Source organism: Phocoena sinus, chromosome 9 (assembly GCF_008692025.1).
Source record: "Phocoena sinus isolate mPhoSin1 chromosome 9, mPhoSin1.pri, whole genome shotgun sequence".
Taxonomy (NCBI): domain Eukaryota; kingdom Metazoa; phylum Chordata; class Mammalia; order Artiodactyla; family Phocoenidae; genus Phocoena; species Phocoena sinus.
In genome coordinates, this window is record NC_045771.1 from 27,335,069 (window position 1) to 27,466,540 (window position 131,472).

Sequence of the window (131,472 nt, forward strand, 5' to 3'; positions counted from 1 at the left end):
TAGAGACAAATGACAATGAAAACACGACCATCCAAAACCTATGGGATGCAGCAAAAGCAGTTCTAAGAGGGAAGTTTATAGCTATACAAGCCTACCTCAAGAAACAAGAAAAATCTCAAATGAACAATCTAACCTTACACCTAAAGGAACTAGAGAAAGAAGAACAAACAAAACCCAAAGTTAGCAGAAGGAAAGAAATCATAAAGATCAGAGCAGAAATAAATGAAATAGAAACAAAGAAAAGGATAGCAAAGATCAATAAAACTAAAAGCTGGTTCTTTGAGAAGACAAACAAAATTGATAACATTAGCCAGACTCATCAAGAAAAAGAGGGAGAGGACTCAAATCAATAAAATTAGAAATAAAAAGGAGAAGTTACAATAGACATGGCAGAAATACAAAGCATCCTAAGAGACTACTACAAGCAACTCTATGCCAATAAAATGGACAACCTGGAAGAAATGGACAAATTCTTAGAAAGGTATAACCTTCCAAGACTGAACCAGGAAGAAATAGAAAATATGAACAGACCAATCACAAGAAATGAAATTGAAACTGTGATTAAAAATCTTCCAACAAACAAAAGTCCAAGACCAGATGGCTTCACAGGTGAATTCTATCAAACATTTAGAGAAGAGCTAACACCCATCCTTCTCAAACTCTTCCAAAAAATTGCAGAGGAAGGAACACTCCCAAACTCATTCTATGAGGCCTCCATCACCCTGATACCAAAACCAGACAAAGACACTACAAAAATAGAAAATTACAGACCAATATCACTGATGAATATAGTTGTAAAAATCCTCAACAAAATACTAGCAAACAGAATCCAACAACACATTAAAAGGATCATACACCATGATCAAGTGGGATTTATCCCAGGGATGCAAGGATTCTTCAATATATGCAAATCAATCAATGTGATTAACATCAATAACCATATTAACAAATTGAAGAATAAAAACCATATGATCATCTCAATAGATGCAGAAAAAGCTTTTGAAAAAATTCAACACCCATTTATGATAAAAACTCTCCAGAAAGTGGGCCTAGAGGGAACCTACCTCAACATAATAAAGGCCATATATGACAAACCCACAGCAAACATCATTCTCAATGGTGAAAAACTGAAAGCATTTCCTCTAAGATCAGGAACAAGACAAGGATGTCCACTCTCACCACTATTATTCAACATGGTTTTGGAAGTCCTAGCCATGGCAATCAGAGAAGAAAAAGAAATAAAAGGAATACAAATTGGAAAAGAAAAGTAAAACTGTCACTGTTTGCAGATGACACGATACTATACATAGAGAATCCTACAAATGCCACCAGAAAACTACTAGAGCTAATCAATGAATCTGGCAAAGTTGAAGGATACAAAATTAATGCACAGAAATCTTTGCATTCCTATACACTAATGATGAAAAATCTGAAAGAGAAATTAAGGAAACACTCCCACTTACCACTGCAACAAAAAGAATAAAATACCTAGGAATAAAACTACCTAGGGAGATAAAAGACCTGTATGCAGAAAACTATAAGACACTGATGAAGGAAATTAAAGATGATACCAACAGATGGAGACATATACCATGTTCTTGGATTGGAAGAATCAATATGGTGAAAATGACTATACTACCCAAAGCAATCTACAGATTCAATGCAATCCCTATCAAATTACCAATGGCATTTTTTACAGAACTAGAACAAAAAATCTTAAAATTTGTATCGAGACACAAAAGACCCCGAATAGCCAAAGCAGTCTTGAAGGAAAAAAACAGAGCTGGAGGAATCAGACTCCCTGACTTCAGACTATACTACAAAGCTATAGTAATCAAGACAATATGGTACTGGCACAAAAACAGAAACATAGATCAATGGAACAAGATAGAAAGCCCAGAGATAAACCCACCCACCTATGGTCAACTAATCTATGACAAAGGAGGCAAGGATATACAACGGAGAAAAGATAGTCTCTTTAATAAGTGGTGCTGGGAAAACTGGACAGCTACATGTAAAAGAATGAAATTAGAACATTCCCTAACACCATACACAAAAATAAACTCAAAATGGATTAGAGACCTAAATGTAAGACCAGACACTATAAAACTCTTAGAGGAAAACATAGGAAGAACACTCTTTAACATAAATCACAGCAAGATCTTTTTTGATCCACCTCCTAGGGTAATGGAAATAAAAACAAAAATAAACAAATGGGAACTAATGAAACTTAAAAGCTTTTGCACAGCAAAGGAAACCATAAACAAGACAAAAAGACAACCCTCAGAATGGGAGAAAATATTTGCAAATGAATCAATGGACAAAGGATTAATTTCCAAAATATATAAACAGCTCATGCAGCTCAATTTTTTTTTTTTTTGTGGTACGCGGGCCTCTCACTGCTGTGGCTTCTCCTGTTGCGGAGCACAGGCTCCGGACGCGCAGGCTCAGCGGCCATGGCTCACAGGACCAGCCACTCCGCGGCATGTGGGATCTTCCCAGACCGGGGCACGAACCCATGTTCCCTGCATCAGCAGGCGGACTCTCAACCACTGCGCCACCAGGGAAGCCCATGCTGCTCAAAATTAAAGAAACAAACAACCCAATCCAAAAATGGGCAGAAGACCTAAATAGACATTTCTCCGAAGAAGACATACAGATGGCTAAGAAGCACATGAAAAGCTGCTCAACATCACTAATTATTAGAGAAATGCAAATCAGAACTACAATGAGGTATTACCTCACACTGGTTAGAATGGGCATCATCAGAATATCTACAAACAACAAATGCTGGAGAGGGTGTGGAGAAAAGGGAACCCTCTTGCACTGTTGGTGGGAATGTAAATTGATACAGCCACTATGGAGAACAGTATGGAGGTTCCTTAAAAAAGTAAAAATAGAATTACCATATGATCCAGCAATCCCACTACTGGGCATATACCCAGAGAAAACCATAATTCAAAAAGACACATGCACCCCAATGTTCATAGCAGCACTATTTACAATAGCCAGGTCATGGAAGCAACCTAAATGCCCATCGACAGATGAATGGATAAAGAAGAGGTGGTACATATATTGAATGGAATATTACTCAGCCATAAAAAGGAACGAAATTGGGTCATTTGTTGAGACATGGATGGATCTAGAGACTGTCATACAGAATGAAGTAAGTCAGAAAGAGAAAAGCAAACATCGTATATTAACACATGTATGTGGAACCTAGAAAAATGGTACAGATGAACGAGTTTGCAGGGCAGAAGTTGTGACACAGATGTAGAGAACAAACGTATGGACACCAAGGGGGGAAAGCAGTTGCGGGGTGGGATGGTGGTGTTATGAATTGGGCGATTGGGAATGACATGTATACACTGATGTTTATAAAATGGATGACTAATAAGAATCTTCTGTATTAAAAAATAAAATTCAAAAATTAAAGAAAACATAGGAGACAATTTTTGAGATCTTAGGTTAGGCAAAGATTTTATAGAGCATATATAAAAAGCAGAACCCCTAAAAACTGGGTAGTTGAATTTAACTCCCTGCTCTTTTATTTTATTTTTTTTTATTTTTATTTATTTTTTTATTTTTTTATGCTGTACGCGGGCCTCTCACCGCTGCGGCCCCTCCCGCTGCGGAGCACAGGCTCCGGACGCGCAGGCTCAGCGGCCATGGCTCACGGGCCCAGCCGCTCCGCGGCACGTGGGATCCTCCCGGACCGGGGCACGAACCCGCGTCCCCTGCATCGGCAGGCGGACTCCCAACCACTGCGCCACCAGGGAAGCCCTAACTCCCTGCTCTTTGAAAGACACTGAAAAGAAAATTAAAAGACAAACCACAGACCAGAAAGAAAATGTTTGTAAACACATATCTGATGGGAGACTGTATCAATAATACATAAAGAACTTAAACATACTCATTAAAATATTTGAACAGATGCATTACCAAAAAGAAATGATTTGGAGAGCAAACACATAGAAAGGCACTTTCTTTCCATCAGTATTCATCAGAAAAACTCACATTAAAATCGCCATGAGATACTAATACACAGCTACTAGGAGAGCTAAAATTAAGCAACAACAAGAAAAATTGGCAACATTAAATGCTTGAGTGTGCAGAGCTGGATCCCTTCTACATTGTTGATGGGTTGCAATGGTGCAGTCTCTTTGAATAGTCTTAGATATTTACCCAACAGAAATGTAAAAAATATCCACACAGAGATTTGAACATGAATGTTTATAACAGCTTCATTCATTATAGCCACATACTGGAAACAACCCAACTATCCATCAATTTATAAAGAGATATATAAATTGGGATATATTGATCTAAAGAAATAAGGGCTGAGCAATAAAAAGGAGTGAACTACTGATGAACAACAGGATTAATTTCAGAAGTGTTTTGGTATGTGAAAAAAGCCAGGTCATTTATAAAACATTCTAAAAAGGCAAAACTGTAAATACAGAGATCAGTAGCTGCCAGAGCCTGGGGGTGAGGGATTGACTCTAAAGGAGCAGGAGTTAATTGTTTTTTTAAATCAATCCCTATTGGAGTGTAGTTGATTTATAATGTTGTGTTAGTTTCTGCTGTACAGCAAAGTGAATCAGTTATCCATATACATATATCCACTCTTTTTTTGGAGTTAATTTTTGAAGTTATAGCAAGGTTTTCTATCTCAGTTGGGGTGATGATTATCCTTTATATTTGTCACAGCTCACCAAGCTTCACACTAAAGGTGGGTGAATTGTGCTGCTTGTGAATCGAATTTCATTAAAAGTGACTTAAAATTTCATTATAGCAAAATGTATAACCATACTTTTAGAGACATTCAGGAAATTATCAAATGCATTTTCTTGAGCTAGGAAAAGTGTTTCAAATTGTTTCACTAATTTTCTTCTCTTTATTCTTTGAAATTTTCCATTTCCATTATCCTCTCCTTTTATATAACTTAGGTTTGGGTCATTTCATTGACCAGAAAAGAAAAATAATCTGCTCCGTGTTAGGCTTCTGTGGGTCTCCATACCTGCAAGAACTCAGCCAGCGCCTCCAATCTTCTCACCACTGGAGGCCACGTTTGATGCCTCTTTCCCACCTCAGCGGGTGTGAGCCGAGGGTCCACGGTGGAGGGCTGCCAAGTCCTAACAGCGACTTTCCACAAAGGTAGCCTTTGAGGTCTGTGGTTGCCATGGCTACTGGCACGACCAAATTTGAGTACACCACTGCTTTAAAACAGTCAAAGAATTTTAAAATAGGGTTGATCTATTAGACTGAGACATGGATTATAAGCCATCTTGACATAAGAGAAGGTGACATTTTCTCTGTGATACAGATTTTAGAGATAGAATAAATAAGTTTAAACATACTACAGTTTTCTTTTTTTTTTAATAGTCTATCATTTACTTGAGGAGAAAATGAGGAAACCTGGACCAGTAATAAAACATTGACATTGATTGGCTCATAGAAACCCAAAGGGTCAAAATGGTCACCCCATTAAAGTGGGGTCTAAAGGGGTCAGGGGCGTCTGGACTCAAATGTGGCTCACAGTGATCATGTCTCCAGTACCCACATGTATATTTGGGGCTGATATATTTAGCAGTTGCAATAACCTCATTTTGGTTTCCAGTCCTGTGGGTAAGACCCATCAGTGTAAGGAAGCCCTGAAATTGCACCCAAGTCAAGGTAGTAAATGAAAACCAATTATTACATCCTAAGTGAGAGAGTGGAAATTAGTGTCACCGTTAAAATTGTGGGATGCAGAGGTGGTGGTCATGATCACATCTCTGTTTAATTCACCTGTCTGATCTCTGCAAAAACCAGAGGAAGCCCAGAGAATGACTATAGAAGGCTGTACCTTCCAGAAGTCACCAGCCTCACTGAATGTTGGAATGGACTATTAAAGGCAAACTTACATGGCCAGGCAATACTCTGAATAGATGTGGTTCTGTACTTCAGGGTGCCATATTTGTAATATGTCAAAGGTTTCGCTATGGTGATTTTTGCTCAATAAAAAAAACATGGGTTTGGGAAAAAAATGACCAACAAAAATGTTAACAAAAGAATTCATAATTGCTTTTCAAAGTAGTCTATGTTTAAAAAGATCTAGAAAAATTAGTCTGCTGATAAAAGAGTAAGAATTGAAAATATTAGTTAAAAAGTAGCTATGAAAGTAAGTGATTTTTTTTCTTCGGTACTGCCTTTTAACAAGAAAATTACAGGAAATGTACGATTAAGAAATAACAACTTTACATAAGGCCATGAGGGGAAGAGAAGAGAATACATTGAATGTGACTCAGTCAGAGGGAAGTGGCATCACTGTGACAATACAAAAGGAGTTTGTAATGAGCCTACTGATGTGTTTAGAGTTAACTGATAAAGTGGTTGCCTCCCCTGAATGATTGTAATAGCCTCTTACAAGTCTCCCAACTTACACTCCTGTGTCCTCCAGTCTAGTTGCAACATGGCAACCACAGTGTCCTCTTAAAACCTTAAGTCAGATCATACCCCTCCTGTGCTCAAAGCTCTTCAATGATGCCCCATGTGCCTCAGAGTAAAACTTAAGGTTTTACATGATCCTGGAAGGCCCTGCATGATTGGGACACAGTTACCTACCTCTCTGACTTCCTCTCCTGACTCTCCCCTGGATCACTCTCTAGTCACACAGGCACCCTTGGAGTTCCTACAACAGACCAGTCGTGTGCCTCCCTAAGAGACTTTGCTCCAGCTCAGTAGTTCTCAAAGGATGCCCCAGGGATCCCTGTAAGTCCCCAGGACCCTTTCATGGGATCTAAAATGTCAACTATAAAACAAAAGCTCAACAAATTTGAAGAGTGTAAAAGAGACCTGAGACCATAACACTGAGAATCATTGCCCTAGCTAATCCACTGCAGCTTGGAGGGCTCTTCCCTCACATATCTGCTTGGCTCAGTTCCACACCTTCCTCAAGACTTTGCTTGTGCTTCACTCTCCCAGTGACCCTACCCTGACCACCTCCTCTAAATCTCAGACTTCTCAGTCTCACTCACATTTTCTCTTTCCCACGACATTTATTATCTTACAACACATTATATAATTTACTTAAATATTATACTTATTGTCTATCTCTACAACTCTACAACACAAGCTTTGAAAGGGTGAACGTCGTGGTCTGTTTTGTACACTGATCTATCCCAAGAGCATAGAAGAGGGCCTGATACTTAGTGGATGTTTGTTGAATGAATAAATGAATGATGAACAGCTGATGAAAATAGATTTCCAAGACACGTTGAAGTAATAGCTTTACAAAACAAAGCAAATGTTACATACATTCATCAAAATTTAATAAATGGGGAAAATGTTTAAGTGTCTATAAGCATCTAAAGAACAAATAATAATAAAAAGCAACATAAAGACTACTACTTTCTCTGGTGAACCTGTTGGCACAAGGAAAGAAATCTTTGAAAGACCTTGTATCAGTAATTACGTGCTCCAGTCTGTGAATGAAACACACCACTTCCATCACAACTAATTACTCATTAGCTAGAACTAGCCACGTGGCCCCTCCCAACCAAAAAAGGGACCAGAAAGTACACTCCCACCATCTACCTGAAGGCAAGAACCTGGAAATATTTGATGACTAGCACTACCACATGGTGAATTATGTTTCAAATTTGGTAGAACAATTTAAAAACCAAGATTAATAAAATTTCCTGGGCTTCCCTGGTGGCCGAGCTTCCCTGGTGGCACAGTGGTTGAGAGTCCTCCTGCCAATGCAGGGGACACGGGTTCGGCCCCAGTCTGGGAAGATCCCACATGCTGCGGAGTGGCTGGGCCCGTGAGCCATGGCCGCTGAACCTGTGCGTCCAGAGCCTGTGCTCCGCAACGGGAGAGGCCACAACAGTGACAGGCCCGCGTACCGCAAAAAATATAAAAAATAAAAAAAATAAAAAATAAAAAAATAAATAAAATTTCCTGTGACATTAGTTCAGAGTATGCAATGATTGTAAAAAACAAATAATGCTAATTTTATTATAAATAATAAATGGTTTATTAAGACTTATATAGCAGAAAATAGGTTAGGATATGTTACAGTCATTATAATGAATTTTATTAATGATTTGGACTTGGGAGTCTTCATTTGTTACCCACATCTTTCCTTCCTTCCTTCCTTCTTCCCTCTCTTCCTTTTTTCCTTCCCTCTTCCTCCCTTCAGCAAATAAGTATTGAACTCCTCTATGTACAGCTAAGGGTACTGGATGATGAAGATACAACAGTGAATAGACAAGATTCCTGTCCCCACAGAGCTCATAATCTATTGGCGACAAACAGGTAAGCAGATTTTGCAAATGAAAAAGTTATAGATTGTGATAAATGTTATAATGGAGATAAACATTTGATAAAGAATGAACAGGAGAGTCAGGAAAGTCTGAAGTGATACCAGAGATGAGAGCTGTGAGCTGTGAAGGAGCTAGTCCTGCAAAGACCCCGAGGAAGAGAATTCCAGACACAAAGAACATGAGTGAACAATTTCAGAGTCCTGCGTGGTCTGAGCTGTGGGAGGAAGGGGGAGAGTGGTGAGGGAGAAAGAGAAGCAGGCAGAGAGTGACCACGCAGGGCTTAGCTGATGAAGGTGACGAGGTTCGATTTTATTCCAAGAGCAATGGAAAGTCATCAAAGGCTTTGTAAGCAAGGGATTGACCAGATTCCTCTTATGTCTCTAAAAGATTACATTCGCTTCTGGGAGAGATACAGAATGGATGGGGGACTATTAGGAAGTTAAATGCAGAAATCCAGTTGGTTTTGATTAAGTTTAGATAATGAACATGGGGAGAAAGGAAGACTCAACACATATTTAAGAAAGCCAACAAGATTTCATGCTGGTACATATGGAATCTAAAAGAGAAAAAAAGTGGTTCTGATGAACCTAGGGGCAGGAAAGGAATAAAGAATGGACTTGAGGACACAGGGAGGGGGAAGGGAAGGCTGGGACAAAGTGAGAGAGTGGCATTGACATATATACACTAGCAAATGTAAAATAAATAGCTAGTGGAAAGTAGCTGCATCACACAAGGAGATCAACTCTGGCGGTTTGCGACCACCTAGAGGGGTGGGAAAGAGAGGGTGGGAGGGAGACACAAGAGGGAGGGGATATGGGGATATATATATACATATAGCTGATTCACTTTGTTATACATCAGAAACTAACACAACATTGTAAAGCAATTATACTCCAATAAAGATGTTTAAAAATAAACAAATCAATCAATTAATTAATTAAAAAAAGCAAAGACCAAGTACTGACATTAAAAAGAAAAAAAGATATGCTGGATTAGATGTGGAGATGAAAGAAAAGGGAAAACTCAAAGACTGAGGAAATTGGCTGGATGGTGAGGCCATTTACTGAAATGGAAAAGGCAGAGAAGAAATAAATCGGAATTGTGGGCAGTCAAGAATTCTTTATTTAACATACTAAATTTTATGTGCTTCTTAAATATCCAAGAAGAGATTCCACGCATTCTGGAAATTTTAACATTAATTTAACATTTATTAAGCACTTATTATGAGCACTGTATTCAGAATTTAATATATATAGCAGGGTCAGAATTTTACGTCATACTATGTAATGTATACATTTTACATATACATATATATGTTTATTTATGAATGTACTTCTTATCGTAAATAAATTACATAAAATGTAATTGCTTTATTTTGTCTACAACTACTTTGGTTTTCAACTTGAATTCCCTACATTTGAATAGGAAAAAAATTAACTGTCCAATTCCATTTAAATTTAATCCAATCCAACATCTTTAAAAGTATAATGTTTCTGGGCTTCCCTGATGGCGCAGTGGTTGAGAATCTGCCTGCTAATGCAGGGGACATGGGTTCGAGCCCTGGTCTAGGAAGATCCCACATGCCGCGGAGCAACTAGGCCCGTGAGCCACAACTACTGAGCCTGCGCGTCTGGAGCCTGTGCTCCGCAACAAGAGAGGCCACGACAGTGAGAGGCCCGCGCACTGCGATGAAGAGGAGCCCCCGCTTGCCACAACTAGAGAAAGCCCTCGCACAGAAACGAAGACCCAACACAGCCAAAAATTAATTAATTAATTAATTAAAAGAAGGCTCAACGTCAAAAAAAAAAATATTATGTTTCTTTCTATAGATTAAAAGTCTCATAGGGTCTTCTCCATTCTTCTGCCTCTCTCCCTAAGGATGGTGCCCTCTCATGCAGGGGTACAACTTATACAACTGCGTGGCAACAGGGAAGTGTCAGGGGCCTTGAATGTAATATCCTTTGCCTCTTCTGGTTTCTAGTGCAATATTTTTTATCCACCAGGATGTTGCTGAAAGCTCTCCAGCCCGATGCTCAATCTCTTGGGGTCAGTCTACCGCACGCAGGATCAAAGGCAACGCAGGAAGCCTAAATCCCCAGGCCTTCCTCCACGTGAACATAGTTCATTCTTATGTGCCTGTGCTGCAACTTGGGACATGGCAGCCCGCATGTTTGCTTCCTCCCAGAATCTCAAATGGTGAGTAGAAGGGTGAAAGAGTACCTCTCCATTCTCTGTGTTCCTTGTAATTAAAGAATGCCCAGGTCTAGGCCAGAGCCAAAACCCAGAGAAGGAAAAATGCAGAGACATCCACTCTCTTCATTCTCCTACAGTCCTCTTCTTCCCATAATTACCCTTAGTTTGAAAGGAGTGTGTTTTACCCCAGAGAGGGCCTGGCTGGCCGCCATAGGTAGAAGGGGAAACATCTCTCCATCACTGGTTAACTGCTAAGCTGAGTCCTCTAAGCTTATAAGGCTGAAGTCTTACTGCATAATCCAAACGTATACGTCAGAAGAAGAATTTTAATTTATTCTATTTGCATTCATCATATAAACAAATTTTAGATTCATCCTGCACAGATGGAAGCTTTCTTAACACCAAGGTAAAAGTCATGAGTTCAGAAAAGCAAAAAAGAAAATTATATTATTTATGTTAAAAATTACCAATCCTCACATCAAACTTCTAAGATTGGTACACTTATTAATTCTATTTTAGAAAAGAAATAATCGATGCTCATAAAGGTTATGTAACACAAATTATAAGATGACATTATTGGGATTTCAAACAATTCTATCTACCAAGCTTCTGCTAAAATGTCTTTTCTTGACATTTTTGTGGTTAATCCTTGCAAAGAGGAGAAAATGAAAGTAGAGGATTCCAACACAATATGTAATACAGATGACTATAGACTGACTTAAAGTCTACACCCTAACAAGGGCCCCAAAAGTAAATAATCTGAAACAGAATCAAGTCATGTATTGGTTAGGAATGACATAAGAGAGCAGAACATCCTTGCACAAAGAAAGCTGGCATTATTCTGGGCATGTGCTCAAGAGTTACGATCAACTCCAAAATCTGAGTAGCTTAACACATAAGTTTATATTTTTGTCCACATTACACCTCTCATATGAGTTGGCAGACTTTCTGCTCCACACGGTCATTCAGAGACCCAGGCCAGTGGAGCTGCTGCCATGTTGTAGATGCACCAGCCTGAGCACGCAGCTTCCTCTGGTGTTCTGTCAGGGAAAGAGGGAAACGAGGCACTTGCAAAGGCGTTTCAAATAATACACTTACATCCACTAGTATTTCACTAGTCAGAACTAGTCCTTTGAACCCATCTAATTGCAAGGTGACCAGGAAATGGCAGGAGAGCAAATGGGTTTGATCTGCCCCTGCCACGGCCCCATGAACATAATTCATATATCCAGCCACCTGCCTCCACCTTACTTAAGTTCTTTCATTTCCAAGGTTGCCTTTAAATTCAGGATAAATATTATTATCCTTGTTTTCAGGATAAATATTATTATCCTTGTTTTAGAGACTGCTTTACATATTGTGATCAAGGAAAAGTATTGCAAGATCTTTACAAAGCTTTATTAAATGCTAAATTACAGTTCTAAGATCACTGTAGGTAATATTTTGTGTGTGTGTTTTTTAATGAAGCAGTGTTTATGGCACGAGAACTCATCTAGTCTTATACCTTTTAGGAATAAGGCACCACACAAGTAGAAGGGTGGAGTCTGCTGAATGCATGGTTTCTATCACCACAGCTTGCCCATAACCTTGGCCTTACTTCTGGTTTAAATACACAAGAGTGACTTCAACGTTAAACATCTGATTGTGTTGCAACTGGCTTTTCAATTACAACTGACTGGTTTCCATTTACAAAATTCCTTACATTATGAGTCTCGAACAACAGAAGTTTGTGAGTCAGTATTAACACAGGGAACTTGAACCTACTATAAAGAGTTACTTCAGAAGTTGAGGTCTTTAGGAAATGTAAGGAAGTAGCACCACCTGGTGGGTAAGAGTGACAGGAGAAATTGGAGATTTGCTTATTAAGAAATGAGTAGTTATGGGCGCTTTTAAAAATTATTACAATTGCTGTAGATATAATCAGTTTTCCAAACAAAAGCCTTTTGAGAGCTTTGGAATTGATACCTGAGGAATGAAATTCTCTCCTTAGAAAACAGGGACAAATAGAGGGTGTATGACTTTTCACCTTATCATTTCTGATTGATGGCTGTTCACCGGGATCTGGGGAAACCCAGGTCAGTGAAAATGGCCTGTGGTAGTGATGAGAGGGTGGTTTACAACCAACCCAAGACTATGATCATCAAAGAGCCGAGAGTCTTGGTAATTTTAGAAAGTTTACACGTGCTAGGCCAAGGCACTAGCATAGGCCTCCAACTCACTTAGTACTTATTAGTAAAGTGTGAGCAGGGGCCCTTCCTCATATCTGTTTATTGGTCAGTATCAGAATTTAATGGTGAGATTCTTTTTGAAAAAGGCATGAACAACAAAAGTTTTCAGCTTTCAAGTATCTGTGCCCCATTTATTTAGCTGACATTTTCGCACAGCTTGAAGATTGCTTTGTTAACCTGAAACAAATATTTCTGCCATAGTTCTCCAGCCAAGATAGGTTTGTTTGGGATCAGTAAAGAACTGCAGTTCAGGGTCTGCAACCATGTCAAGGCATGTGCAAGTCCCTGCATGGCAAGGGAAGGAGCAAGCTTTTATACAGGGGAAAAGGAAGTTAGGAGGACTCTAGTAAACAGAGTCCATGGCTTTTCATTGCCTGAGTCCTTGCCAGGAAAGAAGAGGGGTCTTTTTCTGTCCAATGGGCTCTGTCAGTTCTACAGGGTATGAGAGCTCCTCTTTCTGGTCTCCCAACTCTATTTAACTGAGGCTTCTGTTTATTAATTTTTCATAGCTTCCTTGAGAAATTAAATTTGGGGTTCTATTTAGCCATTTTTGAAAGCTGAACTTAAACAGAGCAACAATGTAATGAACCTGTTCTGGAATACCCCACTGTGACACTTTAATCCCAGCTTTTTCTGATATGTTCAGCAGCAACAGGACAATGGTAGACCTGATCTACAGTAAGGGAAGGTACAAGAATAGTCAGCGAACAGATGTTGAAACCTCAACATGTTACCCATCAGTTTATCATTGAAACTCATTAAGCCAGGCTCCCTGAAGGGACTGTTTTCACCTGACTTTTCCCCCGTGTGCATATCAAAGCCAAATGTATTTTATAGTCTTCAAGTATATAGAGCAAGAAGTTGTAGTCAGCAGGCTTCGGGGGTCAAGAAAGTTGCCTTAGTCCAGGAGCTGAAAGTCCAGATTTTGAACCAGATTTTTTTTTTTTTTTTTTTTTTTTTTTTTATGCGTTACGCGGGCCTTTCACTGTTGTGGCCTCTCCCGTTGCGGAGGACAGGCTCCGGACGCGCAGGCTCAGCGGCCATGGCTCACGGGCCCAGCCGCTCCGCGGCATGTGGGATCCTCCCAGACCGGGGCACGAACCCGTGTCCCCTGCATCGGCAGGCGGACTCTCAACCACTGCGCCACCAGGGAAGCCCCCTGAACCAGATTTTTTTCTCTTTTGAGATCTTGTTACCCATTAGCTTTACCCTCCCCTCCCCACCCCCATTTCCCATCCCTCTCACCCTAAGCAACCACTAATCTACTTTCTTTCTACAGATTTGCCTATTTTGGACCTTTCCTGTGAATGGAATTGGCTTCTTCGTTATTGGCTTCTTTCACTTGGCATAATGTTTTCAAGCTTCCTCCATGTTGTAGTATATATGAGCACTTCATTCCTTTTTGTAGCTGAATAATATTCCGTTGTATGTCTGTACCACATTTTGTTTATTCATTCGTCCTCCAAATGGCATTTGGATTTTTCCACCTTTTGGCTATCATGATTAATACTGCTTTGAACGTTAGTGTACACATTTTTATGTGAACATATGCTTTAATTTCTCTTGGAATGAAATGACTAGATCCTAGAAATGGAATTGTTAGGTTATATGATAACCATGTTTAATAAAGTACCTGATTGTTAACCCTGGCTCTGGTGTTTCTAGCTCTGTGTTTTTAGGAAAGTTATTCCTCAGTTACTTTATCTATAAAATGGAGCCAACAGTACTTCATATGCTTGTTTTAAAGATAAGGGAAGTTACTATATAAAAGGCTCATAGGGACTTCCCTGGTGGTCCAGTGGCTGAGACTCCGCTCTCCCAATGCAGGGGGTCCAGGTTCGATCCCTGGTCAGGGAATTAGATCTCACACGCCACAACTAAAATTAAAAAAAAAGATCCCCACATGCCACAACAAAGATCCCACATGCTGCAACTAAGACCCAGTGCAGCCAAAATAAATAAATAAATGTGGTATTTTTTAAGGCTCATAATATATCTATAAACATCACATAAGTGGTTTTTTTGTTTTTGTTTTTGTTTTTTTTTATCAATTTCCATATCCTCTTCCCTGCCCCTTTCATGACAAAAGGAATAGTTTCAGGTTTGGTCAGATCTGGACAATTCTTCCTGTATTGTCCCAACTCTACTAACCATTTTCTGTTTTCCCAGAATGTCTAACCCCACATTGTTCTGTGTTTAAATTGTGGCTTCTTTTCTTTAGTGCCTTATAAGGGTTAATAAATAGTGCTTATTCTTTACATTGGCAAAATATCAAAGTTCACTTAAATATAGGCTTTATAGAGGCTTCGTTTCCCTGCAATATAGCTTGCAAACAGTTGCCTTCCTGCTTTTACTTGTAAGCTGTGGGGAAGATATTTAATTATTTGCTTGGCCCAATACTCTTAACGCTAGTGTCTTACCCTATATGTCTCTGTCCCACAGGACTCAAGGGGCCAGTTTTATTCTGCTCCATTTTGGGTAAGAATTCCTTGTTTGTTGGGGTCCAAGGTGAAATGGCTCCCACCATGGTGCAGTACCATGACTCTCCCCGGTAACTATTATACATTCCACTAATCATATTTCTGATTAAGCCAGTCATGCTTACAACCATGGAGACTACGTTGATAGGAAGTTCTCAAGTCCTGAGATGCTCTATTTAACAATATGACTCAAAGGACATTGGGTCTCAGATTTTATCACTGTAAAAACAGTCCACTTGGCATAAAGATAAAATATGCTTAAAGTCAACTATCTAGCAAATACATCAAACTGTTCTTAAGCAAAGAAGACAGAAGGGGACTTTTATTTACTGAGAGCTTACTATGTGGCAGATGCTAGCTGCTTTAAGTAATATTTTGGACCCGTTCAAGGCTGAAGCATGAAGTCCTCTATTTGTGCCTAATAGCACAACTTCTTGTTACAAAATGTCCCAGGGGCTTTGTGACCATCACAGAATGCTCCTAAGGACTAACACAGATGCCCAGACACACATCTTATCTTGCATGGGCCCAGGATATCTGTAGGTGAGAACTTAAACCTGGTCCACATATTGTGTTCAGACATCCACAAACCAGTCTAGGGGACTGGGATTCCTTGAAAGAGGCTGGCCTGGAGAAAGGGACCTTAGAAACTATGAGAAGATATGGAAGAGCAGGTCTAAGTTGGTAGCTTGCCTGAATGTCAAAGGGAGCCATGGATGTGGCAGCAGGAGGCTACACATGACCTTCCCTGACATTGTTCCTCACCAAGCGTGAGTGTGCTATGGCTGGGACCTACCTGCAGATCTGGTTCTAGGGGCCTAACTTGAAATATCTCTGATCATGAGACTTGAAACGAGTTTTTCTACTGTCCAGAGATGGAGAGAGGCATGAGGGCAGCAGCCTGGGGCCAAGAGCAGAGGATGTGAGAACAAAGTGAATGCAGGCAAACCTCACCCACAGGGCCTCCCAGACAAAATTAAATGAATGGGAAGGGCTGCCACCAAAAAACTGATTTTTCTACTAGTTGAGCAGCTGTGGACTCAAAGCCTTGAGATTCGGGATATTATTATAAATGTGAAATACTTATATGTCCTGTCAGGTGAAGCCTAAGGGCTATATGGGTTATGTGCATTTAACCTACACAATTGATTTTACAGAAGAAAAACTGAGGCTGGGTGAGGTAATAAGTCACCTAAGTGCAGAGAGATAATAAGCAGTAGAGCCAAGAATCAACACCTGAGCTGTGTGACTCCAAAAGCCAGGATCTTTCCCCTATACAATTTGCTTCTGGAGATACAGAAGATTCAATGGAGCATAAACAGCATGCACTTATAGTCTTCCAAATAACAGTGGTAAAAAGCAACACATGTTGAACAACTATTCTATGCTAAGTGATTTGCCTATGCATCAGTGTGATTTTCTGAGAAATTAATTAATATTTTGATTCTTTTTCTATTGTCTTTACACCAAAGAATAATGCTAGTGCCCTATGCCTTTGAAATCTAGATTCCCTTTATCCTCAGAGTGAGAGTAATAGGACTCATTTCAAAGCCCTCAGCCAATATAGGGATTAAATTGAACTATCCCAAAGGGGATGAAAATGGAGGCTTCAGGAAACTGGTCCAACCCTGGAGGTTGTTCCCCGATTGAATCATGGGGAGCACTGTAATTTCTTCAAGTGCCTGGACTCAGCACTCTGGAGATAACAAGTCCTTGTATGAAAATGGATGCTTGAATGCCTGTGAGAATTGGCCCTAAGTGCTGCAGCTTGAGCACCTCGAGTGAGTCGTTTGTGGCTAAGGAGTCAGCAGAGAGGAACATCTCAAGTATATATTGGTCAGCCCACCCAAGGAGGCCATCTCCAGTATATGGCATAGAAGTAGTGCCCAACTATTGTTGAGCATTTAGAAGACTGAGCTACCATCTGTGTCTGTGAAAGTTGTGTCCCAATATATAGCAACTAGATGGAGCCACAGGGAAAAAGAGCCATCCCTATTGACCAAGAGCCAGGCCCTTCCCCATGTTCCTAGGAATATGTAAGCCCCAAGAATTTTGTAAGCTCCAATGAGGATAACCTCAGTTAATCACTTATATTGGACTTCGTAAGCTGACCTTGATAAGTTGTTGATTTGGAGATGGCTTTATTTAGAAAATAAAGAACCATGACATCTCTTGTACCTTGAGTGTTATGGAGATATTCATACTTATTATACACTTTCTATTCACATAAAACATTCTTGAGGTTCTAGTATCATCTTCTATTTTACAGATAAAGAAATTAGACCTTTGAGAAGTTGAGCAACTTGCCCATGTTCACACAACTCATAAGCATTTCTTAATACAGAGAATTTAGGCCTTTCACACTTGCCAGCCATATAAAAGGCACGGAAACACAGCATCATCCACATGCCTTGAAAACTAATTCAAGGAGTCTGTCACCAGAAGCTATATAAACAAATTGTTACCTAGTGTAAATAGGATTTGTAGCAGAATTCACTCTTATAAAACACTTATTGATATTCAATTATATATAGGACATAGCGGGGTTTTCTATAATAAGCCACGTCTTAGAATTTAGTTGGCAAGTAGAACGTATATCAGTAAAGGTACATTTAACTGTTTTTAACATTTAACTGTTACAGATAATCAATGCTATAGGAATCTGTACTGGATCACTAGTAGATGGTGCAATGGAAAGACCATTAGATAACGCGTCAGAAGACATCAGTTCCAATTCTGACACCAACTGTGCCACTTCTAGCTCCTTAACCTTCAAGATTCTGAATTTCTCTCTGCCTCAGATTTGTCATTTAGAAACTGTTGCTAGCAATATGCTCCCTTCTTTCCTCACAGGGTTTTTAACATTTGCAAAAATGTTTACAAAACTATGATGAACTACACAAACAGAGATACTGTTTCCCTCTTTTCATTAGCACCATGTTTTCATGATTCGTGGTAACTATGATTATTATTTTCATGTGTCAACTTGACTAGGCTATAGAGTACCCAGGTGTTTCATAAAATATCAGCCTAGATGTTGCTGTGAAAATATTTTTTACATTGTCATTTAAATCAGTAGACTTTGAGTAAAGCAGATTACCCTTCATAATGTGGATAGGCTTCATCCAATACGTTGAAGACCTTAAGAGAAAAAACTAAAGTTCTCTGAAAAAAAAGGAATTCTGCCTCCAGGCTGACTTCAGACTCAAGGCTACAACACCAACTCCTGCCAAAAATATCCAGCCTACCGGCCAGCCGTGCAAATATCAGACTTGCCAGCCCTACACACGTATGAGCCAATTCTTGAAAATAAATCTCTCTCCCCAACCAATATGAAAGGTATATGTATATATATATGTGTGTGTGTGTGTGTGTGTGTATACATACATAAACAGTCATGCCTTGGTATCTATGGAGGATTGGTTCCACGACCCCCCATGGACACCAAAATCCATGGATACTCAAGTCACGTATATAAAATGATGTAGTACAATGAATGGAGTTGACCCTCCTTATCTGCAGATATGGAGAGCTGACTGTATGTGTATATACACATATATGTATATGTACACATGCACATTCATACACACACACACCCACACACACGCACACATCCTATTGGTCCTGCTTCTCTGGAGAACACTAATACAATAGCTGCTCTGAATAAAGAACTTACTTTGACAAGAAAAATGTGAAAAGCAGTCAAAGAAAACTCTGAAAGTACTATTTTATTCTTAACATATTTTCTGTTGGTCCAGTTTTGAATATATATGAAATAGTAAATATATAGGATGTTACATGATAATATTTCATTATTCCAAAGAAATACATATACTTAATATACCCAAGTAGGAAATATGATTAAAAAAGAATGTTTGCTTTTCTTTGGGGGAGCTGATCTGCATGTTGTGGCATGAGTGTGTCTTTGCTCAAGGCACTCCTTGCATTTGGAATCCTTTCCCTCCTAGTCATCCTTTGTCCAAATGGTATGTAGCCCATTTTCTAAGGCACAGTTCAATGACGCTTCTAAGGGGAAAGGCCCAATTCCTCTAACTGAAAGTTGTCACTACCTCTTTTGAACTCTGTTCCTCTTTACAGTATTCATCACTTTATGTCCTGAATTACAGTTATTTGTGTGTTTGTGTTGTTCCCACCTCTGGAAATAGCAATATTCTTGAGGACAGTAGTTACTGATAAATCATAGTTTTCATCAGAGCCTCCTATAGCTCCTTGTCTAAGGTATCTTGATAAATACGTACTGAATAAATAAACCTTCGTGGGTCATTTTGGCCTCTCGAGTTTAAGCTGTTTTCTCTAATTTGTGCTATAACAAATCCTATAAGCAGTTTCTATCAGAGTGACTGTAATCATTCATATGTGGTAGTGGTCTGGTGGTGAACATTTATTAGGTAGTGAAGGAATGAAAAGCAGCAGCATGGGGCTTTAGCTGTGAGGTTGAAAGTTGGCTTAAAATGACATTTTAAATGAGGGAATTTTATGAACAGCGGTAGTGAAATCACACAGGCTTTGAAGTGTACTCTGGTGACTGCATAGTAACCAAGGTACTTCCTTGTTCTCCCATGAAATGTTCTTGATATTTATCAGTGATATAAACCCGCTGCTAAATATGTAACAAAAGCAAAGTACAAGCATCTGTGTACACAGCAAATATTTCACTTTCAAAGATATTGCTCTGCCCTCAATGAACAGTGTGTACTTTCCATCTACATTTGGAACACTTCACTAACTTCACATTATGTGAATAGACACAGTGTCACAAAGAGTTAAAACGACTTCTCAGGGGTAAAAAGCAGAGCTGAAATCTATTTTAGATCCCAGAATTTTAAAATTCCAATTTACACGTTTGGCAACCAATATTCCTTACATCTCTAAACGAAAATTCATTGAAATGTGTGGTTGGAGAGCAGGGATTTTTTTTGAGTTCTATTCAACTAGTTTTACACTTTAATGCACCTAAAAGTTCTAAAACCGGCATTACTCTAAAAGATGAGAATAATAATCTATAATACACTCAATTCATTGACCCAGTATTTATTGATTGATAACATATAATAAGCACTATAATCACGTAAGCGCTATATTGAGTGCTGAGGATCCATCCATGAGGAAAACATAGCTTCCACCCGCAAGAAGACCACTGACTGTTGGGAGGGGGTGGACATACACACCAGACCAACTGGTCAATCTTGATTGTTGTTTAATGTTAGTTTTAGTTTTCCCTGCAGTCAATTCACTGTGGTAAAATAAATTATCTCCTCTTCTACCTTGCACCTGAAAAGGTGAGATCTCTTCTCCCGTTATATTGCAATTGCCCCATCCCCACTCAGTAAACACAAACGGAACTCTTCAGAAAGAAAGTTAAACTGTTCTGGATTCAGGCCTACTCAGCAAGATTATACTGGATTATCACAGAAGGGGAGTGGATAGAGGTTATTATCTGGAATTGAAGAAGGGGTGTGACTGAGACCTGGAGGTGATTTCCTGAGGTGGGTAGGGACTTGGATCTTATTCCCACTCAGAATTTCATTAGGTGGAAGGACCCCTGATAGGGAATGTATGTAGGAAGCTGGTGGCTCAGTCTCTATTGCTGTGGTCTTTTGAGCCTTGGAGAAGGCTTCTGGGGTTGAGACGACAATGGAGGAAGGGTACTACACAAGCAAGAGAGTAGCCTACCTTAAAATAGGTCACGTGGGCTTGAGCAACGGGCATGACAACTAAAGCAACTAGAATGAACTCAAGTCAAGATTTCTTTCCTGGGGACTTCCCTGGTGGTCCAGTGGCTAAGACTCCATGCTCCCAATGCAGGAGGCCTGGGTTCGATCCCTGGTCAGGGAACTAGATTCATGCCGCAACTAAGAGTTTGCATGCCGCAACAAAGATCCTGCATGCTGCAACGAAGATCCCTCGTGCCGCAACTAACACTCAGTGCATCGAAATAAATAAATAAATATTAAAAAAAAACAGAATCCTTTCCTCCAAGATGACATAGGATAAACTATATAATGTCCCCTGGGAATCATGAACAACCTCAAGGAGGAGCTCTCTAGTAATTGGTATTAAACATGTTGACAAGAGAGTTCAGAGCAAGACTTATTTTGATTTTTCAAAATAAGTTAATATGATTTTTGTTTCACCCAAATCTCATGGGGAAATTCATATTCCTTACAGTCAGATACATGGATATAGAAGTACTAAAACACAGAATGTACTGTGCTAGAAATGCTCCTAGAAGAAAGGAACTACCCCACTTGCCAGATTTTAAAACTTGCTTGATCACTTTAGTGTTTCTCTATTGGAACATGTCTTAAACCTGATACATATCTTTAACGTTCTATTTGTTTTGCTTCGATTTTCATATACGCTGCTATTTTAGAAACAAGAAGATATTATCAGTATAATTCCCTGTAGGAAACTAAGGGGACAGGAAGGTATCATAGAGCAATTGATTTTTTTTAATGGACTCAAAAGATGAGTAGTGAACAAAGTAGAGTAAATACAAAATATTTGTAGATGGAAATATATGGAAAAAGCACCGTGAATGCAAGAAAATCTAAACATCATTGGCAGGCAAAAGGCCTGGCACCTCTTTTAACCAATATACAAAAACTACTTGTTGAAGATTTACTTAGGGAGTGTGGAAAATTATATCAACAAAAAATTCTTCATAGAAACAAATTCCTTTACTGATTGATGTCTACTGGTCAAAGCATAGTCAATGTTCTGAAAAAAAATGTGACCACTTAGTGGGATGCTTATCCATAGATTAAAACTCTAAATAAAAAGATCAATCATGTCCCCATTAAGCAGCATTGTGACCCGTATCCTGGACCTTGGCATCTTGACTGTTACTGCTAGTTTGCGAGAAAACTCAGTATAGCTAGCTAATTCTAGCAAGAAGAGTTTTGTTTTGTATTTTTATTTCTGCTCAAGGGCTTGCCTCTTTTGGCAGAAGTGGGACCAAAATTTGCATTTTGCCAAGGATGGCAGGTCGAAGCCTGCATTATCTGGCAACATATTTTCAATGTAATTCAGGGCTGTGCAGCACTTTTATAAGTTGGCACCTGGCTGGGGCTGTCCATGTGGCCCATGCCTTAATCTACCTCTGAGTTCAAGGAACTTTAAGAAGCAAAAATGTGTTTATGGCAGGGATGGCAAATGAGGCAGTATAGTAAATTACTGTTTTAATGATATACTTTGGCAACACACCATCTCTCTTGATCCCTACATCATTCTGCTATAGGTATCATCACTTCCGTTTTAAAGATGATGAAACTGAAACTGAGGAAATTAACCTACCTTAGGATGAGACTAATCAAACAATAAATAAGTAGAAAATGGAGTGTAGGTCCTCGGAATCTCAATTCATGCACTGCCCACTAGCCCCCTTAACAGGCACTGTGATTCTCTAATCCAAGTGAGAGATTCCTTTGTTTGTTCAAAGAAATCAGTATACTTAATTTTTCAATAATTGTTTATGCCACAAGTATTAAAGCAAATGAGAGAATGAAAGTAAATCATCCAACTGGTTTAGATTAGAAAAACACCACATCTCCCTTTTTGACACTCAATGTAAAGGGGTCCCTACACAATTATCAGGCTCCCAGTTGCTAATGGTGGACGCTACAGCTCATTATCTGCCTTCTTCTAAAATGTGAACCATAACAAAAGGGACAACCACATAATTGGACCCTGTGACTGCCAGGGCCCCTCCCACATCCTGGAAGGTTCCTGGTTTTCAGTGGAGTCGGGAGCTGTTGTGAAAACTGGCAAATTCAAATCCAAGCAGTTGTGGTTTGTAAAGCTCTTTATAGAGTTACGGTAAGCAAATTTATTTGTAGCAAAATATACGCAATGAAAGTCCTTTGGAATAAACATTCCTAAATAAGTTGCTGAAATATTGTGGATTTTTAACCACAAAGTAATCCCCTAGTAATCAGTTTTGAATGTTTACAGGCTTGTTTTCTTCCTCGTTTCTTATTTCTGAACCTTTTAATTCCTTTCCTTAGCAACAGTGAGAATATTCCAACGTAATTCTTTCCAAGGACTCTCTGTCAGCAGCTGTGAAACCTCTACACTTCTGTTTTTATTTGGCTAGTCATTAAGTGAGGTCAGTGTGGAGCTTATGTCACACTTTCTAGTGGAATTAAGCGGAATTAAGCAGCTTCTCAACTGGTGAAAAATGAAGATTCTTGATTACAAACATCCCAATAGTTTCTAAAACCTACCATGATATTGCTGTTATGGAGTATACGAAAAGTCTGTGCTAAATTTCCAACATGTTGAACTCATTCATCTGACAACTTATTTTTTTATTGTGTAAATACACAATATGTTTAGTTTTTCCTTGCCGTCTTATTTTAGTAAATAGACTGAAATGAAAGAATTTGAAAAAAAAATCAAAACTAGAGATACTTTAATATACCAGGATAATATTATTAGACAGATGGGAAACTAAAGGAAATCACATTCAAACCACAGAATTAAGCCCCCTTTTACAAGTATACTCTGCAGCAGCAGCAGCCAGGTACCTTCTGCAGGAAGTTCTTGCTCAAATAATAAGATTAGCTTATGAGCACAGTTTATGACTATTATTTGATTGAAAGGGAGTGACTAAATGCTATTATGCACGATGGTGATTCAGCATATTGTATTGTCTTGGTAGAGTTTTAACACGCCTACGGAAGTTCCTCTTCAGGATCTTAAAGAGTTGTCTGAATACAGATGTGTACTCATCCAGGTCATAAAGTCATAGTAGTGAGAAGCATAGGTACGTCTCAAGATTTCTTCAAGATCCTTAAATGGTATTTAAAGAACCTTTATATTTGGTTCACAATTATCTTGCCAAATTTACATTTGTCCCCTGTCACACCTAACCTACCCACAGCAGCATGAAACAAACTTTTCTGGCATTGCTTCTTTGTACAAACAATTGTCTTTGCCTGGAAATACTGCTACTCCTTCTGTGTCTGTGAGCACTTTAACGTTCTCTACTCACATAGCACCTCCTCAGTGAAGTACTTTTCAATGACCTTGGTGGGGTGGTGTTGAGCAGTTACCCTCTCTGTGTTTTACTAACACTTTGTTTATACCTGTGTTACAGTACTTGACAGGATAATGTGTGCTCTACCACTAAACTCCACTAACATTTACAGAATTTTGTAAATGTGACAAGAACTAGAAATACAATTAGAAAAAACAACCAATCAACCAAAACTTGGGGAAAAGTCCCTGATAGAGGAGGCAAATCAATCCATATAATTATGTGCAACTTGAGGCTAATGATCATGCCTGATTCATCTTTGAATTATCAGTACTAGGCCAGGACTTGACGTATAAAAGGCATAAAGTGAAAATTTATTGAATTGAATCAGAATTTCAGAGCTGAAACTCAGATTTCCTGATCATGAATAAAAGAGGAACATTTCCTTAAACAGGTATCTGTTCATGTCATTGCTACACTCTAGAAAAAGGCAGAGGTATATTATATATTTTATAGAGGTATAAAGGTACAAATATTTTATATTTATTTTCATAATGATAAAAAATAATTGCAACTATTAGTTAAAAATCTGGCCTTGAAAAATTCTAAGTATGGTTAAACCAGTTTTAAGTGTGTTCTGTGGGATGTTAATATGTATTACAGGAAAAAAGGAATTCCACAATTAAGTAAATTTAGGAAACATTGAGTTAAATGAAGTTAAACAAGTTTCTTTATTGTATAACTTCTCAAATGCTGGTATGTGTTGTAAACTTCTAAGAGAAGGATGGAGTGTGATTCATTTCCTAAACTTATCTGACGAAGGAATCTTTTCATCAATGAGGATTTCAAACTGAGCAACTGCTCTTGAATGCAAGAGAGAGCTGTTAATAATTATGTCAGGACAGTAGGTGTAAACTGGGATTATGCCTGGCAAACCAGGATGTATGGTCATCCTAATTCTACAGGATTAGTTTTCTTTTGGAATGCACTTTGAAATAAAATAAACTAACAGGTCAAAGTTCAAAACTATTTGTATGTTAATACATATCCAATATTAGTATTTGAGTTGAAAACAGCAACAGGAAGATCACAAAACTATTAAACACAATGATATATTTTTATTTTTCCAGCACAAGAATCCTCACCATTTTTACCACTTTTCCTTTGAAACTGTATAATTTGAATGATGGAAGTGATGACAGAGTTATGCTGTTGGGGAAGAATAATACACAGTGGAATTCCTCACTTAGCAGCTGGGAAGATGATTGAAAAATATTGGCTTCTGCCCGTGAGGTCATCCCCATGCCACTCAAAATACTAGGATTGCAGAGACTAATGCTTTCTCCTTTCTTTTACATTATGAGCATTGACCATATTGTAAATGATTTCAACTACAGAAAGGTAGCAGTATTTCACACTTTGGTGCAAGGGTTAAAAAAAGCTCCATAAGCAAGTCAGCATTTGTGAAGTAACCCAAATTCTAGACTAGCACCGTCCATACAAACACAATGAGAGCCACTATGTAATTTTAAATGCTCCAATAGTCACCTTACAGAATGTTTTAAAATAACAGGTGGGACCTAGAGTCTGTCATACAGAGTGAAGTAAGTCAGAAAGAGAAAAACAAATACCGTATGCTAACACATATATATGGAATCTAAAAAAAAATGTTCTGAAGAACCTAGGGGCAGGACAGGAATAAAGATGCAGATGTAGAGAATGGACTTGAGGACACGGGGAGGGGGAAGGGTAAGCTGGGACGAAGTGAGAGAGTGGCACGGACATATATACACTACCAAATATAAAATAGATAGCTAGTGGGAAGCAGCCACATAGCACAGGGAGATCAGCTTTGTGACCACCTAGAGGGGTGGGATGGGGAGGGTGGGAGGGACACACAAGAGGGAGGGGATATGGGGATATATGTATACATATAGCTGATTCACTTTGTTATACAGCAGAAACTAACACACCATTGTAAAGCAATTATACTCCAATTAAGATGTTAAAAAAAATAATAAAATAAAATAAAATAACAGCTGGAATTCACTTCAATAATATTTTTAACTCAACATAGCCATAGTAATATTATTTTAATATATAATCAATGTATTATTGAGATATTTTCTTTTTCATACTAAATCTTTGAAGTCTGGTGTGTATTTTACACTTACAGCCCAACTCAATTCTGACCAGCCACATTTCAAGGGCTCAGTAGCCACATGTGGCTAGTGGTTACCAAACTGGAGAGCGACTTCTACTATCCAGATGATTTCTGGGTAAAAATAAAAATATATCATTGTTTTTTTGGCATTTCTTATTTTCCTACATGCTAGCCACTTGTGTCAAGTGTTTTACATACATTGTCTGATGTAATCCCTGTGCCTGTGAGGTAGCTACTATTTGTATCCCTATTTTATGAAAGAGAAAACTAAGGCTGAGAGAGAAGAAATAATTTGTCCAAGGCAGTTAGGTGATAAATAGGGCAATGTAGTGCAGTGGATAAAGCAAGGATTCTGATCCAGCTGATCCAGTGCCCCAGCTTCGAATTTCTGCTCAATCCCTTATCAAATGTGATCATTTGGCAGGTCATTTCCTAAGCAGAGTAACTTCTGGTTCTGTGGTAAGGATTCAGTGAATGCACTAATGTAAAGACTTAGCACAGGGTTTCCCTGGTGGCACAGTCGTTGAGAATCTGCCTGCCAATGCAGGGGACACGGGTTTGAGCCCTGGTCTGGGAAAATTCCACAGGCCGCGGAGCAACTAAGCCCGTGCACCACAGCTACTGAGCCTGTGCGTCTGGAGCCTGTGCTCCGCAATAAGAGAGGCCGCGACAGTGAGAGCCCCGTGCACCGCAACTAGAGAAAGCCCTCGCACAGAAACGAAGATCCAACACAGCCAAAAATAAATAAATAAAATTATTTAAAAAAAAAAAGATTTAGCACAAAACCTATCACATATTAAGCTCAATTAATGTTGGCCTTGTTAGTACGTTATTTCTGTTATTGTTATTATAAATATTATGAAGTAGCAGAGCCAGGAATCAAACTCAGGTCTTTCTGATTTTATGGTAATATATAGTTCACGACAGCTAATTCCAAAAATACAATAATATTACTTGTCATTTTATGAGTTTTTGATGTGTACTCAATGTACTTGTTTTTGTTTTGCAAACTTCCCTAAGATGTTCAAAAGGTCAAAGAAATATATGAGTATTCATGTTGTAAAGACCAGTCAAGGTCAATCAGTTTGAACTTTTTAGAAGAAAGATATTTACATAAATCCAAGAAAGTATAATTAACATGTTTTAAATTATTATGACATTTCAGGCAATCAAGCTTGATTCTCTCCTAAGTCCATAACATTAAAAAGTTTATCTAGAGATGAAACATTTAAAATAAATTTGAAAATCTTCAAACATACTCAAAATAGAATTTTATAATGAACCCATATGTACCAACCATGCAGCTTCAACAGTTAAAGCACAATCTCATTTCATCTATACCCCTACCACCACCACACCACCATTTTTGCCATTGTATTATTTTAAAGCAAATGTCAGACATCACATTATTCCACCTCTCATTACATACTTTTTTTTAACATCTTTATTGGAGTATAATTGCTTTACAATGGTGTGTTAGTTTCTGCTTTATAACAAAGTGAATCAGCTATACTTCTAAAAGATAAGACTTTTCTGTGGAGAATCTCAGGCTTATACTGAAGATACTACTGTCCAAAAGATAGACTTCATTTGAGAACCTCAGTTACAATTTCCCCTCATTGTCACTTTCCTAAGAAATTTCCAGATTATAGCAGTGATGTCAGCATTTCACTTGGTTCTGGACAATAGTTCTCAAACTTTTTGTTCTCAAGTTCCCTTTACACCCTCAAACTTATTGAGGATCTCAGAGAGCTTTGGTTTTTGTGAGTTCTTCCTATTGATGCTTACTATATTAGAAATTGTTGCTGAGAAATTTCTTAAAAATTCATTCATTTAAAAATAACAGTGAAGTTTAGTTGAAATGTGGAATCATAAACCTGATAATACATTAATATGAGTAGCATATTTTTATGGAAATAGCTTTATTTCCCAAAACAAAAATAAACTAGTAGAAGAGTGGCATTGTTGCACATTTTTGCAAATCTCTTATTGTCTGCTGGATAGAATTCATCTGGATTCTCATATCTATTTCTGTTATTTAATCTGTTGCAATATATTGCTAGTTGAAGAATATAAAGTATAGTTAATTCAGGTAAGAATCATCAATATAGGATAAAAATAAGGGTGAAAGTTTGAAGAGGAATAGGACATTTAGATAGTTAAAGTATCTCCCTCCTAATTATTTATGAAGTACAAATTCATAAAAATTAAAATTTGGGAACTGCAATTGTAACTTAACAGTGGAGAAACCTAGTGGACACCACCTTTATGGAGCTGACATCATCAAAATGGGAAACCGACATCATGTTCTCCTGATGTGGTTCCTGAGAAGATCACAGCATCACCTTTGTTATACTTGTGTCAAAAGATTCAAAATCTGCCTTCTAATCGCTAGGAAACTCCTATCAAAGAACACCATACAAAACAACTGTCCCAGACTCTTAAAAATATCACTGTCATGAAAGACCATACCAGAACAAACAAACAAAAGGCTGGGGAACTTGCTCTAGATTAAAAGCAACTGAAAAAGACATGGCAATTAAATGCAGTGCATGCTCTTGAATTGGACCCTGGATTGGCAGGGGTCGGGGGGTGGGGAAGTAGGGGGTGGGGATGGAGGTATAACACAAAGACAATTGCCAAAATTTAAATATGTATCGATTAATAGATAATTGCATTAAATTAGTGTTAAATTTCATAAGTTTGATCATTGTACTATGATCTTATAAGAGTATCCTTGTTCTCAGTAAATACTAACTTAAGTATTTTGGGGTAAAATAGTACGTCTATGTCTCTCTCTCAAATGGTTCATGAAAAAATTAATAATATGGATAGACAGATAAAGGATAAAATACAGAGTAATAAAGCAAATGTGGCAAAATGTAAATAATTGATGAATCTGATTGAAGGGTACACAGGAGTTTCTTGTGCTCTTCTTATGTCTTCTGTGGGAAAATTATTTCAAAATAAGTAGTTAAAAATACTAATTTGGAATTTTAGAAATTCAGCTAAAATTTCTCCCAATTAGACTAAGTTATCAAAAGGCTTATAGAAATAAACACATTAATGAAGAAAATAGCCCTAATGCCTTTCTTAACTTTCATTTTAAAAAATATAAAGCAAGAAAATGGATAAATGAGCTCATGATGGAATTAAAGTAATTGTTATTTATTAGCACATTTTCTGAATTGAATACTTTTGATAACAATACCAAGTTCTGTTTATAACCAAAATACACTTATCTAGGACACAATCTAAAAGTATGTCACAGTTTTATAGAAATAAACAAATAGTCTTTTAAATCAATTTAAATGAACATGCATGTAGTAAAACCTATCACATACTATCAGTGATACAAGTACCTGGAAAAAATGAAAAATAGAAACAGAGAACTTATCCTTAAGGAGTTTATAATTTTAGCAACCTAAAAATTTTTGTATGCATAACTTAAAAAGTAAAATAAATGGCATATGATTGATTGGCTAAATGTTAATTATCGGTTAGCCTTGTCCAATGGAAATACAATGTAAGCCACTTATGTAGTTTTTAATTTTCTAGAGCCACATTTAAAAAAGTAAAAAGAAACAGATGAAGTTAATTTTGGTAATCTGTTTTATTTAACCCACTATAACCAAAATATTACTTCCACATACAATCAATATAAAAATTATTGAGATATTTTACATTCTTTTTTTAATACTAAGTCTCAGAAATCATTATTTTATATTTACAGCACATTTCAATTCAGATCAGCCACAATTCAAGTACTCAACAGACCAGTATGGCCAGTGGCTACAATTTTGCACAGAGCAAGTACAGATCATGATGGGAGAATTTCTTCCATAAAAAAAAAAAAAAGCAAAAAACAAACAAGCAAAAAAAGTAGACACATATGGAACAGGATATGTGGAACAGATCAATGGAACAGGATAGAGAGCCCAGAAATAAACCCATGCACTTAAGGTCAATTAATCTATGACAAAGGAGCAAGAATATACAATGGAGAAAAGACAGTCTCTTCAGTAAGTGGTGCTGGGAAAACTGGACAGCTACATGTAATAGAATGAAATTAGAACACTCCCTAACACCATATCCAAAAATAAACTCAAAATGGATTAAAGACCTAGATGTAAGACCAGATACTATAAAACTCCTAGAGGAAAACATAGGCAGAACACTGACATAAATTGAAGCAATATTTTTTGGGATCCCTCTCCTAAAGTAAAGAAAATAAAAGCAAAAATAAACAAATGAGACCTAATTAAACTTAAAAGCTTTTGAACAGCAAAGGAAACCATGGACTAAACAAAAAGACAACCTACTAAATGGGAGAAAATATTTGCAAATGATATGACCAATAAGGGATTAACATCCAACATATACAAACAGCTCATACATCTCAACATGAAAATAAACAGCCCAATTAAAAATGGGTAGAAGAACTGAATAGACATTTTTCCAAAGAGGAAATGCAGATGGCCAACATTTACATGAAAAGATGCTCAACATCGCTAATCAACAAGAAATGCAAAACAAAACCACAATGAGATATCACCTCACACCTGGCAGAAGGACTGTCATCAAAAAGAACACAAATAACAAATGTTGGTGAGAATATGGAGAAAAGGGAACCCTCTTACACAGTTGATGGGAATGTCAATTGGTATAGCCACTGTGGAAAACAGTTCAGAGGTTTCTCAAAAAGTAAAAATAGAACTACCATATGAGCCAGCAATTTCATTCCCGGTTATATATCTAAAAAAAAGCAAACACACTAATTCAAAAAGATTCATGTACCCCAATGTTCATAGCAGCCAAGATATGGAAGCAACCTAAATGTTTATTAACAGATGAATGGATAAAGAAACTGTGCTGTGTATATATGTATACACACACACACACACACACACACACACACATATATGTATATATATACACACAGCCATAAAAAAGAATGAAATTTTGCCATTTGGAGCAACAAGGTTGGACTTGAAGGACATTACGCTAAATGAAATAAGTCAGAGAAAGACAAATACTGTGTGATATCATTTATATGTGGAATCTAAGAAATACAACAAACTAGTGAATGTAACAAAAAGAATCAGACTCACAGATATAGAGAAAAGCTAGTGGTTACCAGCTGGGAGAGGGAAAAGGAGAGGGACAATATAGGGGTAGGCGAGTAAGAGGTACAAACTATTATGTATAAAATAAGTTACAAGGATATATTGTACAACACAGGCAGTTAGCCAATATTGTATAATATCTATAAATGGAGTATAACTTTTAAAACCTGTGAATCACTATAGTGTACATCCATAACATATAATATTGCACAGCAACTATACTTCAGTAAAAAATAAAACAACAAAATTAAAAAATAGCACAGGGCTTCCCTGGTGGCGCAGTGGTTGAGAGTCCGCCTGCCGATGCAGGGGACACGGGTTCGTGCCCCGGTCCGGGAAGATCCCACATGCCGCGGAGCGGCTGGGCCCGTGAGTCATGGCTGCTGAGCCTGCGCGTCCGGAGCCTGTGCTCCGCAACGGGAGAGGCCACAACAGTGAGAGGCCCGCGTACCACAAAAAAAAAAAAAAAAAAAAATAGCACAATGGTAGTTATGGCTTAGACTGTACCTATATGACCCTTTGGTAAATTTAATCCAAGTTTTCCCTGGTGTCATCATCCTAGGGATACGAAAGAGTTGTTTTTATTGATAGCAATTACTCAGATTTGGTGAGCTTGTTGTTCTTTACACTTCACAGGACAATAGTCTGTTGCAATATTCCCCTTCACCAGCATATTTTTTCAGTGTCCAGGGATGTCTTGCCTGTGTTCACAGCCAACCCCCATACCTACTTCAGTTAAGAAGCCACTTGAAGGCATGCATCATCATTGTCAAAAGCTGTGTCTCCCAGTGCATCCCAAATCTGCAGTTGAAGGATCAGAAGTGGCACCACATTCCAGTCACAGTTTATGGTGCCAGTGCAGCAATGTCTTGCTCCAAAATGTAGAAAATGTCCCTCTCCCAAATCTCATCTTCGGTCATAAAAACAGCTCCTTCAGCTTCCACCCAAATCACTTCTTCCCCAAAGACTCTCATTTAATAGGAGATCGGGAAAGAGACATGGTGCCCTCCATAGCATTTGTTTCTAGAGCCCAGGCTCCCATGCACTAAACTTCCTCAGACTTCCCATAACTCCAAACCAAAGTCCTCCTGACAAGCAACCCATGAAAAGCAGGCTCTTCTGAGGCTTGTGCAAGCAGTTTTCAAGAGATGCTTAGTCAAGACTAAATCCTGGCGGTGGACCCAGTCCACTTTGAAGTTGAGATCCCTGTCACATAAGGATTTACATGCAAGTTAAGGTAATTCAAATGCAGAGACCTATAGAAATATACCTTACTTTATGTAGTATTTTCCTGAAACTTTTATATAAATTGAAAATTTGTAAATTAATTCCTATTTAAAATGGAATGTAGAATGGTAAGTATTTGATGTTCTCTGGGAATAGCCTCTTCTGATCCAATTCCTCTAATTTCCCAGATGAATAAAGTGGCCCAACCAGTTTAAGCCTGCCCTTGAGATAAATGTAGTCTCCCCTATTTTTCCAAATTGCTGCAGGTCTTCCACTTCTGGTTCAGTGGGCTTTCCATTACACCAGTTGTCTAGGAATGTTTGCTACTTTAAGGATTCATACGGAGAATGATGACAAAAAGGTGTGTGTGTTTGGGGGGGCAGTCTTTTTGTGTGTCATTTAATGGGGGAAAAAAAGAAAAGGGAATCCAGAGATTGAAATTAAGAAACCTAAATCTAAGTCCCTGTCGAAAATGGGCTGCACTCAGCATTTTATACATGACACAAAGTAAAGTGACTCTATTCCTGCATGTATTTTTTTTTTGTCTTATTCCAGACATGGTTGAGAACTAACAACAAAGTCATTAGTTATTTTCTATTTATAATCCTAGTATGGAGTATAGAACATAGACTCTAATGGCATTTTTTAAGATTTAGAAGGTTTTTTTTAATATTTGAGATACTTGATGAGTTGTTCACGTGTTCAATCATTCATTCATTCAACAAGTACTTATTTAACACTTATAATGTAACAAGTACTAAGCCAGTTTCCAGGTATAAAGAGTGGAAAAGACAATTCCCTTGCCTCATAAAGACAAGAAGAGACATAAAAACAAGAAGACAAGGATATAAAGGATAGAAGGACAAGAAGAGTTTCAGGGAGGAAGTATCAAGAGATGAGGCAGGTGAGATATACTTGAGTCAGATCAGGAAAAGGCTTGAAGAATGTTAATGATATTGACTTCACTGTAGGAGAATGGAAGGTTTCCAAGGGGTTATGAGTAGCTGGTTTGTATTTCAGAAAGATCCTATGACTGCAGAGCTGAATAAGAATCAGAGGAAGAGAGATTCATCAGTCGTAGGTATCCCAATGACAAAAGATAGACACTTGATCTAGGAATGTGGTAACAGAGACAGGCAGGAGCAGCAAAGGACAGATTTAGCAGTTGAAAAAGAGGAGGACTTGACAGGATTTGCTCACTAACTGAAGGGCAGGGTAGGGGAGCATACCTCACTGGTGAGCAAAGCATAGAGGCAAGAATCTGGCTTGTGAGGTAATGTCCATTCACTGCCTAGCCAACTGCCATGCAGGACATAGTGTGAAGCAAATATTTTATGAACGGATGGGTGAATATGGATTCACTGATTGACTGACTACTTAAATTTATTCATTAAAAAAGCACAGAACCTGAGGGGAGAGATTTAAACAAAGAATGAACATTGCTAAAGAAGAAGAAAGCTTAATTTGAACAACTCGAAATTCCCATCTAGGTTGAGATTTCTGTGGTATCTTGTGAGATCTGAATCATAAGCTTAAGGGATTTAAGTAAAGCAAATAGTAAAGATTTGACTCAAACAATGCATTGGTTGATGTAAAGAGAACACACACACACACATACATACACTAATGTAAAACTGAGAAAGCTAATACCATGTGAGAAATGCATGCTAAGTAAAAACATTTTATGTGATGAGCATATAAATACACTGTAGTTATCCTTTTCCAAACTAGTATAAAATTGAGCTAGTACAATTTAATATAAAATTTAAAAACTAATAATGTAATCTCAGGTAGTGATACTTTATACTTATCTTATTTTCCATAGAAAAGAGGGAAAGAAATTAAAAAGAATAACAGAGCAAACTTTACATTATTCCTTCATATATTATTCATAATTATAATTATTAAATAACTGAAACAGTAAATGTCTAATTTTTTTAAAGTGTAAAACTAGGGACTTCCCTGGTGGTGCAGTGGTTAAGAATCTGCCTGCCAATGCAGGGAACACGGGTTCGATCCCTGGTCTGGGAAGATGCCACATGCCGCGGAGCAACTAAGCCTGTGCACCACAACTACTGAGCCTGTGCTCTAGAGCCCGTGAGCCACAACTACTGAGCCCACGTGCCACAACTACTGAAGCCTGCGCACCTAGAGCCCGTGCTCTGCAACAAGAGAAGCCACTGCAACGAGAAGCCCACACACTACAATGAAGAGTAGTCCCTGCTCGCCGCAACTAGAGAAAGCCCACACATAACAACGAAGACCCGATGCAGCCAAAAATAAACAAATAATAAATTAAATAAATTTGTTTAAAAAAATGTAAAACTAAGGCTCAAGCCTGATAAACTACAGCTTGTGCAATTCTTTCCCATACAAGTGCACAAACAGGAACTCATACAAGAAGAACATGGACCATTGTATTAACAGCAAAAACTTCTGAATTGACTGCCAAATCTAAAGAAGCAAGTAATAAGACTGAGCGAGAACCAGGAAAAAGGTTAAAGGCTGCCAGTAGCTTCCACAGACAAGAATAGACTTCAACCATTGTAAAAATATTCTACTGAGGCAATACAGGTTCCAGTGACATAGAAAAAAGAAAATCAAATCAAGACAACCAATGAATCTTAGGAGACATCATGTTGTGTCATCAATAGTTGGTACTATGAATCTTCTTTCAGAGGTGTTGTATAGCCTGCCATCAAATCCAGTTTTTTAACTGGAACATCGGCTATCAGCTTCCATTGCTCATCAGTTGGCAGATAGCCCTCTGGGTTCTTTGATCTGCTCACCCCATGGCACTTCCACTTTGACTTGAGGCAGAAAGTGCCCAAGAAGCTTTCATCAGGCAAGGTTTAGTTTTAAGCCAGTTTTCTATAATTCTGTTCCAGAGATACCTAACTTACCATTGGTTTCCCTTACTATTCCATAAGTCACAATTTCTATACCACATAGTTCAACTAATGGGACCTCTGTGCTGTCCAGAATTCTCAGTTTCAATTCCAGTTTTTTGCCTAGTTGCTGATTCCCACCACTTAGATTAGGGGCCATTTATTTTTTTAAACTTCAGTCTTTGGGTTTGAAATTTTGTTCTAGGAACATCATTTTAATGGTTGGAAATGCTATTATTTGTGCACCACCCTCACAGATGACAATTACATCTAGACGTCAGAGTATCACATGTCTGATGATGCTTTTTCCACCCACTGTAAATTTTGGTGCCCACCTTACTTGAATTGTGACCAGATATTGCAGTTATCCATGGATTCTATCCACTAACCACTCAGCTTCCAGTCTTAGTGACCTCTCTCCAAATCCAAGTAATTAGAATCATGTACAAACTACCCATAACAAAAATGTCAAAATATTATAACAACCAAAATGTTCTAAACTGCAACCAATATACTAGCAGGAAGGTGAAATGCTATAGCATAGCTCAACTATAAGAATATATATGGAGGAAAATTATAGAATTACAAACATATGCAAATGATGAGCTGAAGAGAAGAACAACAATTGATATGGATTGAAATCAAATACAATTTCAAACATAAATAATGGCTGTAGAATTATGTGTGAGAGCAGCAACTGACAGATTCCCCTGATGTACAGTAAAGTTGTTTTCTCTCCTTTGTCATGCAAAATAATTATGAACCCATGAGGTAGAGATACAGAAGCACAAGCAATAAATTCAATAAATCTCAGCAGTGACCATACAACTAAGGATAGTCTTTATGTAGATGTAATAAGGAAGGAAATGTTGGTCATGGAGTAGTTATAATACCATCAATAGCATTTTACCATTAATCACAAACCTGGATCAGCAATGAGGCTCATTTCTAACTGTAAATGTCATTACATCTGTACATCTATATCTACATATATTGCAGTGGTTCTCAGCTGGGGAAACTTTTCCTCCCAGGGGGATTTGGCAATGTCTGGGAACATTTTTGGCTGTTACAATGGAGGATGCTACTGGCATCTAGTGGATAGAGGCCAGAGATGTTGTTAAACATCTTAATGCTGCACAGATGCTGCATTAAGCAGCATTTATTATATAAACATGGCTGCACTTATTTAAACAGTTGTCCTTGGGGGAGGGGGAGGGAAGACTGGGAGGTTGGGATTGGCATATACACACGACTATATATAAAATAGATCAGGGGTCCCCAAGCCCTGGTCCGCGGCCTGTTAGGAACTGGGCCACAGCAGAAGGTGAGCAGCGGGTGAGGGAGCGAAGCTTCACGTGCAGCCCCCCCATCGCTCGCATTACCACCTGAACCCCCCACCGCTTCCGTGAAAAAACTGTCTTCCATGAAAGTGATCCCTGGTGCCAGAAACGTTGGGGACCACTAAAATACATAACAATAAGGACCTACTGTATAGCACAGGGAACTCTACTCAATACTCTGTAATGACCTATATGGGAAAAGAATCTAAAAACGAGTGGATACATGTATATGTATAACTGACTCACTTTGCTGTGCAGCAGAAGCTAAACAACATTGTAAATCAACTATACTCCAATAAAAATTTTTAAAAATAAAAAAACACAACAAAAACAACAAAAAAGTAAACAGTTATCCTTGATTCTGATATTTCAACCAAACTTTTAGTTTAAAAACCCTCCAAAGCGAAGAATTAGCCAGTCCAAAATATCAATAGTGCCGAGGCCCAGCAACCCTAATATATAGTTGCTGAAATCCCACTCTTGAAGGTTTCAGCCTCATGACCAAATTACCTCCCCAAAGCACCACCTCCTGATACCATCATGTTGGGGGGATTAGGATTTCAACATATGAATTTGGGGGAGAGGAGACATAAACATTAAGTCTATTACAGCTGGTAACCATACCCTTTTTTACTTTAGAAACTATCTACCCTAGTACTCTTATATCTGCTGTGGGTGGAACTGACCCATCTTCCCCAGGGGCATGATGCAAATTTATTAGTCAGACACTGCAAAACTCCGTGCTACAATGATTAGTTAAGTAACACGATGCTTGTCAGAGTAATGAGAATCAGACCTAAGACTTTTGCTCTAGTTGTGCGAAAAGAGGAATTTGCTTGTGTGTTTTCCCCGGAAGTATTGCTAAACTGGTAGGTGATAAGTCCTGGAGCTGCAGGGAGCCAGTACACTGAGAGTCTGACCAAGAATCATGGCCACATAGAACAAAGCTGAAAGGTAGAGAATGAAGGGCTGAGACCTACTGACATCAATGAATGACAGATCCAGCTAAGCCTTAAGAGGTCTATCTTGAACTTGTCAGTTACAGACCCAGTTCTCTCTCTCCCTCTCCTTTCTCCTTCTTCTTCTTCTTTTCTTTACATATGCTAGTTGCACTTAGATTCTGACACCTGCAGTCAAGAGTCCCTTTTATCAAAGATATTTTGAGGCAACAAAAAGCATACACAATAAAATTATTTAAAAGAAAATCAGAACCAGGTATAGGAGAGCAAAATAAACTAATCCTAAGCTAACACAGTTCAATGTTTTCTAGTGCATGATATGTGTACTACTGATAGTATGTGAGATGATTTTAAGCATTATACAAATCATTTATTTTGACAGTTTAATAATATTTTGATGTGGATTAAAAATATAGCTAGGGGCTTCCCTGGTGGCGCAGTGGTTGACAGTCTGCCTGCCAATGCAGGGGACGGGGGTTCGTGCCCCGGTCTGGGAGGATCCCACGTGCTGCGGAGCGGCTGGGCCCGTGAGCCATGGCCGCTGGGCCTGCGTGTCCGGAGCCTGTGCTCCGCAACGGGAGAGGCCGCAGCAGTGAGAGGCCCGCGTACCGCAAAAAAAAAAAAAAAATATATATATATATATATAGCTAGCATATCAAACCCAAGTTTTCTTTTAAAATACATTTGTTAAAGTAAAAAACTGCTTTGATTAAAATTAGAATATAAATTCTTCTGGAGGTAATGAGGATATAGCAAACGTCATGAAGGTATCATGCAAATGTCTGAAATTTTGAAAGCATTGACATAGTTGATATGATAGCAGCAAATTTTGCTCTGAGTATTTGAGCAGCCTGAGGTGGGGCAGGTGGGGTTGGGAGGGGGTGTGTGGAAAGAAATACATTATTTTACAACTATCATCAGAAAAGAGAAATTGTACCAATGCTTCTGGACAGCTTATTCTCTGTAACTAAATTCTGAAAGAAACTTCTCACTTAGCACTCTTATAGAGAGACTATTAACTTATATTGCTTAAGGAAAATATCCTGAACAATAGTTTTATCATCAATATAAAAGAGAATGCATAATACTTTTTCTTACAATAATCTTCTATTAAAACCAAGAGTTTTTACACTATAACTTAGTGCACTTGATTCTATAAGAGGCTTAAGTTAATGCAGTACAACCATGCGGCCTCCCAGGGATTGAATTTAATGCAAAAATAAAAGTTAAGTTACCTAGGGGTTTCGATGGAGAGCATTTCCACTGTAAACTTTTCAAAATCCCACATTTCTCACTGGGTTTTGAGAGTAGCTGAATAGCAAAAAATTATGGTTTATGCTGTCTGAGGTGGTTTTGAAGGACTGGTGTTCTACATTTCTACTTGAGGACAGACTCTGACGTTTTCAAAATCAAGAAAACAAAGGCAACTATTATTGATGACCAAAAGAAAAGGCTTTTTGTAATTCAAAGAGTTCTGTAGCAACTACAATTAGGAACCTTGTCATAATAGGTAAGATATCAACATAATGTCCCTCAAAAGAGAAAATAAGCTATTAGAAATCCAAATTTAGTAGGCCTCTTCAGTTAGGAAATATAGGAATAGAAGTTGGAGAGTGGGAAACCTAACAATCTATTTGTTGGAGAAAGAATAAGTATTATAATGGAACAACAGCAACAGGCAAATGAGAGAAACATCAGGACTTGGTCTTGGAAAGCTTATCTTCAGAAGGAAATTAAAATAGCTTTAGGAAGAGTAAAGCAATAAAAAATGAAACCTGACCTAACAGAATAGAGTGATAGAACATATCGATAGACTAAAGCTCCTTGGGACGATGTTTTGCTATACTAAGGAAGCAAGAAGAGTATATTGCTTTCTATGTTTAGGTATGAAAATAGTTTTAATCATAGCCTTAGTTTAAATAAATATGAAGACTAGGATAAAGACCTGAACTGTTTTTGTAGTGAATTAGTTGAAGAAATGATGACTCTAGAAAGATGGACTACAAAAGCAGTTATTCCTTTAAGTCTTTATTTCTGGTAATTTAAACATGTAAGTTATTTTTTCTTTTACTTGCATAAATATTTGCAGGAAAAACTACTTCATTAGCATATACTACTTCTCAGAAATTTATGGAAACTAAGAAGGGAATTAAAGGCAAAATATTAGAGTAAGAGACCATAAGTCCCTTTCTTATCATATTTCCCATAGAATTAACAGATACTCAATAGTGTCTTTTTTTTTTTTTTTTTGGCGGTACGTGGGCCTCTCACTGTTGTGGCCTCTCCCGTTGCGGAGCACAGGCTCCGGACGCGCAGGCTCAGCGGCCATGGCTCACGGGCCCAGCTGCTGTGCGGCATGTGGGATCTTCCCGGACCAGGGCACGAACCTGTGTCCCCTGCATCGGCAGGCGGACTCTCAACCACTGCACCACCAGGGAAGCCCCAATAGTGTCTTAAGAGCAGTGATTTCTCCACCCAATGATTACATTTTAAACCCTTGACTTGCAAAAACCCCTAACATACTGTATCCCCAACAACTATATACTGTCAATTTCTCTATTTACTTATACTGACATGGTCCCTCTTTCCTACTCCTGCCCAACTTGCTTAGAAAACAAGAAGATTGTTCTATACAGGCAATATCAGTGTGACAATTCATTTTCTTTATTTATCACTTGTAGCTTTGTTAATTCAAAAGAAATACAAGGCAAGAACTTCCAGAAAAATGTATGTTCAGTTTTCCATGAGAAACTGACAAGTTTTTTGACTAACATATACTTTGAATGGTGAATAAAATGTCCACAGTGATTAGCTTCTATGTCTTTAATGTTGCATTTTTGCAGTAGAAATATATTTAGACAGATTATTTAAATATAATATGTAATTCCTGGGCAATCCAGTACTACTATTGAATGTATTTCTATTATTCAGAGTCATTGTCACCTTCAAAATAAATTTTTGTTTTCTTTGCTTATGAGAGTGTTATGTATCAAGAGTGTCAAAGAAAAGCAAGTAAGATTAGAGAGGAAGCTGGTACCTGGCAAAAGATCTCCCAATGAAAATCGGAGAATTTTGAAGTCTTACCTGGCTGCAGAGGGTAGCTTCAGCATTTATATCCTGATGGGTGAGAACAGAAGTCTCGGCCGTGATTCAAAAATTTTGCATTGGGAGAGCCAGGATTATTTAGAAGAAAAGGATATTGAGAACTACAAGGATATGAAGCAGTTTCTTAGAACTCTGAACAGTCCTCCTTTAGTTTTTCCCTCCCTTCCTTTCTTTCCTCCCTTCCCTTTCATGTTTCTCTAATTCTTAGTCAACAACTATTTATTGAGAATCTGTGCTAGGCAGTGGGGGATCATGTAACTGAAAAATACACATATATGGGGTCGTATGCACATAAAAATACAGGATCCATCACCTTAGAGTCAAATGAGGAAACAAATAAATACACATCAGTTTAATTCATTTTAAGCTGTAGTGGAATTGTGTAGTGGAAGTTTCGATGTGGGAACCAAGGAGAAAAGGGCACCTTACCTGGGAAATTCAGAAAAGCCTTCACAAAAGTGGTAAATACTTGACCTGGTTGTTGAAGGAGGGCTTGCCACACAGACAACCTCAGGGAAACAGGAGAGAGGACACTCCAAGCAGAGGGAATAAGGTGTGAGAAATGTGGCCTGTTGAAGCAACTCTAAGCACTGACAGAGTGTGAAGTGTAAGGGTTTGGGTGCAGGGGGAAGAGTTACCAGAGCATGAGGCTGAATAAGTTGGGAGGGATAGATATTGAAGGGCCTTATATAGCTGAGTGAGGAGCTTAAATCTTACCCTGTTAAGTAATGAGGAATCTCTGAAGAAATTTTTAGGGAGGCTAACATGATCGGCTTCTCACTTGCTTGCTGGCAAAAATGTACAGGATGAACTGGGGGCACAGCAGTGAGACTTAAAACAGGGAGACCAAGAAGGCAGTCAAATATGGTCTGATTTGCGGCATAGGCAGAAGAGACGAAAAAGGGGTGATGATAGAGAGTGAAAAGGAGGTAAAATTGACAGGCTATAGCGAATGGAGAGAGGACGGGGACAGTGTGAGGGATGGGACAGGACGGTTTTGAGGTTTCTGACTGGAAAAGAGTACACAGCTGTGTTACTCACTAAGACAAGAAAACACCTTAAGAAGAAAGATTTGCAGCAAAGATCAATGAGTTCGAATTTGTGCACCATGCTTTTAAGGAGCTTATCAGTTGGAGCTACAGATCTAGATTAAATCCAATGGTGCTTGGAGAGCCTGAGGAAGATAAGATTGGGATATGTATGAACCTGCATGAAAACAGCAAATTGTGAAAGAATGACACATTCTCCTTATGTGTGTCAGAACACTATAGTACACATAGACACCATCATTACGTAGGAGCTGAGTCATCATACCAAGTCAGTTTGCATGCTTATTAGAACTTCCCTCTTTCATCAATTCAGAGTCCTAGTCTAATTGGATATAACGTAAACATACAAGAATTTCAGTATGAAGAATCTCAGTATGAAGAGTATCCAGGTAGAAAAGAAGTGCCAGTATTCCACTGTCTTTATCTTCCTACAAATCTTAAAGGAGGAAAATGGAAATGTGAGAAAGAAAATATGAAACTTAATTTTTAAACAATTTGTTCAAATTAGTTTAAAATGTTATCTTGGTCAAGGATCTTTTAGGTGCAGGTAATAGAAATGAGACAGGAGAGAAGGGGGCAGGGCACAACCATTAAAAGAATGACATAGCCATTGAGGATAAGACATAAACTGGTTGGAAACAACTAAGCCCAAGACAGTGGAAGATTAGACTTTCAGTAGACCTTGAGCCTCATTATACACTCATTATAATACACTAGCATGCTAAATGACACACCCACAGGTGTTATGACAGTTCTGAGGCCAACCATCAAAGGCCAAAACATAGCCCAGTTCCTGGAAATCCCCACCCACACCCCCAAAAGAGTTGGAATTATCTTCCTACTCCTTAGCCTATGAAATTACCCAGCCCATAAAAACTAACCACTCCTGCAGCCTGGGGGCTCTCTCACCTCTGGGATGGTCCACACTCTTATCTATGGAGTGTGTATCTCCCAGGGCTGTCTCACTTTCTGAGATGGACCCCATTCTGCCTATGGAATGAGTATCTAAGTAAACCTGCTTTCACTTTATTCTGGCTTGTTCTTGAATTCTTTCCTGTACGAAGCCAAGGACCCTCATTTGGCGGCCTGTCCCAGGGACTCAGCTGAGACCCGGGATATGACCATCTTCTCGTGCCCCATTTTCTTGCAACATCTTTTGAGGAAGGTGGTCTTCTACCCTTCCCCACTTTTCCTTTGATTATAAAAATGTAGCCCACTTAGTTCTTGGGGCAGAGCCCTCTTGCCTGCCCGCTTGAATCCTTCACAAGTGTCCTATTTTAATAAATCTACTTCTTACCTATCACTTTGCCTCTTACTGAATTCCTTCTGTGCTGAGACATAAAGAACCTGAGCTTCATTAAGCCCTGAGATGAGTTGTGGTTTTCAATTGGAAGACTGTGGGTTCAAGTTCCAGCTGAGGTGCAACTGGGTTCCAGTACCACCTGAGGTGCACTTTCAGAGAGCTCTGGAATAAACCAAAAAAGAGGAACTTACATAGGACGATGGAGAATCCAGGAACGAGAACTGATACTGGGCCTCAACTAGGAAATGGAAAGCTAGCAGGGATGGAGACTTCTCTTCCTTTTATCTCCCTCTCTAGAGATCACATGATCTCACATCTTTGCTTCTTTCTTTAAGTCCGCTTCATTCCAATTTCTCTCTGTAAATTGCTTTGTTCTTCTTTCATGAACACAGCAGAAAATGGCCACCCCACATTCCTTGAATTTATATGTCCTTAGTTTATGCAATTAGCATATACTAACATCTAGAATACATGATCCCCAGATCTCAGGAAACAAATTTGTTGGCCCAGAGATTATTTAGCCCTGGTCCAATCTTCTATGGCCAGAAGGGCCTTAAACCTTAGATGTGACCTTCTAAGGGCAAGGTCACAAAATATAAATGTGGCTACCACTACTCAGGATCATGAACATCAGCTTTTGAAAAAGAATAGGTATCTATTACAGGAAAATATAGAAGAGTAAAGATGACATATGGATTCCAGTGATCAGTAAGTGATCTGAAAGCTAGCAATGAGCAGAAACTGAATGGGAAAAGCACAGCCAAAAGGAAATGATTTGAAAACATATATATATATATGCTGCTATGCCCAAAGGAGATACAGGGACTGGGAACTTAGACGGCCAAATACAAACTTCTAAGGTTATTTTAGCAAATAACTGTACTTGTCATTGAGAAATTGCTATCGAACCAATTTCTCACCCTGTCTCTGCTCGGTTCTGTATTGTAGGGGGGGTCACCCTTACAAGATACAATTCCCAGCTTCCAAATCAGCTGATTTCCAGCTGGGTTCACTCAGTGAGAGTGCTGACCAAGCAGAGAAAAACAATTATTGGACTTTGATGAAAAGATAACTCATATCCAAGTACTATTTCACTTTAAACATTTGTCAGTATTGCTTTCCTTGCCCTGCTCAGGACTAGTTATTGAGGCCCTTCACTTGCAGCTTATGCTTTAGAGCTGTCACCAGTTTATTCAATGCTTTTGTAGGAATTAGCAAAAGATGTCTCCTCTGGGTGCCAGGGCACACGACTTGTCTAACAGAGTGTGAGCCAGATATCAGCTCATACAGATATAGAAATTATCATTTGGCATCCTGTGAGTGCAATGGAAAATCATGGATTTAGAAACCTTCCACTTAAAGGAACTACACTGTTGACAGTTTCCCTTGACCAGTTCATGCACCCAGCTCCCAGCTGCTGGGAGTGTTGCCTGCTAACAGCTCACAGTTGCTCCCTTCTCCAGAGATTTGGCATTGCTTTTGGCTAAAGGGAGTCAGCACCCAAATCCCAAAGCTCCCTCTTCCCAAAGCCAGTGGCTGAGTGTGTAATAAGTGACACACAAAAGGCTGATCCTCTTGCCTCAAGGTGACATTTCTGTGAAGTGAAATTTCATTTATGACCCAGTGTTTCATTGTCTTGGATCAGGCTAAGGCTAGACTTCATCTGACATGTCAACTGTGCAGTGATTTCCCCTTTCCTATGCAGCTTCCTTCATTCCCTTGTGTTTCCTGAAGAACGTTCTTTCAATAAAGCATGTGTGCCTGAACCCCTGTCTCAGGCTTTGTTTCTAGGGAATCTTCTCTAATACAAGCACTAATCATGATTTTTTTAAAAAAAATCTCTAGAGGACAAATAGATTCTGGAGAAACACAGGAATAATTTAAGCAATAAGATAAAATGGGTACTCTAATACTAAGATTTAGGGATTCGATCCTTAAATAATATGCAAAGTTGTAATTATTGATGAGATGACAAAATATTTTGTTTGGTATTGGAAACATAAGAACTGAGAAAACAGAAGGGAAATAAGTTTTAAAACTTGTTCTACACTCTATAGGGTGTTCAGGTTACAAGTTTATGGCTGAGTAAAAAAAAGGATTCTTGAAAATCTTTTTTTTTGGTGGGAGATCCATTAACTTCAGTTCTATTTAGTAGCAAGAGCTACCATTCAGTGAGCAACCATTAAGTGCCAGGTTTTGTAGCAGGTGCTGTTATATACGTTATTTCAATTTTATTCCCTACAACCATGAGATAGGTATTATCTCTATTTTACAGATGAGAAAACTGAGCTACAGTGAAGTAATCTGACCACTGTAGAGCTGGTCTTCACCCTAGGTCTGTCTGACTATAAGGACTGCATTATTTTCATTATATTATGCTGCCTCTCAGTGAAATTTTTAGACACATTTAATCGACAGCTGTTGCTAAATAACAAACCATATACATCCACATATTCTCTTATACTTTCCTGCCTTTTCCATTTTTAGACATGGGTGAACGAGGAGTTTGAACAAATAATTGCTAAGGCCCCTTGATTCCCAAACAAGGAATAAGGAACTTATTCTAACATGACCACTGACTTTGGCTAAATTTTTTGAGTGTTCAATGTTTTTCCTCAACTACTTAAAAAAAAAAAACCCAAAAATATTAACTTCCAGCTGTGGGGAATTGAGAGGCATGACTGATTTAACAATGATCAAGTATTATGCAATCTAGTTTTGAATATAAATGATACATATTAGAGCGATAATTCCATGAAACCACAGTCACAAATCACCCATTCCTTTCTACTGAGGTAATTAAAAGTAGGATGTTTATGCTCAAGGGATTGTAATTCTTATCACCCCCTCTTAGAGGTAGGCTTATAATAAGGTTTACATATTCATTTCTATACCACCAAAAGGTTGTTTGTAATAATAAAAAAATAGTTTATATTCTCTTTTGCACTGCCTTTTTACCCATTACTTTTTAAAAAGCTGGATGTCTTTTCCCATGGGATTGATTATATAATTTTAAGCTGAAAAGGACCTTAGCAATCAGTAATTCATTCCTTTCATTTCACAAAGCAGTAAATGGAAGCATACAGAAGCTGAGTCACTTTACTAAGATTACATGGCTAGTTAATATCAGAACTCAGATTAGAACAGCTAATCCGTTTGCCCTAGCAGCTGTTTTGCCAGATGTGAACAATGAAGACATTGTCCCTACGGAGCCTACACTATCTAGGCCTCAAACTGACAAGAATATATCCCAGGGGGTTTTATAGTTCCCTCCCAAAAAAGCAATGGGATTCAGATACAGCCTGACATACACTACTGAGTGTCATATGTTGGGGGAGGAGAGGGAAGGTGCTTGTTGGTGGAGGTAACTTGAATCTTGAATCCCCTGGACGCCCTCATGGAGGCCCAGCCATCGTAATCACCCAGAAGGTTCTTTTAAACATGAACTGATGAGGCCTACCTCCAACATTCCTAATTCAGTTTCTGATTCAACGTGGTACCTGAGATTCTGCATTGCTGACGAGTTCCCAAGTGATGCTACTGGTCGGGGGAACCACATTTTCAGAACTACTGGTCTATCCCCCCAAGATCCTAGGGATGGCCAGTCTACTATATCTTGTTCTGGTTCTTGTTCTTACTCCAGTATTTGCTTCCAGAGTTGCTTTCCCAAACCAAGTCAACGTTGATTTACTGTTCTGTCAATTGCACCAAGCTAAAAACTATTACTCCCAGAAACCCATAAAACATACCCTGTATTTCTCCTCTCAGACTGGGACACTGGATATCTACGCCTGCTTAGGAAAAAGAAAAAAAAAAAAAATCACTTCATGCTCTGGATTTGCATTAGTTTGCTGGTCATCCAAGGTGGAGGCCATTCCTGTCTACTGCTGTTAGCCACGACCCCTCTCCCTGCTCCCCTTAGGTTGTGTGCTGATTTCTGCAGATTGCATTTTTTCTCCCAGGGCTCGCAGAATATCACATGCTTAATACTCTGTGGCAGAGTTTGGACAAGACTCTAAGTTTCTTGACCTGATTTCAGACCATGTATAGCTATCTTTATACCTCATGAAAAATATTCATATATTGTGCCTTGGATCAGATGTGATCACTTGATTTATAAGTATACATTTAATATTGTATAGGCTCAACATTAAGAAGATATCAAGATGAATAAGACATGCTCCCAGCTCTCAGACAGCCTTAAGACTAACAATGGAGACAGACATTTAAAAAGTAATGATAATTTCCAAATGGAAAATCTGTATATCACTGGCTCTGACAATATATTAAAATGATATACTATGATTTTCTTTAATGGATTAGCTAGGTAGCTATTCATAGATAAATGACATCAAAATGTATTATCTTATAGTACCAATGCATTCAATCATTACTAGTTTTCCAAGGGCAAATAACCTAATTAATGTGGAGGGGAAAAAAATTGCTAGTTCATATTAAAGACAAAAAATGGAATAAAAAGGACTGCTTACTTCGAAGAGACAAAGTTTTATAATTCTTTCAGGTATGTATGTTATATGCATGTAATGCAGTACACAAAATGCTATCGTTATCACTTTCATAAAATTGGAAAGCAAGTACTATTTATGTTTAATATTTTATATTTTTGCTTTGTCTAAAAAGACCTCCTCTCCAGTCATCCAGTGTCCTAAAGTTCCTACTGTCTCTTGCTAACTTCTCCCCAACTAAATTAACTAGTTGCTGAGTACCTATAAATACTCCTCCTATGTTCAGGGAGTTTCTGACCTTATGAATCTGCAGATCCCTAAAGATGAACCTGAAATCTCAGGCTCTCTTCCAGCTAGGGCACAGCTTTGTGACTTTTCTCTAAATAGACAACTCATGGGCAACTGTGACTTCAAAGCACATAAAGAAGCAGGTGGCACAAGGAATCCATTCTGGCAAAGGTGGCAGCAGAAATATACAGCTTTTAGAAACCCAGAAGAGTTCTAGTTTCTAGTTCTCAACTTTAGCATTGGATTTACAGTGTCTCTCCAGAGATGATAACAGATCACTGTTCACTGCAGCAGTTCCAGAGTGAAACCTGGGTGTAGTTCCTAGTTGCATAGAGAATGAATCAGGAGGCCTAACATATGACCAACAGGTATTTCAGAAAGAGAAGAAAAAAACTTCAAAAAAAGAAGAAAAAGAGTGGAGAAAATGATGAGAAAGTGACACAAGAAAACTTTCCAGTACTAAAGGACATGAGTTTTTAGATAGAAAGGGCATTTGAAATACCCATTTAATATAATAAATGTTAAAAGATCCCACTGTTGGTATATCATCAAATTTCAGAATTCCATGAGGAAACAGAAGATCCTAAAAACTTCTAGAGACAATAGCCACACACAAAGGACCAGCATCAGAATAACATCATATTTGAACAGCAATGTTAAAATTAGAAATCAATGGAATAACACATCCAAATTCTGAAGGATAGTGACTTTCAATTTGAAATTCTAGACCCTGTTAAACTATCAGCCACTTGTGAGATTAGAATAAGACATCTGATGTGCAAGGTCTCAAAAATTTTACTTTTTACATATATTTGTCTAGGGAAGTCACTAATGAATACATGCTATCCAAACAAGGGAAAAAACCAAGATAGTTAATACAGGATCCAAGAATCAGAGAGCCCAACACAAAAGAGGTGAAAGGAAATCCCAGACAACAGCCATGCAGTCAAGAGAGCAACAGTCTAGATTAAGCAGAGGGCCCTGGGAAACAGGTCTCTGATTAAAACAAACAAACAAAAACAACATAAGTACATCTAATAGATTCCTGATACATTTGATTATGTGGAAAAGAGTATGGGGAGGGATTTTACAGTTGTTAAAGAATACGGAAGAAATGAAAAAATTAAACGAAAGAAAATTTGAAGAAATCATCGAGGGGATAATAAACCCAACAAAGTAAAAGCCCTACAGGAATGTAAATATTGTAATGTAAATACCAAAAGAAACAGTTCAGAGTGGAGGATGACTCTGGAGGGGAGTAAATGCGGGTAGAGAAGGAAGCATAGAGCTTCTGGGTTATGCTGTTGTTATAAGCTTTGTAGTATCATTTTATTTTTTAAATCATGTGAATGTATCATTTTTAATAAAGCTAAAAATTGATTTTTAAAAAGTTATATGTATTTTGCAATATGTACAAATATTGAATTATGTTGTACAACTGAAACTAATGTTAATTATATCTTAATTAAAAAAAAAAGAAAATACGTAAGCTTAGATTTCAACTCTGAAATGGAAAATGAACTACTAATAAATCTGAAGAAAAGAGTAATAAAAATGAACACAAAATTTACTGAAATAGAAATAACAAACTTGATCAAAATTACAACAAAAAAGTTATATGGTAGAAGAGTCCATATCCTTCATCTCAATACTTTCAGTGAAGTAATCCATGGAGACTCAAGACATCGTCAAAACATCATAAGTATCCAAACTGCCTACTCATCCATAAGGCAGACTGACCTTGAGCACACTAAAATAAAGAAGCCAATGTCTGCCCTCTCTCATCTGGAATAATCCAACTGAGAACCACTGAGTGTTCATTAAAGTTAAAGAGCAGTGGAAAAGAAAAAAAAAAAACAGTAAGCAGCATCCTGGGAACTATAACATATATATTTCAAATAATTTCTTGAATAAAGGTATGTATTAGGTATGTGGAGACTAGTGGTACTGGCCATATAGTGGTAGCAACTATCACTGGTTATTCACTAGCACAATTAAGAATTCAGTTTTCCACTAAGACCAATAAGAAATCAGAATGGGCTGTAAATAAGTTGTCTATTTCTAAAAAAGTAAGCCCCAGAGTGGCTTGTACTCAAAATGAATTTAAAAGGGAGAGGGAGTGGAATATCGTTTGCTAGCTTACTTTTCAAGATTTTAGTTGATGAAAAATAAAACATTTAACTTGGGAGGACAAGGACAAATTCTCTTAAACATTTCTATATGCAACATTCGCATAAACGTGCAGAGATATTTTACAAGGCGAATATTCTAAACCCATGGCACTTGGAGGTTGCATTTGGGAAGTGACATTCACCACTCCTGCAGCAGCCAGGTTTGCTGTTTTCTGTCTCTACAACTCAGCTCTGCCATGGAAAGCAGCAAGTCAGCATTGGTAATTATGACTACAATGGCTGTTGAATGTCACAGATCCCTGGGTGCAGCTACCTCTACATTCCCCTACAAGGAAGGGTGTCATTCCATTTTTAAATGATTAACATTAGCAAGGGGAACAGGGTGCTTCAGAGAACTTGTAGCAGTACATAAACAATGATATTTGTAAAGGAGAAAAGTGGATTAACAGAGCACCAGGACAGGAGAAATTGGCAAAGTATAACAATAACAGCAGGGAATGCATCTGAAAAAAATGCCTTCGTTTCCGTAAATAAGCTACCCTAATGTTTTCTGTTAAAATGAGGACTTTACCTTAAAGGATTATAGCAAAGAGAGAAGAAAATAAAAGACCTAAAATAGATTCTAAGTGAGTCAAGGAAAGTCAAATAGGAAAAATTAAACATGAATTGCCTTATTCTGAGTGATATCCATAGACATTTTAAGACAGCTTATGCATTTTATACCTACAGGAAGATAGAATCCCTACAGTCTTCTTCACCTAGCTTACAAACTTCAAGATACTTAGTTGAAGGGAAATAGAATCCTTCTTATTTCCTGGATCAAATCCAGTCTCTCAAACTGGGTAAAAAGAATTTGAGATAAGAAAATAACTTGCCAAGGAAAACAGAGAGAAGGTTGTCTTGTGTTCTGCCAAATAAAGGATATGCTCTCAAGAATCAAAGGAAGAAGGGGACTTGCTAAAACCTTTCAAACAAATACAGCTGGTACTGCTTGGTCTCAGGATGATGGTGGAAAAATAGAATCCTTGTATGCATGGTAAGGCAGGAAAATCCAAATATTGCTTGTTCACATGTTCATGAGAGTAAGGAAGTCCTATTGCCAATACAAGGTCCACGCTTACATTTCCCACAATTTAAGAATTAAGAACAAAAAGTTGGAAAAAGCCTAGAGAAAAGCAAAAGCGACAATGAAGGGGTAGAAAATAAGAACTTAAATTGCAATTCTGTGGACAAAACCCTATTTAAAATTTTGAGGAAAAGTTAAAGACATGTTTTGGGCTTGAGACAAAAGCCTATGGTCGTTATAATTTCCCATCCTCATTTCTAAAGAAAAAAGAACAAGGGCAAAAGAGTCAGAAAATTGCATTTAGAAATAGATAAGTTGTTGAAAATTTCCTGAAAGAAAAAAAATCAATTAAAACATAAATAGTCTAGACTAACAACAGGTTGTGAAAGGATTGGAACCCAATAGTTGTCAGCACGGGACAGATTCTTCAACTCATAGCTACTGTCCATTCAACTATCCTCCTATAGCTTCTTTTTTCAGTCCTTTTCCACATCTCTCTCTCCTATCTTCAAAATAGTTTGGTAGTCTGCAACATTTAAAAGCTGGCATTCTGGCATAAAAATTGCTATCTTTCAGTTTTTATTAGAAATTAATATGATTCTGTCTCTAGATTGATAGTTTCAAAAAGTTTTGTAATTTCAGCGTACTGGGACACATAAACCTATGTGACATTAACATATAGCCTAACTAGAAATTCTGCTAACAAAGAAATTATGCCCCAAATTCACTATCTATCTGAAGAACTATATAGAGTCCCAAATACGAAGGACAATTTTCAAATTAGCATGCTTAGATACGACCAAGGTAAAAGTACACATTTCAGCTCAACGCTTGCTCCCTTAGCTAAGGGAAGGCAGAGCAGACCACAGGCAAGGATGGTCAATGACAGGACAAATAGTATTTGAGTAACCACTCTGTATCAGGTATTTTACACGTTATCTTGGTAAATTTTGTAACTTTGAAGTATGTTGAATTATCTGTTTATGCTATACCTTTATTAAACAGAAATTATTTTCACTTTATGGATGAGGAAACAAACTCAGAATAGCAACTTGGCCAAAGTCCATAAGGTTAGAATGACAGAATAAGAACTCCAACTTAGGCCTATCTGAAGCCTATACTTCTGTTACTATCCTGGTTCACAGGTTTGAAAATATTATGAAACTAATCTCTACTTCTCAAGAATTGGTAATGCTTTCCACTATCACTGTGGCTTTTATATATAGGAACCTCACTTTTTTTTTTTTTTTTTTTTTTTGCAGTACGCGGGCCTCTCACTGTTGTGGCCTCTCCCGTTGCGGAGCACAGGCTCCCTACCTGCAGGCTCAGCGACCATGGCTGACAGGCCCAGTCGTTCCGCGGCATATGGGATCTTCCCGGACTGGGGCACGAACCCCTGTCCGCTGCATCGGCAGGCGGACTCTCAACCACTGAGCCACCAGGGACGCCCAAATATTTTATATTTTTAAAGTGTATTGATAATGGTTTAGCAATCTGTTTAGTACATCCAAGATTTGTACTGGGAGCTTTCAGAAATATTAAAATCAAATAGTTTTACCAAATTTCATTTGGCAAAGGATAGATGTCCTAAGTTTAATATAGGTAACTCTTTTGTTTTAACCGAATAGCAAGCAAACATGATGGTAAAGTTTATGCAATAAATGCTAATTTGTTTAAAGTGGAGATGCTTATTTATAATTCACAGCAGTGGGTATTATTTATCATTTACATATTCCAAAACTTGGTTTTAATACAGCTGTCTAGTATTTAATTTACTGAACAAAGCGGGTTATCCTAGGTGGCTTTCAGTATTCTGAGACATACAAAAAAAAAAAAAAACTCCTGAGATCTATAAGTTCTAAGGATTAAATCACAATATGTATTTCCCTGGGTGACACCCCAAAATGGGCACATTCATTTTGGATAAAAAGAACACAAAATCTTTGGGGTTTGAGAGAAGGAAAAAGACGAGAGGGGGGAAAAAGAAATATTTTTCAATTCACAAAACAGGCGGGGGGAAATGTGTGGAGGACTCTTGGAGAAGAGGCTGAACTGAAATGTTACAAACACATTTGTCCTACGAGACACACCAGCGGGCGGTAGAGATCTTTTCTAAGTGGGTCTGCTTTCTCGGAACATCCATCAGCAAGATCTCTGTTTCAGAATTCTGGGAGAGACCTGGTCCTTCACTCCCACTCCCACTGCTGAAGTCTGGACAAACTCTGAGAAACCGTAAGCACCTGCGGCTCTGACGGAACCAGCAAGGAGCACGGGGGAGCGCGTCCCTTCTCCCATTTTCCGTCTGCAGATTCCAGACCTTTCTGACAAGTGGTGTGAACGTCCGGCTGTCGCGCCCCAGAAATGCGACCTCGTACGCGGAGCATGACCTGGGTCTGCACTGAAGCTCCGCAAAGGTGTGCGTCCGCAGAAGAGAGACGGGCAGCTCGGCCACGGAGACCTGACGCCTCCTCCCTCCAGGCCTCTGCCAGCGGAAAACACCCGAGAAACGAGCCCAGACCCGGTAGCCCGCGCCTGACCCGCAGCCCCGCATCCGGCCGCCCCTCGGCCGGAAGGGGGCGTGGCCTCGGTCCGGCGCGGCGAAGCCAGCCGCGACGTGGGGGGGGGGGTCCTCCCGGGGCCGCAGACGCGCGTTTCCGGCGCGCTCCCCCGCGTCTTGCGTCCTGTGGTCTCGCCCGTCCCCGCTGCCATGTTGAATTGTGCGGCCGCCGCCGCTGCTGCTGCTGCCGCCGCCGCCGCCGCGGAAGGAGGGTTGGAGGAGGAGTTGGGAGTTTAGCGCAGTCGCCGGAGTGCGAAGACAACGAGCCTCCGGCCAGAGCCTGGGCCGGCCGGAGCTGGGAGTTCCCTTTCTCAGCGCGGCCCGCTGTCGACTCCTCCTTCCCGTGGCCTCCTCCCCGCGCCGGCGGAGCTGCGAGATGCTGCGCCTCTGATTACCCTCCTCCCGCCCCTGTCACCGAGAAAGGGGACGAGCGCTCGCCCACTCGCTGGAGGAGACGGCCCTGGCCTCCCTACCCCACCGGCGAAACCATGAGCTCCGGCCAGCAGCAGCCGCCGCCGCCGCGGAGGGTCACTAACGTGGGGTCCCTGCTGCTCACCCCGCAGGAGAACGAGTCCCTCTTCACCTTCCTGGGCAAGAAATGTGTGGTCAGTGGCCGAGACCCGCGTCGCCGCCCCCGACCTTACCTCACGGGCCCGGGCTGGAGGGCCGGGAAGTGGGAGTGGGGAAGGAGGCGGGAGCGGCGCGGGTGGGCGGTGGTGCTGCCGGCCAGGCCTCCCGTCGGCCCTCCGGCCCCGCGTCGGTCCTTCGGCCCCGCGTCTGCCATCCGGCCCGGCTTCCTGGGTGCGGGCCGGCGCGGCCGGACGCCGCCTCCCGGACCTGCCCGGGGAGCACGCAGGGAAGTGTCACCTCCGCAGGCCTGCCCTGGAGCCCTGCTCGGTCGGACCCGGGTCCGTGCCCTTGCTGCTGACTCAGACTTTACTGTCAGGCCTCACGGGGATTTTCTTCTTGCCCGAGCTGCTTGGTCTTAGTAACTGGGCCCCTGGACTGGCCCTCGCTTCTCCACCTACAGCCGATCTGGGGGCGCCTTTCTTCACAATGCCAGAGGTTTCAGGAGTGGGTCGGTCGGGGACCGAGGCCCAAATATGAATGAATCGGACCATAAGGTGGTTTTTAAATTTCCTTTGAGGATCTTCATTCCTTTGAGGAATGAAGTCGAGTGCGTCTGTTCAGAATGAGGGCAGGAAATGCTACTGCTCCCCATTGCAGAGAAACGAGGTTTATTTCTCCAGCGGTCTCGCCCAGGCCTGGTTTTTCTCTCCTCTCCACTGTTTTTTGATTTTGGGTTTTTTTTTTGTTTGTTTTCTTTTCTTTCTTTCTTTCCATTGGTGGGAGATGTTGCTCTCCCACACCAAGCGCAGAGGAACCGCAGTCTCCAGCAGTTCTTGGCCTTTGGGGGTCTGAGCATGGTTCTTAGGTTCGTGCAGTGAGGCCTGGTCCAAGCCCCGATTGCCGGTTGGGAGCGAGCAGCTCTGCTGTGGGAAGGGGAATGTGTGTTGTTGACGGAAGCGTTCATTACACGGGCCGCTGGCACTTCTGCGGGTGGGGAGGTTCTGCTCTGCGGGATAGGCCTCGTTAGGCTGCATCTTACTGCGCTGGCTGGGTTGAACTGTGGTTGAGTTTGTTGGAACGCTGTTTGGGTCCCTTTCTCCCCTCTTTACTGCTTAACACCTGCGGAGTATGTGCCACTGGAACCCGGGAAGCACCAAGTGAAATGCCAACAGGGCTGTACCTTTTACAGCTTTTCTTAGTAGTGCTAAGGGTGTCAAACCAGACTCTACCTGCCTGTTTGAGAAGTTGGGATTAGACAGGTTCTAATTGTTAACTTTCTAGGAGTTTACCCTTTGTAAGGATCCTGTGCCATCCAGTAGGAGATTGAATCATTACATTCAGTTCAGATGTGTTTCAGATTTCAGAAGTTAGACCTGATTAGAAGAATAAAATGAGGGGGGTGGCTTAAAATGAGAACTGGGGGAAACAACTGTAAGGGCAGTCAAGCCCTTTACTCCCCACACACACTTTTTAAACCAATGAGAAAACTGAGCCAGTGAGCCCGAAGTCACCCAGCAATTTAGTAATGTAACCAGAACTAGAAAACCAGGACTCCTGATGCCTACTCTGTTGTACTTTCCACTACATCATGTTGTTTTAGAAGAGTTTTTTTTCTTACTTGTTATTGACTTATTTAAAAGTGGTATGAAAGGAATAGTAACTTCTATTTTTCATCAGAAACTGATATAATTAAAGTGTAAGACTCTTAAAGCAGCACTAATTTTTGAATATTTTCAACTTAGGAAAATCTTCAGTACTTTAAAAATGACATTATTTAAAGTTTGTGGGTTTACCACTTTTGTTGTGTAATCTGTATCAGAAAGCAAGTAGTTGTACCATGTGTTACCTACCAGACGCATTAACTTTAAGCAGGAAGGACATTACATTTATACCCAAGTATACTGACTAATTGCTCTGTACTTACCTGCAATGTTTACTGGTTTCAAAAAAATGACTGATGTGGAAGAATACAGCGATAGAGAATGAATTTCTGTCATTTAAAACCACACTGTTGTAGTTACCTGCTCTTGTGGTGTGAAATGGTTGCGGAGATTAACTTTAATATTTGAAGTCTCCAATTATTACAGAGTAAAGAATGATATGTTAATTTTCTGGAACAATCCTTTTTTTTCCTTTGCTGACTATGCAGTTTTTTGTACAATACTGAAATACATGGTCTCATTAAAAAGAAAAATGAAGCAATGAGATTTATAGGTCAGACCAGATTTGTTTAGCAAGATGTATTCAGAACTCTATCTAAGAATTCAGGAAATGAAACAGGAGTAGTTGTAGTCCCAGCTCTCAAGGAGTTTATTCCTTCTTTCACTCAGCAAATATGTATTGAGTAGCTAAATGTTGAGGTCAAAATCAGGGTTGATGCCTGCACTAAGGGAGCTTACTATATCTAAAAAGAGAAACAAATGTGTAAACTGATGAGTATGTCAGTACTTCAGAGTGATGTGCAAGAGGCTGCATGTCACAATGGAAAATCCTGTATCCTGGCTTTGTAATCAGCAGATCAGGGTTTAAACTCATATGGTCACTTTGGACAAGTTTCTTAAGCCCCCTGTCCTAGCATTGGTTTTCTCTTTTCTAAAATAAGGATACTATCTCTTGGGGTGGTTGTGTGGATTAGAAGGACTATATGTGTAGATGCTATTATTTTTATAAAAGTTAAGGAGATCAGAAGAGAGGATGAGTAAACACTTTTTAGAATGGTCAGTACCTGAACATTTAAGATTAGTAGGTATAGTCATCATCTGGTGCTCAAGTCCCTTGCAGTCAGCCCTCCGTGTCCAGAGATTTGGAGGGCCGACTACCCCCCAGGTTGATGCGAGGTATGAAACAGCTTGGGAAGTCAGGGGACCTCCTAATAGTATGTTATGGAGCAAGAAGGGGTCTCAAGTTTAGGTATGCATTGGAATCATTGGGGAGATTATTACAAATGCATATGGCTAGGCCAAATTCCTAGATAATATTCAAATTCATTGAGTCTGAGGTGTAATTGGACATTTCTATTTTTAGCATGCTTAATAGAAGTCTCCAACTTATATCACAGTTTGAGAACCACTGCTAAAATCCACTGTTTTCTAATAGGGTAATCCTGAAGCACATTGGAAATGTTAATAGGTTTTCCCTCAATCTTTGGTCCATAAATTCTTTCAGGACAGCATTTCTCTAACCCCTTCAGATAACAATGTGTATTTCATAGGTGTAAGAGATGCAGTTGAGGAAGTATTGCACTAGTTAGTGGGGTACCACAAGATCAGATTTGACTTTTAGAAAGTTTGGGGAGAAAGGTAGAGGCACTCTATTATAGAAGGTGGATTGAGGGTTGTTAGATTGGAGGCAAAGGAGATCAGATACGTGTTTACAATCACCTGCATGAAATATGATGAGGGTGTGAATTAAAGCAGTGCTAGTGGGATAAAGGAGCAAAAGACTCCAGTAGGATTTCATCCCCCTTAGGTAGAGGGCATGAAGGAAGGGAACTGGGGAAAAGGCAGGTATAAAACCACCAGCAGAAAAAGTATGCAGAAACATGCATGTGTCACTAGATGTAAATATGCCTAGATGTTAATGAAACTCTAGGTTGCTGATTGTTTTCATGGAGGAGGTGAATTTTCAGTAAAGCTATAGTTTTACCACAGTTTTTAAAAATAGATTTTGAAAAAGTTGAGGGTTTATTTAAAGTTATGTGTAAATATATGTTATGTAATTTTACATAAAGTTAATAGTTCTGTTGCAATTTATTAGCTGGTGGTATTTTCTTAGAACAATTAAGAAGGGTTAGAAACAAGATTACTAGGTCTAGTTTTGTAGTTAGTTCTGTTGCCTTTCATGTGTGTGATTTAACTTATTTTCTGTAAAGAGTATATCCATCTTGCCAAGAAAAGTTAAATATATACATTCCTGAATAAGTAAGAAATTAAGGATTGGGAGAAAACAAAACCTTATACTATCCCTCTGGTCCAGATGGATTGGGGTTAGAAATGTTAACTATTACCATTCCCTGCATACTCATTTGTTTTGTTTCAGGATTTAGTGATATTTAAGAAGGCATTTTTGTTAACTAAGTTTAATTTTTATTTTCTTTAGTTCCTCAGTACTTGTTTTAAACTTGCTTAAAGTCTTTAGTTTTTTGTTTGTTTTCTCACCCTATATATAATTCTGGGAGATTAGACCTTATGCCTACATAGTCTTCTATAATTTTTATAATAACCAGCATACAGATCACTGAATACTTACTGATTGCATAAATATAATAGCTAACTTGTTTACTCCTTAGGAGTTCATTCAGCATTTCTCATTGCTTGATCAAGTTGTTAAAACCTTCAGTTTCTAATACAGATGGTATCTGGACTTCAGTCTTCATTTATTAGGAGAACAAAGTGGTTTAATTCTTCTGCTGAACTAATGTAGTTGGTAGCAGTAGCTGTCCAACATTTGTTTCTGTGCTAAATTCTTAAATAGGTTTAGAGAGAGAGGTGCCTACGAGGGATGATTGTCTTGATGAAGCCCTAAATTGAGGCGGTCCCGGAGGGAAGTTAGTGCTGGGAATGTATTTCACCTTGACTGATATTTAAGGAGAAAAAAAAAGGTAAAAATTCACAGGATTTGGAATAGACAAAGACATGAAGGCAACCTAGGCTAGTGAAGAGGGAAAAGGTGAGTACAAAAGTGAGTGTCATACGGGGTGAACTATAAGCACAGGAGATTTAGAAGAATCCAGCAGATCTGGGTTTATATATCCTTTTTTTTGTTATTCTTAGCTCTATAGTATAGTCATATTTCTTAACAAGTATGAGCCTTAGTGTCTAGATTTGTAAAATGGACTTAGTCAAGGATTTCAGAGAATAATGCAATAATGTGTGTAAAGCAGTTAGAACGCCGGCCACTTACAAAGTGTTCTGGGAGTTGGAGAAGCATGTGAAAGAATGTTGTCATTAATACTATTCACTACTTGGTTTAGATTTCTTGTTACTGGCAGAAAGGTTTTAAAGTAAAATCTTGAACTGTATATTGTATTTGTTTTGATTTAGGTAAATTAATTCTAACATTTTGGCTTAAAGTCAGTACATTATAGAGTATGTAAATTAAGAGTTAAGCAGCAGCTGGAACAAATCTCTTTGGGGAATTTCTGGGCAGCCTAAGCCCCTCTGGCTGCTGACCGGAAAGGAAAAAAGGGATACTGGTATAAGAGATAGGAGTTCCTGGGTTTTAGTCCATGCTCTGCCACCAATTAATTGTGAATGTGAACAGGTATCTACCTTCCTGAACCTCACTTTCCTGGTCTGAAAAGGAGTGGTTGGACAGATAACACCACAGTCTTTCCACCTTTAATGTTCTACCACTCTAAATGTTCTAGTTGCCAGGGACTCTATCAGGGAAAGAACAGAGCTGTTAACCTTGGCATATGTGTGTTTTGATCAGTGGAGACAAAGATAGTATATATCTAAGTGCAAGGTAGATAATCTACAGTCATTTCACTGCAGATTCCCATTTCTAACTCACCTTTTTCTTAGCATCATAATTTGATAGATATTTTACTGTAGAAACGCCAGGGTAAACAGAATTAAAAAGCATTAGTAATAGAATAATCAGCTCTTAACTAACTTTGAATTATTAATTATTTGTTCTAATTACAAGGAATTTTTGGCTTATTATAAGTATGCCTTTTAATTAAGATAGAGTTATTTTAAAGAGTTCCTCTTTTGTTAACCAGTTCCGTCTAGAACCTCATTTCTTACATGAAACTTTATTAGTGATATGATAGTTTGGTGTTACCTTTTATTGCTTATTACCTAAGGTTAAAAATAAGGTTTTTTTTTTTTAAGTTTTTAGTTTTAAGTGTTAGACTCAGTAGTTATAGTGAACTGACTTGGTTATTTTAGAATGATTAAAAGTTGAGGTTTAGAAGAGCAGATGGAGTTCAGCTTCATTATAAATTATTCTGTCTGAGAGTCATAGCTTTGATCCAACAGATAAGAACTCAGCATTATTAATAGAGTTCACTTTCATTGTAAAGGTTCCGGAAGCAAAACAAGTTTATACACTCTTCTCCAGAGTAATATAATATATATTGTTAACTGTAAATAAAATTCTTATTGCTGTATAACTGAACAATCTGGTATTTTTTTAAGTATTGTTTACTAATTAAAAGACATTTGGCATATTTAACTATATTCATAAATGTAGTGTAACAAAAATGTATTGTTTTTCTTTATTGTATCTATCAGTATTCTTGGAAATAGAGGATTACATCACTATAGTGTTAATATAAGAGAGTGGAATTATTAGAAAACATCAGTTTCCCTTTGGAGTTAATGTGTTGTAAAGGACTTTATGACCCTTTATTTAGAAAAGCATCTATTAAAAAAAATTATTTATTTATTTATTTATTTGGCTGCGCCGGGGCTTAGTTGCGGCATGCGGGATTTTCACTTGCGGCATGCGGAATCTAGTTCCCTGACCAGGATGGAACCCGGGCCCCCTGTACAGAGCATGGCGTCTTAACCACTGGACCACCAGGGAAGTCCCTATTACCCTTTTTTTTTTTTAAAGAAACCAAATAACTGGCGTAATGTTGAAGAGATGAATCTAGAAGAACTCCCTTTAGAAAATAAAATCAAATGAAAGATTTGTAGTAACTTCATATTTCAATTACTATGACTATCTGTTAGTTTAATTGTTCTCTATGTCCTCGTTCCTCTGCCATGATGATTTGGCTTTTTAACTTATTTTTTACTTGACCTGAAGATTACTATAGAAATCTGTCTCTATAAAAGGAGTACTCATTAAAGACCAGATAAATTGAAACAAAAGGAAATTCGAAAGACATCTGGGAATATAAAATGCTGTTAAAAATATGAGGAGATCGAAATTATCATCAGACAAATACCCAGTAACTTTAGGACAATGAAATATTTTAAAGTTTGATTTTAAAGTTAAACTTTCATATTAAACTTGGAGAAGCTAAAATTATCTAGTGTTTTTAAGTATTAAAATAGAGGTGAAGTTGTTTATCATTTTTTTGGCTCCAAAATAAAAAATTTTAAATGAAATTCTCCCTCCAGTAAGGTGAATACTTTTGTTGCCATAAAAATATCAGAGGATACCTAAATACCTAAGAAATATTCACAGTAGTAAAGGAGCTTATTGATTTGTATGCAGTGCATGAAGCTAATCAAATGATTTCCTCTATTCTTATTAATAAAATATAGTCATGATCAAGAATTGAGGATTTGCTGAGTACATAACACCTTCCCGGTATCTTGGACTACATGGAAAGGGTAGGGAAGATTTAGTCCTTACCCCTCAGTTGTTCACTAAGCCAGGGAAGACAAAAATTATGCATGTAAAGATAGTTTTACAAGCCAGCATATAATAAAGTTTTGAATAATAGGAGAGATAGGTGTATCACTGTGGGTTTTAATACATCATTGTGGGGTTTGAGCATGAGAACCTTAAATGGCCTACAGAATTTATGTCAGTACAAGGAAGTAGCCCAGTTCAAGTGTAGGAAAATGTGTGAGCAATTTAGGAGAAGAAAATTTTCATGGAGTGTTCTGCAATACGGAATAGACTGACTTGGCTAGAACTGAGAATGGTATTTGCTTGAGGAGATAGTGAATGATAAGTTCGAAAGATAAATTGAGGCCAGATTTTAGAAGACCTTGAACGTCAAACCTAGGGATTGAGCTTTAGTCCCTAAGTAGGGAGAAGTCACAAAGATTTTGATTCAAAAAATGTCAAGATAGGAAGGATCTAGGAATGGGGAAAACTGGAAATTATTATTCGTAATAAGAATAATTAACAGTTTAAAGTTTACTAAACAGTTTCTTATTCATTATCTTAGCAGACCAGACCTGGCCTGGCTAAGGAACCTGAATTGTAGCAGCATCTGGTACGGAAAAAGGATTATGAAGGATAGTAAATCCTTGGCCTTTGCTCTCATGGCAGACACCACTTATCACTCACAGCATTTTTTCCTACTTTGTCCTACACACAGCCACTACCAATCAGTCCAAGTTCACAGTTGATGAAATCTAGTTGCCATTCCAAGGCTCTATTCTAGAAACATTGTGAAGAAAAAAATGTCAGTACTTGGTTGGCTCTTTGAATTCAAGATGACAACAGAACCTCCTTGTGGAAATGGCTAAATAGTAGAAATTGTAGGATTAGAGCTGTTGGAATCCTTTTTACAGTGTTGGTTATTGAGGCCTTAGGAGTGGAGTTAGAATCATGAAGGTGTGCATGTGAAGATTACAGAGGGAGGCAGTCTAGTCCATATTTGACTTGACCATCATTTGAAAAGGATGGGTTTCAGTGAGGAGTTGAAGGGGGAGAAGTGGTATTCTGCAACTTAACTTACCAGAGAAGTGGTATTCTGCAACTTAACTTTTTCACTTATATTGTATATCTTTCAAACATTTCCATGTTCATTTATATCTGGTGCATCCTTTTCATTACTACATCCTATATTTTATGTATTTCTTATAGCTTATTAACCTCTCATAGTTTCCTAGGGCTAGTTTAACAAGGTACCACAAACTGTGTGGCTTAAAAAAACAAATTTAATCTCTCTCATTTCTAGAGGCTGGAAGTCTAAAATAAAGGTGTTGGTAGGGTTGGTTCCTTTTGGTGGCACTGAAAGAGAATCTGTCCCATGCATCTCCTAGCTTGTGGCATCTGCTGACCATCCTTGATATTCTTCAGCTTATAGATTCATCACTCCAGTCTCTACCTATGTAATCATCACAGGATGTTTTCTGCTTGTCTGTTTCTCTGTCTTCTTTTTGTATAAGGACACCAGTCATTGGACTAGTGTCAACCCTAATGACCTCAGCTTAACTTGGTTACATCTGCAAAGAATCTTTTTCGATATATGGTCACATTCACAGATACAGGGGTTAGGACTTAAGTGTATTTTTTAGGGAGACACAATTCAACCCATAACAATGGGTATTTTTATAAACAGTGTATTTTTAGAAACAGTGCTGTAATGAACATTCAAATACCTATTTCTTTGTATCCTTTCCAAGTATTTCTATAGAGTAAATTCAAAGCAGTGAAGTCAGAGAGCATGAGTATTAAAAAATAGTAATAGATACTGCTGAATTATCTTACAAAACAGGTGTTACCAAACTCTGTATAGTCACATCAACACTAGAATTTAAAAATCTTTTTTTGCTTCTGACAGTTTCACTGGTCAAAAAAATCTCATTGTTTGATTTGTAGTTTTTAGTGAAGTTAAATATTTTTTCATGTCAGTCATTTATATTTCTTCTGTGAAATGCCTATTCTTGTCTTTAGCCCATTTTTCTATTGGGTTGTTTTTTCTTAGTGACTTAAAGAACTCTTTAGGGATAGTAATTTTACAGTATTTTTTGGCAGTTCATCATTTTATTTTTCGACGAGTATTTTTAGTCATTGCATAAGTTTTAAATTTTGTGTAGTTAAATATGATAATCTTTCTAGAATATCAAGTTCTTATTTAATACTGTCCTAGTTGAGATCTGCAAAAATATTTACTCACATTTTCCTAGTACTTCTATGGTCTTATTTTGTACGTGTTATCTTTGATCTTTCTGGAAGTGACTTTGGAAAACAAGGGTAGTAGAAAGCCAGTGCTACCTTTTTACAAACAATGTCATTTATTGAGCAATTGATTTTCTCCCACCTATTTGAAACACTGTCTTACCAGATGTACTTAGATCCATTTCTCCATTCTCTTATTTTTTGTTTATTTCTTTGCCAGTATACTGAATTTTTAATTAGTATAGCTTTATAATTATGACATAGTTTGATTAAAGTCCCTTATTACTCTCCTTTTCAGTATTTTCTAGCTATTTTTATGTGCCTATGCTTAGTATTTTTTCAAGACTACCTCCCACCCCATCTCCCACCAAAAGAATATTTGCTTTAAAATAACATTGGATTTGTAGATGAATTTAAGAAAAATTGACATAGTGGGGATTTCCATTGGCAAGCAAGTCTGTTTTATTTGCCACTTGTCTTATTTCCTTCTGTAGTTATATAGTTTTCATATCGTCCGTACTAGCCATTAAAATTTTTTTTTTTTTTTAGGTACAAAAGTGATACCCATTTATACTCATTGTTTAGACACACACCACACACACACACACACACACACACGCACACAGTCTGCACTATTTGGAGTTAAAACAGCCCTTTACACTTCTCATCCCCTAATACAATTAGGCTCCATAGAAAGCTCTTAAGGTTTTGATGTGTCTCTTTCCCTTCCTTTTTGTTTGTATGTATGTATATGAATACGTATCTCTGCATTTTACCTGAAAGGGGTCATATTCTGGGCAGATTATATTATGTACATATAGATTGACCTCATGCTTTTTTTTTTTAACATTTTTATTATGGAAACTTTTAAACATATACAAAGTAAAATAGGATAATGAATCTACGTGGACCTGTCACTGAGCTTTAGTGGGCATCAATCATGGCCAGTCTTGTTTGCTTTATATCGCTACCCACTTTTGCCTTTCCTGTATTATTTGGAAATAAATAGCAGGCATTATATAAGGTTTTTTTTGTCCTAATCAGTCTGGCTAGAGATTTGTTATTTTTATTGATTTTCTTAACAGATTTAAGTTTAACTGATTTCTGTTGTTTTTCTTGTTTTCTATTTTATTGATTTCTGTTCTGATATTATTTCCTTTTGCTTACATTGGGTTTAAATTGCTTTTCTTTTTTAAGGTGGTAACTACTCAGGTAATTGATTTGAGACCTTTTTCTTTTTCTAATGTAGAGATTTAGTGCTATACATTTTCTTGTAAATACTGCTTTACTGGCATCCCACATATTGGACATGTTGTTTTTTCATTTAATTTAAATTAAATGAAATTTTCCTTTTCATTTCTTTGACCCACAGGTTTTCTAGAAGTATGCAATTTAGTGTCCAAAGATTTAGGGATTTTCCAGATGTCTTTCTGTTACTGATTTCTATCAGAATTTCTGTAACTTAATTCTATTATGTTAGAAAATACATGGATCCTTTTTATTGATAAGAATATGGTCTAAATTGGCATTGCACATGCCTTTGAAAATAATGTGTACTCCACTGTTGTGTGGAGTGTTCAGAAAATGTTAATTATATCAAGATGGTCCGTAGTGTAGTTTAAGTCGTCTCTCTCCTTACTGATTTTCTACTTGCTCTATCAATTTTTTGAGAGAAAGGCATTGAATTCTTCCACTGTTATGAATTTGTTTCACTTTGCAGTTCTATCAGTTTCTCTTCACTTGTTTTGAACCTGTTTATCATGTACATAAACATTTACAACAGTTATGTCCTGTTTGAAGAGTTGACCATCATGAAATGACCCCCTTTGTCCCTGATATACTTTGCTCTGAAGTCAACTTTGTTATTAATAAAGCTACTGAAGCTTTCTTTTGATTGGTGTTATAATTTTTTTGCATTCTTTTATTTTTAATCTCTTTGAGTGTTCATACTTAAAATGGGTTTCATATAGGCGGCACATAGTTAGGTCTTGCTTTTTAAGCCCAGTCTGGTAGTATTTACTTTGGGTGTTTAGACCATTTACATTTAATTAGATGATTATTGATATGATTGGGTTTAAATCTACCATCTTGCTACTTGTTTTCTGTTTGTCTCACATTTTCTTTGTTCCTTTCCTCCTCCTCTTTCTGGCTTTCTTTAGATTGGATTAGTATTTTTTAATTTTCTTTTAACCTCTTTTTCTGGTTTATTGGTTGTAACTCTTTATTTTGTTTCTGTAGTTGCTTTAGGGCTTACAGTATATAACTTATTACAGTCTACCTTCAAAGGCTATTATATCACTTCACATTTAGTATAAGAACTGTACAATAGCACAGTTCCATTTCTTCCCTTCAAGCCATTATGCTATATTGTTGCCATACATTTTTCCTTTAAATTCCTTGATACATTGTTATTTTGCCATAATGATTCAAGTATCTTTTAAGGAGATTTGATGGTAAGGAAAAAAAATTCTTATATTTATCCACTTGTTATCATTTCTGTTGCCTTTAATTCCTTTGTCTAGATCCAGACTTCTCTCTGCTATCAGTTTTCTTCAGAGTATTTTTTCCTCTCCCTCCCTCCCTTCGTTCCTTCCTTCCTTTTCTTTCTTCCCCGCCCCCCCCCCCCGCTTAAACATTTCTTGTAGTACAGGTCTGCTGCTGGTAAATTCTTTCAGCTTTGTATCTCTGAAAAAGTCTATATCTTGCCCTGAATCTTGAAAGATATTTTTTCTGGATATATAATTCTAGATTGATAGTTTTTTTGTTTTTTGTTTTTCTTCTTTCTGTAAAGATGTTGCTCCAGTATCTTCTGGTTTGCAGTTACTGCTGACAGGAAATTTGCTGTTGTCCTTTTCTTTAATCTTCTGTATACAACATGTCTTTTTTCTCTGATCACCTCTAAGATTTTTCTCTTTATTACTGGTTTTAAGGCCTCTGATTATGATGTGCTTTGCTCTAGTTTTCTTATTGTTTCTTATGTTGGGATTTCTTAAACTTCTTGGATATGTGAGTTTATAGTAAGTTTATATCAAGTTTGGAAAATTTTCAGTCTTTTTTCCCCCCAAATATCCACGCCCTCCCAAAAAAAGCTTGACTTCAAAAACACTAGACACATATAGACTGCTTGAAGTTGTCCTAGACTTCACTACTGTACAGCTCTTTTTTTTTCTTTCCATCTTATTCTCTCGCTGTTTCTTTTAGATAGTAGCTAGTGCTATGTCTTTAAAGTCACTAATCTTTTTTGTCTACAATGTCTAATCTGCCATTAATACCACTTAGATGTTAGTTTTTTCATCTCAGATGTTATAGTTTTCATCTCTGGGGTTTAATTTGGATTTTAAAAAGTATGTTCTATGTTTCTACTTAACATGTTCTATCTTTGCTCTAGCATGGTAAGAGCTTTTTCACGTACTTGGTAACTTTTTTATTGGATACCAGATATTGTGACACTTATCTTTGAATTTTTAATGGTAAGGTGTTATTTTTTATTTTCCATCAAAGTATTCTGCATTTGCTAGTTGCTGTATTTTAAGAGCAGCCTCCCCCTCCTTTTGCAATAATAACTAATTAAATATATCTGAAGATACTAATTTTTTTTTTAAGTTCTCATCATTCAAAAAAATTTTCAATTAATATTCATGTAGTTGCTCTCTTCTTTGCTCCCGTTTCCTCAATTATCTGATTATTCTTGGCTGTGGTCCAAATTTATGTTTGAAGGTCTGATTTCTAATATAGATAGTTAGCTTGTATCTTTTTTTATTAATAGACTTTATTTTTTCAGCTGGTTTAGATTTACAGAAAAATCGTGTGGAAAGTATAGAGGGTTTATGTTACCCTGTCTCCCTCTCCCCACCCCCACTTTCCCCTATTATGAATACCTTGCATTAATATGATACATTTGTTAAAATTGATGAACCAGTATTGATACATTATTACTAGCTAAAGTCCATAGTTTACACTAGGTTTTAGTCTGTACAGATATATAAGTTTTGGTTTTCACAAATGCATGTCATATACCCACCATTGCAGTATCACACAGAATAGTTTCACTGCCCTAAAAATACCCTCTCCTCCACCTATTTATCCCTCCTCTCTCCTGCTGAAACCCTAGGGTCCATTGATATTTTACCTTCTTTATAATTTTGCCTTTTCCAGAATGTCATAGTTGGAACCATGCAGTAGGTGGTATTTACAAACTGGTTTCTTTCACTCAGCAATATGCATCTAAGATTCCTCCATGCCTTTATGTGGCTTGATATCTTGTTACTTTTTATTGATGAAAAATATTGCATTTTAGTGTGGATATACCACAGTTTATTTATCCATTCACCTATTAAAAGAAATTGCAATTTCTTCAATGTTTGGCAGTTATGAATAAAGCTGCTATAAACACTCATTTGCTGGTTTGTGCATGGACGTAAGTTTACAGTTGATTTTGGTAAATATCTAGGAGCATGTTTGCTGTGTCATATGGGAAACCTGTGTTTAACTTTGTGAGAAACTGACAAACTGTCTTCCAAACTGGCTGTTGCATTTTGTATTCCTACCAGGGATAAATGAGAGTTCCTGTTACACATTCTCATCAGCATTTGGTGTTAGCAGTATTTTGGATTTTAGTTATTCTAATAGGTTTATCGTCATAGCTCATCGTTTTAATTAGCAAGTCCTGATGCCATACGATGTTGAGTATCTTTTTGTATGCTTATTTGCCATCTGTGTATCTTCTTTGGTGAGGTGTCTGTTCAGTCTTTTTGCCCAAGTTTTAGTTGGATTGTTAATTTATTCTTATTGAGTTTTAAGAGTTCTTTGCCTGTTTTGGATGTACATCCTTTATCATATATGCATTTTGTATATATTTTTATTTGGTCTGTGGCTTTTCATTCATTTATCAGTTTCTTTTGCAGAGCAGAAGTTTTAATTTTTTTTTTTTTTTTTTTTTTTTTTTTTTTTTGCGGTATGCGGGCCTCTCACTGTTGTGGCCTCTCTCGTTGCGGAGCAACAGGCTCCGGACGCACAGGCTCAGCGGCCATGGCTCACGGACTCAGCCGCTCTGCGGCACGTGGGATCTTCCTGGACCGGGGCACGAACCCGTGTCCCCTGCATCGGCAGGTGGACTCTCAACCACTGCGCCACCAGAGAAGCCCCAGAAGTTTTAATTTTAATGAAGCCCAATTTATCAGTTTCCTCTTTGACAGGTTGTGCTTTTGCTCTTGTTCCTAAAAAGTCATCATGAAACCCAAGGTCATGTACATTTTCTATGTTATCTTTTAGAAGTTATTTAGATTCACACTTGACAATTAAATCTGTGATCAACTTAGAACTAATTTTTGTGAAATGTGTAAGATCAGTATCTAGATTTTTTTTTTTTTTTCTGTAAGTGGATGTCCGTATTTCAGGAAAGATTATCCTTTCTCCATGGAATTGTTTTTGCTCCTTTGTCAAAGATCAGTTGGATATGTTTGTGTGGGTCTACTTCTGGGCCCTGATGTTATTAATTTGTGTCTTATCTCTTTTTTGTCTTTTGATTTCTTTCCTCCTGTTTTCAATTGCATTGATTTCTGCTATAAATTTTATTTTTCTTCTTTTGTTTACTTTGGATTTAATTTGCTCTTCATTTTCTAGTTTCCCAAAGTAGATGCTTAGGTTATTGATTTTAGATCTTTTTTTCTTTTCTCATACATGCATTCAGTGCTATAAATTTCCCTCTAAGCACTGCTTTTGCTGCATCCCACAGAATTTGGTAAGCCATGTTTTAATTTTCATTTAGTTCAAAATGTTTTAAAGTTTCTCTTGAGACTTCATTGATCCATGTGTTATTTAGAAGTATATTTAATCCCCAAATGTTTTGAAAATTTCCAGCTGTCTTTCTTATATTGATTCCTACATTGTTGTCTGAGAACAGACAACAGTGTATGAATTCCTTGTTGTTGTTGTGTTTTATGGCCTAGAATGTGGTCTGTCTTGGTGATTATTCCACGTAAGTTTGAGAAGAATGTGTGTTCTACTGTTGAAGTATTCTATAAATGTGAACCAGATCCAGATGGATGGGATTGAGTATTCTCTAAAAGATGAGCACTGTCTATTTTTTAGGTTCACTTGAAAACTACAACATTGTTTGTTTATTTAACTGAATGTACTGGAAATTATTTCCTGCTTCTGTGCTCATCTTACTGGCCTTGACATGCTTTGAAAATTAGTGGGGAAAGTACATTCTTATTTTTAAAAATATGTTTTGACTTTGGTATGCTTTTTTTGTCCCCAAACCCTTGCTCACTCCCCTTTTCTGTGGGTGGAGGTTGTGGTGGCAGCAAATTCCTGTGTTTTGTGGCATTTAAAATATTAGGAATGTGGTTGCATTGACTGAAGTTTTTCACTATGTCATGTAGATGTTTTTTCGGTCAGTGAAGTGCCAAGAAGAGAACTGTTGTTGTCTAAAAATAATTTAAATAGCACAGATCAGCAATTTCTACCTTTTTGAAAAAGTATTTAAAATAATTTTGATAATGTAGCAATAATTAATATGATTCTAAGAAAGAATCCTTTCACTTTTCACCTTTCTCAGTTTATTTCATCCAGTGAATGAGTGCACACTGCATTTTAAGTACTGTGCTAGGGCTGAGGGAACATACATGGCCCTTGTCTTTAGAGGATGAACAGTTTATTGGTGAAACATACCTCACATAGGAATCTATAACAAGTCATTCAGTGATAAGTGCTTCATTGGATGTGTAAATGAAATGTTATGGCTTAAGGAAAAAGGAATATATTGGCTACCAGAGGATCCCATGGAATCCAAAACAGAATTGAACAATAAAGTTTCAGGAACAGCAGGAGGCTGGGAAGCTCTGAGAACAAGAGTCAGTGGAACTTCTCTCAACTCCATTCATCTCTTCCCTGAACTCCTCAGTCTTATGACTCAGTTTGGAATTCTAAATTCCTGGGAGAGAATCTAAACTGACTGAGCTGTAGCACCTGTGCTTGTCCCTGGGAAGAGGCAGCAGTTCTCTAACAATTAGAAGTATTGGGGGTGGGGGACAGGCAGGACCTGCAAGGTAAGTTTATCATATATATAAAAGCTAGTGAAAATCCTACCAAGATACAGTACATGATTATTTATTTGGTCTCTCACTGACCTAAACCTTCTTTAGGTGCCATTGTTAAAAATGTTTGCTCTCTACTATACTGGCGTACTTTTTTAGTCACAACTTTGATCCTAGATTCGCAGGTAGTAAAGGTGTAAGAGTGTCTTTCGTGTTTTTGGAAGCTTGGGGTTTTTCCTGGTTCTCTTTATTTTCATTGACCAACTTGCTGAAAACTGAGGAATGCTGGAACTCCAGTTACTAGTTTTTATAAGCTGGTAGTAGAGCTGTTCTTATTATATAAAATCCTCACATCTTCCCCACTCCCCTGCCCCTGCTACCCACAAGTTCTTGATCTATTAAATGGTAAAGTTCTTTAAAAAAAAAAACTAATATGATATACCTTTTAAATACAGTCAGTTTCCTACTCCTTTGTAGGGGTTGCAGTCTAACATCTAGTTATGCATGGTCATTCGATTTCAGTAATAATAACCAGAGTTAGAGATGTTGGCTCATGCATTTAGAATAAAAATTGCCTTTTGAAACTAGCAACATTGAGCTTTCTGAGGAAGTATATAAACCTTGTTTTGTTGAGTAAATTTATTTTTCAAATTACTGACTAGATCATTATTAATGTTTTACACTACAATTTTAAGTCTCTGAAATTGTAATAAAGTGTAAATCTTTTTTTTTTAATAGGTGCATGGAAGCTTGTACATATCTTTTTTTTAATATTATTTATTTATTTTTGGCTGTGTTGGGTCTTCATTTCTGCACAGGCTTTCTCTAGTTGTGGCGAGTGGGGGCTACTCTTCGTTGCGGTGTGCAGGCTTCTCATTGTGGTGGCTTCTCTTGTTGTGGAGTACAGGCTCTAGGCATGCAGGCTTCAGTAGTTGTGGCTCACGGGCTCTAGAGCGCAGGCTCAGTAGTTGTGGCTCATGGGCTTAGTTGCTACGACATGTGGAATCTTCCCAGACCAGGGCTCGAACCCGTGTCCCCTGCATTGGCAGGCGGGTTCTTAACCACTGCACCACCAGGGAAGCCCTATAAAGTGTAAATCGTAAAAACAACTTCAGAACTATTCTTGCCTATCTGCAATCCCCACCCCCCTTTTTGCCTATCTAATTCCTATGCATAATGTATGGGAGAGTCTCAGATGTTGTACTTAAAGTCCTTAAGTTAGGTTGTACATTGAATTTAAACTGTTACTTACTCTTAGATTAACCTTCTCTTTGCATGTCCTTCCCCAGCTTGATTGTACATATGAAAGTCAAGCAAATTAAATGTGCTTATATATATAATATATAAGCATATTCCTGTGATTATCTTTAAAAGCTTGGATAATTATGAATTGCTGCATATATAGTAACAAATATGAGCGATAGAGCCAACTGTATTTTAAACTTGCTTACTTGATTAGTCATGTTTAAGAGTTCAAAAGACTCAAAGGGAAAGTTTGTGAAAGAAATCATAGACTTTGACCTTCATTACAGACATAGGCTATCTCCTGGTACTAGCCAAAGTTTGCTTTTCTCTTACTTTATAGCTTTAGACACTGTAGTATGTTATTTTCATCAGTGTTCACTTCTAATTCTTTTTAAGGGGAAGGCTTTTAAAAGCTACTAGAAATGCTTCCTCAGGTATAGTTTTCTAAATCAGAAAGATGATGTTTTTATTTTTCTCAGACTTATACCACGATATGACACAAATAGGTCTTTTGTTTTTCTTTTGTGTGGTATTTTTCAAATCAATATTTAATTTTTTGAAAAGCTAAAATATTTACATGGTTTAAAATTAAGTGTATGAAAGGTAAGTGAAAAGTTTCTCTTTCATCCTATCCTACATTTATTTGCCCAGTCCCTCCTTGCCTGACAAAACCCATGCACACACGGAAAACCCTTAAACAGCTGGCAACTGTTACTAGCTTTCTGTGTCTTTTTCCAGATGGTTTTATGCATATTTAGGCAATGCAAATTATTTATTCTTGCTTCTGCTATTGCACATAAATGTTAGCATACTATACCCTTCATTTTATATCTTGCTTTTTTCTCACATAACAATGTATCTTGAAGGTCTTTCTTTATCATGAGTTAAAGAGCCTCTATTTTTTTTTTTAAGCAGCTGTATAATATCCCATTGTATAGCTGAATTATGGCTTATTTAATAAATTGAGTGGGTATTTTTCTTGATGATCTAGAAAATTCTAGTTGCCTGAGTAATTTTGGATAATTTTAAGGTTCTGAAGGTTTGAATTAATAAATGTAAGATCTGAATTATTTTAATAGTTTTGATGGAAGTGTTTCTAAAATGAGTTATTCCTTTACCCTGGTTTAAATAGACCGAACTGAACTTATTTTAACGCCTATATGATAAGGTAGGTCATCTATGTGAACATTTTGGGTACCATATATTTTACTGTGTTGTATTTCCTTGCCCCAAAGTCTGTTGTTACTGTAGGATGCAAATTATCTAATCATCTTATGAATTTATTCATCTTGACCATGGTAATACTTTTTAGGGTTATTGCCAATCAGTTATAGCTCTTCTTTTATACTGTATGTTATATTATCTTTGATTATGTAATATTTCTCATCCCTGTTAATTACTAAAAACTTTTCTCTCAGTGTTTTATAAATTTATTACTGTTCCACATAGGCAAGATTGTTTGAGTAATGCTTGCCTATATTTTTTGAGTGCATGGGCTAGACTGCAGAGGATTTATGGCAACTCTGCTGTCAAGGAAACATTCCATTAGGCTTCCTTCTAGGAGATTTGTTCTTAGTATCTGTGAGTGCTAATGGGGAAACCCCTGTACTAGCTACATCAGAAATTGTAATTTTTCCTGTTCCAGGCTTTTTTTTGTTTCCAAATGAACTTTAAGTTTCTCAGCATGTTTGCTTCTTGTTGGCTTTTAATTCTGTCTTTCATTTTATTCTTTAGTATTTACAGTCCACTAAAAAATATTTAACCCACTCATTTGTGTAGTTTGAAAGGACCTAATTACCTAACCAGTCCATTGGCATTTTTGAAGAGTCTTCTTTGTTAAGGCCTAGTGAAAAGAGGCACTGCTTTCTCCCTCTAATTTTTGATGGCTGAAGCTGACCAAAGTATTTTGTTAGGCAAGCTCATGTTGCGTATCCTCATAAGTAGTAGGCTACAATACTAGGTTAAGTGTTAACACTTAAGGCATCCCATAGATGACCCCTGAACTGAGATTTGAAAGATGAATAGAGTTAGCTAGGTAAAAGGAGGGTGAGATGCAGGGTGTTTTGCCTTTGGGAGCATGGAATTGAAATGGAAGATCAGGATATGAGAAAGGATAATGAGTTAGACAAAGACAATCCCATGTGTCTCCAACATGCAGTGTGATAGATGAGAATGAGGGTGTACATGCATTCCTTTTTGTGATTGGGAATAAATTATTTCCCCCATCATTTAGCTAATATCCTGCATTGATGAGACCACATCTAAATATCATCTACTTCATTTTACCAGACTGATAAGGAATCCATAAATCAGGTCAGATGATGAATGATCGATATAAATTTTAGCTGGAAAGGAGATGACCTGAGGAATAGGGTTGTGGGGACACATCTCTAGGGAAGTGAATGTTCTTGCTGCTACACAGGAGTCAGTACGCTGTAATTAGTGAGGACAGTACACACCTCCACTTCTATATTGCTGTAGCTACAGTACCTAGCGCTGTGCCTATCACATAGCAAACACTCAACAGGTGTTTAAATGGATAATTAAAGATTAAAATACCTATGAGTGGTAATTGCTAGGAAAACAGGTTTAGGTTACATATTAATAATTTTCTAACTGAGCTGCTCCATGATGAGATAGTTTTTTCCCTCAAGTTGTAAGCTCCTCATTACAGCAGGCGTTCAAGCAAATGCTATTTAGTCATCTATTAAGAATGTTATATGAAGGATCTGACTATAAAAGCATCCCCTCCCTCCTTCCCCCCCGCAAAACACATAACTGGCCTTTCCAGCCTGTTTTATTTAGTGGGTTTTTTTTAAGTTGCTTAGCCTGTTTTCTTAGTGGGAAAGGTCATTGTATGTTAAAAAATAGTTATGTTAAATTTGGTTTGGCAAAAGGAATATATTGGCTTAGATAGTTCATTTTCTTTAGATTCAGAATTTTGTTGCTCTAATTGATGCATCATTTTCTCACTCTAGGTAAGGCTGATCCAGGTTTTGTGGTCTGAAACTTATTCAATTTGGAGAGGCTGTCTTTAAGAAAAAGAATCAAAAACTAAATACAAAAATGAATGGTTATTTAGTATGAGAAAGGATCACAACAAGTAAAAAATACCATAAACATTACAAAATTCAGAAAAGTAGCTCCTTACTATTATAGCTTATTTCTGCTACTACTGACTGATACACCTCCTTAATACTTTTTATCTACTGTTTTTGGCCACATATTTATCAGTCGCCTCTTTACATGACAACAATCTTACATTTTCTATAGAGAAAATCTTTCCTCTTGTCCAAGGCTTGGCAAACTATGGCCTCTATACCAAATCCAGCCTGCTTGAGTTTGTAAATAAAATTTTATTGGAACACAAGTATCTCCAAATTATCTGTGGCTGGGTTTGCACACTACAGTGTAGAGTGGAAAGAGACCACCAAATGGCCCACAAAGCCTAAAATATTAACTGTCTGGCACTTTGCAGAAAAAGATTCCTGCTTAGTACATTTGATCAAAATTTATTGTTTCTTATTATTTATTGATAGTTGTAAAGCTGAAAGAAATTTTTTGAAAGCAGTTACAGGTAATGGCACATCTCTAATTTCCTTCACTTTGCTTAGAGGGTGCTTCTTGCCTTGGGAAAACTCCACCTCTTTGATCTCAGTTGGCTGGACCGCTGCCACCACCCCCAGAAATGTCCGTGAAGTTTGGTCATAGTATTCCTTCCCCAGCAGGGAGCTGGACAGCACTTATTCAGATCCTTCTGCTTAGAGTTAAAGGTTGGGTCTGCGTGGATCATGTGGTCCAAGAGGGACAGGTTATTTCTGGGGCTGGGCAGATGTTGGGATAAGGCATCATTGGTGGAAATACCAAGATCACCGCCAGGGATAGCTGGAGAGGATCCCTTGGGAATGAGAGGGGTTGCTGCTACTTCATGTGTCCTCAAAGGAGAATAAGCTAAGCCTTATAAGGGACTTTTCCAAGTAAAGGAAACTTAACTTAACCTGACTTAAACTTAATTGACTTCATGGTAAATCTGCCTATAACTTAAACCTAACTGACTTCATGATAAATCTACCTGTGTCCTCAGGACATAGAATGTATATCTGTTTGAAGTTTTTCTTTTCACAAAGATCCTTTTCTCTCAGGCACTAGCAATCTTCTATTTCCCACCACCTTCACCACTGCCAGCCTCTCCCTTCCCTCCCCCAAAATAAGGTAAGAATCTTAAACCAAATGGGATCAGTAGAGAAATAAAATTATATTAAGGGTATATTTTTCTTAGAGAATCATTTAGATGGGATAGGGCAAAAATATGACAATATAGGAACTAGATGAATCAATGAGTATGGTGTACAGTGAATAGAAAATGAGGAGCTAATTGGAAAATGCATCCAGAGCTGACCAATATATGACCTTTGGCAAATAAAGTGACCTCATCTATAAAATGAGGGGATTGTTTGTCATCAGAGAGCTTGGGTCTCAGCTGGTAACGTTAAACTTTGGTTAGCTGAGGTGAGCATCCTAGGGAACCCTTCCCACCTTCATTCCCTGAAAACCCAATCCTAAACTTCAGGTTTTACCATAAGCCAACTGACCTTGCAAGAGAGAAGCAGACAAAGGGAAGAGGCAACAAGAGAAAAACTCCTTTTAAGTAGGTCCACTTAAGCGGCAGGGAAGGGAGAAGCAGAAGAGAGCAAGCCATACCTGTGTGCTCACACTTTTAACAGTGTCCTCACCTGCTTGCAAACATGACCCAGTCTGTAATGAGATCAGTATCCCTCTCAGAGCTTTAATCTGTGTATAGTTATCCTTGAAGTAGAAAATTAAGAATACAGTAAGCCTTGCCATTTGTAGTTTTAGCATCTGTAAATACCAGCATTTGCAGGTAATGCTGAAGATCTGTGCCATATAATTTACAGTGTTCTAGATGTATGAATTTAAATCACAGGCACCATATGAGATGATGTGTGGCTGTGAGTTTACTGAGTGAGCTTCGTCTGTTGCACAGCGTATATCTTGTAGTAAGGCTTTCATTTATAAAGTGATTTCTTAAATGGTTTCAAAAAAGAGAGTGTACTGGTAATGAGAGTGAGCTCTAGAATTTTTATGATTTTACTTGTAATTTTAAACACAGGTCCAATATAAATGGAATGGAGGCAGGAGCTACAGTTACCTATTATAGGTTACTGTGCTTTTTAGTATCTTAAAACAATCCCCAACATCTGTTATGTATTGCCACAAACAAAGCGTCTAAAATTTTTGTGATTTAAAGCAATATCAATTTATTTTTCACGATTCTGTGGACTGGCTGGGTGTTTAGTCTTCTCCTGTCATCTGGGCTCACTCATGCAGTGGCATTCACCTGGCAGGCCTGATGGGAACTGGGCTCAGCAAGGGCAGGTGACATGATTGGGCCCATGTTCTCCATGTGGTCTTTTACCCCAGGGCAGCAGTTCTAAGAAGGCAAGGCACAATGTGCAAGTACTTTTCAAGCTCTACTTTGTTGAAATCTTACTGGTTAAAGCAAGTCGTATAGACATACCCAGCCCAGGGTCAGTGGGGGAGGAGAGTTTATAAAAGAACTTGGATTCTGAGAGGAATCAAGGGCCAATACAGGAACGATTAACCCGCTGTACCACATCTCCAAACTGTGTATCTCTGTTTATCTCTCTCAACCGGAGTTGAACTGTTTGATGTTGCTTTAATATTGGCTGTAACTTTATTCCATACCACTCTTTCTTATCTCCCACCCCAAACAGCTTCTAAAACTCCCCTAGCACTTTCCCGTGGTAGGGTCTTTGTTGATGTGTCTACCTAGAATGCTGTTTCCTCTCCACTTCCCCCCAACTCTTTGCTCACCTGACTCATCCCTTTTCATCCTTCAGGTGTAGTGTCACTTTAGGGAAGCCTTTCCATGCTCGGTAGACTGTACACACTCCTTGCATACTGGATTTTTCCTTTATAGCATTTGTAGTAGTTATTAATGTCTGTTTGCCCTTTAGAACTCATGTTTCACGAGGACCGTGTCTATCTAATTCACTTTTGTGTTTGACCCCACTTTTATTCCTCCACCCCCATTGATCAGTCCTGTGTTCATAGTAGGTGCTCCGTAAACATTTGATGAATGAATACATCCAGCACCAGTTTTCTTAAATAGCTAATAAGACCTAAAAGACTACTTGTGCTTGGTCCTAAGGCAGTAGCTGCTTTTATATGGCTCCATTTTTCCTCACTGTTGGGATCCTGCTTTTTACTTACTGCTTTTGTGCTCCTCCTCTTCCAGTCCTCCAGCTTTGCTTTTTTAAGATTACTACTCCTTGTGGAGCCTTTTGTCTTTGATGTATTCTTTTTCAATCTCTACCTTTTCTATTGTTTTTTTTTCTTTCTTCTTTTGGTTATTTCTCATTGTGGAAATTACCAGGTAATAAAAATCTCTTCTTTCCAAAGTGAATTATTTGTTTTCTTTTTCTGGATAATTTTTACTGGTGCTCACCACTTATGAATCTTGTTTCTGTTTTTTAAATGGGTGGTTTCTGTATTGGGTTTTTAGGTTGCCATGTAACTTAGGTGGTGTTTTAATTATTTAGGAAATTGTTCTTTGAGATCACTGTATAATTAAGTAATTATAAGAATTCAAATTTTTTACAGTTAAATTTTTTTTAATTGAGGAATAACCAAACTCCTTATCTTTCTTTACTTTTAAAATTTCTTTTATGTTTCATATTAAAATTTCATGTTCAGGATAATAATGGGACATTTCATGTGAATGTGTCATCAGAGTATCTAGGAACATATTTAAAGCTTAGTTTTTATGTATTAAGAAAACTTAGGATGGATTTTCCCAGATTCATTTTTAGGAACTTGGGACCACACATGCACGTAAAAAAAGCTGAAATCTTTTTTTTTTTTTTGTGGTATGCGGGCCTCTCACTGTTGTGGCCTCTCCCGTTGCAGAGCGCAGGCTCAGTTGCCGTGGCTCACGGACCCAGCCGCTCCGCGGCATGTGCGATCTTCCCGGACCAGGGCACGAACCTGTGTCCCCTGCATCGGCAGGCGGACTCTCAACCACTGCGCCACCAGGAAAGCCCAAAAGCTGAAATCTTTTGACTATTAATCTAGGCCATTGTGATTGCAGAAAAGACTTTTATTTATTCAATCATATGATTTCCTTTTCCATACTCAGTTTATTTTTCATATTCATTGAAAATATATTAAAAATTTTTTCTTTAACACCATTGTATGTTTTTTTGATTATTAAAACAGTAATCATTGTAGACAATTATTCAGTATTAAGTCATAGTACTTGTTGTAGACAGTTGTCAAGCAAGGATCTGTAACTCCTGGTGTTTTTCAGTCTTTTCCCTGTCATTAGCTGATTCTAAAATAAAAATCTATTTTCTTGACCTAAAATTCTTATTCTGACCTGTTATATAGTGTGGTTGTTCTGATAATATGATTTGAGTCTTATTCAAGATGAAACTCCTTTTAACAAAGTTAGTATTAGTATAGAGGGACTTGGAAGAAGTGGCAGGTTTCTTAGTTTTGGGTCAGAGTGGCAGTGGCTAACATGTGTAGAGGTAGCATTGACTCTGAGAAGAGAGCCACCTTCGCAAGCCTGTCATGACTGTGGAAGGGGGTTAAGAGTCTTGCATTGTTTTGAATCATTTGTGCTTTTAAAAATTTTCTATTTCAAAATAATTTCATAACTTACAGAAAAGTTGCAAATGCAGTACAAAGAATTCCTGTATATCCTTCGAATATATTTGTCAAACATTTATAACATTTTACCATGGGTTACCATTTTACCATTTATAACATTTTACTCTCTGTGTGTATATACGTGCATAATATTATTTTCTGAATCACTTGAGAATAAGTTGCTGATATGATGCCCCATATACTTCAGAGTGTGTATCCTAAAATAAAGGTCAATCTCTTTTTCATTATCATAGTATCATTATCAAAATCATAGTATGCAATTTTTAATTTAATTTAACACGTGTCTGCTTACTTGGGGCAAAGTATAGGTGACGTAGAAATATAGGCTTACAAAACTATTTTAGGTGCTTAAGGGAATTACAGTCTACTTAACGGATAGTAAATCAGTATAGAAAATTCTATTTTAGAATAAGATCTGTCACATGACAAGATTTTATACAAAATACACAGAAAGGTACTCTAGAAACACGAAGAAAAAGCAGTCGTTTTCAACCTAGAGAATCAGCCAAATACTTCTTGACTGGTGCAGTCAGCCCCAGAGAGGTGGACATGCCATGCTGAAGGAGAGTGGGAGGGATTCACATCCCAGAATTCATCCTCCATTTTATTTCTGCCCTTGACAATGAAAGTTCTGAGGACGGATGTGCTATTTATTGCAGTAACTCACTACTGAAATATCAGGAATGTGTGAGATAGGGCAGGTTCTGTTTCTACAAAAATTGATAGAGTACTTTTTTCCCCTTTTAATTAACAAATTTTAACCCTAACATTATTGAGCTAATAAGAAATAGGTTTCCTTTTCTAAGCACTTGTCCTTAGGTTGTTTTTCAAGAATACCTTCTTGATTATGAAAGACAAAAAGTAATAGAGTTGATTAGCTATAATTACTTTAAAGGAATGGAAGGAATGTTTTTAAAAACTTAATTAAGCCACTGTCAATCTAGAGTTCTAGGGATAGTCACTGCTGTTATTATTTCTGGCATCTGTATATTAAATGTTATGCTCTTCTTGCATTTACTATAATTATTCTGAATTAGTCAGAAAAGGCTTTTATAAGGTGTTATAGTATATAATATTCAGACTTTTGACAGGTTAAGATAAGAAGGAATGAAATAGGCACACTTAGACTGACAATAACATTGTAGCAAAATTTTGAAAATCCCATTACTGAAAATTGCTGGTTAGTTGGGTTCTTTAGTATTAAAAGTTTATGAATTGTTTATAATGCCAAACATGTTTGTGTGGAAAACTATAACATTGTTTCCAGGGTCTTTATTTCTTAAAAGCAGATGTTTTAGATTTTGTTTTAAATTTATGTAAATGTTTAAATGGGATTTGGGGGGTTTTGTTGTTGTTGTTATTAAGTTCACATATACATCCAGACAGTGTTTTACATTGTTAATATTTGGTTCTTTTGACAAGGGGATTTCCATAATGGAATTTCATACTCTATTTAATAGCACATTTTTTTCTTTTGCAAGCTGTAACTTCTTATTTTCCAGTTAAAACGTAAAGTAAGGTTCTTAGAACTTTTTCTTGGTATCTAGTTTACTAATTGCTTTTCTGTTTAGAAGTGACTGCAGTTTGACAGCACCATACTAAAAAGGGCTGTAATTTATATGAATTTTCCTTGGAAAACAAATTTTCTCATCTGATTTTTAAATTTTTCAGCTTGGTCTTTAACATCTTTGTATAATGTGTGCAGAATCCATTTTTCTGATGGTTTCAGTGCTAGGGGTTTAGGGTCGGGGGCCTGTGGAGGTATCATGCTGAGGCTGTGCACGTGCAGCACACTGGTGTGTTCTGAGCAGGCCAACGGCACACCCACATTCTTCAATCTGCTTTTTTAAAACCCAATGTCCTAGTTTCTAAGCTATCTACATAATTTTTAAAATGGCTCTTGTGGAACTTTTCCTGCTGCTTTGTGTCCTGTTCATGACCGTCTATGAAATTCAAAGATGAGTTTGGTCTGCAAAAGTTAAAAACAGCATCGATCACTGTTATCTGGGAAAGAAAGTTCTTCTGAAATTCTGATCTCCAGCAGTCACTGATCTTACATTTCTGACTTTATTATTATTAGAAAAGACTCGTGTGTAGAATAGGTCTTTGGAATTCTCTTGTCAAAGGAGGGCATTCCCTAGGCATAGTTAAGTAACCCAAAACAATGTCATCTCCAAATCTTAATGTAGTCTGTTTTTTATTACAGTGCCCAGTATTCATTGAACTGATGTACCAGGTTACTTAATTGTCTCCTATTTCTGGTTATTTAAAAAACCATAATTAATATATATTCATATAACTATTTTGGTTTTTATATTTATATTAAAAATACAATTTTTGGTTTTATTTTAAATTGTTTCCTGAATTTCTAATTTAGGAGTGAGATTGCTGGATCAGAAAAAATTACCATTTTTAGAAGATTTGTAAGTGCTGTACCAGTAATGGGTGTATTAACTCTTACAGAAACTGGGATTGAATAGTTAACATTCTAGATTATAATATACAGGAAACTTAAATTAGAGTTAAATGAAAGTTTCCACTGGTTCATGATATAGTCATGAGGGAGGTGGCAGCGTGGTGTACTGGAAAACCCTAATGCACGTTCTAAGGTGTCCATTGTATGTAATGAATTAGCTTCTTTACTGTGCATCTAAAAGAGTACTAGTTAGGTATATCCTTGGGATAATTGGGACAGTCGTCACTCAAATCACTTTCCATATCTTCAGTATAGCTTTCAAGCTGTATGGCCAGGTGCAGTTCACTTTAAATCTTTTTTTTCCCCTCAGTTTTATCATCTTTAAAAAAGATGTTTGGGCTTCCCTGGTAGCGTAGTGGTTAAGAATCTACCTGCCAATGCAGGGGACACAGGTTCGAGCCCTGGTCTGGAAAGATCCCACATGCCGCAGAGCAGCTAAGCCCATGCGCCACAACTACTGAGCCTGCACTCTAGAGCCGGCACTCTAGAGCCCGTGAGACACAACTACTGAGCCCGCGCTCTAGAGCCCACGAGCCACAACTACTGAAGCCCACGCGCCCAGAGCCCGTGCTCTGCAACAAGAGAAGCCACCGCAATGAGAAGCCAGCGCACCACAGCAAAGAGTACCCCCCGCTCACTGCAACTAGAGAAAGCCTGCGCGCAGCAGCGAAGATGCAACACAGCCAAAAATTAATTAATTAATTATTTTTTTAAAAGGAGATGTTAGAATTTATCTTCCAATATGATAATATGTTCAAAGTTTCCAGCACTGTAATTAGTAAACATAAATCTTGCTTTCAGGTTTGACTTAGTATCTTTACTTAAGGGGTTAACTGCTTCATGGATGTCAGACTTTACTGATACTACTACTTTGTTGATCAAATGTTCATTTTATTGGAAAACAGTATATAGTACAGGGAGTAAGAATACAGGATCTAAAGTCACAAATTGCCTGGATTAGAATTTCAGCTCAGCTGTGTGATATTGGGCAAATTATTTATCCTCTTTAACCTTGGGTTTCTCAAGCATAAAGTGAGGTTATAATAGTAATAACAATTGAGTTATGTTGGGTTGGCCAAAAGGTTCGTTTGGTTTTTTCCATAAGATGGCTCTAGTAGCACTTAGTTGTCTTTAACTTCATTGCAAACAATTTTGTTAGATTGTATGTGACAGTTGTCATATCAGTGTGCATTTAAAAAAAGACTTATCAAAATTGGTGAATTTTTGTGTAGCCATTTTAATATTGAAGATGGAAGAAAAAAAGCAACATTTTCAGCATATCATGCTTTATTATTTTAAGAAAGGTAAAAACACAACCGAAACGCAAAAAAAGTTTGTGCAGCATATGGAGAAGGTGCTGTGACTGATCAAAAGTGATCAAAAGTGTGACTGATCAAAACCACTGATCAGAAGTGGTTTGCGAAGTTTCGTGCTGGAGATTTCACACAGGATGATGCTCCATGGTCAGGTAGACCAGTTGAAATTGATAGTGATCAAATCGAGACATTAACTGAGAACAATCAGTGTTATACCACAAGGGAGATAGACGACATACTCAAAATATCCAAATCAAGCGCTGAAAATCATTTGCACCAGCTTGGTTTATGTTCATTGCTTTGATGTCTGGGTTCCACGTAAGTTAAGCGGAAAAAAACCTTGGCCATATTTCCACATGCACTTCTCTATTTAAACATAATGAAAACATTCCATTTTTAAAACAAATTGTGACGAGCAATGAAAAGTGGATACTGTACAATAATGTGGAGCAGAAGAGATCGTGGGGCAAGCAAAGTAAACCACCACCAACCACACCAAAGGCCAGTCTTCATCCGAAGAAGGTGATGTTGTGTATATGGTGGGATTGGAAGGGAGTTTTCTATTATGAGCTCCTTCCGGAAAACCAAATGATTAATTCCAATAAGTACTGCTCCCAATTAGACCAACTGAAAGCAGCACTAGACGAAAAGCGTCCAGAATTAGTCAACAGAAAACACATAATCTTTCATCAGCATAACACAAGACCTCATGTTTCTTTGATGACCAGGCAAAAACTGTTACAGCTTGGCTGGGAAGTTCTGATTCATCCGCCATATTCACCAGACATTGCATATTCAGATTTCCATTTATTTTGGTCTTTACAAAATTCTTTTAATGGAAAAAATTTCACTTCCCCGGAAGACTGTAAAAGGCACCTTAAACAGTTCTCTGCTCAAAAAGGTGATAAGTTTTGGGAAGATGGAATAAAAAGATGAATATGTTGTTCAATAAAGATCTTGGTGAAAATGAAAAATGTGTCTTTTATTTTTACTTAAAAACCGAAGGCACTTTTTGGCCAACCCAATATCTTAAAGTGCGTATTAGCACATTCCTTACACATTTTAAGCCTAAATGAATGTTAGCTTTCAATAATTATTTTTAGTATAGTTATTATATTAGTTATTACTACATAAGCAATTACTTCAAAAAGTAGTTTAAAATAACAAAAATGTTTATTTCTTCAGGTCCAGAATTTAGGAGCAGGTTGGCAGGGGGTCCTGGTTCAGGGTCTCTCACGAGATTGCAGTCAAGGTGTTAGCAGAAGCTGTGGTTATCCTAGTGTTATTTTGAACCTAATGGCTATAAATTTTATATTTTGCAGACTATGTCTTCAGCAGTGGTACAGTTATATGCAGCAGATCGGAACTGTATGTGGTCAAAGAAGTGCAGTGGTGTTGCTTGTCTTGTTAAGGACAATCCACAGAGATCTTATTTTTTAAGAATATTTGATATCAAGGTGAGTTTTATTTTGCTTCCACTTAAACTGTAGGGTTTTCTACCTCAATTGTAATTTATAATAGTATAGATTTGTTTATCCTGTATGTAATATTTATGCTAGAAGAGTGAAGCTTGGTTTTAGATATTGAACCATGGGCACTGTGACCAAATTGGGAATACATTCTAAACCAGGACATGAATAGTTCCCCATTTTATCTGTCTGCACATTAAAGGTTTTGTTGGTTTGTCTGTTTTTATTCCTTTGGGTCTTGAGCTTTTCCCACATTCTCTCCTTTTCTAATGATACTCTTTTTATCCCATCCTGTCCATTACAGACTAGTGTATATAGTTCTTTCAGAGAGCTACAAAAGTATATTTAGCCTGGTGTGTACTTAACTTACTTCGGCCTGGGTTTAAAGCATTATACAATATCTGTAATAAAGTATTTGCTACCCATTTTATGTTGTTTGTCAACATAGGTATGTTCCGATTTTCACAGCTCTGTATCCCTCACTCTTAAACATAAATCCACCTTGTCTTAGATTGGATGCCCTTTGTCAGGAATTCATCTCTGATAGTCACTAAAAATAATTTTTTGGCTGAGATGAAGTCTCCATTTATCTTTTAAAATCTTTTCCGTGGGTAAGCCTCCTTGCTTAATATTCATATGTGGCTATAAGTATAATGGGATTGTAGTTACAGAAAAATAAAACGGAGTTTGAACTCCTGGATGATACTTATGGTTAGACAGATTGTATTCAAACTGGTTTACTTCCCTGGGCTCCGGCTTACTTATTTGTAAAATGGGATAACCATCTGGATCTGTTGCAGAGTATTCCCCTGAGATTAAATGATATTTAAGTTACTGCACTTTGTACATTAGAAATTTGTAACATCCCCTTCTCCATACCCCAAGACAGCTGAGAGATGTGGCATACTCCTGTTACTAACAGTAGCTTACTTACTATGGCAGTGATTCTGGGGGATGGGGAACACATGCATAGTTTGAAAGACACTCCTAAGTCCTTGGATATATTTATTTCTCACCACCAAGGAGAAGCACTGTTTAGAAATCAAATGTACATATAACTCCACTGAGAAGAAAGGGATTCTATTACAATGGTCATAATGTGTGTACAGCATTTTAAAATACTGTAAAATTGTGGTCTATGTAGAACCTTGCATTTCAGAATAGGGCAATGGGAGCTTCCCTGGTGGCGCAGTGGTTGAGAGTCCACCTGCCGATGCAGGGGACGCGGGTTTGTGCCCCAGTCCGTGAAGATCCCACATGCCGCGGAGCGGCTGGGCCCGTGAGCCATGGCTGCTGAGCCTGCGCATCCGGAGCCTGTGCTCCGCAGCGGGAGAGGCCGCAACAGTGAGAGGCCCGCGTACCGCAAAAAAAATAACAACAACAACAAAACCAGAATAGGGCAATGATTATATTTCTCTAACCATTCATCTCCAATTATAGATAGCCATTGCTAAATACTTGGAATTAGCCAAGTAGAATTGGCTACCTTTGGTTTAAGGTTAATTATATTTCTTGTACTACAGCTATCAATATGACAGTCACCATGGATCTCTTAACCATAGTTTAACCTCGGTGCACTTTAATCCTCAGTCTCCTTCTGCACGTGATTGATACTGTTTATACCAATGTTTAATTAGACCACTCTGCAAAACTTAGAAATTCAAAGATTGTTAATGAGCAGTACAGAGAAGACTTATTTGACCCTCCCAGCATCTACAGAATTGAGGAAAAGAATGAAATCCTTCTGTAATATTTGATAGCATACAGTCTAAGTACTGCTGATGGAACTATGCATTGATAATCAGTGCATATATAAAAGTATCCTACCCCTTCTGTCTAACGTTGATGATCTAGTAAGTGTTTGGTTATGTATTTGGCCAAGTAACTATATTTGGAAATGCTTGGCTAATGAGATTATATCTTAGCATACTGAATTCAACTCACTTGGTATGTAGTTTTTATGAAAGAAACATTATCCAGTATTTACTGTTACTACTTACTAAATTATGTGATATGTTACTTACGTATTATACATATATGTGGGCTGTGTGTATGTAAAAGCTAGTATTAATATAAAGTTTCTTTAATATGAGTCATCTGCTTTTTTTTTTAATTGGCTGCATAGGGTCTTCGTCGCTGCGTGCGGGCTTTCTCTAGTTGCAGCGAGTGGGGGCTACTCTTTGTTGTGGCGTGTGGGCTTCTCATTGCCCTGGCTTCTCTTGTTGCGGAGCACCGGCTCTAGGCACGCGGGCTTCAGTAGTTGCAGCATGCAGGTTCAGTAGTTGCAGCACGCGGGCGTTAGAGCTCATGGCCTTCAGTAGTTGTGGTGCGTGGGCTCAGTAGTTGTGGCTCGCGGGCTCTAGAGCGCAGGCTCAGTAGTTGTGGTGCACGGGCTTAGTTGTTCCACGGCATGTGGGATCTTCCCAGACCAGGGACTGAACCCACGTTCCCTGCATTGGCAGGTGGATTCTTAACCACTGTGCCACCAGGGAAGGCCCATCTGCTTTGTTTTTGTGTGTGTGTGTGTTTTTTTTTTTCCAAGAGGCTTACTTTTTGGTAGTTCTTACTTTAACTTTTACTTTTTTCTAGGATGGGAAACTATTGTGGGAACAAGAGCTATACAATAACTTTGTATATAATAGTCCTAGAGGATATTTTCATACCTTTGCTGGAGATGTAAGTCATATTTTCTTTATTGCCCTGTTTAATGTAATTACTGTTACATTTGTCTATGGAAAGTAATTTTGAGCTTTTTGTGTAAACATTGTATAAAATATAAAGAATTATTTTACTTTTAAAAGCCTCCATATTATGGCTTAGTAGGAAGCAATGGCTAAGATTTTAAAGGAAAAAAAAAGGTTTCAAAGAGTACTGTAAATGTAATTTGGTATGTAGAAAAGAGGTTTGTTTTTTCGTCTTCTCTTTCTTTAGTCAGATAGTTTTACCTCTGTGTGACTTTGGACAAATAGTTTAACCTCTCTTGAGTTTTAGTTTTCTTATCTATAAAAGTGAAACCACTAATCCATGGTAACTTTTAAAAATTGAAGATTATATTGCTGTTCAAATTATTTTGTGAAAGAATATGATCTAGAAGAGTACTAAAATATAGTAAGTAGAAGGATTTTTATACCATACACTCACAGGACTTGTCTGAATGACTGGATTATGGGTGACTTTAATTTTTTTTGTTTTCATATTTGTATTTCCTAAATTTTCTACAATAAAAGGTTGGATTAGATGATATGTCCATCTTTTCAAAAAGTGTTTTCTTCCTTATTTGTTATTTTTCACATTTTTCTGGATTGTATACAAATATATGTACATATATAAAAGTGTGGACTAAATGCCATAATAATGCAGGGTGTTTCCACACTTCTAATAATTTACATGAATTAAGGTTATAATTTAAATAATATCTGAAAAACGTAGGGTTGATCTGCATTTGATCAATGTTTCCAGCGTTTGCCTTTTCAAATCCAAATGTTTATAGAGCTCTTTTGAAGGATCAAATTCTATTTACTATTTTGTTCTTTTAATTGAAGATGAAGTATTCAGTTTAACATTTGAGTGTCTACTGTGATAGGTAACCTCTCTAATAGTACTCTTTTACTCTACCTTCTCTATGCTTTTTGCCTTCTTAAGTTATAAGTTATAACTTTAAGTCATAAAGTAAGTTCTTGTCTGCTAATAAAGTGAAACTTTTCTTCTTCAGAGTGTACTTCTATTGGTTATTAATTTTTTTGTTAAGTAAAGCTAGATTTGTGGTTTTTGTTGTTTACCTTTTTTGATGAAAATATTTCAGACCTGTCAAGTTGCCCTTAATTTTGCCAATGAAGAAGAAGCAAAAAAATTTCGAAAAGCAGTTACAGACTTGTTGGGCCGTCGACAAAGGAAATCTGGTAAACTTTTTAAAAAAAAATTCCTTTAAACAGGAGCTGGCTATGGCTCATGGGGCAGATCTGGCCTGCCATCTATTTTTGTAAATAAAGTTTTATTGAAAAACAGCTATGCTTGTTGGTTTACATATTGTCTTTGGCTGCTTTTTTTCCACAACACAGTTGTCTAGTTATGACAAAGACTATGTGACGCATATCTGGCCCTTTACAAAAAACAGGTTGCTAATCCTTACCTTACAAGAAATACTATTTTTATTGAAAGCTGATTTTTTTCAGATTTATTAAAGAACTCATTCCAATAACCTTTTCTGTTGATAACATTTTACATATACTGACTCTTAACTTTGCATTTTTATGACATTATTTGTAACTGACATTTACAAAAATATTTTATAGTTTGTGAACAAATACTTTAGGCAAGCCTAGAAGCAAATAAGCAAAGTTGCAAACAAGATCTGTAAACATTGCCTTGTCTCTATTTTGTCCCTAATGTTGTATATTGTAAAATTATAAGGAGCTTAGTTTAATGCATGAGACTTTAATACATATAAGACAATTAGAGAACGACGCAGGATAGTGTAAAGCTTTAAATTCATTGATGTGGAACTATTTGACAGCTGTCACATACCAGGCCTTTCTGTTGTAACGTGGGAGAAGGGTGATTACGAAAAGTGAACCTCTCCAAAATCATCTTCTTAAGCAGGTCACTTTTAGGAGAAATAACATATGGGAGTTGAGATCAGCAAATAAATCCCCTTAAAACTAACCATGCCCATATATTCTTTGAAAAGTCTGTACATCCAAGTATACATGTTACCCCAGTCTGAAAATCACTGTATTCAAGGATGTGCTTTACCAATAGGAGGGAATAAGTCATGAAAAAGGAAGGCACTGGATCCTGAAAACAGAAATGTAAACATGTGTGTTACATTTTATATATGTTTATTGTTATTTTAATGGGTTTCCGAGAGGAAGGTAATGTAAAAATGAAAATGAAATGAACTAAGTTGTTGCCTTACTTACTGCCATCTTATATATCCCCCTTGTAATGAGTGAATAGGAGAATTATTAGGAGCCTATTGTTTTTTGTTACTTCTTTTTGGGGCCAAGGGTGTTTACCACTTGATTCCATGCTGTGGAAGAATTTAATTCTATGGAATAATTCACGGTTCAGTTCTTATTTCAATGACATGTTGTGGTGCCAGGCCAGGGACTCCCTGGGACTTCTTTTAGTCAAACTGTGTGACTAAATTTTCAATTAAAAAAAAAGTAAAAAATACTTCTTAAAATATAGAATAATTGACTTTTGAAATAGATAGGTCACTTGAAGGTGTCTTTTAACTGGTATGGGAATTCTGTTTTATACAATTCCTAAGCTTTTAGGCATAGTGTTTTCAGAAGCAGAAGATCACAGCATATGGGAGACAGCTGATTGATTGTTGGGTAGCCCCTTCATGCTAAGTCAACCTTCAGCCTTGCCTCTCTTTAACTTAGATGCATGGGGTCCAACTTTTGGAGCAACAAAGAATTAGTGTTTTCTTTTCCTTCCATTAGCCATTTAATGTTGGAAGCCATCTACCATGCCCTCCTTAGGCCTACACTTCTTTAGCTTAACCAGTTCCAGTTTCTTATTCCTCCCATGATATGATTTATAGACTCATCATACTGTATAACTTACAGACTCATCATACTGTATTCAGAGCACTATATACTGTGCTCTGAATGCCCTGTACATTTTTATGTCTTCTTCAAATGATCCAGATTTGAGAAGATGGTCCAGCTCAAATATGATGTCCAGATTTGAACACAGTAATCCAACAGTAGTATGACTAGTACTGTGATACTAAAAACGTCCCCTAATATGATTAAACACTGTTCTGCTAATGTTTCTAGCAAATACATCACACCATCAACTCCCATTCTTGGTTCAACCAAACCTTCTCTTTTTTTCATAAGAATGGCTCTCAAGCCAGGATAGTGTCATGTTTCTTAAGTAATTGCTTTTTAGAACTTATACTCTGAACTTTACATCATCTCAGCATATTTCCATATTTGTGGCATCGCCAATTTAAGAAGTATTTCCTTTGTGGATGCAGAGGTAACATCACCTTGGAAATTGGGGATTTGACATTCATTGACATTAGATAGGATGTGCTTACATCAAATATTTCAGAAAATTACTTCATCAGACCACCAGATGGAGTAATACATTTATATTTCCCATTGCCAGGATTTTCAACTTGTCCCTCAATTAAATCCTATTAATTTTAGGATTGTGGCTGTTTATAAACTAAATATTTTATTATATTATTATTTATGGCTATTTGTCTTATAATTTTGGAAAATTTTGTATTAGAAAAATCTGTGGAAATTATATTTGTTGAAAATTCTTCAACCAGTTTTGAGCTTTCTTGAAACCAAAATTGTGTCAAACCTGGTATGTAAGAGTATGAATGCAAAGAGTTAATAGAAGTTCTCCTGGTATTACTCCTACTTAATTGGCTATAGCTTCTAAGTATTATTTTGGTCTCGCCCATAGCTCAGGCATCTCTAGGTATTTTCATTATCTTTATGCTTTCATTCAGTCCCATAGCTTTGAACACTGTCTATATACTGCTGACTCCCAAAGTTTTCTCCTGTTGACCTCGCCCCTGACTTTCAGACTTGTGTGCTCCAGCTGGGTATCAGAATAGCCTTCAGACCTAGTATGTGTGAGCAGAACACCTGACCCGTGTTCCCCAAGCCCCAGTTCAACCTGCTCCTCCTCCTCTCTTAGCTGTCCCCATCCCAGTAAAAGGCGTTGGCTCCACCTTGTCAGTCTGGCTCACAGTGGTTCTTCATAAACCCTATCAGTGAGTCCCATTTTCTCTATCTTCAAAAACAAGTCCTGGATCTGTCTCACCACCTCTGTTGCTACCACCCTAATCCAAGCTACCGTTGTCTGTCATCGGGACTACCCTAACTCTCACTCGTCTCCCTGCTGTCACTGTATGCCCCCTAGTAGCTCTCTCCCACATAGTAACCAGGCAAAACTTTTAAAAACATAGATTGGATCATGTCACTTCCCCTATTCAAAAGCCTGTAAGAGCTTCCTATCGTATATAGAACACAATCTATATTCCTTAACCCATGCCCTGTGGGACCCTACACGCTCCAGTTCCCTGGTTCTCCTTCTGACTTCTCTCCTTCTGCTCTTCCTTTGGCTCACTGCAGTCCAGTATTATGGTGTTCCTTCATGCTCTTCCCTCCTGAGGGCCTTTCAATATGTTGTTCCCTTTCTTGCTTTATTCAAATGTCTGCTCAAATGTCAGTTCCTCAGAGAAGCTTGTTAACCACTTATATATGGACGTAGGAATAAGACAGTTTAGATGAGTTGATTTTTTATGTTGATTTTTGTATTGCATATGTCTAATAATATTCCTTTAATTTATTTCCTAACAGAGAAAAGACGAGACCCTCCAAATGGTAAGCTCTTTGATAATTATTGATCAAAAAGATTTTAGATTATAATTTAATCCTTGTGGAAACAGGTATCATACATTAATACCTAGTATTTAATATCTACGATTAAATACTGTAGTTTATTGTGTTCTTATTTTAAAATAAATAACAGAGGGGACTTAGAAATGTACTATTCTTTGGCTTTTTTCTAGTATGAGGGAAGACTATAGGGTGAATATCACTATTATATCTTAATTCCTTATTCACAGTTGTTTAAGTTTAGAAATTGTACAACCTGGTCTTAATGTCTTCCTTAAAAGTGGTAAATTTTTATCTAGCATATTTGTTCATTTCCTATTTTCATGTTAGTCTTTTTTCTTCTTATTTCAAAAGATTATTTCACACTGGGAATATAAAACTAGCCCCTTTCAAGAATGAGCACTTAACTATTCTGGTGTGTTTAAACAAATAGTAGCTGTGCCTACTGTGCTGGTGCGTTTAGAACACATAGTAGCTGTGCATAATTCTCCTTAATTTGCTAACGAATACTTGAAGTAATATGGATTCATTTATTTAATATATATATATATATTTATACCAAAGAATAAAAGCAGAATACGAAGGTCCCAGATCTCTAGGGCATAGAGTCTCATCCTGGGCCCCATAAACCCTCGCTGAAACTTTGTGCCAAATATTGTAAGTATATATGTTCTTTTCTCTGGGGAGAGAGGATCCTTGGATTTCATTAGATTGAAATGGGACCCCTGACCCTATGATAGTAAAGAACATTGCTCCAGGAGCCTTCGTTATAATGGGGAATATAGCTGCTGCGTTTTAAAGGCATCTCAAATTCTCTCATCAGAATTTAGAGTGATTATTCAGGGAAACACTTAATATAGTACAGAGTCCTTAATATATGACAACTGTTAGTGGTTGTTGGGTTTTTTTCTTTTAAGCCAATATATTGCCTTCTGATTTTGTCCTTAAATTTGTTTTCCTGATACAAAAACATGAACCAAATATTGCTGTATTAAATTTTGGTTTACTTTAGTATAATTTTAAAAAACTCTGTACCTTCAGTAGTGCTTACCATGTGCCAAGTGTTGTATACTTTGACTTTCTCTTTTAAATGGAAATTTTTAATACGTTATAGGGCTGCTTGGAGATAAATGAAGTAATCAAAGTGTTTAGCATGGTGCTTAATCAGTATAGTTATCATGATGAAGACGATGACAGTGATAACAATAGCAGCTACTATTTAGTGATCACTTACTACCTGCCAGGCACTGTCCAGAAACCATATGAAGTAGCTGCTCTCATCCCTACTTCAGATGAGTAAACAGGCACAAATAGGTAACTTGCTCAGGGTCACAAAACTAGGAAAGTGGAGCAAGATTCAGTCTCAAGTGTTCTAACTCAAGAGCCTGCCCCCTTAACCACTGTGCAGTGTCAAGATGATTTTGAAGGAGAAACTGAGACCTGGAGAGAGTAAGTAACATGCCTTGAGGTATGCAGCTAGTATGTCACAGAAACAAAGGAAGCAGAAGCAGCTGAGCCAGAAGTCCTTCATCCGTGAGCCTTTAATGTGGCGTTAGAATTTTTCCTCCTTGTTCTGTGCTCAATATTTTAATGTCTTTTTAAATTTATTAAACTATTTGGCATTCTGTGAGCATATATTAAATACCAGTGCAGAAGGCTTCCTAGTGGTACCATCTTTGGGGAAAGTAACCTGAGTGAGATTTTAAAGTGTAGATGTTGTACAAATAATATGATTAAAGTTAAGGATGTAAATGTTTCATGATTTTTTAAAAATTTATTCTTTTTAATACATATAAAATATATTTTTGAAAAGGCACCTAATCCATAATAGAATTTGGATATTCTTTATGTGACAATGGTGTCTTACAATTTTATTACCCATAGTAAGAGAGATACTCATAATTAAATGCAGTTTCTTTCTCTGAATTTGTTCTTGGTTTTAAATCTTTAGATCTAAAGTTTTAACCCTTTGATACAGTGGTGCCAAACTTTTTCATTAAATGAGAGGAGAGTTTTAAAAAATGGCATTGTTAAAATGCGAAATTATACAGCATGTCTTGACAATATTTGCATACTTATATATTTTTAAAATATACATAACATAATTATTAATAGAAGTTTTAATATTTTCTGCTGCTGTGCAGTGGGTTGCCTTGCTCTCCTCATGGTGTGGAGACCACTATTTTGCAGGTGGCATATTACTTTTTTGCATTTGCTGCACTGCCACTAGGTGGCAGTGGACACCTTAACTGCCTAGCAGTGTCCATACAGGAGGAGCTTTGTCCCAGATCCTCATTTAGAAGATCAGTTTAGCAAACCTTTTTCACATTGTTAACTATTAAAAAGACACTTTATGTAGAAGTAACATATATTCCTGAAATACAATTCAGTGTCTTCCTCATTAACTCCTAATCCATATATTTTTCTTTTTTTTCTTTATTGGTCAGTCTCACCTTTTAGCCTAGATGCTTTCCAATGATGTGTTCTCAGCTTCATGACTGCTTGACATTAGAGGCCTCTAGGCCCCCTATTTCTCAACTATTTTACCTTGGTGAGAGCTCTCTGCTTTTTATGTAATTAAGGGGAAGACTTTAGTTCTTTTAGTTTTAAAATTAACTAGAAATGCTGTTCAGTGAGAATATTAAAAACTCTTTTCTCTGACAGTTGTCCTTAATCAGAAGAAGATAATTTGTCTTTTGACTGCTTTTTGAAAAAGAAGGGAAACAGTCCCCTTTATTATCTATTTACTTAGTACATGTTCTTAGGATGAGTGTAATTTCAGAAATGGAATAATTAAACTTTACTAGATATGATTTGAGTATTTCCGTTACCATATCTTTCATAAACTTTATTTTAAAATGACTCTGTGCCTTATACAACTTATCACTTTTTTGGTCTGTCACTTTTGAAACAAATATTTAATTGGGCTTTAGAACATTATTTTAAATTTATTTCCTAACATCTTCAAACTGTAAATGACTCTTGTCAACAGAAATATCCAAATACCTAATCTCTTAAATGTGTAAAAAGCCTTTTTTCTAAATTTTGAAAGTTATTTGTAAGTAGTTCTTGAATGATGAACTGTTGGACTGCAAACTAAGAGAACTGATAAATTGGTAAAGAAATAAAATATAACATTTGTAAAGTTAGCATGATCAATCACCTTGTCATTTAACTTTTGTGAAAAAAGTTATAATAGTTAATAATAGAAAGAGTAGTGGAGTAGGAACCAAGATAGCAGAGTCCACCTTTCCCTTTGTCACTAATTATGTGACTTTAGACAGGTCACCTGACTCTTCTTGTCCTTAGTTTTTATCTATAAAATGAAAGATTTAGAAAAGCTCTTTAATTCCTAGCTAATATCAATTTTCTGTACATCTCTGTAATCTGGATTTTTCTATGTAGACTTAATTAAATAATGTTTTAACCAGTACTAATGAAGTTCATGTGTGAGGACACTAAGGAGCTAATGCCACAGCCTTATGAACGGCTTGGTGAATGCATAACAATATATCCACACCTGATTTTGGGGTGGAGAGAGGAGGGGAAACTTTGGTACTCATTCTGCGTATCACTTACATTTATTCCTGTCTTCTTCATCCTTGAGCTTTCTTCAGAGTTGGCTGAGTTATTTTCTCTAGCGAGTTATAAATCAGGCTTATAAGAACCTTAACCTTATTGTTTCCCAGAAAAGAATTTACTGGTTTGGATAATTTAAACTATTAACCTTACCAACTCTATACCATTTAGGACATCCATAGTATAATTGGTTACTTTTATGTAAACTGAAGTAGCATCAAAATGTTTTTATTTTTGTTTTCTTCCTAAAAACTAATTATAATTTTTAAATTTTTGTTTTCATTTTTTTGACATGCCACATGGCTCGAGGGATCTTAGTTCCCTGACCAGGGATCGAACCCCGGCCCCCTGCAGTGGAAGCGTAGAGTCCTAACCATTGCACCGCCAGGGAATTCCCAGATTTTTCATTATTTTTTAATGGTGAATCTGGTTGTTCCTTCATTATTACTATCTGGACACCTATTTCAGGAAGGATGACATGAATAAAGAGAGTGCCTAACTCTGACTTACCTAAATCTGTCTCAAGGAAGTTCTTTAATGTTATTAAGTGTAAAGATAGGAGAGTAGTAATTTGCAACATCTTAATTTGGATGGTGTTGCTGATGATTATTGGTAATGATAAACTATAAGAGGAGAGAAAGCAGAAAGGGAAGAATGAGAAGTGAAAACATATCACTAGATTAAGTCTATGAAAATGTTAGTATCACCCAATTCAACCCTCTAACGCTCAAATTCTGGATATTTTTAATAAGTCCCTTATTTTGTGAAACTACAGTGAATTTTGAAATCTTGAATCTGAACCAATTTGAAAATCCAGTTCTTTATCTACTATTTAATAAGCCTTCTATATTGTTTAACTAACCTTTAACTTTTGATCCAATTATTTTCAGATTATTCCTTGACACTGAATCAGCTTTTAAAGGTTTTATCCGTATTGTTCACTAGCTTCCATTTTTTCCAAGAAGAATTTTTATTTCTTGCCAATATGAGCAACTTCCCATGGAATTTTGTGTGAAATTATAAATAGAACTTTAGACATTTACATATTATACTTATGTAATTAGACTTTGAATATTAAGGGAAAATAGCTGAATTTTGCACCTCTTTCAAAATTGTTTGTCTGATAAAGTGGCAGATGGCATTTATAATTTTATTTTAACTCTATTTTGTCTTTAATAGTAGAGTTGAGGGAGAGAAAATTAGTTATATATAATTTCCCATATAGGTAAATATTTTATTTCAGACAACTTTTATGAATAGGATGCATTTGAGGTTTTCAGCATAATTGAAGAATTATAGTCAAGTTAGCATTTAGTGATCACTCGATATACATTAGCCTGTAATGTCTTGGGATTTCTGTCTGCCATTCTATGCTTGCGTTGGGGATTCCACAGACCACTCTTCCAGTTGGTGATTCATTAGGGCTCACAGGACTGAGCACATAGAGGTACTCATGGCAAAGATTTATTACAGTGAAAGGATATAAAACAAAAATTAACAAAAGGGAAAGACACATGGGGTTAAGTCTGGGGGAAACTACACACAAGCTTCCAAGAGTATTCTCTCATTGGTCACAGGGGATATGCTTAATGTCTCCAGCAATGAATTGTTGCAACACACATGAACTGTTGTCTAAAGAAGCTCAGTGCCTAGGGTTTATTGGGGGCTAGTCACGTGGGCATCTTCTGTCTAGGACATACCAAGATTCTAGACTCCCAGAAGGAAAGCGAGTATTCAGCATAAACCACGTTGTTAGCACAAATAGTTGAGACACAATGAGCCCATCTTATCAGGGGATAATGGGAACCCTCTTGAAATCCTTGATCCTAGATGCCAGCTAAGGACCAACCTTGCAAAGCAGGCCTTTCTAAAGATAGCAGCCTCGGGCCTGCTATGTTGACTGTTTCTCTGCACAGTAGTGATTATATTTTATACAGTATTTTAAAAGTCGTCATTAATATCATCTCAGAGGGATTTGGTCTAATAGGAAGTTATGTCAGAGAATCATATGTTAAAATGGGATCTCTAAGGAACATGTGTTGCCCTTTGGTTAAATTTTTTAAGGAATTTTTAAGATGAATATATTTCGTGCAGACTCTCATACTTTTAAGACCAGAATACTTTTGTGAATTATAAAACAAATTTTTGTGTGCTGCGTTTAGTGTCATTCCTGAAGATGCTATTAATAATACCTGAAGATGCCTGAGATCTTTTTACTGTTGATCCTTGTGGAAGATGGAATGTTTTGAGAATTTTTCTATTTTAAATTTTTGAGCTCTGTACTTCTGCTAGCCAGAGTGTATGTATAATAATGGGGAGAATACTACTAGACTTAAGTATGACAGTTTTGGAAAAAAATGGTAGTAATATTTGTATAAATTTTTTTTCATCATAGACTAATAAAGTTGAAATAAAGAAGTAAGACTAGACTTCTTTACTAGATTTAAAACAAAGTAGATGCTTCTTTTACTCATCCTATGTAATATATATCACTTTACCAATGAGTAATGTGTTGGATGTGAGGCTGTTATAGTCAAAATTTGATGGATCAGATCAATTAAATTTAAATTCTTGTTGAAAATTTATATTCATGAGATTTAATGTTATAAAAAGAGTTTGCTTTGAAATAATGTATCTATGCTAATTTGTTTAAGAATTTATTATAGTTGAGGTCTATCCCGATGGGGCTTTTTCTGTAAGCCTACATCATTGGAAACGCCTCATAGATTAACTGCGTGGTTTCCTTTACTCATAGAACTACCTGTTAGATCTGTGGGAAAGAACTACAAGACAGAGCTGCCAAGTAAACTGTGAAAAACCTAACAAACTTTTTATCTTAGGTATTGGCATATCCCAGTGATCTGTACTGTTCTAGGGTGTGATGGCTTAGGAGTGAATATGATTTGAACCTAATACGTTTTTAGAGGGTGTCAAATTCAGAACCAGGCAGATCCATCTCCTGACGCTAAACATGGTCCTAAAGTAAATTGCTTGAGGAAATTGGATCCCAAAGATTACAGGTGGGGAATTTTGAAGTGTGTCCATATTTCATTGGAGATCAAAGAAGCCTAACTAAAAGAATTGTGGGCTGACTCACATGATAACTCCTTTTTGAAAGGGCTGTTTTATCTTGAAGATTATGAGTTTGGAGGAACTAAGGTGATTGGCAGTGGAAAGAATCAGAATGTGTGAAATTCCTTAAAAATTTATTGACTTAAATAACTTTGTGTTACACATAATAAAAAAAAGAAAACCCTTTACACTTTGTGCGGAAAGTCAGCATATATTTTTGGCTCGAAGTGTCTCTAATGTTTTCTGTGGAGGGAATAATAACATTTATCAGTTATAGTTCTGATGTGCCTTAGACATAAAAAATTGGGGGGGGCGGTGGCTGCTCACCTTATGAAATTCTTTTGCCCTTGCTCTGTTTTGGGCATATGCATCTGCTTTGCTTTCTCTTTTGCTTTTTCACTTCAGGTAACTGATGGTATAATCTGTAAGAAAGTTATATGGAATTAAAGACAGACACTTAAAAAAAAAAGAATTTATTATAGACTTTGGAAATATAGGAATTTTTGAAATTATAAAAAATTAACATGCAGGTTTAAAATTTAAATAATTTATAGTAATGAAGTGGTCCTACCGCAGGAAAAATATATTTAAATTATAAATTATGATTGTAATAATTGTTATCTTAAATTACATCCCTTTTATATTATTTTGACTTTATTTGCAGGTCCTAATCTACCCATGGCAACAGTTGACATAAAAAATCCAGAAATTACAACAAATAGATTTCATGGTCCACAAGTCAACAACATCTCCCATACCAAAGAAAAGAAAAAAGGAAAAGCTAAAAAGAAGAGATTAACTAAGGCAGATATTGGAACACCAAGCAATTTCCAGTAAGACAGTTCTTTTATTATTCTTATCTTTACTTTTGATTTACTCGTTTCTGCTCTTGATTTTTTAAATTGTTAGAAAGTTTGGTTTGCTTTTTGGGAGAACCCTTATATTTATCATTTGCATACCTCTTTAGCTATAAATTTTGTTGGAGTTTTTTAAAGGCTATTGCTCAATAGATGTTTCATTAATCTTAGTTTATTTACTTTTCCACCCATGAGAAAAGAAAAATTAGAGTTGTTTTTTCAACTAATTGTTGGACATGAAAAGGAAATCTCACTTTTCCCTATAAATGATATTTGGAAATTGCCTAAAGGCATTGTCCTAATCTGTTTGGGCTGCTAACAGAATACAATAGACTGGGTAGCTTATAAACAACAGAAATTTATTTCTCACAGTTCTGGAGGCTGTGAGAAAGGAAGAGGCAGGCAAGATTCGGTGTCTTGTGAGGTCCCACTTCTTGGTTCATAGACAGCCATCTTCTCACTGTGTCCTCACATGTTGGAAGAGGGCGAGAGAGCTCTCCAGGACCTCTTTCTTAAGGGCACCAATCCCATTCTTGGGGAATCCACTCTCATGACCTCCCCAAATCCTCATCTCCAAGAACTATCACATTGGGGATTAGGTCTCAAGATAGGAATTTTCGGAAGACACACTCAGTCTATAGTAGGCATCAAACCTTTGGTATTTATTTGACATTTTTCAAGCATTCTCTTATCCATTATTTCATTACTTAATTACAAAACTCCTGTCCTCTCATACATATAATGCTTGTGTTCTTATGCTAGTTTGTCAGTTAAGGAAATGGATACTCAGAAAGATTGTGTAAAAATGTTACGGCTCAATTAGTAGCAGAGCCTGGGCTAGAATCCTGGTTTCTTGACTACTTGTATGGTTTTACCCTGAATATGGTTATGTCTATGAGAACTGTTAGTTCAGGCCAAAAATTCACTGAGTGGATTGGATTTCATATATATTAGGTTTTTAATACCATTTATGCATTTTATTTTTCTATATTTTTCTATCTACTGCTTTAGGCACATTGGACATGTTGGTTGGGATCCGAATACTGGCTTTGATGTAAGTGTCTTTTCAAGCCATAAGCATTATTATTCTAAATATGTGGGAATGTCATGGCCTATCTTTAGACTTTTATTCTTATTCATTTTTGTTAACTCTAGTGTTTATTGGAATGTGCTTGTATTTATGTTCATATTCCACTGAGGTTTTAAATCATAGACTGTTCTATCATTGATGGCTAAGTCTCTAAAGAGAAAGTTTTTTTTTAACTCCTTGGCTTTATCTACTATAATGTAAAAACTCTATGTTTTGAAAGCCAAGAGAAGAAAATTATTTCTGCAGAGTGATCATTCGAGGGGAATATATGCCAAATTACTGGAAAGTACTATAATAAAATTCTGAATATCCAATTGTTAAAATTATCTAGATCTTTTTATTCTATTCTTTTTGGCAATTTCATCATTCATTAATTTATAGCATTGTGAGCAAAATAGTTGGAACTTGGTTACCTAAGTTACGTATTTAACATTTGGCAGATAATCAGGGTTTGGAAAAATTATTTGAAAAGAAATATTATTTGTGATTGGGGTCAAAAATTATTTTGGTTATTTTTGTTAGAACTACAATGTTAACACCACAATGTTTTTGAGTGCCTCTTTGTGTTGGGCACTGTACAGGGTGCTTGGGTCATAAAGAGGTCCTTGACCTCAAATTTTCAAATGATTTACTTTTTTTGTGGTATTTGTGATTATACCTAAATCTTATTTAGGACCAGGTGGAATAGTAGGTGAGCATTAGAGATGTCTGAGTCATGAAAGGATTAGTAAAACTTTAAATGAGATGCCTTCTTTTTAAAGGTAGGGAACAAAGAGATGAGATAAAATATAAAACCTCTTCTTTGTTCTTATCTTTTCTATTTTTTGTAAGACAGTTTAGTTAGCATATAAATAATCTAACTATATTAAAAATTTATAAATATAAAAGAAAATAATTTCATAAAGGGCATAGATATGAGAATAATATTTCAACTTGCTATTGTAAAAAATTTGACATAGGTTTTATAGTTAGCAGTTATTTTGTCTGTTGTAGCTGAATAATTTGGATCCAGAATTGAAGAATCTTTTTGATCTGTGTGGAATCTCAGAGGCACAACTTAAAGACAGAGAAACATCAAAAGTTATATATGACTTCATTGAAAAAACAGGAGGTGTTGAAGCTGTTAAAAATGAACTACGAAGGCAAGGTAACTTTTATTTCTATTCAGGCATTCTGATTTTTTTTTTCTTTTGAACCTTTTGAGGTCAGTTTCATGGACGACAGCTACATACATTCACGTGAACCTTCCTTAAGCAGAATGTTCAAATTTATGGAGAACTAGTTTGGCCCAGTGTACTGTGTTTTACATTATTTCAGTATAATTGAAAAACTTGTCAAGGCTTTCCTTATTATTAAAAAGTCTTACATTAAATTAATGAAAATTCATACAAAATCCTCTGGCTATTTGTTTTAGAATAAAAAATAATAGTTGCGTAATATTTCACTTACTGAATCTTAGAGACCACTATCAATGTTGTTTTTATTACAATTCAGAAGTAGTAATTTAAATATAATCATGAATTCTGTAATGTATAATAAGCATTTTCAGAATATAACTAATGAAAAATCTATTTATTTTGAAATACATCTTTTTTCTTGGCTAAAGTATAAAATTTGTCATTTGGTACCTGAGAGCACAAACAACTTGCAGCCTTTTAAGATCTGATATTTTATTTAAATCACCTTGTTTTTTGGTCATATCTTAATAATTATCACAATAAAATGCAAATACAGTTAATTCTGAGTTTTCTAATATGACTGTTATCTCTTTGCCACCTTATTCATTTGGGGTTACTTTTCTTCTTCCTAGTCTTTGCATACTCATGATAGATAGTGTAGCAAAACAAAAGCTCCAGTTAATCATAGCATTCTTCTGAAGAATTTAACTCATTTTCAATTAGGTATTTGACTTACCTGTATCTTTTTCACTGCTGATGTTCATTCATTCATATATTCAGTAAACATTGTTATGTCAGCACTGGTCTCTACTCAGGATATTTAGATATAAAGGTACGGTTTCTGCCCCCAGAAATCTTAGTCTGGTGTGACAACAGGTATATAAACAAGTATACAGTCATAATTACTGTTGTGGAAACACAGTGCTACTTCCACTGAAACTAGTATGATGCTAATTTATCTTATTTCATGGAAAGATTACATTTCCAAATTCTGTGGATTTTTAATAAAAACATCTGGGGCACAGCAACATTATTGTTTTTTAATGTGGCCAGAATGAGTTGTAGTTACAGTTAGTATACAGATGATGGAAGGTCTTGAGGACCCCTAGTTTGTTCCTTGACTCTCTTTTTCTCCACTGTTACCACTCACCTTCACCTTATACCAAAATATTTTCAGGGTCTCTCTGAGTTCTCTGAATTTATAAGTTTATAAATACTCTTGACATTTGTTAGTCCATACTGCTGCCCTCTCACCTGAATATCTGTAACTGAGAGTTGTCTGTATTAATTGAGTTTGTTTTTTAAACTTATTATTACTGCTTTTTATTCTAATTGCTTTTAAAACATCAGATTAGGCAAGGTCTTTCCTCAATTAAATTACCTAAAACAAAAAATATTCACAGGCATTACATAAAACATGCTTTGGGAACTTATACTCAAGATTCATATACTCAAGAATCTAACTCCCAGTTTGAAACCTTTTAGACAACCAAGATTGATTTTATAGAAGGTACATTTTTTTAGAGGAAGAATAAAAAGATTAATGATTTTTATTAAGGAAATGTTTTCAAGGCAAAACATATAGTGTGTTCAGAAGTATGAAAAAAAATTAGAGACAGAGAAGTTTATGAAGTTATCATAAAAATACATTTTGTAAAACTTAAATCTCTTGAAATTTATTTTGTAAAATCATGTAATCAAATTTGTAAAAAGTAGGAGACCTTGTGTATGTTTTTGTGTGGGTGTCTTTGCAATTGTTTGAAGTCCATTAATTTTTAATAATCTGTTCTTAGGTCCACCACAGTGGAGTGGTATGTATGGGGGATGTTATTTGGCCCAGTGTACTAAATTATGCATGTGTTTATTTTCAAAGAAGCTACAACTCATTTATCCTGCCTCCAAATCTAACATCCAGTAAGGTTTTCTGCCTTCTATTCAAACTAACGTTTGGGGCTGTGTAACTAATGTTACATAGATGCTAAAGTAAAAAAGGAAGTTTATTTCTATATGAGTCAGAGCTCATATTTCATCTGTAATTTAGATAATTTTTTTGAAATTCTGTGGATTACCTCTTAACAGCACCACTGTTTTTATTATTACTTAATATACTTATTTTTAGTGATTGCTTTTCACACTTGGCATTATTTCAATAACCTACATAAAATATACTTATATTTTTACATTAATTTGGGGTAGTGGGGAGGACTAAACATAAGCAAACATGCAGTTATAAATGACTATTCAGAGAGTTGTTAGTATTCCCATAAGTTTAAATTTGTCTTGAATAATACTTGCCTGGTTTACTTCATCTTCATGAGAGTAGTTTCCTGAATTCTATAAAACTACATTTCTTTTAAATATTAGTTATATTTATATTATTTTACAATTTCTGCTTATAATTCCCTTAAATAAATATCTAGAGTTATCTACCAATTACTCTTAATATTAATTTGATCTGAAATAATATCTGAAAGTTAAGTATATCAACTTTGCTTTATAGTGCAGCATCAAGACGGGGTTTTTTCCATAAGCCTCAGTCTTTCCTCTTTTCTAACTAAGCTTTGATAGTAAGAACAGTTTTATTTGTTGTAACTTTTGTGTCATGCTTTTTACTTTATGTATTTATTAAATATCTAAGAACTATCATTGTCATTCTGATTCTGGTGTTTGTGTGACTCAGTTTTGAAAATCTGTAGGCCGCCAGACTTTCTCACAGTGGTGTGTGATCTGCTCAGCAGACATTTTTGTGCATGTGAACCTAACTAACTAACGTGCCGTCTCTCCTCTCCTCCTGTTTTAATTCTTTCACATTTTTACCTTGGTATGATATGGCATATGTTTTGCATACTTTCCTTTTTTTATGTAGGCATAGTACAGATTGTAAAAATAGAAAGTTGGTAATAGATGTTTTCCTCATGAAAATATAGAGATGTTTCCACTCACTTTTCAGATAATAGAAATGCTGAACTTGTGCTGTACCCAAACTTGGTGCAGTTGATAATTTATTCACTATCAATTAAGGCTCTCCCTTTGCCTGAACAATAATTTACTGTCTCCTTGAATAGGTATTAGCTGAATCCCAAATTATTCCAATAAATGTGCTTATTCGCAGTTCAAAAGAACTTTAAATCTATCTATTGAAGAGATACATCATTGTACATAGAAAAGATTATGGTTCCAGAGTCCTTGTGAAACCACAGGAAATGATGGACTAATACCTTTTCTAGTAGAATAGAGTGGGTCCTTTTCCTCTTGATTAACAAACAACTAAATCATAAAAATGCTAGTTCAGAAAACATTGTTTTTTGAAATGTAAACCTCAGCTGATTAAAATGAAATCTTTGTATCTGCTTGAAGGATTTGATGTACTGTCTTATTCAGGGAGTGTACATAATATACACATGCCGTATCCTCTTGGTTTTACCCTGTTATTACAAATTATGTTAGGAAAAGAATTTGGTTTTAGCAAGTTTAAATCTCCTTGCCTTGGATCTGGTGAGAAAATTAGGTGAACCTTAGCTGCAACACCCAGATCTCCAGTATGCCTTGAGTGTAAATCATAGGAACTTCCCTCAGTGATGGCCTGTATCCAAGTAGGATGACTGTCCTGTTTGCAGCTATATATTATTTCCAGTTTTAAAAGTTTCTATGCCAGGAGACAGTACCCTTGTGAGCTTTGGCCTTTCCGTATATTTCATCTAATGTTTATGACTATATTTGATAGCATATTTTAGAGTGTATTTCCCATGATAGTCCCAAATAAAATCAGAAGATAATGTTTGATTTCCTTTGAACTGAGGGGGGCTTTTTCTTCTCTGGTATCATTGCATTATTGAGCATCTGAGCCTATTATTATTTGAAATTAAGGTAGGTATTTTGATTATATAGATTGTAGAAATATCCATCAATAATATATTAGTTTGTACCAGTAAATACAAGTAGCTGTTATGGGTTTTAGGATTTCTTTATTCCTAAAAATAGTTGTTTTTTTCTAGTCACTCTTTAAATGAATGGAGAAATAATGAAGTTCATTATTATGTAAGTTTGTGTATGCTGTTGGTAAAATCATGTCTCTAGAGATGTGATAAATTTTGTACTTTGAATTTGTTTCTCTATTTTAGCTTACATATTCCCTTAAGTAAAATAAGAATGTATATGTCATTACTACCAGGATAATGTTAATATTTTATTAATAACTTTAATTTTACAGTGTTTAGAAATTCTCAGTTAATTTGTTAATGGATAAGTAGTTGAACATTTCAGCTGAGCAACCAGCCTCCCTTAATGCCATCACTGGAATTGCTGACCATCTTTTATTAATGTAGTACAACAGATACAATATATACATGATATATTGTATTATATATCACTATAATATATATTTATTACATAACTTGTATTATATATTATTATATGTTCTATACATGTAAAAATGTAGGACAATATAAATTACAAATGTAAGTTAGGTGACAGATTTACATTGTCAAAAAGTTTGAGTTTAGCTCAGATTAACTTGAATAAATTCTAATAGATTATACTACATTAACTATTTAATTCTGAATGTAAATTAATTTTATAAAACAACTAAATATACTTGATTCTTTAAAGAGGGAAGGTATCCATTAATTTTTATGAAAATGTAAAATGTCGCTTATTGCCCAAAGTGTTTGATATCATTGTTATAGTTTTATTATTATTACATAAAAATGTGTTTATCCCCTTACCTTGATAAGTGGTGCTGATTCCTAAAAACTAAATTCTATTTTAGCTAGTATGTTTTTCAGGATAGACAAGGAAGGTGATCTTCAGGCCGAGTAGTCCCAAACAGAGTTGTAAGATATCATCTGTGCCCAGATATCTTTGTAAAGTAACATACAAAGATGAGGCCTCTTTTTTCCCCCTCATATTGTTTTTTTTTAATACATGTTGAAATGAGCCGATTTTTCAGTATCATGTTTGCGGGGTGGGGAGGGAAAGCATGCTTTTCTTTTTTTCTGTTTTCATTGCAGCACCACCACCTCCACCACCGTCCCGGGGAGGGCCGCCTCCTCCCCCGCCGCCTCCGCACAGCTCGGGCCCTCCTCCCCCTCCTGCCCGGGGAAGAGGGGCTCCTCCCCCTCCCCCTTCAAGAGCTCCCTCGGCTGCGCCGCCACCGCCGCCTCCGTCCAGGCCAGGTGTCGGGGTGCCTCCGCCACCGCCAAACAGGATGTACCCCCCCCCTCCTCCGGCCCTTCCCTCCTCAGCGCCTTCCGGGCCGCCGCCACCTCCTCCGCCAATGTCGGTGGCGGGGCCGGCGGCACCGCCCCCGCCGCCTCCACCTCCCCCGCCGCCGGGGCCGCCACCTCCCCCCGGCCTCCCTTCCGATGGTGACCATCAGGTTCCAACTTCTGCAGGAAGCAAAGCAGCTCTTTTAGATCAAATCAGAGAGGGTGCTCAGCTAAAAAAAGTGGAACAGAACAGTCGACCGGTGTCCTGCTCTGGAAGGGATGCGCTTTTAGACCAGATACGGCAGGGTATTCAGCTGAAATCTGTAAGTAATCTGTTCCTTTCGGTTTAGAGTGCCTGTCTTAGTGGAATTTTTAAGCAATTATAAGACATCTTTGGAAAAAATTTTTTTACTTTTTCTCTTGGTGTGTGTTTTTCCAACCCTTACATACCCTAAAATGTGTAAGTTTATACCTTTACCTGTGTGGTCCATACTTCTGTATCAAAATATCACCCCAGAAAGTTCCCTCATGCCTCTCCCTTCTGATTTCTATCACCATAGGTTTAGTTTGCCTATTCTAGAACTTCATATAAAGAATATTGCACTATGTTTGCAATCTGTCGTTCTACACTTTTAAATAAATTTTAAAGAAAAATCTTTATTAAACTATACAGAAGTAAAAATAGCCCTGTTGAAACCAATTGTAATCATTTTGGCAAAGTCAAACCATTAACTTTATGAAAACTAAACCATATTTTAAAGTTTCTGTGTCTGAAATTTAGATGAGTAGAGAATCAGACTCCACAGAAAATTCAAAGAGTTCTAATTAGAATTTCTATAGTGACAGATAATTTTGGATTCTCGGAATTGGTTGAGGTCATCGTTTCATCTTCCAGAGCAGAGGTTGGCAAACTTTTTTTTTAAAGGACCAGATAGTAAACATTTTAGGCTTGCAGGCCATATGGTATCTGTTAACAGCTGCTCAACTCTGCTATTATACCACAAAAGCAGCAGCTGTAGACAGCACATAAGTGAGTGGGCATGATTGTGTTCTATAAAGCTTTATTTATGGACACTGAAATTTGAATTTCATGTAATTTGCACATATCACAGATATTCTTCTTTTGTTTTCTTTCAACCATTTAAAAATGTGTAAAAAATCATTCTTAGCTTTAAAAAAGTTATACAAAAACAGGGGACAGGCTAGATTTGGTCCATGGCAGTAGTTTCCTGACCCCTGACCTAGAGCCTAACCTGGCTAACATTCACATGCTTCCTCTGGGCCTTTATGTGTGGTCTCTCAGTTCCAGGAGGAACATTTGCTCTGCAGGGCTTCAGGCAGGTTATGGATGGTAGATTTTTCTATGAAGTAAATGGAGCTGAAAGGAGATTTTAATTGAAAATTATTTTGCAACGTGTAGAGAATTATGATAACTTACTAAATCTCAGAAGCTTTAGCTAGGAAGAGAATGTTGGCTAGGGAACACAGCTAATCGAATGAAAGCATTTAAACATCAACCTAGCACAGATTTAAGAAACTTCTTTAAAATGTGTCTACATCTTTTCTTAATATGTATTCAGGATGATACTTAGATCAGCCTGTGAACAATCACCTCTGCTCCCTCTCCCCATTTAGTTCAGACTACAGGTTTCTCAGGAGCAGTTGAAGAACTTTGAATAGTTGTTGGTGGGGGGAATTATTGTCAAAATGACCACAGCCCAGGTGAATAGCAGATTTTAATGGGGTCATATACTTTAGAATTTCAAATATATAAGTTGACCCTTGGACAGCAATGGGAGTTAGGGGTGCCAGCCCCCTGAACAGTCAAATCTGTGTATAACTTTTGACTCCCCAGAACTTAATTACTAGTGGCCTACTGTTGACTGGAAGCCTTACCAATAACATAAACAGTTAATTTAACACATATTTTGTATATGTATTATATACTGTATTCTTACAACAAAGTAAGCTAGAGAAGGGAAATGTTATTAAGAAAATCATAAGGAAGAGAAAATACATTTATAGTACTGAACTGTATTTAACGATGCTGTAAGTAACGATGCTGTAAGTTTACATCATCTGTTTACAAGATGAATAATCTATCTGTTACCTACATCAATTTGGTCAATATTGTCTTATTAATATAATACAGACACTGTAGATGTTATATGTAATACTAACAGTAGACATCAAAAATGAAAAGAATGTGAGAAATTTATATTTATTTACACATATAATAATTCACGCAGCGTTAACAGAGAGGCAGCCATATGATTGCTTTATAGTAGCCTAGCATATTCTATGTGGTTGCTTCACAGTAGCTAGCCTATATACTAGTGAATGAATTGCTATAAAATTTTTATGGCATATGTTAGTACAGTCATATTCATAATACTGTATTGGGAACATTGTTATATTTTTTTTCAAAAACCACTTGCCTGTGAAGGTAGGCAGATACGCAGTTTCTCCAGTTACGAGAGAGAGGGGCATACTGTATGGTAATGTAGTTCTTCAAAGGCAAAGTTGTAAAACAGTAAGAAAACTAACACAGTATTAATTTTATATTAAATATCCCTCACCTTACGCCTATGTAAGGAGCGGCTATCCACTTCAACTCTTACACACAGTGTTCTACATGATGAATACTTAGGTGATGATGATGATGACACAAAAATATTTCATACAGTTCTTGCCATATACTTATTAGATTTTCACACAGAGACACATACACAACAGATAAATTTATTAACTGTACAGCATGATGATTACTATTCATTAAGTGGAAGTAGGTCATCGTAAAGGGCTTCATCCTTGTTGTCGTCACGTTGAGCAGGCTGAAGAGCAGGAGGAGGAAAAGGAGGTGTTGGTCTTTCTTGCTGTCTCAGGAGTGGCCTCAATGGAAGAGGTGGAGGGAGGGGTAAGGGGAGGCAGGAGAGGCAGGCATACTAATTTTATAGAGCTATATCATACTGGGTTGGCCAAAGAGTTTGTTCGGTTTTTCCCGTAAGATGGCTCTAGTAGTGCTTAGGTTGTCTTTAACTTCATTCAAAACAATTTTATTAGATTGTATTGTGACAGCTGTCATATCAGCGTGCATTAAAAAAAAAAAACTTACCAAAAATTGGTGAATTTTTGTGTAGCCGTTTTAATATTGAAAATGAAAGAAAAACAACATTTTCAGCATATTATGCTTTATTATTTCAAGAAAGGTAAAGACACAGCCAAAACGTAAAAAAAGACTTGTACAGCGTATGGAGAAGGGGCTGTGACTGATAGAATGTGTCAAAAGTGGTTTGCGAAGTTTCGTGCCAGAGATTTCACGCTGGATGATGCTCCACGGTCAGGGAGACCAATTGAAGTTGATAGCGATCAAGTCAAGACATTAACTGAGAACAATCAGTGTTATACCACACTTGAGATAGCCGACATACTCAAAATATCCAAATCAAACGTTGAAAATCATTTGCACCAGCTTGGTTTATGTTCATCGCTTTGATGTTTGGGTTCAACGTAAGTTAAGCGAAAAAAACCTTCTTGACCATATTTCCACATGCAATTCTCTACTGAAACATAACGAAAACATTCCATTTTTCAAACAAATTGTGATGGGCAATGAAAAGTGGATACTGTACAATAATGTGGAATGGAGGAGATTGTGGGGCAAGCAAAATGGACGACCACCAACCACACCAAAGGCTGGTCTTCATCCAGAGAAGGTGATGTTGTGTATATGGTGGGATTGGAAGGGAGTCCTCTATTATGAGCTCCTTCCAGAAAGCCAAACAATTAATTCCAGCAAGTACTGCTCCCAATTAGACCAACTGAAATCAGCCCTTGACGAAAGCATCTGGAATTAAGTCAACAGAAAACGCATCATCTTCCATCAGGATAATGCAAGACTGCATGTTTCTTTGATGACTAGGCAAAAACTGTTACAGCTTGGCTGGGAAGTTCTGATTCATCCTGCATATTCACCAGACATTGCACCTTCGGATTTCCATTTATTTCGGTGTTCATAGAATTTTTTTAATGAAAAAAAATTTCAATTCCCTGGAAGACTATAAAAGGCACCTGGGACAGTTCTTTGCTCAAAAAGATAAAAAGTTTTTAGAAGGGCTTCCCTGGTGGCTCAGTGGTTGAGAGTCCGCCTGCTGATGCAGGGGACACAGGTTCGTGTCCTGGTCAGGGAAGGTCCCACATGCCGCAGAGCGGCTGGGCCCGTGAGCCATGACCGCTGAGCCTGCGCGTCTGGAGCCTGTGCTCCACAACGGGAGAGGCCACAGCGGTGAGAGGCCCGCATACTGCCAAAAAAAAAAAAAAAAAAAGTTTTTAGAAGATGGAATTATGATGTTGCCTGAAAAGTGGCAGAAGATAGTGGAACAAAAGGATGACTGCATTGTTCACTAAAGTGCTTGGTGAAAATGAAAAATGTGTCTTTTATTTTTACTTGAAACCAAAGGAACTTTTTTGGCCAACCCAATAATTCCTTGTTTTAGTTTTAGTACCCATATCATAGAAGGGTCCATGTTGTAAAGGAAGTCAAACGCAGTCTTGAATAATCCAAGAACCCTTCTTCCAGATTGTGTCATGTCCATTTGTTTTCCTGGCACTGCTTCTTCTACATTTTCTTCATCATCATCTGGCACTGGTTTGGAAACACTCATCTTCATCAAGTCATCTTCTGTTAATTTTTCTGGTGTGGTATCTGTTAGCTCTTTTATTTCTCCAAGATCCATATCTTGAAACTCTTCACCACCACTGCCACCACCCCCCGCCACCTTTTTTGCCATATCAATGATCTCTTTCATGATTTCCTTGCTTGGCTCTGTTGTAAATCCTATGAAGTCATATAGAACATCTGGACACAGTTTCTCCAGCAGGAATTTATTGTTTCGGGCTTGATGGCTTTCACCACATTTTCTGTAAGAACAATGGCATCTTCAATGATGTAATCCTTCCAGACTTTTCATGATGTTCTCTCTCTCGGAGTTCTCTTCTATAGTTGACAGTTCTTCACATAGAGTACCAGGTGTAATGAGCCTTAAAGGTCTTTATGACCCCCTGATCTAGAGGCTGAATTAGAGATGTTGTGTTGGGGGCAAGTAGACCACTGTGGTGTTGAAGTCATGGGGTTCTGGGTGGCCTGGGCGCTCTCCAATATCAAAAGGACTTTATAAGGTGGTCCCTTACTGGCAAGGCACCTCCTAACTTCAGGGACAAAGCACTGATGAAACCAATTCAGAAAAAGTGTTCTCCTTGTCCAGGCCTTTTTGTCATCTAACCAAAAAGACTGGCAGCTGGTGTTTATCTTTTCCCTTCAACAAGAGTTAGCAAATTTATAGATAAGGGCAGTCCTGATCATAAACCTGACTGCATTTGCACAGAACAGCAGAGTTAACCTATCCCTCCTCAATCCTGGTGCTTGCTTCTCTTCCTTACTTATAAGTGTCCTTTGTGGCATTTTTCTTCCAGGGCACTTCTAGGGCACTTTCGTCTACATTTAAAACCTATTCAGGCAGATATCCTTTCTCCTCTATTATTTTCTTAATGGCATCTGGGAACTCCTCTGCTGCCTCTTGGTCGGCAGAAGCTGCTTTTCTTTTAAAGGCAAACCTCTTTCTAAAATTATCAAACCGTCCTTTGCTGGCATTAAATTTTCCAGCTTTAGATCCTTCACCTTCCTTTTCATTTAAGTTGTCATGTAATGACTTCACTTTTTCTCAAATCATTAGAGTCTATAGGTATGCCTTTCTTATAGCAATCCTGCATCCACATGGAAGCTGCATTTCAATATGAGATATAAAGTTATTTCACAAAAAGTGCAAGGTTTTTGCACCTGATGATATAGCTGCAGCGATGGTTTCATGAGTTTCTTGTTCTTTTTTTTATTATGGTCCTTAATGCCGGATTCATTTATCTTGAAACAGTGGGCAGCTGCAGCTGCAGCCCTCAGTCTACGATACATATCACACAGTTCAGCTTTTTCTTGTAATGTCATGACTTCTCCGCTTCTTGGGAGCACTTCCAGCATTACTAGTGGTGCTTAGTATGGGTCCTGTGGTTTTGGTCAAGGTTTGCAGTATTGCACTAAATACAATGAAAAATACACGAGAACTGCGAGAGATCACTTTTTACTGTGATACGCAATTTATTGGAGGGACAAACTGCTCACGCTAATAACATCACAGGGAGTGTTAAGCGTATACTCACAACACTTGAGCATACTGAAATAGCAGTAGGAGGTGGGTACAAAATTATTACAGTAGTACAATGTGCACTGCAGTCAATCTTATGCAGTTATGATTTAAAACTGCATCTTTATGTTTGTTTACATTTCTCTCAACAGGGAATGGTGCCGTGTACAGTCGGTGTATAAGCTTTAATAAATTCTATCTTTTTATAATAGATACTTGTATATATTTTATGGTAGTAAATGATAAAATAGATGTGTATATATGTTTTATGCAATCATGACATATCTAACTTTTTCTTAATTTTTTCCATACTTCTAGGCAGTGTGATTCATCTGTAAGTTTTTTCAAATGTAGCTAATCTTTAAAAAGTTTTCCAATATATTTGTTGAAAATAATCTGCATATAAGTGGACCCATGCAGTTCAAACTCGTGTTGTTCAAGGGTCAACTATGTGTGTGTGTGTGTGTGTGTGTATGTAATTATTTAGTATAGCTGTGCTATTTCATTTTTAATTATACCAGTATCATCCCAGGGACAAAGTTAACAAAATGACTGTTCTGTATAAACGACTGCTCATTTTCGTCAGAGTGCACATACAGCAATAGTTTCTAAATTGTATTTTTTTTTCTAAATCTCTACAAACTTCCTGTAGTCTCTTTTTTAATGAGTGTTGGAATCAGGGATTATTTTATATAGAAATTAGATTTTAATGAGACCCCTTAATATTGATTTTTTTCCCCCAAATGTAGTTTATATTAGGTAAAGTAGTTTAGTTAGGGATAGTTAGTTGCCTTGTGAGGTACATTTTGAAAGCTACGCATCTGATCTCCTCCTCCTACATGATATGAGAAGGAAGGTTCATTTTGAATTCTAGTATATATATTATATATTGTACATATTTACATTATAACTTTATATTAAGTATAATATTTAAAGTTATAAAGCCTATTAGTAAAGCTGAGTTTTTCTAGGAAACCATAAGTCTCTTTGATTGCTCTTAGATATCCTAAAATGTTCTTCTCTCATAACTTTAGGAATCTAAATACTACCTTAGTTTTGTAAAATGATGTCCTTTTATAATCGTTTTAAAGTTTCTCATCAGCCAAGGCTTTGTGTACTAGAATGAACAGAAGTAACCCAGCTGTAAGGGCAAGTATTATTTAGGAAAAAGTTTGACTGTTGTATTAAATTTGGAAATGTATTAATGGCTTATACATTAAGGAGGGGAAATGTATCTTGGAGATATTAAATTTGGAAATGTATTAATGGCTTATACATTAAGGAGGGGAAATGTATCTTGGAGAATTATTTTAAGGCAGCAATTTTTTTTCTTCTTAATTTTGTTAATCCTATTCTACGCTTGATTGTTGCTTTTGTTGTTTTGTTTGTTTTAAAATAATAAAGTGATTCTAAGAGAGAAAGATTTTCTGGAGACAGAGATTTGTTGCTAAGGATGTGTTACTAAATTTTGCTGATTTTCCTTTCCAAGGTATCTGACGGCCCAGAGTCTACACCACCGACACCTGCACCCACTTCAGGAATTGTAGGTGCATTAATGGAAGTGATGCAGAAAAGGAGCAAAGCCATTCATTCTTCAGGTATATTTGCATGTGTATATATATATATTTAATAAATTTGAATATTTGAAGTTCTGCTTCTCTTTTTATTCTGTGACACAGTCTTTGCTAGATTTTCCCCTGCTATTGAATAACTTATTGATGTAGGTTCTAGGATATATTTTAAGTTGTTGCAACTGTGACTAGTCTATTTGAAGCTTAATGGATGTCAAGACACCACTGTCATAATCATAAATTGGAAGAACAACTTTAGCAAAATGACAATTTTGTTTCCTGAACCAGAAATACTAATAGAATGCCTGGCAAACAACTTGTAAACAAGGCTGGAGAGTCCTGAATCTCATTCCTGTCACATTCTTGTGACATAAGAAATTTAGGTTTCCCTGATTTGCAAGAGTTGGGGCTGAGAAATGAGATAATTTATACTGTTTCTAGGGTTTAGTAAAGAATCCTAAAGTTTTTTGTTTCCTCTTTTTTTTTTTCCTAAAAGGGTTATTTGAATAAACTAGTACTTATTTGAGGTTATTAAACATATGCACACCACCACGTAAATGAATATCACTTTTAAAAGAGAGAAAGAATATGGGTTTTGCTGATGTGATGGTTGAGGTTTACTGGAGAACATGATGTACTAGAAGCAGATCTTTGTTCTTATTAAATCTATTACTTACTCCCTGTAGTGGACCTCAATTCTCCAGTTTGTTACATGTAGAGAATTCATAAATCAGATGATTGATATGAACAGTAAGTAAATTAATATGCAGCTAACCAGCAGTTTGCCTAGCACATAGTAGGTGTTCAGTAAATGTTTTTTTCCTTCTCTTTCTTTCTCCTTAAGGACGTGGGTATCTAAGATCTTTTAGCAACATTTGTTTTTCTTAAATAGGCATTTTTATTTCCATACCGTGTTACAAAGATAGGATAGGTTAATTCAGTCCACAAATATTTATTGTGGAATAATAATAAAATAACAAAACAACAAAAATTCTACCTTCATGGACCATGCATTCTAGTGAGAAAGAGAGAGACAATAAATAAAACAAATTAGAAAATATGTATATTAAATGATGATTATGTACTAAGGTCAGAAATTAAGCAGAAAAGGGAGATATAAGGACTAACAGGCCATGAGAGGGAAGTTCATTTTGAAATAGGATAATGAGGCCTACCTAAGATGTCATGTGAGAAAAGACCAGATGGAGTTCAGGGAGTAAACCATGTAGAAAACAGGAAAGTGCGTACAGCCGGTACAAAGTTCCTGAGGTTGAGGAGCAGTGCCAATCAAGGTCAGTAGGGCTGGAATAAGGAGAGCAGGAGAAAGAAGAAGGAAGTAGTTTGAGAGGTGGCAGGGGGTCAGGAGTAAGGCTTTGGAAGCCATGAATGTGATGGGAAGCCACTGGAAGGTTCTTAGCAGAGGAGTGGCAGTGATCCAAGCTAGAGATGATGCAGGTTTGAATCAGGTTGGTAGCGCCTGAGAAGTGGTTGGATACCAGTTATACTTTGAATATGGAGGTCATTGGGTTTGCTGATGGATTGGAAGTGAGGTTTGGAAAAAAAAGGAGTGATGGATAACTCTGAGGTTTTTGAACTGAGCAGCTGAAAGAGTGAAATTTTCTTTAACAGAGTGGGAAAGATTTAGGAGTAGCAAGTTTGGAAAGGAAGGATAGGAATTTGATTCTGTACATATTAAATTTGAGATACTTATTAAAAAATTAAAAGTAGATTTTGAGTAGACATTTGGTTATGAGTCTGGAATTCAGGGGAGAGATGTGAACGGTTAATATAAATTTGCATGTCATTAAGATATACATGGTATTTAAAGTTATGGAACTGGATGAGATCATCAAAGTGGGTATAAATGGAGAAGAGAAAGTTTAATGAGTTCGGAGCACTGGAGAGTGTGGTATCTTAGAAGTCAGGTAAAGAAGTGTTTGAAGGGGGATGGAGTGATCATCTGGGTCAAGTGGGTGTGATGGGTCAGGAAAATGAGAACAGAGAATTGAGCTTTAGCTTTAGCGACGGTAGGTCCTTGGTGACCCGGAAAGAGCAGTGTCAGTGGGTTCGAGGGAGAATAGGGGGAAGAAGAGGAGATTAGGTACTGGGACTGCCTACTCCGTTTCCTTTATGGCTTAGTGCTGATGCGGTTCCCACCTGTCACTGGGATTATAATTAAAATTGGTAGCCAAACAATGTGCTGGTTATATTTTTTACAACTTTTCTTTAAGACCAGTCATTGAAGGGGCCTTTGTTGGGTTTGCAATATGTGAGCCTAAAATTCAGAGGAGATCAACTCAAATGTGATTTTACATATAAAGAAACACAGGTTGAAACTGGTTACATAGATACTTAGGAACTAGAGCCCAAGTCTTCTTAGTCATGTTCTAATCTTCAACTTACTATCAAATACTCTTTAGATGTATTTTACTGATTCATTTTAAACCATTTTAGTAACTAGATTCCTCCAGGTTTGTGTTTTAGAAGCTGAATAATTAGAGAAGGTTCCCTAAGAATTATGAAATGTCATTTGATTTATACATATGTTTTAATTGTTTTGTATTAATGATTCTCTTCTAGATGAAGATGAGGATGAAGATGATGAAGAAGATTTTGAGGATGATGATGAATGGGAAGACTGATCTATATATTATATATATATTTTTAAGGTGAAATACTAAACTCTGCTTTCTGTCTATGGATTCTGTAAAAATTATCATGTAAATGTTCTACCAATTTGCTGTATATTTTTGTGCCTTTTTTGCTTTTTTTTATTAATCTGTGCAATACCTCATTTAATCTGTAAGGGTTTGTCATAATCCTCTGCAAAGCTACTCCCTGTTACTGTGTGCACGTTACACCAGGATGCTCACTTAATTTGTGAATATTTCTCATTCCATCAACAAGGGAGTTTAAATATTATATGTGAGGACTGACAAAAACCTTAATGTAATTTAGTTATAATGCCAGAAGGAAAACACTATTTTCATACCCTACTTTTTCTGTACCTAAATTTTCTTATTAAAATCTAGTATAGCACTACATTCTTTTTAAGTGATGCAAACTTTAGTTTATTTAGCCCTTCATTTCGAACACATGCCACATGAATGTTGAAGCTGATACATTGCACAGTTCTCTAGACATCACTACACTGATGCAGTTTCTCAAATTTTAGCAATATGCGCTATGGTAAAATCACTACAGAGATGCTAGTTGGGAAAATGGTAACACACCTCTTACAGCAGTATTGACTGTTACTGTACAGGTGTGGTATTTGGAGGCTGGAATCATAAGGAGCCCTTGCATACCTATGCTTGGCTGAGGTTATTTTGTGCTATAGCAAATGTGGCAGGCTCTTTTAGGCAAAAATTTTTTAAATATTTTTGGTACTATTCTGAAACAAAAGTTGTTAAGGTTGGGGATCTTAGAGATAATTTCGTTCTACATGAACTGAAGGAGGCTATACATTGTGGTTACTTCAATATTTGGTTAAATATACTGTAAAAATCAGAACATCATAAAAGTGGTATGGAATTAAGTATTTTTATTTTGCAGTCTGTATAGATTGAGGTATTCAGAATACCAGACATAAAAATCTTACCTATTTGGCGAAAGGTATACACTGTAATGATGAAACTATTATGCTGTTTTTTTAAAGTTTGATAATTTCTCAAGATTTTTGTCAAATGTCAGGTGAAGGGTTACATTTTTCTTAAAAGATTGGTGGTCCCAATGTCAAATTTCTTGAAATACAAAACTGAATGACAGATTTAAGAAAAAAAAACAAATAAAACTTTACAACCTGCACATTTGTTACGTATGCTAAATGATACACGATGCCTCTCTACAATACACTAGTCTGCCTAAAGGTGGTGGTTTCATATTTATAGCATTAATTATCATACCTACCTACTTTAAAGTTTAGGTAAAAAAATTATCTGATTTACATACAGACACCTATTTTTCTCACATTGAGTCATACTCAGAATGTAGTTCCAAATGTATTTCATCACTATAGTCACAATATCCAACTAAAAATTAAGCTGTCTATAATTGTACCGACCAAAATCTGGTGTTGGCATGATCTTGACAGGCTGGACCTGCAAGATGTGGCTTGAATTTTAACCAGTTATCACATAATCTCTAGTGATAATGCGTCTAGTTATCATGAGAAATAATTTAAAAGGTTTTGTTGCTGAAAGCAGTAAGTGGTGCAGTAAAACAGTTAAGTTATTCAAAGAATGTTACCTACCTTGCAGGAATAATTTAAGAACGTGGGAAAGATTCTAGACTTTTTGTTTCTTGCAAAAACAGTGCCCTCTGCTGCTGGAAACCTTTTTCTGCTTACTCTCATTTTTATTGTGGCTTGAGCTCTGTGGGTCTGGTGTGGATGAGGCTGGACAACTACTAACCAGTAAAATTAGAAATTTGTGCAAATGGTAAATAGAACATTGTAATTATTTTAAGTAATAATAAACGTGTTCCTTTCTTTTGTTTTAGACATTATACAGAATTTTTTAAATATCTTTAAAGTAATGCCAATTTAAGATCTCTGTTAACTTTGGGGCAAGGAATTCAGGGTTTCCCCGCTGACTTTGTTATGATAAAGATTTATCAGGAGCTGCTCTGAGCAGAGGATATCAATTCTTTGAATTGGAAACACAATTTGAAATACGTCAGGTGGGTATAAAATTTGCCAGTGATAATCGAGTTTATTCTTTCTTCTTAAAGGAAAAGTAAAAGACTTTGTTGTTTGTTGTTGTTGCACAAAGTCTGAGTCGCTATTGGTTGAAACACAGCAGCTGTGGAGCTCTGTCCAGCCACGAAGACTAAATCCGCTTTAGACGTAAAGGTTGCATGTTTCAGTCCCCCACTGCCTTGCGTTGTGGACAGCACTACACCTGTGCACAGCCTGAGGGCCTCCCACGTGTGCTCCAGCTAAATGATTGTCTGACAGCCTTCGCCTTTAACAAACTAGCATGAGGCTTTTTATATCTGAATGCTGCGTGATAGTTTCAGCTAGCCACATGCTGTATGTATGAGATTCATAAAGACTCTCAATCATTCACTTCCATTTATCAACCGAAATTTTGTTTAGTATGTGAAATATTTTTTTGAAATGTATAGTGAATAGGATGTTGCACTGGTGGCAATTCATCATGGAGCATAATAAAATTAATTTGACCCAAATAGTATAAAATAGTGTGTTTCTTATTTGTTTATTGTCAAGAGATTAAAATGGGTAAAGAATCTTAAACTGTATAGTAACGGGTTCATAGCAGTGAACAATAAGGGTTGAAAGTTTTAGCCGACTGCATGCCCTGAGAGTTGGAGCGTGCCGTTAAATAAACATGGTGAGCAAAAGAATGTTACACCCTGTTCTGGGAAACGTGACGGCTGCTCAGCTGTTCTCCTGGGGGCCACTGCTGTGGTACACAGAGCATTCACATTGCAAGGTCAAACCGGAACTCTCGCACACCGAAAATGTTGCAGTTTCCTAAATCAGAGTAATAGTGGAGTTTACTGGTAGTTGCAGTAGAAACCAAATATAAAGTTCATGTGGGACTTAAATAGCTTTTAGTAAATGGTATCAAACATGGTGCTTCCTTTTAAATAGGAAATTCAGTTTTTGATAAATAGAATTTTCTGTTCTCCTGGCCCTGGCACAAGTGGGTGTCTAAAGATTAAACTGAGTTACGGAATCCAGCGTGTAGGATGCTACAAAAATGATGCCTTCTAAGAGTGTTAGTCAAATTTAAACATTTCCTATTACAAATTTTGTTTCTTAAAAATTTTTTTAAAGAGGGAAGTGCCTCAGAATTGCTCTCGTCGCATTATATTAATCTATCAGTGAAGAAGTTCCTGAAACAACTTACTCTGCTTTAGAAAGGGAGTTCTTAAAGGACAGCTGTAGAGATAAGGCCTATTTATAGTACAATAGAAAATTATTTATGGAAAAGTTGAGAAATTTTATTTTGCACACCTATCTTACTGACATTGTCACATCATACCTCCAAAACACAGCATACTCTTTGTAATCACTTGTTCTTTTATTCATAGATTGTTTTTTTAACTTTGCTTTTAGTGAAGCCACTGGAAAAAGGTGTAATAACTTGGCTGTTATGAATATGATGGGGAACTTACTTTTCAGTTAATACGAAGACTGCCTTTACTTCTATATGTGATACATGGTATCCTCCCTTGCCATGAGGGAACCCATTGCAAATTTTGGCTTTAGAACAAAATCTAGATAAATCAACCATAGCTTAAAAAAACATTTTTTAATACATACCAATGGCCATACTAACTATTGATACACATATAGTATTACTTTTTACACAAGTCCAGTGTATATCTAAACTGGTCATGTGTACCACCATCACGATTGACAAGTCGAGATATGAATAACAATTATTTTGAGTAAAATGTAACAGTAGCTTATGGGTGGTTTCTGGCTTAGATGTTTGTGTATTGGGGAATTTCTAGTAAATCGAAGTAGCCCCTTAATTTTTTAACAACCAAAAAAATTTAAGGATTTAAAATTTTTTTTTATTTAAGGAGAAGTACAGCTTTAGCAGTATCAAATTGCGTTATGGAACTTGAAGTTCCAAGTGTCATGTTGGCATTTTCTGCCTTGAATTGGTTGGCGTGTCCTGACCTAAATTCAGTTTTATCTTAGTTATTGCTAGATGTGTGAGGACTTGCATCAAGGCCTAAATTCTAAGATTTTTGTTTTTGCAGTACGCGGGCCTCTCACTGTTGTGGCCTCTCCCGTTGCGGAGCACAGGCTCCAGACACGCAGGCTCAGGGGCCATGGCTCACGGGCCTAGCAGCTCCGCGGCATGTGGGATCCTCCTGGACCGGGGCACGAACCCGTGTCTCCTGCATCGGCAGGCGGACTCTCAACCACTGTGCCACCAGGGAAGCCCAAAAGTTTAAGAATTCTTAAGCATCAATATCACCTTATTTAAACAACTGTTTATTAAAATTAACTATGTGATGGATATTGTAAAATACAACAGTTCAGTCAGCTTCCCTCCCTCCTGAAGTCTAAAATATTTAACTTCACAATTGAACGACAGTTGGAGACAATCGAGTTATATCAAGCCTATTCTCCTTTCCTGGGTGAGAGGGTATCCAGGGTAGTTGAGGGCCTTGCCTGAAGCCCATTAGAAAGCTAGGTACTAGAAGCCAGATCTGGCTACTCGGTCAGTTGCTCTTTCCCATTTATTACCATAATACTGTTTTATCCTTGTTTTCTCTATTTTCCTTAAATTGTGGATAAATTGCAGATTTACTTTGTTTCTGAAAGATTTATGGCTACAAATGTCACCCTTTCTCACGTGTCAGCTGGGTGTTGATAGAAGCCTCCAGCACATCCTGTTGTCATCTGCCCGGGAAAGCTGGCTTACTTTGAGGAGCCAGCCTCTGACTCTAAGGCATGTGGTAGTATTCTGGCTCAGTGATGGTGGCCACCCTACATTGTCCAGGCATTCAGTCGTCACAGGACACTCCTGTCATTTAGTACTGGGTCGAAATGAAATTGAGCTTTTTATTCTACATCCAAATTATTTTCATTCGTTTCTTATATATGTAAAATGGGCATTGCCTTTATATAAACGTACGTATTTTGTAAAACCTTAGTCAACGGCCTCACAGAAAATTACTTTGAGGATGTATTAATATTTCTGTATAATTTCCAATCAACAGCTGTACTGTCAATGTAAAGACCAGGAGTTCTTCCAAGGAGTACAAGGACAAACTGAACACTTTAAATCCAATTTCCTGGTTTTCTTGTTAGTGAGACAGGGGAGATTCTAATTTGGTTGCATGTACTTCACCCTTATTGTAAAAGGGCAGGAAAATAAAACATATTTAGTATTTGTGGTGTTGAAAGAAACAAGTGAAAGGGAAAAGCATTATGTCCAATTAACTGTAGGGAAACAAATCATCAAAGCTGTTCATAATATCTCAATTCTGTAGTTGTCTGTAAGACAATTCTGGTTCTTAAATCAGTTTCTGGGCCTAAAAAGAAGCAACCTTTCCTTTTTCTTCTCTTTCTTTTTTTTTTTTTTAACTAGAGTGGGACTCCAAGGAGGCAGAGAACAGAAAGGAGGATTTTTGTCTGCTGCCAGATTTTTGTTTTAAGAATGGGATTGGGAAAACACGCAGCAAGTAAAATTAAGAAGTATATTCAAATCTCCATTTTGAAGGATGATAAGTAGTTAGGGAGAAGATGATGAAATATTTAGCATATTTGGGTTTTGTTTGTTTATTGCGTAAGGATGTATATGTAGAAAGGCCAACATCTTAGTTGTATATTCAGCTAAAGCTCAGTCCATACTAGCCCATTCAAATGGAAATTTAAAATATTTTTTTTCTTTTTAAGACTCCTGTGAACTTTGCTATGGATATTTGCTGAAGGTTGTGATGTAGTTAACATTAATAGTTAAGTGATTATGAGAGTCGAGACTTCCCTGGCGGTCCAGTGGTTAAGGCTTCGCCTTCCAAGGCGGGGGGGTGCAGGTTCTATCCCTGGTCGGGGAGCTAAGATCCCACATGCCTCATGGCCAAAAAAACCAAAACATAAAACCAGAAGCAGCATTGTAACAAATTCAATAAGGACTTTAAAAATGGTCCATATCAGAAAAATCTTTAAAAAAATAAAACCAACTTAAAAAAATTATTAGAGTCTAACTTAATAAGCATAGTCCTAGAATTGCAACCACTTTACAAGCCACCTGTAAATGGATTCTCTTCTGTAAGTGTTCTTGCTTTGTTCATGCATGAATACCTCTGGCCCCTATGGAACATGTTTATAAGGACCTGTTGCCTCAAGATGTTTAGAAAGTTCCAGTAGATTCTGAGCCCGATGAATGCTTTAGATCTGTACCAGTGCCCCACGGTTTTACAGCCAACATGTCTGGGACAGCCTGATGAGGTTTATGCCAGTTAGACCACCAGCAAAGAGAAATTCTACACACAACCTGAGCCCTTTCAGCATCCTTCTTTTTACTTTCCATTTTCATCACTTTGTTTTCCAGAATGCAGAACAACAGAAAAACTGGTTTGACGGGGAGCACTACAGTCAGCTAGCTCTCTGTTCCCCGCAGATGTCATCCTCTAAAGACAAAGGGCCAACTCTATTCCCTGTACTACTACATTTTATTTTATTTTATTTTTAAATTTTATTTTATTTGACTTTACTTTTATTATTTTATTTTATTTATTTATTTACTTTTATTTAAAATTTTTTGCCTCACCGTGCAGCTTGTGGGGTTTCAGTTCCCCAACCAGCAATCGAATCCAGGCCCTCGGCAGAGAAACCACAGAGTCCTAACCACTGGACTGCCACTTTATATAAGGGACTCGAGCAGCCTCGGATTTTGGTATCCATGGGGTTCATCTTCTGTGTATACTGAGGGACCGCTGTATATTTTTCATATATGTTTCTTCATTTCCCAGCTAGCTAAATCTGAAACCAATCATCATTACGTTGGCTATTCCAATAGCCTGCGTGGGAGAAGATGGATAGGGGGAAACATTATGCATTTGAGTTCAGTTGTAATTCTGTAAAGCTTACTCCTCAAGTGGGATTTGGTGGTTGTTGGAAAAGATAGGATACTTGTAGGAAAAAAATGTGGTATTCTTTCCACTGCATGGCTGGTTAACATGTAGATGTAGCGCTGTTTTCACATCTTGGTCTCAGTTCATGATATATGGTAAATGATAATTGCAGTAGTGACCCCGCATATGAACTGTCCGACATTATAATAAAACTTTGGAGCATCTTTCAACACATGAAAATCATTGCTGTGTCTTTATGTTGATAAGATTTTCCACAAAACTGAGGATGGGGATGGGTGTTGTACAAACTGTTAACATTTTTGGAGAATCTTGCCCCCAAAACCTTCAAATACACAAGTTTCTTAAATATTAATAGGAACCGGTGAATCAAGCAAGAAGAAACAGAAACATAAGGAAATGTTCTCCTCGATCATGTTCCCAAGTTGTCACAAATTCCCAGACGTCGTATTTTCAGAGCTACTAGGTGAATGCGCTTGAACGCCAGTGTTATCCTAATGCCCTATCCTAAACCAACCTATTTTAAATGATTATTGTTACTGTAAGTTGGAAGTAGGCTTCAAAATAAAACACATCTCTCATTCCATGTATTAATATATCTACATCAGGGTAATAGAGGAAATTCATGTGACCACGTAATTCTAAGACCCATTGAGAAATCAGGCTCCCCTCTCAAACCCCGCCTGCCCAGCTCCTAGCAGGTTTTTGTAGTTTACTCAGTTACCTTCACACAATCAGGAATAGAAGGTATGCTCATGACTGATCATGAAAGAATGGCAAAAAGGCACACAGTGAAGAAGAAAGAAGGGCTGGAAAAAACTCGACACTAGATGTTGGAGATACACTTGTGTGGGTTCCTCTAGCAGGTCACTGGGGAGCCACTTGAAATTTTCTTTGTGTTAGTGTGTATGAACAGGAACATTATGTATTTTGATGTATAGAAAATGTATTTATGGAACCATCCTGGCCTGTGGAAATTACTAACTTGCCCAGGTATAAGTAGGAGGAATTAGTGCACTGTTTCTCAGCTGACTCCATTTAGATAGAGAAATAACATTTTAGCCATAGGTCATGATTCTTAGGGAGTTCACAGGACTGCACTCAAGCATCTAATGAGAAAATGTGGGGAAGACAGAAAAAGATAGGGAAAAGACTTCTATTGGTAAGCGTTACGCACAAGATTGGCAATGAGCTTAGTGATGAAAACTTAGGCTAGTTTAAAGATTTGGTGACTCCAGACTGTTTTATGTAGGAGTGTTAACATCAAATTGCCATAAGATTTATCTCTAAATATGGCAAGAGTTTGAATCACTGATGTAATATAGGAAATACATCTCAAGCTTTGTCAACGCTATGTCAGCAGCTCTCCATGGCTGTTTGTTCTCTTATAATTGGGAAAAACGACCAACCGTTAGACATGGACAAATCTCGATACCCTACACACTATTCAGTGAAATGCAGGCCCAGGCAACATTTAGACTGTCATCTATTTCTTCTGGAATAACTGGCCTGAATAAATGTGCACCTTGACGACGGTATTAATTGACTCGAGATCTGTTCTAACAAGTCTGAAGGAACAAAAATAATGCCATGTAAAGTTCAAAATACACAAAACTTTTCCCCAAGTTGTTTGGTTTCCATACCTGAATTCCCAATGGCATTTTTTTTTCACAGCATCTCCCCCAGAGATAGAAATTACTACACAATGTTGAATAGGGAACTGGAAGCAACAACAGGTTTCAGAAAATTATGGGGGCTGCTTCCCAGTCTTCAGTTACTGCTTCTCTTGAAAGCATTGTCCCCTTAAATCGTCCTCCAGCTCTACTCTTTCTCTGACTATTAAAGCAATAACCTCCATTCTGCTTACCTCTTCTAGAAATTATCCAATACAATGTTTTTCGTTGTTGTTTTATGGTTCCTGTCATCCCTCCTACATCTCTCCCCCATGACAGAAGTTAACAGTAATTGTCTGGTAACCAAGAGAGCAAAGGGGTATAAAATGCACAGAAGAGGATTTGGTTTCGCATGTGTGGGTTCTTGAGACTTGTGAGTTGATGCTGGGGTTTGGGGAGCACAGTGAAAATTCAATGGATTTCTTGTATAAGAAATGTCAAGAACACTTTCAAATAGGGACTCCCCTGGCTGTCCAGTGGTTAAGACTCCATGCTTCCGCTGCAGGGGACGCAGAACTAGGATCCTGCAGGTTGCACGGCACAGCCAAAAAGGAAAAAAAAAAAGAACACCTCCAGGTATTGGTTCTGCTTTGTACAGGGAGTACATTCCCTGCCCATACAAGTGTTTTTCTGATAAACACCTGCACACTTAGTGTGCAATTCCCAGTGTAGACTGCTCTCTAACTCCCACAGGGAAGCATCCCCTGGCCCTGTCTCCTTTCTGCAGGGGTTACTGTAATGTGAGCAATCAGCTAGTTCAGACCAAGCCACTTTTTGATAATAATGATGATGCCATTTAAAGGGGCTTCCAGAAGCCCCTTGGCTGTGCTTGTTCCACTCCCGGACCTTTCATAACTGAGATGTTTTTCCTTTGAGAAAAGTCATGTTTAAAAGGACCCATCATAATACTAACCACTATTTATTGGACCACTTATTAAGTGTTGGGCATTACATGAAATGTTTTACATGAGGAGGTTATTATCCCAATTTTTCAGCCAAGGCAAATGAGACAAACAATTTGCACCAAGTTAAGTAGTAAATGGCAGGGCTGAGCATCAGACTTAGGTCTGTCTTAATACAAAGGATGTACTGTCGACCACTATAGTTCCCGGCCTCTCAGGTGCATCAAGACACCAGCAATGATCTGGATAAAAAATATTACTCCAATATCTTTACTTCAACTGTAGAAGGCTTGGGATTGTTCTGCTTTTGCACATGTAAAGACCCAAAGGGAAACGCTGTCATTCTGTTTTCCAAAAGAAAAAAAGCAGGAAGGAAAATATGTTAAAATCACGCAGCCAAGCCAACAGCCACTAAAGCAAAAGCCAAGGCGCCAGTTTTGAGATTGGTACAGCCTCAGATGGTTGGAGTATTCAGTAAATAGAATCTTTCATAATTGTTTTGTTTGCTCATCCCCAACCCCCATTCCTCCTTCCATCACCATTAAAATTTTTTTTCCATTTAAATATTAGATTAGGTAACTGGCATGTTTGAGTAATCCCAAATGCTTAATAAATGATTACACAAGAATCTATTTGGAATTACCTCAGAATCTTCTCTCTGAATTTCAAGTAATCTCTGTCAGGGTGTCTCTTTCCTTAAGCATTTTTCATTGATTTCATCACCCCAGTGGTGACTTTTAACTTGTGAATATCACGTGTGGAGAAGAAGCTGGATTTGTTTTGCCTTTTTTTTTTTTTTTTTGCTTCTGTTAAAAATAATTTGCATTTCTTGAAAAACAACTTTATTAATGACAGCTTCTGGGGTAAAAGCATAGTTACCATCCCAACAAGTTCTGACAGATCAAGACTCTTGTAAACCTTCTTATGAGTGTCGCGGAGAAGAATCACCAAAACTTCCTGGCAGCATTTATATATATATATATATATATTTTTTTTTTTTTTTTTTTTTTTTTTTTTTTGCGGTACGCGGGGCTCTCACTGTTTCAGCCTCTCCCGCTGCTCCAGACACGCAGGCTCATCGGCCATGGCTCACGGTCGCAGCCGCTCCGCGGCATGTGGGGTCTTCCCGGACCGGGGCACGAACCCGTGTCCCCTGCATCGGCAGGCGGACTCGCAACCACTGCGCCACCAGGGAAGCCCCCTGGCAGCATTTAGAGAAAAATAACTGAGCACATTGGTGAGTATGATCTTACTCTTTCTGACTGTGATATCTTCAGCTTTCTGCTGGTCTCCTGCATAGTCTGCAACTATGAGGCAACAGCTGAGGGCAAATTTCAAATTGTGACTTGAGACTGACTTCAGATCATTTGTTTTAGTGTTTATGTAATGATGATTACTCAGATGGATCAGCTGAGATTTCATTCAGGAAGACAGAGAATTTAGCTGTGGGTACGAGTGACAACAGTATTTCGATCGGAGGAGATGGCTAGACTTCAAATACATGCTTACTTTTTAAAACTTCTAAATCTGTAACCCCACAAAAGTCGTGTTGCTAAGAACCTGCTGAACTTGTCATAAAGACTAGATGGCTAATTACACAAAGTTCCAATATGGAACAAGTGATTAGTCATCTGAAAATTAGTGCAAAATAGCCAATGTACAAATAGATAGTATATCAGAGTAAAGACTTCTGCTTCGGCGTGCAAATGTGTCTAATGAATTCAAGGGTTAGGGGTTTAAGGATTATACTCATTTGACATCAGGATGTAGAGAACAGGACTTCCACCCGCCAGGTGTCAGCCCTCAGCTTACCTGAACACTCTCCCGACTGTAGCTTGCGCAGCCGCTCGTGACTACATCCTGACCATGGCCCCAGATCACATGGGAGAAAGAGTGGAGTGAGGCTTTGAGAGAGGAGGGCCAGCAAGAGTGGATGCAGATATTCTTAGAGCTCTGGCCCTGCAATGCACACAGAGGGAGTGCCTACCACTGGCTGCTCCCTAGTGATGCACTCCTTGGAGCCCCTTAGCCTCCACATGTAGGTCCTGCCCTGTCACAGACCCTGGGGCCAATCTCGCCTCTAAACTTGGTTTCTCAACCATGATCGTTTTTGGTCCCGCATCACCCTTTGGCCACCCTGGGAGGGATGGCGAGAAGATACTGTCATTTGTCTCTTCATTGTCGCTGAGCAGCTAATCCTCTCCATCTATTCAGGTATATGCGTTGAGTGCTTGCTGATAAAGTCCCGGATCTCCAGGATATAGAATCCAGTAGGATAGTAGGAAGATTAAGACATCTACACAGGTATTATATAATGCAAGGTAAAATGTATCGCAAGATAGTGGAATACAGAATATAACAGGAGCAGGTGTTGGAGGAAAAAGATGAGTTCAGCCTTAAATACGTTGTGTCTGAAGTGCCTGTTCTTTTGAACGTATGGGTTTAGAATCACGAGGGTGGTATTTGTGCTGGAAGTAAGGATTTGGGCATCACGTGGTATGAGAGGAATTTAAAGATAGGAGTTTGGTTGAGGTCACCAGGGAGAGTGTGGAAGAGAATAGAGTCTCCTTTGAAAGGCGCCCTGTTCCCCATCTCCTTGGTTCAATCAGCTACTCATCTTTCAAGGTCTCTTGAAGAATGAGTAGGTGCTCCCCCTGAGGTAAAGAGTGGGAGGGGAATTCCAGGCAGGTAGGATGGTATGTGAAAGGTGTGTGTCAAGAGGCAGCATCACTGCTTCAGTGAACTGCACGATGCTAGTATGGCTTAAGCACAGGCCACATGAGGACAGATGAGGCCGAAAGATCAGCAGGGCCATGTCTGCCAGGCCAAGGGATTTGAAGTTTATTCTGCAGAATATGGGTTACCATGGAAGAATTTCAAGCAGGTGACTGATGTCAACAGAATTGCATCTTGGAAAAATCTCACTCTAGCATGTGGAGGATCAATGTGGGGTGAGGGAGAATGGAGACAGAGAAACCAGTTAGGAAGCAACTGGTTAGGAACCAGTTAGGAAGAAGCCAGTTCAGAAGCAACAGTCGGCATAACGGATTGTGAGTGACCCACCAAAGGTTTTTGTGGCGATCAATGAGAGGATATGCCATTTTCAAGGGGAGAAATTCTATTCACAGCCATAACCTTAGGGAGGCTCCTGGTAAATAAAAGCATCTTTCGATCTGCACCACTCTGACCAGTTTGGATATGCAAAGGTAAACTGGAGCTGCCCTTCGCCAGGGGTTGGAGAGAGTTGAATTTGCTGTGCAAAACAAAATGAAGAGAATCTGGAATTCCCAGGAGTGATTTAGGAGGATAGTAATGAGGGTGAATCATGAGAGAAGAGGAAAGTGTAATAAACTAACAGGAAAATACAGACTATTATGTGGGATAAAATAGCCATGGGGGAAAAAAATCTCTGATGGGGAATTAGCCCCTCTGTTATTGTTGTAACATCTCATGTTTGATATCAAGTCATTTGTGTTGCTGTAATGTCAATCTTACCTTTATTTCCCAAATTTTCATGTAATGTTGAACCTGGGAAAACCAAGAAAGAGGGCTGATTGCCACAGGTCCATTTCCATGTGGTTTGAAATAGGGCCATTAAACCATAGGTTTGCTAGATGCATGCTTGGTGCGTGGAGCCAGAGACAACGATGGGCAGATAAACCTCCGGCCCCCAGCCCCTTCATCCCAGAAATTCTCAGAAATCTTGCGGAAGACTTTGGACTGAGGTTTCCAGTTAACTTTATCTAGACTGTATATATACATGTATGTGCACATATACGTCCTTTCTATTTGACATGAGGAAAAGTATGTATATATTATATAAATGTATTTACAGAGAAATATATATAACATTTTTTTCTCACATAAAGTAAAAATGATAATGTATGTATATATTTGTGTATGTGAAAATATAATATAATATAATATAATATAGT

General features: G+C 37.3%; 1 protein-coding gene and 1 non-coding gene across 4 annotated transcripts; both read left to right on the top strand.

The window, feature by feature from the left end:
* Positions 1-53,234: 53,234 nt before the first annotated feature.
* Positions 53,235-120,566, top strand: WASL (WASP like actin nucleation promoting factor). Of its 3 annotated transcripts, XM_032642822.1 has the most exons (13): positions 53,235-54,486; positions 85,107-85,241; positions 87,843-87,929; positions 89,056-89,152; positions 92,591-92,614; positions 99,945-100,113; positions 101,149-101,191; positions 102,221-102,374; positions 104,199-104,216; positions 107,415-107,935; positions 115,296-115,404; positions 117,958-118,046; positions 120,109-120,566. In XM_032642822.1, the coding sequence occupies exons 1-12, from the start codon at positions 53,686-53,688 to the stop codon at positions 118,017-118,019; spliced, it is 2,220 nt and encodes a 739-aa protein (XP_032498713.1). In that variant the 5' UTR covers positions 53,235-53,685; the 3' UTR covers positions 118,020-118,046; positions 120,109-120,566. The 3 variants fall into 3 exon arrangements, with proteins under 3 accessions (XP_032498713.1, XP_032498712.1, XP_032498714.1); XM_032642821.1 differs by lacking the exon at positions 120,109-120,566 and having other exon boundaries at positions 53,236-54,486; positions 117,958-119,184; XM_032642823.1 differs by lacking the exons at positions 104,199-104,216; positions 120,109-120,566 and having other exon boundaries at positions 53,237-54,486; positions 117,958-119,184.
* LOC116759903 lies at positions 98,874-99,004 on the top strand. Its single transcript, XR_004351573.1, has one exon. It is a non-coding gene; the product is annotated as a small nucleolar RNA SNORA18 (small nucleolar RNA).
* Positions 120,567-131,472: the final 10,906 nt, after the last annotated feature.

Excerpts from the sequence above, each read along its gene's own strand:
- WASL (XM_032642822.1), top strand. The coding sequence starts at position 53,686 with ATGCGACCTCGTACGCGGAGCATGACCTGGGTCTGCACTGAAGCTCCG. Across the intron at positions 87,930-89,055 it reads TTCATACCTTTGCTGGAGAT|ACCTGTCAAGTTGCCCTTAA; the intron begins GTAAGTCATATT and ends AAAATATTTCAG. Across the intron at positions 100,114-101,148 it reads GGAACACCAAGCAATTTCCA|GCACATTGGACATGTTGGTT; the intron begins GTAAGACAGTTC and ends CTACTGCTTTAG.